The sequence below is a fragment of the Maylandia zebra genome, linkage group LG6 (genome assembly GCF_041146795.1).
Source record: "Maylandia zebra isolate NMK-2024a linkage group LG6, Mzebra_GT3a, whole genome shotgun sequence".
In the NCBI taxonomy this organism is placed as follows: Eukaryota; Metazoa; Chordata; class Actinopteri; order Cichliformes; family Cichlidae; genus Maylandia; species Maylandia zebra.
Window position 1 is genome coordinate 11,932,352 of NC_135172.1, and position 142,778 is coordinate 12,075,129.

The 142,778-nt window shown below is 42.6% G+C and overlaps 7 protein-coding genes, 4 long non-coding RNA genes and 4 other non-coding genes across 17 annotated transcripts in view; 9 read left to right on the forward strand and 6 right to left on the reverse strand.

The window, feature by feature from the left end:
- LOC143418919 (kinesin-like protein KIF1B) overlaps positions 1–7,343 on the reverse strand; it is an 8,372-nt gene extending 1,029 nt beyond the window's left edge. Inside the window, exons 1-5 of the mRNA XM_076884660.1 lie at positions 7,311–7,343; positions 7,064–7,217; positions 6,645–6,837; positions 6,370–6,488; positions 1–1,986 (exon numbers count right to left, since the gene is read on the reverse strand). The exon at positions 1–1,986 is cut by the window's left edge and continues 1,029 nt beyond it. Of these exons, the coding sequence (XP_076740775.1) occupies positions 1,782–1,986; positions 6,370–6,488; positions 6,645–6,837; positions 7,064–7,074 (528 nt within the window). The 5' untranslated portion in view covers positions 7,075–7,217; positions 7,311–7,343 and the 3' untranslated portion in view covers positions 1–1,781. The remainder of the gene's footprint in view (positions 1,987–6,369; positions 6,489–6,644; positions 6,838–7,063; positions 7,218–7,310) is intronic.
- Positions 750–821, forward strand: trnap-ugg (transfer RNA proline (anticodon UGG)). The gene has a single exon. It is a non-coding gene; the product is annotated as a tRNA-Pro (tRNA).
- Positions 7,344–26,967: 19,624 nt separating the features above from the next.
- On the forward strand, positions 26,968–31,885 carry LOC112429952 (putative E3 ubiquitin-protein ligase HERC4). Of its 2 annotated transcripts, XR_013098869.1 has the most exons (4): positions 26,968–27,442; positions 27,860–28,043; positions 29,295–29,397; positions 31,128–31,885. XR_013098869.1 is itself a non-coding variant. In XM_076884661.1 (3 exons), the coding sequence occupies exons 1-3, from the start codon at positions 27,825–27,827 to the stop codon at positions 31,337–31,339; spliced, it is 534 nt and encodes a 177-aa protein (XP_076740776.1). In that variant the 5' UTR covers positions 26,968–27,824; the 3' UTR covers positions 31,340–31,885. The 2 variants fall into 2 exon arrangements, 1 of the variants encoding a protein (XP_076740776.1); XM_076884661.1 differs by having other exon boundaries at positions 26,968–28,043.
- Positions 31,886–36,029: 4,144 nt separating this feature from the next.
- On the reverse strand, positions 36,030–38,590 carry LOC143419145 (uncharacterized). Its single transcript, XR_013099122.1, has 3 exons — positions 37,976–38,590; positions 37,375–37,558; positions 36,030–36,123 (listed from the first exon to the last, which is right to left on the reverse strand). It is a non-coding gene; the product is annotated as an uncharacterized LOC143419145 (long non-coding RNA).
- Positions 38,591–55,346: 16,756 nt separating this feature from the next.
- Positions 55,347–58,080, forward strand: LOC112433830 (uncharacterized). Its single transcript, XR_013098870.1, has 2 exons — positions 55,347–55,545; positions 55,819–58,080. It is a non-coding gene; the product is annotated as an uncharacterized LOC112433830 (long non-coding RNA).
- Positions 58,081–58,940: 860 nt separating this feature from the next.
- LOC143419089 (leukocyte elastase inhibitor-like) lies at positions 58,941–66,094 on the forward strand. Its single transcript, XM_076885367.1, has 11 exons — positions 58,941–58,962; positions 59,057–59,124; positions 59,381–59,539; positions 59,827–59,948; positions 60,042–60,153; positions 62,540–62,657; positions 64,536–64,678; positions 65,064–65,141; positions 65,287–65,376; positions 65,448–65,628; positions 65,756–66,094. Exons 1-11 carry the CDS (start codon positions 58,941–58,943, stop codon positions 65,980–65,982), a joined length of 1,320 nt encoding a protein of 439 aa, XP_076741482.1. The 3' UTR covers positions 65,983–66,094.
- A 576-nt stretch (positions 66,095–66,670) lies between these two features.
- On the reverse strand, positions 66,671–68,713 carry LOC143418920 (transcription factor 7-like). The gene is made up of 3 exons (XM_076884662.1): positions 67,620–68,713; positions 67,377–67,484; positions 66,671–67,239 (listed from the first exon to the last, which is right to left on the reverse strand). Exons 1-3 carry the CDS (start codon positions 67,707–67,709, stop codon positions 67,105–67,107), a joined length of 333 nt encoding a protein of 110 aa, XP_076740777.1. The 5' UTR covers positions 67,710–68,713; the 3' UTR covers positions 66,671–67,104.
- A 26-nt stretch (positions 68,714–68,739) lies between these two features.
- Positions 68,740–68,811, forward strand: trnag-ucc (transfer RNA glycine (anticodon UCC)). The gene has a single exon. It is a non-coding gene; the product is annotated as a tRNA-Gly (tRNA).
- A 575-nt stretch (positions 68,812–69,386) lies between these two features.
- Positions 69,387–69,468, forward strand: trnas-cga (transfer RNA serine (anticodon CGA)). Its single transcript has one exon. It is a non-coding gene; the product is annotated as a tRNA-Ser (tRNA).
- Positions 69,469–75,543: 6,075 nt separating this feature from the next.
- Positions 75,544–85,005, forward strand: LOC143419146 (uncharacterized). The gene is made up of 4 exons (XM_076885459.1): positions 75,544–75,705; positions 77,013–77,117; positions 83,170–83,766; positions 84,118–85,005. Exons 2-4 carry the CDS (start codon positions 77,100–77,102, stop codon positions 84,796–84,798), a joined length of 1,296 nt encoding a protein of 431 aa, XP_076741574.1. The 5' UTR covers positions 75,544–75,705; positions 77,013–77,099; the 3' UTR covers positions 84,799–85,005.
- Positions 85,006–100,368: 15,363 nt separating this feature from the next.
- Positions 100,369–103,188, reverse strand: LOC143419147 (uncharacterized). The gene is made up of 4 exons (XR_013099123.1): positions 102,942–103,188; positions 101,881–102,023; positions 101,015–101,179; positions 100,369–100,937 (listed from the first exon to the last, which is right to left on the reverse strand). It is a non-coding gene; the product is annotated as an uncharacterized LOC143419147 (long non-coding RNA).
- A 660-nt stretch (positions 103,189–103,848) lies between these two features.
- Positions 103,849–105,605, reverse strand: LOC143419148 (uncharacterized). Its single transcript, XR_013099124.1, has 3 exons — positions 105,517–105,605; positions 104,608–104,726; positions 103,849–104,413 (listed from the first exon to the last, which is right to left on the reverse strand). It is a non-coding gene; the product is annotated as an uncharacterized LOC143419148 (long non-coding RNA).
- Positions 105,606–107,208: 1,603 nt separating this feature from the next.
- LOC143418921 (kinesin-like protein KIF1B) lies at positions 107,209–114,348 on the reverse strand. Its single transcript, XM_076884663.1, has 5 exons — positions 114,316–114,348; positions 114,069–114,222; positions 113,650–113,842; positions 113,375–113,493; positions 107,209–108,985 (listed from the first exon to the last, which is right to left on the reverse strand). The coding sequence occupies exons 2-5, from the start codon at positions 114,077–114,079 to the stop codon at positions 108,781–108,783; spliced, it is 528 nt and encodes a 175-aa protein (XP_076740778.1). The 5' UTR covers positions 114,080–114,222; positions 114,316–114,348; the 3' UTR covers positions 107,209–108,780.
- On the forward strand, positions 107,749–107,820 carry trnap-ugg (transfer RNA proline (anticodon UGG)). The gene has a single exon. It is a non-coding gene; the product is annotated as a tRNA-Pro (tRNA).
- A 19,487-nt stretch (positions 114,349–133,835) lies between the features above and the next one.
- Positions 133,836–138,887, forward strand: LOC143418922 (putative E3 ubiquitin-protein ligase HERC4). 2 transcript variants are annotated; one of them, XR_013098871.1, is made up of 4 exons: positions 133,836–134,450; positions 134,868–135,051; positions 136,303–136,405; positions 138,130–138,887. XR_013098871.1 is itself a non-coding variant. In XM_076884664.1 (3 exons), exons 1-3 carry the CDS (start codon positions 134,833–134,835, stop codon positions 138,339–138,341), a joined length of 534 nt encoding a protein of 177 aa, XP_076740779.1. In that variant the 5' UTR covers positions 133,836–134,832; the 3' UTR covers positions 138,342–138,887. The 2 variants fall into 2 exon arrangements, 1 of the variants encoding a protein (XP_076740779.1); XM_076884664.1 differs by having other exon boundaries at positions 133,836–135,051.
- The last annotated feature ends 3,891 nt before the right edge of the window (positions 138,888–142,778 follow it).

The following is a 142,778-nucleotide window of genomic DNA, read 5'->3' on the forward strand; positions in this document are numbered from 1 at the left end:
TAACTTCCTATTGATCGGCCAGACGTCGCGCTGACCGAAGCTTCAGACCATTAATTAACTTGACCGAGCTTCAACTCTTTAATTAGCACAAAATGCAATATGGATAACATGGTTACAGTTGCACCTGCAATGAAAGATTATTATGTAATTATGCTCACACCTGAAATACAAACTTTAATGTAACATCAACAGTTTCAATAAATGCTCTAATGAAATGATAATGATAAATGATACGTAATGCAACAGTAATGATAATGTTATGAATAGTAACAGTAAAATAATATTCTAATCTCTACACTCCTCCTCTTTGGCAGAAGAGGTTTGTTTTCTTTTGGTACAGTATGACTCTCAACTTGCTATACTAGTTACATACTTGTAATTCTTTCAGTTTAAGGGAAGAAAGAAAATAATATATACTAGGCTTTTATAAAGCATGTCTGCTATATTCAAATGATAGAAGATTCTTTTAAAAAGTACACACAGAGCAGTTAGTATGATATGATTTATTTTAACTTTATTTATTTAGGGCCAGCCCTCATTGTTGTTGTTGAGAATTCAAGTTAAATAGAATATGTCCTTATAGTATGTCCAATAAATCTCTACTGAATTAATCCTAGAATAAAATCTAGAATCAAGCACACAAACAGATGATTCTCTGAGCGTTCAAGACAATCTTTCACACATTCTTCTTCATCTAGTTGCTCTGATGTGAGACTTTGTGAAAAAAAGACTTGCTGGACTGTTTGTGTGGCTCGTTGGTCTAGGGGTATGATTCTCACTTTGGGTGTGAGAGGTCCCGGGTTCAAATCCTGGACGAGCCCACGTGTTGTCTATAGAGCCTCTCAGCTGCCACATGCTGTTTAGGCTCCATTTGAAAGAATCTCTGCAGCTGCACACATGTTCCCATAGTCCCTCATACAGGGACAGCTAACAGATCTGATATGAAGGATGTTGTTGGCCTTGTTCTTATTGTTTACCATTTAAATTCTCCAAAAAGTTTTTCTAAGGTAATTATTTGTTATTCAAGATAACACAGAGTTTTATTTTAGATTAAATAAGAGAATTCAATTCAAACTTGTACACAGAACTACTACAATACACAGTTATGTATCATATATTATAAATGTGTAACTCTCTCACACGACTTTAACAATATGCATGTGGAAGAACGCACATCAGTTTTACTGATACACAAAAGGGCCAAAAATAAACATCAGTAAACATTAGTACTTCAGTACCACGAAGGAATCTCTTTCAGTGCATTATGCACACATGTAACTTATGTACCAAGTGAAATAAAATATTACAGATGAAAATTATGTGATGATTTTAACTGCAAAATTCAGATTTTAGGGTCAAAATGTGACTTAATTTGTGGTGTAAGGTTTCTGGTTATGAAGCTTGACGCTGTCATGCTCATCTGTATGACTATATGCTCATGCCACTGTGTTGATTGCAGGTGGGTGCATGCTCCATGTTGCAGGGTTTTTCTTCAGGTACTCTTTTTTTGTCCGCCATGATCTAAACACATGCACCTCATTGGAAGCTCTAAATAACCCACCTAAATTGGTTCTTAATTTAAAATTAAAAGTGATCATCTGAAAATTAGACGAAAGCTTATTTGTGACAATCTAAGAAACATGTAATTGAAGCTGCTCCTCTTTGCTGTGGGCAGGTTTGAGAGCAGCCACCTGGGCTTCGCTGGAGGGCAGCAGGAGCAGCCTCAGCACCTCACTCCTCCTCCGCCTGCAAGCACACCTCTGCTGTGACCTGGAAAATGCCTAAGGAAGCTTTTCCCTTTTCACTTTGGGTGTAAGCGGTCCTGGGTTCAAATCCCTGATGAGCCTGTTTGGTTTTTGGGGCTTTGCTGTTGAACTGTTCATGCAAGTCCTGGGAAACTGTAATTTGCTATTTTCAGATGTCATAAAAACTCCCTCAAAAGCCTTCAGCTGATCCAAAATGCTGGAGCGAGAGTACTGGCAGGGCCTAGAAAGAGAGAGCATAACGTTCAAGACTGAAGATTTTTTATTTGTCACATGCATAGTCATTAAATTACAAAACAAACAGTGAAATGTCTCCTGAACTGCTCCTTTGACTGTACAAAAAAAGACATTATATACAATAAGTAAATAGATTTTAAAAGTCTGGAAATTTTAAATCAAAAATCTGAAAATGTACTTTGTGCAAATGGAGTGTTAAAGTGTCTTGTGCCATATTAGCACAGCAACGTATTGACAGAGCTGTGCAAGTAAACAAGTGAGCAGAGTAATATAAACAGAGTAATTCAACTGAGTGACCAGAGAAGTGTAAACAGTAATGCGACCAGGGTAGTGTGAACAGATTGATATAAGGTCCTGTTTCAGTCACTTATTGATGCTATGAGGGGAGTGGGGGCGTGTTCTGGTTTAGGACTCGTACGGCCTGAGGAGAGAAGCTCCTCCTCGAGTGTCTGTTTTGGCCCCGATGGTGTGGAACCTTCTGCCTGATTGCAGAAGTCGAAACATTTTGTTACTGGGATGGGACCAGTCCTTTAATATCTGAGATGCTCTGGACCAACATCTCCTGGTGTAAATGTCCTGTAGGGAAGTTATATTTGTGGATCATACTGTATTTGCATTTGTAACGCAGCAGCGTTCTGACGCACGGATCACTCTGCTTCTCAATCCTGGACACAGTTATTCCCACACCAGGAAGTGATGTTCTGTGTGAGGATGCTCTCCACAGCGCCTGAATAGAAAGTTCTGAGGACCACTGGAAAAACCTGCTAACTTCCTGAGTTGTCGGAGACGGTACAGGCGCTTGCCTAGCCTTTTTGGACTGGACGTGAATGTGAGCAGACCATTTCAGGAATGAGGAGATGTGAACACCGAGAAAGACAATGAAGCAGAAACTGCTAAGAGTGGGATTCAAACCCACACCTCCAGGGGAGAGTGAGCACTAAACACAGCACCTTAGACCACTCAGCCATCCTGAAACAGATCGAGCTGAACTGATTTTCTGATAAATCCAGAATCCAGTTTAAAATCCTTCCCTTCACATAAAAAGTCTTGAATGAACCTTTGGTCTAACTGCTCTTCACACCTGACTGGTAACAAGATGGCGCTGCTGTGTGTGGTTGCTCATCTGTCACTCAGAAGTTTGTTTCTATTATTTCTGACCTGTGTCATTCACCAAACAAAGTCTCTGCTGAGGTATAATCGCCAGACATGATGATCACCTTTTATTGAAAAGGTCGGCACCACCAGGCCTCTTATCACAGCTCCTGACTCTGACCCTCAGCCTGCTCCCCCAGCATGCAACTGCGATCCTCTATGCTGTTGCATGCTGGGGGAGCAGGCTGAGGGTCGCAGATGCCAACAGACTCAATAAACTAATCCGTAAGGCCAGCAATGTTGTGGGGATGGAGCTGGACTCCCTCAAGGTGGTGTCGGAGAGGCGGATGCTGTCCAAGATAAAGACAATGTTGGATAACACCTCCCACCCACTCCATGACATGTTGGTCAGTCACAGGAGCTCGTTCAGTGAGAGACTGAGATTACCGAAAAGCACCACTGAACGACACAGGAAATCATTCCTGCCTGTGGCCATCTCCCTGTACAACGCATCCACTTAACACACTGTTTGCTGCTACAACTACACATGTTTCTTTTCCAAATATTTATTTATGAGTGACTTATGTATGTATGTATGTATATATATGTATATATTGTACTATTCTTAGTTAGTGTATTGTCTGTCTTGTCTTAATGTTGGTTTAAAATGGAGCACTGTAACAAAAAATAATTTCCCCCAGGGATCAATAAAGTATTCTGATTCTGATTCTGTCTCTGTGTTCTTGATTAAGGAATACACCTGTTTATTCGGGGATGTGCCAACTTGCACTACGGTGCTAGAGCATGATATTGATGTCCAGGGAGCTAAACCTATTAAGCAGCATCCTTATCGAGCCAGCCCCCATAAGCGCTTGCTCATGAAACAGGAGGCTGACTATCTGCTGCAACATGGCTTAGCGAAGCCCAGTCAAAGCCCCTGGAGCTCGCCTTGTATAGTGGAATCTAAGCCAGATGGCTCGCCCCGTTTTATTACAGACTTCCGGAAGGTGAACTCTGTGACTGTGGCTGACTCACATCCTCTCCCAAGAGTTGAGGATTGTGTGGACAGTATTGGACTGCTCAGTATGTCACTAAATTAGATCTTCTTAATGGTTACTGGCAGGTCCCTTTAACTGAACGTGCCTCTAACATCTCTGCCTTTGTTACACCTGATGATTTTCTACAATACGCAGTCATGGCTTTCAGCATGTGTAACGCTCCTGCCACCTTCCAGAGGCTGGTAAATAAAGTCCTCCGTGGCCTGTCCAACTGCAGTGCCTACGTAGATGATCTAGTAATTTATACTGAAACATGGCAAGATCATTTGGAAACGTTACAGCAGGTATTTCACCGTTTGGCTCAAGCTACTCTAACTCTCAACTTAGCTAAGTGTGAGTTTGCCAAAGCTATAGTGATGTACTTAGGCAGGGAGGTGGGACGTGGACAGGTCCGGCCCATAGATGCCAAAGTGGCAGTGATTAAAGAGTTTCCCACACCTACCACCAGGCGTGAGTTGCGTAGGTTTCTAGGGATGGTGGGCTACTACAGAAACCTTTGTAAAAATTTCTCCTCAGTAGTCAAGCCATTGACTGACCTACTCAGCCCAAAAGTTGAGTTTATATGGTCAAGTGAGTGTCAAGATGCTTTTGAGAGTGCGAAAGTCCTCCTCTGCCACACTCCTGTGTTAGCTGCACCTGATTTGACACGACCATTCAAACTGGAGGTTGATGCCAGTGCTGTCGGGGCTGGGGCAGTGCTGTTGCAAGAAGACTTGCAGGGTTTGAACCACCCCGTTTGTTACTTTTCCCGCAAGTTCAATAAAAATCAGTTAAACTACTCCACCATTGAAAAGGAGACCCTGACTTTGTTGTTGGCTCTTCAGCACTTTCACGTATACCTGGGGTCCAGCATGTTACCTCTTGTTGTGTACACCGACCACAACCCACTTGTGTTCCTTACTCGCATGTTTAATCATAACCAGCGCCTTATGCGCTGGGCTCTGTTGTTGCAGGAATACAACTTAAGTATTCACCATAAGAAGGGGTCTGAAAATGTTTTAGCTGATGGTCTGTCCCGCTTGTAAACATGTTTTGCTGTGTTTGTTCTTTGTTTTTGTTCACACTCTTTAATGTCTGCTTCTGCCCAACATAGGTGGTACTTTAAGGGGAGGGGTGGCCCCGCCTTCCTCTATGGAAATCAACGTGTTCCAGGACTCACGGGGGATTGGCTGGCCCGGACCTATGCCCGCCCCACCTTCATTCAGGTCAGAGCGTGCCAGACCACTCACACCATTGGCTGCTGAGGGAGCCTTGAGTACGACAGACCAATGACACAGCTGCCTGCAATCACCTGAGAAGATAAAAGGCTGAGGATTCTTCATTCGTGGAGGGACTTGTTGATTTGAACAGACTGTGGAGACGGTCCCTCCTGCCTTTGCACTGCTGCCATGTGAGCCTTTGTTTTGAGTTGCCTCCTGTGAGATGTTTAGATGAGTAGTGTTCTACTGGTGTTACTGGAGTTGTTATGTTTGTTTAAAATCACTCTATTGCCTAGTGAGTTGTTTCACTAACGGTTTTCAGTTGTGTTAATAAACCTTATGTTTTTCTTTTTATCTAACCCCCTAGTCTCTGGGCTCGTTTATGTTACGTCCACTGTCGCCTAGCAGAGCCGGGTCGTAACACAGAGCATAAACTAACACGTCACTTGGAGATAACTGTAGATTTTTCCTTCATGGTTTCAAATGTAAGCTGGCTGATTTGGTTCATTTTTGTTTTTTTGTTTTAAACTGAGCAAACCTGGTCTTCTCCTGAGGACTGCTGCAGGTATCATGCGAGCATGTTAATTTATTAAAAAAACCAACAGCAAAAACCCCCAAAATAGAATGAAACTCATTTCAGGAGACAAATAGCACTGATAGAGACATTTTTTTTGTACAGATGATTGGCAAACGGAAAGTTTCTAAAGAGTCGTGCACACACAAGTAGACTACTACAACATGCTACTTAGTTAGGAGAGTTTGGGAATGACAACCAAGCGGAACAAGATTAGACCCAAACATTGTCATCGAAACAAAAACACAAAAAGCTGAGGGGAGGGAATAGAGAGGAGGAAAGCTGAGCTGGCAGCGGGGTTGCTGGAGGAAGGCTGCGCCGCCTCGCCAGCTTAGATCTGCAGGGAGAGTTTTACGTTGTGAGAAGAAGGGAATGTTTTTGAAGGGTGCAGAAGCTGCACGTTTGACTGTGGTGTGAGAGGAGCGTGTGTGTCTGTGTGTGTGTACCTTATCGTTCCTGCTAGCAGAGGATTAAAAGCGTACAGCCAGTCGTTCATGTCGTTCTCGTTGTTGGCCTGCAGGAGGATGCCTCCATGTTTTGTGCACACTGCAAATGTGTTGGGCGTCTGAAAAGAAAACATCACATTATATTCATATTCATTCAAATGATAAATCCCAGTCCATTTGCCATTTCATCAATCAACGTGCACCAAAACAATTTGAATGAATTCTCATTAAAGACAAACGTGTTACATCCAGCCTTTCTCTATCCTGCCTCAAACCTTAAGCATGGCCTGCTGGTCTTCGCTGTATTCCACCTGTGCTGTGGAGAGGTTGAGGACGCCTCGCTCCACGGGGTCCTGGTCGCTGTTGTAGATGAAGTCGTAGGGCCGGCGAACAACCACAAAATGCTTCCCCCATGAGTTAGAGCGAGGCTCCACGAAGCTTAGAAAACCCTTCTTGGACACAACAGATCTGAAAAGAAGAGATTTTATTCATTTATTTATTTTTTAAGAGAGCGCTTGTTTTTCTGAGGAAGAAGCAGAGTTGGTTTGTTTCCAGCTGAAATCATCCAGGCTCAGGAATTTGAATCGATCCACATCATTTCTGCTTGAACTAGAGAACATGAGTGTCGACTTACATTTGGTCTGTGAGACACATGTCATAGTGACAGTATTTGGGTTAATATGGCATTACTCACCCTGGTCGCATTTCTTCAATATCAGGCACCAAGTTCAGGAACTCGTTCTTTTGCAGCCCGCGCAAGGTAGGAGGTCTCCAGAGTGGGAACCATCGGGAAGTTTTCACAGTCTGAGCAGGAGGGACTGGAGGCACGTGAGCTGTTCTCAGGGGTCCTTTAACACAAATCACACCAAGTTAGAATCAAATAGATAACCTGTCAATAACCGTTTGCAGATCGAGGTCAATGTTCCTAAAAATATGTTTACTTCTGGCCCATGGAGCCACAGCGGGAGTCCGACAGAGAGGGGGAGGTAGAGGAAGGGGTGAGGGTGGCACTGCTGAAGCTCGTCACGGATGGATCACGTCCGATCGGTGAGATGAGAGAAAGCTGAAGTGAAACAACAGCAGGATGAGGTAGACGTCAATATAGGAACTCCCTGATGTGACACAGAAAGGCTATTTTTTTATTTCTTTGTATTATTTCTCACCTTGCAGTCACTGATGCTGTTCACCAGCTGCTTGTATTCAGTATTGAAGGTGTGTGTCAGAAGGCGCAGGCACTACAACACAACAGGAACAAGACTGATCAGCTCCGAGCAGAGAAGGAAGAAGGCAGCAACAAGAACGCCCACTAAGCCCACGTTTTTCTCACCTTGGTGGCCAGCTCCTTCTCACGCTTTCAAAGGTGGTGCTGGAGATCTGCGAGGAGACGGAGGTGGATGTGGACAGAGTGCCGGAGCTCACGCTGGGGGACAGAGACTCACTCAGGGACTTGGTGGTGGGAGCTGTTCCCACGGGAGCCGCCTCTCCCAGAAGGTGACGGGTCTTTTCCACCTGGACGAAAGATGGGGGCGAATGTGAGGTGGGGAGAAGAGGGGAGGTTAGTCATGTAAAGTCTGTACTCTAAGAAAAAACTTTTTAGAATAGCACTTTGGTCTTTGAGCTGAAAAGTCATTTTTCCCTCAGTGATATTAAACAGATTTATTTCTTTATGAATCTTTTAAGGCCCCACCTCCTGCAGCTGCTCCATCTTCTCCAGCTCCCACTGGTGCTCTAGGATGAGGCTATCTCCTCTGGGCCTCCAGCCGGCCAGGTTCTCCTCTCCACGCACATAAGCCACTGATGTGTCCAGCACCTTCCTCCTCCTCCTCTGCATCCCTGCTCAGGACATGAGCCCTCATTAGGATGAAGCTCTCCACAGAATTATGATAAAACAGCTGCCGTTCTTTAAACATGTTTCATGGCCGCTCACCTGGGCTTCCAGTGTCAGACATCTTACACAAGCTCAGCTCGTAGATCCCAGTCACTCGGTTGTTATAATGAAGCAGAAGTTTTGAACAAGGAAACTTTGTAACGAAATGCCAACGACCGCCTGTCTGTTTTCAGGGCTGTATTTGAAGCCATGCTCCAATCAGGCAAAGTTTTAAGTGTTGCACATTTCGATGGGTTTCTTTCAGCTGACATAGTTTCCATTTGGGTCATGTGGTGTTAGATACCCCAGCGTGTGGTCATAGGGTGAAGAGCCCGGACGATTAGTGGGATTTTAGGTGTGGTGTAAAAATGACGCTGCAACTTTAAAAACGTTGTTGCTTTAAGGATTAACGTACAACCATACTTGGGCTGAGTTTGACACTGGTTCTCTTCAGTAATTAAAATAGCTTTAACACATGATAAGATCAAATGTCAGCTACACTGTGACAGTCGAGGGGCCACACTCAGATATATTTATTCGCTTGTTCTCTTTGTGTGATAAGAGTTTCCATCTGAATTTAACCCCTGTGTGGGGCTGATCTTTCATTTCATTTTATTTCAAGCTCAGATTCTTTGCCTTTGGCACATTTTCTGTGACGAGACTTCAAACCATTCCCACCGTCCTTATTAATCAACATGGTGAAGTGATTCTTCGCAAGGTGATGGGATAGGAAGAGTTTCAGAAAATGAGGCCTTTTGTCTTTATTGGAGAGGTCAGTGCAGACAGGACGGATGGGGGGAAGGCGAGGGGGGAATGACACACAGGAAACGGTGTTGGTCAGACCCAAAGACAGGCGTGGGCAGTGAGGACTCTCACCTTCAGACTCACTGTCTAATCAGTCTGACAGTGAGTCTGAAGACTGAGCAACCCAACACACGTTACTATGTTCATCATCATCATCATTGTTTATTTATATAGCACTTTAAAAACACACAAGGCTGACCAAACTGCTGAACAATAGAAACATAATAGATACCATAAGAATAATAAATACGATACAATAATAAACATAGCGAAAAACAATAAAATACAAGTCAGTCAACCACTGAGTCAAAAGCCAGTGAATAAAAATGCTTTTTCAATCTGGATTTAAAAACCAGCACTGATGTCGATTGCCTAATGTGAAGAGGAAGATTATTCCAAAGCTTAGGAGCCACGATAGAGAACGCTCGGTCTCCTCTCAGTTTCAGCCGTGATTTGGGGACTGAGAGCAACAGCTGCTCAGCTGACCGGAGCGAACGAGTGGGGACATAGGGCTTCAGCAGGTGCTAGACCATTTAAAGATTTAAAAACCAATAAAAGAACTTGAAAATGAATCCTAAATTCAATTGGAAGCCAGTGCAGGGAGGCCAAGAGTGATGTTATCACTAAGCAGGACATTAAATCAAATTAATGAGACACCAAAACAAGAGCTGGAGCCCAAGACAGCCATGAAGTCACAGTGTACACAAATACACAAGAAACACAGAAACCAGCTGGGTGGATGTGGCTCGGGAACCTTCTGTTACCTTGAACGTCGGTGTTTTGAACGCTGGCTGCTCCAGTCTGCTTGTATTTGTCCAAGATTTCCCCTCATATCTTGGTTATGGTTATTTTTTCTTTTATTAAACTGATCACACTCCTGTTCATGAATAGAAAAAAACCCCATCAGTGTATTTTCACTTAAACAAGCAGCTGTTTTTTTTGCATTAAAGTTATATAAAAATGTAACAGTGCAAATTCCTCGCTGACAGTTTAACCAAAAGGCATTTCCAGTGGAAAGTAGCCGACATATCCTCAGCATAACCATGTATAATATCCACAAAACCTGAGAAGGTTGGAGAGAAGGTAGGCGAACTCTGCTGGGATCTGCGTTTAACAAAGTGTCTAAAGACGAAACAAAGAAATCTTTCTGTAAATGTTCAGATGCACAGACTGGACTGAAAAAGAGTGAAAAAGCAGCTAACGTCCAAAAATAAGAAAACTTTGAAAGAACTCCAAAAAAACCTGGAGAACTTTTGCTCAAAAAACAGTTTTGTTTTTTTTAAATTACAAGGCAATCTGACAAAATGTCATCAAATGAGACTCAAGACTTCTGCAGGTCTCTGCCATGACTCAATTTTTTTTTCTTAACGGCAGAAACAATTGTTCCTTTTTTACTTTGTTTCTATTTTCTCTTCTTGTTTTTATCTGTTGAACAACAAACAACATTCATGCTGATTCACATAATATCCTGTCTCTACTCTCTGGGATTTCCTCGTAGCTCTTTGATGCAAAGAACATCCATCAAACGCTCCAGCTTGTGCTCAACATCATCGTGAACGGTGAAGGTACTCTGACGAGAAAATACTCAGTCGACCTTTTGGTTGATTTGTTAAAGAACCCCAAAATAGCTGATTACCTAACAAGGTATGCAGATAATTCACAGCTCTTTTCCTGAATAGCTGCTTTAAAACTCTGCTGAAAGCCTTTGTCCATTTCCAGGTATCCCCACTTCTCGGCATGTGTGTCTCAAGTGTTAGGACTGCTGCATTGGAAAGACCCAGACCCTGCAGCCAAGGTGAGAGACGACAAATATGATAACCCACACCAGCTGTGCTTAACTCTGTAAGTTCCCAGTATTCCCTGAAACCATCACGTGTGACACAGTTTACATCAGACGTGATGCAGCTGACGTCAACACTGACCTTCTTGTGGTAACAGAGACTTAAAAAAATAATAATAAAGCTCCAATCTCCTCAGGCGGACTCTCTTCTAGGCTCTCCTGACTGTTCCCTTTACATGCTGATGATGTGTCTTGTAAATCTGGATCCCTTTCCAGCAGGACACTCCTCTTTTTCAGACAGTACCTCAGCTGCTCTCTCTCCTGACAGTCAGCTGTCCACCTCTGCATGGCCAGTCGAGCCAGCGCCGGCATTTGAGGCAGAGCTCGGAGCAGAGCGGGCAGCCAGGCTGAGCACGGAGCAGAGGTTGAAGGTCGCAAACTGACATCCACGTCTTCCAGAGAGCCCAGACCTCCTGCTGCAAACAGACTGCACCAACCGTTGTCTCCCACCAAGCTGTTGTAGGACAGATCCAGTGCACGGAGTGAGGAGAGACAGCCCCGTCTGCACACGGCAGCTGCACAGAGGAAGAGGACCCATTGATAACTGATCACTTTATGCCTGTTCACTTTACTTGTTATGATATTTTGATACCACGGTAAGCATTTACAGGATATTGTTTTATACAGGAAAACTGTTACTCAATAAGGCCGATCTACTAGTTGTTTTTCTCTTTCTCTGTGACCCAAGAATTAATGTGTAGGACTCACAGGCTGGTACCAGAAGGTCGAAAACACCACAGAGATGAGACCACTTCCTTACTCCCATCCTCCCTTTTTCTTTATCTCCTGGAAAAGGCTCGTTAAAGGCTAGGTGGTTTGTTTCAGAATTCACTGATGAAAGAACTCTGTATTTTATGTCTAGGAGTGTATTTTGCTGGGATGATCATAAATTATAGCTGAACTGATAAACTACACACAGGATACTTCTTGGCTCACAAGGCAGGAAGACGTTTCCTTATTTGGTCTGTACCGGTTTGAACTGGGAAAGCTGACACACGAACCTTTTTTTTCATCTATATAAACTGCTGTGTATCAAATAAACCTTTGAGTCGATTGGGAAGGCAACCTAAAGCAGTCTCTGTTTTCTTGTTCTCCCAAGCTGCTCCCGAGCTCGTACTAACACGCTGAATGGCATACCTGAGTGTTACTTTAAATAATTAGGAATCTTAGAAGGAAAGGACAGAACTCTGCTTATAGCTCACGCCACGGAGGAAACCCGGGAAGGCAATTTCCTTCAATCTTGGTGTCAGAAGTGGGATGGCTGACAGAAGGTAAATATGCGTCTTTCATATTTATATAAAGACCTATTATACCTCTCTCAGTGATCGATCCATAAAAAAAAACGGGATATGCTGACGAAGTTTCACTTAGTGATCCAGAGAGATACACTGACTGACTTCCTCAGTCCCCGAATAAAGTAAATTAACCCTTGTGTGGTGTTGGTGGACCCGCTAGAGTTGTGGCTTTCCAAATTAACACTATCAAACAATTTTCTTTTATATAAAATGTTATAAATAAATCAGTTATAATCAAGTGGAAAGACACAACACATTTATACGTAAATAATAATAATAATAATAATAATTAATTGTTTAATTTTTCTTTAAAAAAAAAAAAAAAACAAAAAAAACAAAAAAAGAAAAAACACGGGTCTCAAGGGTTAAAAGCAGTAAATTAAAAGCAGAAAGACACAGGGAGTTGCCTGTTGTTAAGTGAGAGTTGCTCACACAAACAAAAAATTGCTAGCAATAAATTTAAAGTGACCTCAGCTGTGCCGCAGCGAAAATACTAACCTAAATCCTCCTAGCGTGTAAACCCCTCTGGAAATCACTGAACATGGGTCAGAATTATTCAAAGACCACAGACAGGTCCGATAAAAAAATCTAAAGTACCTGTAAAACCAAAAATTAATAAAATACAAAATAAAGTCTCAAATAACGGCTCAGTATAACTCCCATTTCCGGTTACGTGTAACCTACGTCCGCGAATCGGTGAAGACGTCCATGATCACGTATCCAGAACATGCGGGAGTGCTTATGTGACTGACTTTGTTTACAACTTAAGAAGTTCAATGCATTCTAATTTCTTTTCGGAGCCTTATCCCGAACGATTATCGCCAGAAAACAGGTCAGTAGAAATGTTGAATATCATTTGTGATAAGAAAAGTAGTCTGCTTAAAAAGTCCTGTAGAAAATATATGATAGAATGCCGCGACGTGATGCATCAAATGTTACCGCTATGGACAAAAGGAGGGTAAATAATGACAAAGTCGCCGATTTCTTTAAGAATCTAAAGAAATTCCTGCTAACAATGTCCAGAGACAAAATTGACTTAAATGCAGTAACTATGTGTAAACAGAAGCCTGATGAATCTATCCTAGTATTCATAAAACGCTTTATGCACTGTTGGACAAGCTAGAGGTGCAAATTTAGCTCAGTTTTCCAGCAGCCGCAGACACCCAAAGCAAAAATGAATTTGTGTATTTAATTTAACACAAAGGGTGAAATGTTTGCTGACACTGATAACAGCTTATGTTTTCTCTGCCCTATGTACCGACATGATGGAGAAGGAACATCCTCTGTGTCAGCTGGACCCTCAGCAGAGAATGAACTCAACATCCTTTTTGTCCGGTACTCTATGTCACACACTGTGCCAAAAAAACGTGTACAGACGCCACTAACAGGTAATCCCATGACTGGGAGCCACACTTTTGTTTCTCTCACACTGTTCAACAACATGATAACTGCTCACACAAGTGAAGGTCAAACAGTGATTTTGTCACATAACTCAGACATAGTTTATGACATAACTACACCATGTCGTCACATAGATCTAACCTACCCTATCCACTGTACTATTTCTGCAGTTACATTGCCAGCTGAATACCAGAATATGACATTGTGGTCTAAAAGTGAGAATGATATAGGATTTATTGACTGTACACTTTATCACGTACACCTATTAAAACACAACAAGCAGTATATGTCAAGCAGCATCCCATTTCCACGGAAAAAGCCGCAGCCCTAGATGTCATCACAGGAGATTTATTGACTACAGGAGTAATAAAGCCCACACTCCTGTCAATCCTGTGCCAAAGCCTAACAAACCTGGCGTATGGCGTTTCATACAAGACTTAAGGCAAATTAATGCAGTCAACATTCCTCTGCCACCTCTCGTTTCAGATGTTCACAGCATATTGACATGCATTGCATACACACTTTACCGTGGTGGATTTCAGTACCTGTGCATGAAGACACACAGCCGTTATTTGCATTCACACATAGAAATAAGCAGTACACTTGGACTCGTTTGCCCCAAGGCATGATAGACAGCTCTGCTGCTTTCTCAATGGTGCTTCACTCCTCCAGGGCTGCACCCTGATCCACATGTGGATGACCTCCCCTCTGTGCTGAAAGTGAAAAACTATGTCAAACTGCTACACACATGCTTCTCCAGCACCTCCAAAAGACTGGCCACAAAGCATCTGCAAAGAAAATGCAGTACTGTCAGACTTCTGTTCAATATTTGGGATTCACACTGTCTCACGGAAAACGTTCCATGACTGCAGACAGGGTCAAAGCTGTGACCTCCGTCCCTCGTCCCACTACACAGAAGGAAATGTTGTCCTTCCTAGGCATGGTGAACTATTGCAGACAGTGGATACCAGACTGTTCTTTTCATGACCACATTCTGCGTGACTGTTGTAAAAAAAAAAGACAAGCCTCCTCGAATACTGTGGTCCACAGAAATGACTGCCTCTTTCAATGCATTACAGGGAGTGCTGACCTCCGCCACTCAAAGGTGCTGCCTGAATTGTTCAGGAATGCCGGCCTGCCTGAGGGCAGTAGCAGCTTGCTCTATCATGATAAGGGACTGCGGGAAGCTCACACTCTCACATGACACTATTCTACACACCAATCACCAGGTCACGACCATTGTAGCAAACATAACTAAACAACATATGCAAATCTCACTATAAAAGCGAGCAGCACACCTGATTCGCCAGCACATTTATTGATCCTATGCTGTGTTCTTCTGACCGACAGGATGGCTCAGACAGGCTTGACGATCATGACTGCATGACACGTATACAGGAATCCACAGCACCATGTCCAGATTTAGAGCAAACACCTATCTCAGACTCAGCCATGGTTTATGTGGACGGGTCCTGTTCAAGGCCGAGTGACAACTCATTTCTTTGTGGCTATTCAGTGGTGACATTGCCTGACATCATACTAGAGGCTCACTCATTACCATTTCACTCAGCACAAAAAGCAGAGCTCATGGCTTTAATACGCGCCTGTGAGCTACATTTGGATAAGCATGTGACAATTTACACAGACAGCCGCTATGCATTTGGCGTTGTGCATGACTTTGGCACATTGTGGAGACAGGGAGGATTTAGATCTGCTGATGGAAAATAAATTGCAAATTCTGATTTTGTTAAAAGACTTTTGCAGGCTATACAGCTGCCATCGGCCGTTGCAGTTGTAAAAACGAAAGGACACAGTACAGCTGACACAGACGAAGCAACAGGTAATGCCTTAGCAGACGTGACAGCCAAGGCTGCAGCTGCATCACAGCTCCCACCTCCGCAGGAAGTATTATCTGTGCCCCTACAGCTGCCACTTGTTACACTCCCAGACTATTTAGAAAGAAATGTTGATTTAAAATTCATACAAAAGCAAGCCTCTGCATAGAATAATGACTGTACCTTAGATGACAGAGATGGCCTATACAAAATCTTAAGGGTTTGATTGCCCTCCCATATTCCCTGATGCCAGTCCTTGCCCGACATTTTCACTGTGTGAGTCATGTCGGACAAAGAGGGGTAATAGGGGCAATAAAATCAAGATTTGTAATTGAGAAAACATCACATGCAGTAAAAAGCATATTAGCAACCTGTCTAACATGTGCGCGAACTAATGTAGGTAGCTCAAAAGCAAAACATCAGCATTTACCATAACCAGATTTTCCATTTCATACATTACAAATTGATTTTACACATATGCCAGCGCAAGGAAGCATCAAGTACTTACTGGTAATAGTGGATCAATTTAGTAAATGAGTAGAAGCTTATCCAACCTCAAAAGAAACTGCAGAAGTAGTCTGTCAAAAGTTGAGCAATGAAATAATACCCAGATTCGGAATACCTCACCAGATTAACAGTGATAGAGGATCTTCATTCACATTAGAAGTAATTCAAAAGTGTGATAAAACTTTAATGACCTGGGTCAAATTACTTCCTCAAGTCCTGTGTGAGATTAGAATGACTCCATCTGCAGTAACCAAATTATCTCCATTTGAAATAAGACTATTTCCAACACCATGGTCAGCTTCCAGAGGGGCACCGCTAGTAGAAGGTGATGTATATTGCATTGTCCACTGATGTTCACAACCTGGTAGAAACACTGAATAATAACTATCAGAAAGTTTGTCTCTCTCAGCCTTTCCCCTCCACAGTTCCACCAGTGGAGACAAGGAGACGCATGTTGGAGAAGCCACTAAAACCAAGGACACTCTGGGAGGCCGCGTGTTCCAGCCCCCAGGCTTTACTGGCAGTGACGAAGAACCAGCATCCTCACAGACGGACAACCTCAGTGGATTCATGCCAGCAGGGTTAAGACCAGCCCAATCGGACCATCTCAGGCGTCGGATCAAGCAGACGACATCTCCGGCGAGCCAGCGCCCGGAACTAGAGCAAATAAACACACACGGGTAGATGACATCTCAGGCGAGCCAGCGCCCGGATCCAAAAGTTACATACACACACGCAATCACTGATTAAGACACAACGTCTGAAAGAACAACAACAAGGTACTCAAACATGCAGCAGGAACAGAAAGCCAAAAGTACCACATGATGTCTAACCTGATAAAGCCAGACTCATTTCATCCTGATAATGGAGAAAATGAAATGCCCATTGTCATCATACGGCGCTTATTCTGTGTCTCTCGAACCTGGGACCAGGCCAGGAGACAACTGAAGAACTGTTTTTCTTATATACTTTCTTATATATTTAGGTTATTTATCATATCTATCGCATTAACCTTAGGATTTCTCTTTGCTATTTTGTATTGTAAACTGCAACCATGTTCACATTTCTGCAGGTCATATTTTGCTGACGATACCTCATGTTCTATTTTGCAAGACACCTACTTAATGCACTCCTCACGCTCCCTAAAATCAGTAAATAGCAACATAGACGCCACTAATAAACCATCTTATGCACCCTCTAGAGCAGGAGCTAACGCCTGGTATGAAAATGCCAGAACAGCCGCTCGTGATTTAGGAAACAGTAACTGTTATGTCTGTTCAAAGGCTAATCCAGAACAGGTAATAGTAGGATACCCCATATCCGGTTTCCCCCTCACTGAGGGACTAGAGAAAATCAGCGGAAATAATGCTCTCTTTAAAGACGCTTTACAGTTGACTCTGAGCCCTCTCGACTGCCTACTTAGACACACACACACACCAACTAACCCTGAGACTCCATTAGGCGAATTATTGAAGTTATCTAATGACACCGCAGGGACCTGCGCCCCAATGAAACGCCCTAAGAATAGGTTAAAGCCCTCACTGCCCTTAGGACAGATCCCTCTCCATTTTAATACTAGTATGATATGTCTGCGCAGACTAAAGTTAACTGGCCCAGACACACACATAGATTATACAAAGGATAACTATACATTCTTCTCTGACTCCCCAGGTGCACGCTGTAATGAGACATGGCTAGCTGTCTCTGTGGCTGAAGTTGTATCATATCTGGAGGAACACACACACAGTTCAAGTTCGAGCAGAGAATCGATCATTGTTCCCCCAGACGGTGTATTGAATGACACTGACTGGGGGGAGTTAGTTAAATCACACATGGTCACGCGCCTAACTAGACCAATCCCACATGCTTATTGGTTGTGCAATAATACCCTTAGATTAGCTTTACCTGTTAATTGGACCGGTACCTGTGGTCTAGTAACCGTTGATGTATGCTGTACTTTCATTCCCAATAATACTGCTCCTAACGGTTCATTCACACAAGCTATGAATAAACTTGAAGCATTGCAGATAGAACTAATTGCCAATACAGGTCACGGTCAGTGGCTACATAAGTGGCTACAGGACACGTTTGGAAGATGGAAGGAACTAATTGTAGCCTTTGTAACCGTTGCAGCATGTTTTTGATGATTATTGTCTGTTGTGTGGTATCCTGTGTACGTTCAATGATAACCCGTATGGCTACTAGTACAGCTACTTCAATGTATTTGCAATTGGCACAAATTGACCCAGATTATGTGTCAGATGTCATCGATGATCCTGATGTATGTATTGAGCATTAGATTGTGAATTACTCAATTGTCAAAGAAGAGAATGACGTTTTCTTCTTTTTCTTTTCTTCTTTTTCCAATTTTGATATTAAGCTTGCTCGAAGGACCAGTTACATTTATGATTTGTTTCACATTTATGATTTATCTTTATATTATGTTATTACATTCTGTCTTTATACTATGTTATCATTACATGATAAAAGGGGAGAACTGTTATGATATTTTGATACCACGGTAAGCATTTACAGGATATTGTTTTATACAGGAAAACTGTTACTCAATAAGGCCGATCTACTAGTTGTTTTTCTCTTTCTCTGTGACCCAAGAATTAATGTGTAGGACTCACAGGCTGGTACCAGAAGGTCGAAAACACCACAGAGATGAGACCACTTCCTTACTCCCATCCTCCCTTTTTCTTTATCTCCTGGAAAAGGCTCGTTAAAGGCTAGGTGGTTTGTTTCAGAATTCACTGATGAAAGAACTCTGTATTTTATGTCTAGGAGTGTATTTTGCTGGGATGATCATAAATTATAGCTGAACTGATAAACTACACACAGGATACTTCTTGGCTCACAAGGCAGGAAGACGTTTCCTTATTTGGTCTGTACCGGTTTGAACTGGGAAAGCTGACACACGAACCTTTTTTTTCATCTATATAAACTGCTGTGTATCAAATAAACCTTTGAGTCGATTGGGAAGGCAACCTAAAGCAGTCTCTGTTTTCTTGTTCTCCCAAGCTGCTCCCGAGCTCGTACTAACACGCTGAATGGCATACCTGAGTGTTACTTTAAATAATTAGGAATCTTAGAAGGAAAGGACAGAACTCTGCTTATAGCTCACGCCACGGAGGAAACCCGGGAAGGCAATTTCCTTCATTACTGTTTTGTTCACAATGTTTCTGATGGAGACAAAAATAACACCGAATAGTTTCATTGTTTTGTTTTATACGACAGCTACAGATGCTGGCAGCATGAAATAAATGAAAGAAATATCAATTTCCTTCAGGCTTTACTTGTCTTAATATACATTTATGCAGCCTAATGATCCACTACAGACCAAAAAAGAAAAAGTATAATGTCATTGTGTGTTAGTTACCCAGATGTAGCATGTCATCAGTGGTGAGCTCGCAGCTGCAAAGACGGAGCTCGCTGATGACTGATGGCTGCAGAGCATCCAGCAGGAGCGCCAAGTGACCGCCAACCACTTTACACCAGGAAATATCCACCGTGCGCAGATAGGACACCGCCAGGGCTGATGCATAAACACAAAGTTTTCACCATTTCAGGCTAGAGGGTGGAAGAGGTATTCGGGGAGAATGACTTGAAGGAAAACTTCTATAAATAAACAAGTGTGTGTGTGTGTGTTACCCAGAGCAGTGAAGGACTCGTTGCTCATGTAGCAGCTGTTGAATGGCAGCCGCCTCATTTGTGTCGCAGGGAGGGCGGAGACCAGCAGGTGGACCACACCTCCCACTTCCTTATTGGATGACACATCAAGCTCGGTCAGTGCAGTGAGAGAGGGCAGCACCTGGACTGAAAAACAACGAGTCACATGACTGCTGCAGCGAGCATGCGATTAGTGTCCGGCGTGTGAGATTGGTAGCAACTGACTCAGAGCCTCTAGATCATCTCGCGTGAGGCAACACAGGTGGAGGTCGAGTCTCTCCAGGTGTGTGACGTGAGCCAGGTGAAAGGTGAGGCGGCTCAGTCCACCAGCTAGAAGCAGCTTTACAGTATATTAATCAGAACAATGCTGCTCTCTAATGTATCTTGGTAAAGTGCAGAAAAATCTAATGTTTTATATGATACAGTGTGATTTCAGTAACATATCATAATGGAGGCTTCAGCAAGTACTTACGAAGGAAATCTTTCCTCTGCTCTTCAGTTAGTTCATCAAATACCTCCCAAAACATCTGTATGGTGGGGTGGCGGTCATGATATCTCCAACCATAACTTGTGTTCTGAAAACAGTGAAAATGACTGTTATAATCATAGAGTTTGTAAGGTCAGGCATACACTATGTTGCCAAAAGTATTCCCTAACACATCCAAATCATTCAATTAATGTGTTCCAATCACTTCCATGGACACAGGTGTATTAGATCAAGCACCTAGGCATGCAGACTACTTCTACAAACATGTGTGAAAGGACGAGTCGCTCTCAGGAACTGAATGAATTCCAGCATGGTAATGTGATAGGATGCACCAGTGCAACAAGTCCAGTCATGAAATTTCCTCGCTATTAAATATTCCATAGTCAGCTGTTAGTGATATTATAACAAAGTGGAAGTAATTGGAAATGACAGCTAGTCAGCTGATGCTAAGGCTCATAGTGCACTTAAGTCACCAATATCTGCAGTCTGCTGTTGTTACAGATGTCCAAACTTCATTGGTTTCCATGGCTGAGCAGCTGCATCCCAGCCTTACACTGACAAACACAATGCAAAGCGTCAGATGGAGTGATTTAAGCATCTCAACACTGGACTCTAAAGCAGTGGAGATGTGTTTACTGGAGTGACGAATCACACTTCTCTGACTGGCAATCCGATGGATGTGTCAGGGTTTGGTGGTTGCCAGAAGTACTTGTCTGACTGCACTGTGCCAAGTGTAAAGTGTGGGCATGTGTGCACATGGCTGGGCACCAGTGCACAATACAAGGTCCATAAAGACATGGATGAGTGAGTTTGGTGTAGAAGAACTGGACTAGCCTGCACAGAGTCCTGACCTCAACCTGATAGAACATCTTTGGGATGAATTAGAGCAGCAACTGTGAGCCAGGCCTTCTCCTCCAACGTCAGTGTCTGACACCATAAATGCACCTCTGGAAGAATAGTCAAAAAATTCCCATAAACACACCTAAACCTTGTGGAAAGCTTTCCCAGAAGAGTGGAAGCAGTTATAGCTGCGAAGGGTGGGCTGACTATTATATTATACTATCATACAAAAGTCTGGATTAAGACTGAGATGTGACTCAAGTTCATATTTGTGTTAAAGCAGCCGACTGAATGCTTTTGACAGTATGCAGTACACAGTTATTGTGCTACAGGACAGCTGTGAAACTACAGCCTGTGTCTGTTTGGCTGACTGTACCTGTTTGAACTTTTCCCAGTCATGCACGTCCTGGCCGACCAGCACTCCCTGCAGCTCCTCTGGTCGAAACAGCCTCACCAAATCCTGCTCACACACCAGGAAGAAGCCTCGCTTGAACTCCTGGAACAGACTCTCCACTGATGTGTTGAAGGCATGATTCACATAGGCCTCCACAAACTCCTTCCTGTTTAGGAGGGAAAATGTTAAATTAGCAAACATTTCACAGAGACAAAGGTGCTGCAGATGAACCTCACAAACACTTCATGTTTTATATTTACCTCATATTAAGACCTACTAAGGACCTGATTGTTTTTAATTATGTCCTGATACATAAAACCTGAGAGCTCACATAACTGCATATGCTCAGAATAGACAGCACACATGGATACAAATTACTGCCTTGCAGCAGCAATCTTCAGACCATCACTATGAGCTCCATACAAGGTTACACTGTTCCTGTTATTAACAGCAGGGGGCACTATCAGCCACAGACTGGGAGCCAGATATGCTCTGCTGGTGCCTCATTGTTACAGAGGAAAGACTCTATAGTGAGAAACAGCTGAGGGGGAAACACTGATCTGGAAACGTCTGAGTGTTACAGAGGATATACATAGCACTGTGGTTCAGTGTCACACAATCACAAACAAATACAGCAAAGTACTAAAAAGGGTGTTGCCTCCAAAGATTGCTTTTACTGGTTTGGAGCTTAGGAGGCTTAATAACAACAGGCATGAATGAAGACAGATCAGAACAGCTGTTTGATCACAGCATCCAGTACCAACACAATCATCCACACTCAAGAGCCTGTTGGCTTCAGAGTCAGCAGCTGAATGTCTAAAATATCAAATGTCATTTTTGGTCCATCAGCTACAGCATGAACTGCTTAAAGTGAGAAGCAGCCTGAAGCCCGACAGATTCATCTTTCCAGACTGAAAATATCTCAGAGTGAACCGAGTGGTGCGTTTTCAGGGTGATCTCACAAAGTCAAATCCCTTTAATGATGTTCTGTCCTGTCTTCCTCTATCAAAAGCACACAAACACTATAAAACATTGTTTCGGTGCTTTGGGGTTTTGTTTTCTACACAGAGGTATAGCACGACTAGACCCTAAAGGCAGGCTGCTCACCTACAACCAGCTCACGAACATCTTTCCAATGGAGCTCGCTGCCCTTCTCGTGGATGAGGGTCACTGTGATCCTCCGCTGGATCCCCTGCAGCAAACATAACAGGAGCTCAGGATCACAGTGAGCACAGCTAGAGCAACATTACGCTTTAAAAGAAGATATTCAACTGTGTACAAAGGAAGCAGTTACCACTGTGTGAGTAATAAGGAAACAACATGTGCACCAATCCTGTACCTGGGGAGCACTTGCTGAACCTTCTTGGTACCAGCCAGGTGAGCGCTGATATCTGGACACTTCACAGCTCGAGAGCGCTCCATGAGGAGACGAGCATCCCAGCTCTGCAATGGAAAACAGACAATGAATTCTCTGCTTTTTATCATTAGATGTATTTCTGTATTAAAAAATTCCGTTTATTGGGCCACTTTGTGCTAGAAGAATTTTTCCAGCATAAAATAGCCTCTATCATTTCACTAACTAACTTATTTCACTGCTGCTAATGACGTTTCACAAACTGTCACAGGTTTTTTAGCTTCGTTCGTATAAACTTTCTTGTGGTTGAGATTCTCGAGAAAACAGCCAGCACACTGAGCAGCAGAGGGTGACAACAGTTGGTTTATAATACGCTGAGATTTGACAGACAGAGACAGAAGAATGAAGGAGAACAACACAGAGTCACGCTATCAAGGAGAACCTGGACGGTAGATTCAGCAGTTTGGCTTGAAGCTTGCAAACTGTTTTAACTTGTTATGTCCGATTAAGTTTTCCTTCCAGGATGCTCGCCAGTTTTCTTTCACTTGTTTCCTGCCAGCAGAATGCATACACAGCTGCAGTAACTACACACAATGTTGCAGAAAACATGGAGCAGCAACAAACATGTGTTGGTCTCTAATCACCCATTCAAACTCACACAGCGACAGGTCTGTGGTCACTTATATCAGCCAATCAGGGCTAGACTTGGTGTTGCTTAGCAGGGAAAGAAATAAACTCAATGATAATGACGCTCCAGTTTCTCATGAATACGAATCACTTTAAGCAAGTCTGCAGGTTTCATTTAGTGTTTTTAACTAAACTCTTTGATGTAATCATTCTGAGTGCAAATCAAAAGTTGGACCTGTTCAGAAGTGTAGTTGTCGGGCATGTAACCGTTCCTGAAACACGCCACAGTTTGCCGTCCCTGAAGTGAAAGTGACACAAAAGACACAATCCATGTCGACACACAGCGACCTCCATCTCCTCTTCATCCAGTTTGGAGGCCTTCCTTGAAGTCTCTCGTGCTGCTGTCCACTGGGAATCCCCACATGTGCCTCTTCCCCGTGTCTACGACATGTAACAAATATAATAAAATAGCAAGAAATTATAAAGTAAATGACAAGATTTTCCATTTACTCTAATTTAACAGTAGTCATCTTGCAGAAGACAGTCGTTTGGTTACTATAGTAAAAACTATTATGTCACACAAACACAAACACAAAGAACATCAACAATGAGCACCTTTCTTTTTGCTGAAAGTGATATAGCTTTCTGTTACCATCAACTGAAACCGCCAACATTTCAGGTGTGCATGCTGGGCAGCTGAAGCTGACATCACAGCACAGCTGCTCTTCCTCATCAAGAAAGCTGTGCTGCAGTGCATCGCTTTTGGCACGCCCAGTCTGTATGTACAGAAACATAACAGAGGAGTAAATATTTGCATCTGCTTATTGAAAAACAATATCAAAGAAATACTTCACTCAGCCTTCCCCCACACTTGCAGTTGCTTGCAAAAGTATTCGCCCCCCTCAGATCTGTGGCAAGATCTGAAACTGCTGTTCACAAACGCTGTCCATCTAATCTGACTGAGCTGGAGCTGTTTTGCAAAGAAGAATGGGCAAAGATTTCAGTCTCTAGATGTGCAAAGCTGGTAGAGACAGACCCTAAAAGACTGGCAGCTGTAACTGCAGCAAAAGGTGGTTCTACAAAGTATTGAGTCAGGGGGCTGAATAATTACGCACACCCCACTTTGCAGTTATTTATTTGTAAAAAATGTTTGGAATCATGTATGATTTTCCTTCCACTTCTCACGTGTGCACCACTTTGTGTTGGTCTTTCACGTGGAAGTCCAATAAAATTGATTCATGTTTGTGGCTGTAATGTGACAAAATGTGGAAAAGTTCAAGGGGGCCGAATACTTTTGCAAGCCACTGTAGTACCACGCTCCAACAGTTTTGCAAACTAGAGGCCATCCTGCTACACATAAAATATATCAGTGTCATAAATGTTAGTTTAGTCACGTGTTTGTTTATTATCCTTATTGTTTTATCTGGGACTGTTTGCAAACATCTCAGAGAGAGGAGACACCAGCATCTGAACAGAGACTCAAACCAGCAACCTGCAGCTCCCTGCTTGGCTGCTCCAGTTTTCTCCTCTCTCATGTTGCCCACCAGTGATTTCTAGCTGCCCACCCACACAGCAGGCTAGAATATGCACTGAGCCTCAGCACCATGGTTGCAATACTTGGACATGTTTTCTTTATTAAATAATGAACCAGACCCCAAAAAGTAAACAGCTGTTATTGCTAGGCAACGGGAGCAGCATTTGGTGATGCAGCACCTGACATTCCTGACCATGTGGGCGGAGCATGCATGGAATGGAATGTTTTGTAGAACTGTGCAACACAAGCACTTAGTTACAGCATTTTTCATTTTATCCAGACACAGCTAGAGACACATCTACAGCAGCATCTCTGTGCAGGACAGACGACGGTTGAAGAAAAAAACACATCGAAAACTTCACTTCTCTACAAAACTTTGGTTCCTTTGTTTAAAAGGCCAAAATGAATCAAGGGAGATCGAGAAGAGGATTGGTGAGTGCGTCACCATACAGTACAGAACAGTCTGAGCTGATTAAACTACGAGAAGAATTTCAAATAATACAGGCTGAAAATGTCAAATTAAAAGAAGTGGCAGAAGAATCAAGAGGAGAAGCTGAAAATTCAAAGTTTGAAACCGAAGTAGTATTGAAGGAATTACTGCATGTGGGTCTAAAGCTTAAAGGAGAGAAGATGGGAAAACAACAAGCAGAAAATGAGAATGAAAACATCAAGAAAGAACTGTTGGAAGCTCAAAAAGCATTGCAGGAAGAGAAAAGCACAGCACAAGAAGCTAAAAATAAATATCAAACTGCAAAGAAGGAGGCAGAAAATGTGATGCAGGAATTACAGGAGGTGCAGGAAGCTTTTGAAGGGGAGAAAAGGAAAATGCAGTTGGCAGCACAAGAAGCTGAAAATGTAACGGCTGAAGCTGAAATACTCAGGAAGGAATTACTGCATGTAAAGCAACAACTTGAAGAGGAGAAAAAACGTAAACACGAGGCAGAAAATGAGATTGAAAATATGAAGAAAGAATTGTTGGAAGCTCAAAAAGTGTTGGAGGAAGAGAAATTTAAAATACAGGAAGCAAAGAAAGAAATGGAAAATACAAAGAGTTTCACTCAAAACATGAGGAAGAAGTTGCTGGAAACAGAGGAAGAAATAGAAAAAGAGACACATGGAAAATGGGAGGCAAAACAGGAAAGTGAAACTCTGAAGAAGAAACTGATGAAAGTGCAAGAAGAACTTGCAGAAGAGAAAATTGAGTTGAAGGTATTCAAGAAAGAAACGACAGCCTCTGAGGTGACCAAGAAAGGCTGCAAAGATGCACTTAAAGAAATGCAAAAGCACAAAAAGGAAGCTAAAGAGCTCCTGAAACAGAAAGTCAAACTGGCCAAACAGCAGCTGAAAGAAGCATTTAAAGACGCCGAGGAGCAGCTAAACAAAACTTTAAAAGAGCTGAAGGCAAAAGAAAAAGAAAAGAAAGCCGAGGACAGGAGTGGATTCTGGAGCAGACTGCTGAGAAAAAACTGACCCAGCAGCATCAAGTTTAAGGAGAGCAATAGTTTCTTCCTCCTTCCCCCTCTCTCAACCTTTCTTTCACAAAAATCCCCCCAAACTTGACTTGGGACGTTTGTTTGTTTTTAAAAACTCTATTCTGAATACATGTACTGAAATACACAAATAAAAATGCCATAACTTGACCTCACGTTGCCGGCTTCTTTTCTTGTGTGTCTGTGGATGTAAAACAGTAACACACTTTCTGCTCTGTGTGTTTTTAATTGTAAATAAATGCAATATATCTTCATTTTAAAAACTTCTGCTCTAAATCTTTTTTTAGCAAAATGCTTTTTTTGCCCCTTCCTGATTTCTTATGTTTTAACATGTTTGTTACATTTACATGTTTCCGATTTCAAGTGTTAACACAGATGGTCAGAGACAGAGGTCTGGACAGCTCTTTCCCTTTATTTGTATTTATTCAGGTTATTTTTATACTCAAAAATCCATCCACAAGCTTCAACGCGTCCAGAACTCTGCTGCCCGTATCATCACCAGGACCCTGCGGCTTTTAGTCAGGTGCGGCTTTTCTATAGATTGTCCATGATTTTTGTGATATCGTAAGACGATTTGTTTTGTTTGTTCCGCTGTTGTACGGCACTACGTTGCCTGGCGGAAGGATCGGGGTTCAAAAGTGGTATGTTGGTCACATGTCCATCCGCCAGGCAACATAGTGCCGTACAAGTAGCGCGAAAAACAAACTTCAAAGTAGCGCTATGCGTTCAGCGGGAGTCGTGGATGACGAGCGGCGATAAACTTGCGAAAAGCAAGTTGTGCTCAACTCTACCGGTGGATTCTGACAGCGTGGAAAAGTGTGCAAACATCCACGATCACCAACGGATTTCGAAGGGCTGGACTGCTGCATGATGAAGAGGAGGACACCGCCACGGCCCTTCAGAGGGTGTTCGACTCCGACACTGACAATGACAATGAGGATTATCTTTGGTTTTGAAAGTGACAACGAAGGAAAGAAGCTGAGAGTGGATGACGAAGCCATCCTGAGCCTGTTCGTTTCCGACACTGGAGAAGAGGACTTTGGTGGTTTTAGTGCGCAGGAAGATGGTGGTGAATGACTGACTTTTCTTCTTGTTAAAGCCGTGTCACTGCACCTGAGCCTAAAAGGTAGTCTGAATCTATTTTTCTGGTGTGCTGTAGGTTACTGTTATGTACTACATTTGTTACTCATTTATGAAGCACAGCACATGTGCAAATATGTACCCATAACTTGATTTTCAAAATATTAATAAAAGGGGTGTGTCTCCAAACAGCCATCTCTTTCCTGACAATTCGCTTTGTGCATATTCTCTTACATATGATAAGTCAATATTGAAACACCTGCGGCTTTTGGTCAGGTGCGGCTAATGTATGTACAAAACAGGATTTTCCCCTGATTTTAGCTTGTGCGGCTAATATTCAGGTGCGCTTTGTAGTCCGGGAAATACGGTAAGCATATAAAACATGAAGTGTTTGTGAGGTTCATCTGCAGCACCTTTGTCTCTGTGAAATGTTTGCTAATTTAACATTTTCCCTCCTAAACAGGAAGGAGTTTGTGGAGGCCTATGTGAATCATGCCTTCAACACATCAGTGGAGAGTCTGTTCCAGGAGTTCAAGCGAGGCTTCTTCCTGGTGTGTGAGCAGGATTTGGTGAGGCTGTTTCGACCAGAGGAGCTGCAGGGAGTGCTGGTCGGCCAGGACGTGCATGACTGGGAAAAGTTCAAACAGGTACAGTCAGCCAAACAGACACAGGCTGTAGTTTCACAGCTGTCCTGTAGCACAATAACTGTGTACTGCATACTGCCAAAAGCATTCAGCCGGCTGCTTTAACACAAATATGAACTTGAGTCACATCTCAGTCTTAATCCAGACTTTTGTATGATAGTATAATATAATAGTCAGCCCACCCTTCGCAGCTATAACTGCTTCCACTCTTCTGGGAAAGCTTTCCACAAGGTTTAGGTGTGTTTATGGGAATTTTTTGACTATTCTTCCAGAGGTGCATTTATGGTGTCAGACACTGATGTTGGAGGAGAAGGCCTGGCTCACAGTTGCTGCTCTAATTCATCCCAAATATGTTCTATCAGGGTGAGGTCAGGACTCTGTGCAGGCTAGTCCAGTTCTTCTACACCAAACTCACTCATCCATGTCTTTATGGACCTTGTATTGTGCACTGGTGCCCAGCCATGTTGGAACAGAAAGTGGCCATCCCCAAACTGGAAGCATGAAATTGTCTTGATATGCTGAAGCATTAAGAGTTCCTTTCATCGGCACTAAGGGGGCGAACCCAACTCCCGATAAACAGCCCCACAACAAAACCGCCCCTCCACCACACTTTACACTTGGCACAGTGCAGTCAGACAAGTACTTCTGGCAACCACCAAACCCTGACACATCCATCGGAGTCAGAGAAGTGTGATTCGTCACTCCAGTAAACACATCTCCACTGCTTTAGAGTCCAGTGTTGAGATGCTTAAATCACTCCATCTGACGCTTTGCATTGTGTTTGTCAGTGTAAGGCTGGGATGCAGCTGCTCAGCCATGGAAACCAATGAAGTTTGGACATCTGTAACAACAGCAGACTGCAGATATTGGTGACTTAAGTGCACTATGAGCCTTAGCATCAGCTGACTAGCTGTCATTTCCAATTACTTCCACTTTGTTATAATATCACTAACAGCTGACTATGGAATATTTAATAGCGAGGAAATTTCATGACTGGACTTGTTGCACTGGTGCATCCTATCACATTACCATGCTGGAATTCATTCAGTTCCTGAGAGCGACTCGTCCTTTCACACATGTTTGTAGAAGTAGTCTGCATGCCTAGGTGCTTGATTTAATACACCTGTGTCCATGGAAGTGATTGGAACACATTAATTGAATGATTTGGATGTGTTAGGGAATACTTTTGGCAACATAGTGTATGCCTGACCTTACAAACTCTATGATTATAACAGTCATTTTCACTGTTTTCAGAACACAAGTTATGGTTGGAGATATCATGACCGCCACCCCACCATACAGATGTTTTGGGAGGTATTTGATGAACTAACTGAAGAGCAGAGGAAAGATTTCCTTCGTAAGTACTTGCTGAAGCCTCCGTTATGATATGTTACTGAAATCACACTGTATCATATAAAACATTAGATTTTTCTGCACTTTACCAAGATACATTAGAGAGCAGCATTGTTCTGATTAATACACTGTAAAGCTGCTTTATGGTTGAGTTAGTCATCAAAAACGTATGCCAAGGAAAGTGGGCCGAAATTCCTCCCAACGCTATGTAAAGATTCGTTACCAGTTATCACAAACACTTGACTGCAGTTCTTGCTGCCAGGATGCTTCCACCAGTTAATACATTTAGAGCTCCATTGCTTTTTCACATAGGGCCAGCTAGGCTTGAATATTTTTTCCCTTAATGAATGAAATGATAAATTAACAATTGTGTTTTGTATTTACTTATTACACATAAATGTGACAAATATGCAAAAATATCCAATGCAGTTTGCATACAGGCCCAACAGAGGAGTGGAGGACGCACTTTTGACTTTACTAAATCTAATTCTTAAACATGTAGAGAGTAAAGGGACTTTTGCAAGACTTCTTTTCATTGATTTTTCTTCGGCTTTTAATACAATACAGCCCCATATTTTAATTAAAAGACTTTTAGAACAGTTTGAAATCAGGAAAAACCTGGTGGGCTGGATTTTAGATTTTCTAACTGACAGGTCACAAAGAGTGAGAATAAATGGGGTTCTGTCTGACCCAGTGTTCTCCTCCACAGGTTCTCCTCAAGGGTGCGTCCTATCGCCCTTATTATTCACTCTCTATACAAATATGTGTCAGGGCAGACATGAAAACAGGGTCATTATTAAATATGCAGATGACTCTGTTATTGTCAGCTTACTGAAAGAGGGTGAAATTAACCACGGTCCAGTCATTGATGACTTTGTTCAGTGGTGTGAGGAGTCTTATCTCCAGCTGAACATATCTAAAACAAAAGACATGGTTGTTGATTTTAGGAAACAACAAAATGGGCAAGCAGTTACTTTAATTAAAGGTCAGAAAATAGAGCAAGTACAATCATATAAATATCTTGGGACCATAATAAATGAAAAACTGAACTTTGATCAAAATTGCAAATCAGTTTGTAAAAAGGGTCACCAGCACCTTTATTGCCTTAGGAAACTTGTTCATTTCCACATTGACCAAAAAATTTTAACTTTGTTTTATCGTTCTTTTATTGAGTCTGTTTTATCCTTTTGTTTGGTGGCATGGTTTGGTCAGACCTCTGTCACAGAGAAAAACTCTCTAAATCAGATAGTGAGATGGTCCAGTCGTCTGATAGGTGAGCCACAGTCTTGTTTAGCCTCCCTGTACTCTAAGCAGGTACAGAGGATGGCTTTATCAATCCTTAAAAATGGTTCCCATCCTCTAAGGGGTGAATTTCAGCTTCTTCCCTCAGGACGGAGGTTTCTATTTCCGAGATGCAGGACAAAGCGTTATAAAAATAGCTTTGTCCCCGTTGCTGTCACTGAATTAAATAAGAACTGTTTTTGATTCGAAATATTAAAGTATGTGTCACAGTGAGTTTTATATATTTACTAGGTATGTGTGTTTTTAAAGGGATGTCAAATGCTGTCATTTTTCTGTAAAGCAAATTTACCTTGCCTTTAGGTATAAATAAAGTTACCTTACCTTACTTTTTCCTGTGATGTGATGATGATATGTATATGTATAGGTATGTAAAAGTTTTCAAAAAAAATAAGATAAGTAAAATGATATTTTCTTTCCATTGCTGTTCTTCAGGGTTCCTGACTGGTTACAGGAGAGCTCCTATTCTTGGCATCGACCAGGTCAAGATGAAGGTTTTTGCTATTCAGAGCAGCACCTGTGAGCAGCACTTCCCTGAGTCAGAGACATGTCACTCTAATCTGTATCTGCCTTTTTACTCAACTAAGGAGATCATGCGAGACAGACTGACAGAGGCCCTGCTAGCAGATACAGATTTCACACTGTGATGCTGGATCGTATGCAGCTCTAAAGGAGCGTGCACTGTGTCTGAGCCGAGGAGGAGGGATGAGATTTATTTGTACTCTTGGAACTCATCTTCTTTTCCTGTGGTACCTCAGGATAATTTACACTGTGCATTACAATAATATTACACTATAGCAAATGCAAAAAATTCAACATCCCTACATAAGACAGCTGTGTAACAGCATCAGCATCATAAGGCACTTTAGAATTATCTGACTTTTCTTAATATGTCATAATTTATCCAATAATTTAAGTTACTGCTGCATTATAATTCTTATGAATCAAATCTAATTTTTATGCTCAGACAAACATGAACAGGAGAATGTATTGCTTTATAACTACTATATTGCTATAAACATCTGACTATGTAATACAATCCAATAGAGCACTTCTGTATTATTTATCACTTTATTCTTTGTGTTTTGTTTAATTCTGGTGGGGTTGAATTATTTCCAATAATAAATCTTTAACATATGTAACATTGGTTATTTGTTGGAACAATAAAAATGTGTATTTTACACTAAACATTGCTTACCTGGTGTCAGTAAATCCCTAATTACTGCAGTCTGAGGTTTGCTTAACACGATTTGAAGAAGCAAGAGTACAGTAGTACTGTACTCTTGGCGGACGTGATTAAGGATGCCGTGCAGGTGCGTCCGCCCTCCCTGCACGGCACCGCAGGCCACGCCCCACCGCATACCCCCATCGCCCGACTGAGGCCGGGGAGCCATCCGGTTGAAATGTTAAAAGAATGTTGGAAATTTGATCAGAATACAGTAAAAATGAGAGAAACAGATATTTTTCTCAGGTCATTGTGTTAAATTGTCATAATCGCCGTGTTCTTTAAGACTATCAGCTCTACTCTAAACAACCCTGAAAGCCTCTGCTGACACATGTCATCAGTTCCTTTCTTTCTTTGTAAACAAGGTCGAGTCTGTCAGGTCAGCAATAGAACTTCCTACAGATGACCCATCAGTGTTTATTCCATGACTGTAAACATGTTTCCATTCGTCACTTCAGTCTTTACTCTGAAATACAGGAAATGACTTCATGGCTCAAAATATTTGTCGTTCAAACAATTCTTTATTTAACTTTTTTTTAAACTTTATTGAAGAACTTTAACAAAATACATTCAATAAAAACTTGAACAACAGGAAACTGATTTTTCATCCAACCACTGAAAAAAAAGGTAACAACTGAACACAAACACTACAGAAGAACAATTTATAAAGATTAACATGGAACTACAGGAACAGTTTGATTCATAGCCTCATTAGATCTTTAAGGAGAGCCGACCTGAACTCTGTGGAGCCTGATCTCCAGGGTTTTAAGTTGGACTCTGAAACCAGAAGAGGATGTTTCTCTCTCTTCAGATTCGCTGTCGTCCTGTGATGGGAACGATTTCAGCCCTGCGTGATCGCGCTGATGTTTGCACAGAGCAGATGATGAAGTGAATGTTTTGGCACAGTGGTAACAGTGAAACAGTTTATTAGTAACGTGGGATCGTTTGTGTGCAGAGTATGAACTGAGATTACTGAAGCTCTTGTCACACTGCTCACAGCTGTAGTTTCCTTCCATGTGTGTACGTTCATGCTCGTTACGATTACCTGACTGTGAGAAGCTCTTGTCACAGTGTCTGCACTTGTATGGTTTCTCTCCTGTGTGGACTCGTTTGTGTGTTTTAAGCTGACCTGCAGTGGTGATGGATGACCCACACTGATCACAGAGGTGCTTTTTGACCCCACTGTGAAAGAGTTCATGTCGTTTTAAGTCACCCGATGTGGGGAAGCTTCTCCCACATTCTTTGCAGTATTTCAGTTTGTCTCCAGTGTGTTTACGTTGATGTATTTTTAGGCCGGCTTGCTGACTGAAAGTCTAAAATACTTAGTCATTTGTTTAATTGTAATTTAGCATTATATAACTCACATATAAAACTATCAATTGTAATTTTAAATAGTTTAAAAGCATGTAGAAGAGGATATTTAGGCAAGTCCATTTCTCCTTTTGTTATCAAGAAGCACAGACAAAAAGGAAAAATAACCCTGAATCATTGGTCATTGGTCCCCACCAATGCCAAAACGAAATCTACGCCCACTGTCTCTTCCATTGCCGTTTCACTCCAAACGTAACAAATGTCCAACTCAGACAGTGTTCTCAATTTGCATTCACACACAGTGAATTTGCAGCTTGTTGGAAATGCATCTCCATCCATCCAGTCATGATGATGGTGTTTTCTCCTTGCTGATGCCTTTTGCACATACTGCTGTTGCTGCTGGACCCCTCGCTGCTCAGGATACTGCTGTTGTCTCTTGACCTGCCATGTTGTTGCTTTTGGATCTGCATTTCTCGACAGTCAAGTGGAGGGTGCGTCTGTCCTCTCAGTAAGTGAGTGAGACAGTAGACAGTGGTGAGGAGGGCTGTGTGAAAGCAAAAACACATAAATATGCCTGACACCCGTAAACGAAGCAGCATCTGGCTGCAGTTTAAAGACTCTTTTGTTTGTCTTGGTCTCGTCTCGTCTCGACTTCGTCTCATCTTGGTCTTGGTCTCGTCTCGACTTGGTCTCGACTTGTTCTTAGTCTTGTCTTGGTCTCGATACCCTCTGGTCTTGGTCTTGGTTTTGGCAGTCTTGACTGCAAGTCTAGTTGCACCAGTGGTGCCATGAGCAGTATCTATCTGCTGCTCATCAGCTGCTATGCCGTGGTTATTGTCACAATGTGGTGTATTTGGATCACTCGATCCTAAGTGGATATGGATATGATCCAGGATTGGATGTTTTGTAAAAAATTTGAAAGGAACAATTGTTCCTTTCCCCTTTGCTGTGTACTCTGCTGATGCTGTTTTCAAAACCTACCACACTCATGTACAGTATCAGTGTCACACTGAGATATTTCAAAGATAATAATAATACATTTTATTTGAAAGCGCCTTTCAAAACACTCAAGGTCACTGTACACATTAGAATAAAAAGCAACATAAAAACAAGCAGTTTACACAATCGTAAAAGCATAAGACATAAACTAATTTAAAAGAGCAGAGTGGAGAGGTTATGTGGGATAAGCTATTTTGAACAAGTGAGTTTTGAGTTGGGACTTAAAGAGAGAGAAGGAAGAGATATTTCTTAAATCAGGAGGTAGGGGATTCCAGAGTCGTGGAGCAGAGCAGCTGAAAGCCCTGCTCCCCATGGTGGCAAGACGGGGGGAGGGGACGGAGAGTGAAAGGGAAGAAGTAGATCTGAGACAACGAGATGGGGCGGTGATCTTAACCAGATCAGAAAGATATGGAGGGCAGAGATGATGAATAGCCTTAAATGTGTACAAGAGTATTTTGAAATTGATACGATATTTGACCGGGAGCCAGTGAAGCTGCTGCAGAACAGGAGTAATGTGGTGGATAGAAGGGGTCCTGGTGATGATACGGGCAGCAGAGTTCTGGACGCGTTGAAGCTTGTGGATGGATTTTTGAGTATAAAAATAACCTGAATAAATACAAATAAAGGGAAAGAGCTGTCCAGACCTCTGTCTCTGACCATCTGTGTTAACACTTGAAATCGGAAACATGTAAATGTAACAAACATGTTAAAACATAAGAAATCAGGAAGGGGCAAAAAAAGCATTTTGCTAAAAAAAGATTTAGAGCAGAAGTTTTTAAAATGAAGATATATTGCATTTATTTACAATTAAAAACACACAGAGCAGAAAGTGTGTTACTGTTTTACATCCACAGACACACAAGAAAAGAAGCCGGCAACGTGAGGTCAAGTTATGGCATTTTTATTTGTGTATTTCAGTACATGTATTCAGAATAGAGTTTTTAAAAACAAACAAACGTCCCAAGTCAAGTTTGGGGGGATTTTTGTGAAAGAAAGGTTGAGAGAGGGGGAAGGAGGAAGAAACTATTGCTCTCCTTAAACTTGATGCTGCTGGGTCAGTTTTTTCTCAGCAGTCTGCTCCAGAATCCACTCCTGTCCTCGGCTTTCTTTTCTTTTTCTTTTGCCTTCAGCTCTTTTAAAGTTTTGTTTAGCTGCTCCTCGGCGTCTTTAAATGCTTCTTTCAGCTGCTGTTTCAAACTGTTCTAAAAGTCTTTTAATTAAAATATGGGGCTGTATTGTATTAAAAGCCGAAGAAAAATCAATGAAAAGAAGTCTTGCAAAAGTCCCTTTACTCTCTACATGTTTAAGAATTAGATTTAGTAAAGTCAAAAGTGCGTCCTCCACTCCTCTGTTGGGCCTGTATGCAAACTGCATTGGATATTTTTGCATATTTGTCACATTTATGTGTAATAAGTAAATACAAAACACAATTGTTAATTTATCATTTCATTCATTAAGGGAAAAAATATTCAAGCCTAGCTGGCCCTATGTGAAAAAGCAATGGAGCTCTAAATGTATTAACTGGTGGAAGCATCCTGGCAGCAAGAACTGCAGTCAAGTGTTTGTGATAACTGGTAACGAATCTTTACATAGCTTTGGGAGGAATTTCGGCCCACTTTCCTTGGCATACGTTTTTGATGACTAACTCAACCATAAAGCAGCTTTACAGTGTATTAATCAGAACAATGCTGCTCTCTAATGTATCTTGGTAAAGTGCAGAAAAATCTAATGTTTTATATGATACAGTGTGATTTCAGTAACATATCATAACGGAGGCTTCAGCAAGTACTTACGAAGGAAATCTTTCCTCTGCTCTTCAGTTAGTTCATCAAATACCTCCCAAAACATCTGTATGGTGGGGTGGCGGTCATGATATCTCCAACCATAACTTGTGTTCTGAAAACAGTGAAAATGACTGTTATAATCATAGAGTTTGTAAGGTCAGGCATACACTATGTTGCCAAAAGTATTCCCTAACACATCCAAATCATTCAATTAATGTGTTCCAATCACTTCCATGGACACAGGTGTATTAGATCAAGCACCTAGGCATGCAGACTACTTCTACAAACATGTGTGAAAGGACGAGTCGCTCTCAGGAACTGAATGAATTCCAGCATGGTAATGTGATAGGATGCACCAGTGCAACAAGTCCAGTCATGAAATTTCCTCGCTATTAAATATTCCATAGTCAGCTGTTAGTGATATTATAACAAAGTGGAAGTAATTGGAAATGACAGCTAGTCAGCTGATGCTAAGGCTCATAGTGCACTTAAGTCACCAATATCTGCAGTCTGCTGTTGTTACAGATGTCCAAACTTCATTGGTTTCCATGGCTGAGCAGCTGCATCCCAGCCTTACACTGACAAACACAATGCAAAGCGTCAGATGGAGTGATTTAAGCATCTCAACACTGGACTCTAAAGCAGTGGAGATGTGTTTACTGGAGTGACGAATCACACTTCTCTGACTCCGATGGATGTGTCAGGGTTTGGTGGTTGCCAGAAGTACTTGTCTGACTGCACTGTGCCAAGTGTAAAGTGTGGTGGAGGGGCGGTTTTGTTGTGGGGCTGTTTATCGGGAGTTGGGTTCGCCCCCTTAGTGCCGATGAAAGGAACTCTTAATGCTTCAGCATATCAAGACAATTTCATGCTTCCAGTTTGGGGATGGCCACTTTCTGTTCCAACATGGCTGGGCACCAGTGCACAATACAAGGTCCATAAAGACATGGATGAGTGAGTTTGGTGTAGAAGAACTGGAATAGCCTGCACAGAGTCCTGACCTCAACCTGATAGAACATATTTGGGATGAATTAGAGCAGCAACTGTGAGCCTGGCCTTCTCCTCCAACGTCAGTGTCTGACACCATAAATGCACCTCTGGAAGAATAGTCAAAAAATTCCCATAAACACACCTAAACCTTGTGGAAAGCTTTCCCAGAAGAGTGGAAGCAGTTATAGCTGCGAAGGGTGGGCTGACTATTATATTATACTATCATACAAAAGTCTGGATTAAGACTGAGATGTGACTCAAGTTCATATTTGTGTTAAAGCAGCCGACTGAATGCTTTTGACAGTATGCAGTACACAGTTATTGTGCTACAGGACAGCTGTGAAACTACAGCCTGTGTCTGTTTGGCTGACTCTACCTGTTTGAACTTTTCCCAGTCATGCACGTCCTGGCCGACCAGCACTCCCTGCAGCTCCTCTGGTCGAAACAGCCTCACCAAATCCTGCTCACACACCAGGAAGAAGCCTCGCTTGAACTCCTGGAACAGACTCTCCACTGATGTGTTGAAGGCATGATTCACATAGGCCTCCACAAACTCCTTCCTGTTTAGGAGGGAAAATGTTAAATTAGCAAACATTTCACAGAGACAAAGGTGCTGCAGATGAACCTCACAAACACTTCATGTTTTATATGCTTACCGTATTTCCCGGACTACAAAGCGCACCTGAATATTAGCCGCACAAGCTAAAATCAGGGGAAAATCCTGTTTTGTACATACATTAGCCGCACCTGACCAAAAGCCGCAGGTGTTTCAATATTGACTTATCATATGTAAGAGAATATGCACAAAGCGAATTGTCAGGAAAGAGATGGCTGTTTGGAGACACACCCCTTTTATTAATATTTTGAAAATCAAGTTATGGGTACATATTTGCACATGTGCTGTGCTTCATAAATGAGTAACAAATGTAGTACATAACAGTAACCTACAGCACACCAGAAAAATAGATTCAGACTACCTTTTAGGCTCAGGTGCAGTGACACGGCTTTAACAAGAAGAAAAGTCAGTCATTCACCACCATCTTCCTGCGCACTAAAACCACCAAAGTCCTCTTCTCCAGTGTCGGAAACGAACAGGCTCAGGATGGCTTCGTCATCCACTCTCAGCTTCTTTCCTTCGTTGTCACTTTCAAAACCAAAGATAATCCTCATTGTCATTGTCAGTGTCGGAGTCGAACACCCTCTGAAGGGCCGTGGCGGTGTCCTCCTCTTCATCATGCAGCAGTCCAGCCCTTCGAAATCCGTTGGTGATCGTGGATGTTTGCACACTTTTCCACGCTGTCAGAATCCACCGGTAGAGTTGAGCACAACTTGCTTTTCGCAAGTTTATCGCCGCTCGTCATCCACGACTCCCGCTGAACGCATAGCGCTACTTTGAAGTTTGTTTTTCGCGCTACTTGTACGGCACTATGTTGCCTGGCGGATGGACATGTGACCAACATACCACTCTTGAACCCCGATCCTTCCGCCAGGCAACGTAGTGCCGTACAACAGCGGAACAAACAAAACAAATCGTCTTACGATATCACAAAAATCATGGACAATCTATAGAAAAGCCGCACCTGACTAAAAGCCGCAGGGTCCTGGTGATGATACGGGCAGCAGAGTTCTGGACGCGTTGAAGCTTGTGGATGGATTTTTGAGTATAAAAATAACCTGAATAAATACAAATAAAGGGAAAGAGCTGTCCAGACCTCTGTCTCTGACCATCTGTGTTAACACTTGAAATCGGAAACATGTAAATGTAACAAACATGTTAAAACATAAGAAATCAGGAAGGGGCAAAAAAAGCATTTTGCTAAAAAAAGATTTAGAGCAGAAGTTTTTAAAATGAAGATATATTGCATTTATTTACAATTAAAAACACACAGAGCAGAAAGTGTGTTACTGTTTTACATCCACAGACACACAAGAAAAGAAGCCGGCAACGTGAGGTCAAGTTATGGCATTTTTATTTGTGTATTTCAGTACATGTATTCAGAATAGAGTTTTTAAAAACAAACAAACGTCCCAAGTCAAGTTTGGGGGGATTTTTGTGAAAGAAAGGTTGAGAGAGGGGGAAGGAGGAAGAAACTATTGCTCTCCTTAAACTTGATGCTGCTGGGTCAGTTTTTTCTCAGCAGTCTGCTCCAGAATCCACTCCTGTCCTCGGCTTTCTTTTCTTTTTCTTTTGCCTTCAGCTCTTTTAAAGTTTTGTTTAGCTGCTCCTCGGCGTCTTTAAATGCTTCTTTCAGCTGCTGTTTGGCCAGTTTGACTTTCTGTTTCAGGAGCTCTTTAGCTTCCTTTTTGTGCTTTTGCATTTCTTTAAGTGCATCTTTGCAGCCTTTCTTGGTCACCTCAGAGGCTGTCGTTTCTTTCTTGAATACCTTCAACTCAATTTTCTCTTCTGCAAGTTCTTCTTGCACTTTCATCAGTTTCTTCTTCAGAGTTTCACTTTCCTGTTTTGCCTCCCATTTTCCATGTGTCTCTTTTTCTATTTCTTCCTCTGTTTCCAGCAACTTCTTCCTCATGTTTTGAGTGAAACTCTTTGTATTTTCCATTTCTTTCTTTGCTTCCTGTATTTTAAATTTCTCTTCCTCCAACACTTTTTGAGCTTCCAACAATTCTTTCTTCATATTTTCAATCTCATTTTCTGCCTCGTGTTTACGTTTTTTCTCCTCTTCAAGTTGTTGCTTTACATGCAGTAATTCCTTCCTGAGTATTTCAGCTTCAGCCGTTACATTTTCAGCTTCTTGTGCTGCCAACTGCATTTTCCTTTTCTCCCCTTCAAAAGCTTCCTGCACCTCCTGTAATTCCTGCATCACATTTTCTGCCTCCTTCTTTGCAGTTTGATATTTATTTTTAGCTTCTTGTGCTGTGCTTTTCTCTTCCTGCAATGCTTTTTGAGCTTCCAACAGTTCTTTCTTGATGTTTTCATTCTCATTTTCTGCTTGTTGTTTTCCCATCTTCTCTCCTTTAAGCTTTAGACCCACATGCAGTAATTCCTTCAATACTACTTCGGTTTCAAACTTTGAATTTTCAGCTTCTCCTCTTGATTCTTCTGCCACTTCTTTTAATTTGACATTTTCAGCCTGTATTATTTGAAATTCTTCTCGTAGTTTAATCAGCTCAGACTGTTCTGTACTGTATGGTGACGCACTCACCAATCCTCTTCTCGATCTCCCTTGATTCATTTTGGCCTTTTAAACAAAGGAACCAAAGTTTTGTAGAGAAGTGAAGTTTTCGATGTGTTTTTTTCTTCAACCGTCGTCTGTCCTGCACAGAGATGCTGCTGTAGATGTGTCTCTAGCTGTGTCTGGATAAAATGAAAAATGCTGTAACTAAGTGCTTGTGTTGCACAGTTCTACAAAACATTCCATTCCATGCATGCTCCGCCCACATGGTCAGGAATGTCAGGTGCTGCATCACCAAATGCTGCTCCCGTTGCCTAGCAATAACAGCTGTTTACTTTTTGGGGTCTGGTTCATTATTTAATAAAGAAAACATGTCCAAGTATTGCAACCATGGTGCTGAGGCTCAGTGCATATTCTAGCCTGCTGTGTGGGTGGGCAGCTAGAAATCACTGGTGGGCAACATGAGAGAGGAGAAAACTGGAGCAGCCAAGCAGGGAGCTGCAGGTTGCTGGTTTGAGTCTCTGTTCAGATGCTGGTGTCTCCTCTCTCTGAGATGTTTGCAAACAGTCCCAGATAAAACAATAAGGATAATAAACAAACACGTGACTAAACTAACATTTATGACACTGATATATTTTATGTGTAGCAGGATGGCCTCTAGTTTGCAAAACTGTTGGAGCGTGGTACTACAGTGGCTTGCAAAAGTATTCGGCCCCCTTGAACTTTTCCACATTTTGTCACATTACAGCCACAAACATGAATCAATTTTATTGGACTTCCACGTGAAAGACCAACACAAAGTGGTGCACACGTGAGAAGTGGAAGGAAAATCATACATGATTCCAAACATTTTTTACAAATAAATAACTGCAAAGTGGGGTGTGCGTAATTATTCAGCCCCCTGACTCAATACTTTGTAGAACCACCTTTTGCTGCAGTTACAGCTGCCAGTCTTTTAGGGTCTGTCTCTACCAGCTTTGCACATCTAGAGACTGAAATCTTTGCCCATTCTTCTTTGCAAAACAGCTCCAGCTCAGTCAGATTAGATGGACAGCGTTTGTGAACAGCAGTTTCAGATCTTGCCACAGATCTGAGGGGGGCGAATACTTTTGCAAGCAACTGCAAGTGTGGGGGAAGGCTGAGTGAAGTATTTCTTTGATATTGTTTTTCAATAAGCAGATGCAAATATTTACTCCTCTGTTATGTTTCTGTACATACAGACTGGGCGTGCCAAAAGCGATGCACTGCAGCACAGCTTTCTTGATGAGGAAGAGCAGCTGTGCTGTGATGTCAGCTTCAGCTGCCCAGCATGCACACCTGAAATGTTGGCGGTTTCAGTTGATGGTAACAGAAAGCTATATCACTTTCAGCAAAAAGAAAGGTGCTCATTGTTGATGTTCTTTGTGTTTGTGTTTGTGTGACATAATAGTTTTTACTATAGTAACCAAACGACTGTCTTCTGCAAGATGACTACTGTTAAATTAGAGTAAATGGAAAATCTTGTCATTTACTTTATAATTTCTTGCTATTTTATTATATTTGTTACATGTCGTAGACACGGGGAAGAGGCACATGTGGGGATTCCCAGTGGACAGCAGCACGAGAGACTTCAAGGAAGGCCTCCAAACTGGATGAAGAGGAGATGGAGGTCGCTGTGTGTCGACATGGATTGTGTCTTTTGTGTCACTTTCACTTCAGGGACGGCAAACTGTGGCGTGTTTCAGGAACGGTTACATGCCCGACAACTACACTTCTGAACAGGTCCAACTTTTGATTTGCACTCAGAATGATTACATCAAAGAGTTTAGTTAAAAACACTAAATGAAACCTGCAGACTTGCTTAAAGTGATTCGTATTCATGAGAAACTGGAGCGTCATTATCATTGAGTTTATTTCTTTCCCTGCTAAGCAACACCAAGTCTAGCCCTGATTGGCTGATATAAGTGACCACAGACCTGTCGCTGTGTGAGTTTGAATGGGTGATTAGAGACCAACACATGTTTGTTGCTGCTCCATGTTTTCTGCAACATTGTGTGTAGTTACTGCAGCTGTGTATGCATTCTGCTGGCAGGAAACAAGTGAAAGAAAACTGGCGAGTGTAGCCCAGATGAAAAATATCATACTTATTCTCTTTATATTAACTGTCCACATCAACAAGCGTCGTATTTCCTATGACCATTGAATGCACCTCTCAGTTCACCCCACGTGAGGGCACCTAGCTCAGCAACCAATCAGAGCCTACCCAGGCCGCATTGACCCTGTCAGCCAGGAAGTGAGGTGGAGGTGCATGGTGTCCCGGGTTTTTCTTATCTCAGCAAGAGGAGTGGAGGCATCTGCTACTCAAACCGAGAAATCCACGGACAAAAGAGAGGAAAACTCAGGATTGAGAGGAAGGAAAGCCAGCCTACTTACCTGCTGGAAGTCCGGAGTCGAGTGGCTGGATGAAGGAGAGAGGCAACGTCGGTAAGACGAGTGTTATTCTGATGGAAAAAACTTGTAGAGACTTACCGTCGCGATCATGCTAATGCTAGCTCGGTGTCTCACAGGCTAACCACTCACCTTTCATCCGGAGAGCTGCTGCAATTCCAACGCCAGTGTGTGTTGGGCTTTTGTGAAACAGAGCAACGGTGAGCAACATGTTCTTAGCTGCTCTAAAGCTAAATTTTGTCAGTTCACTGTGAGTTTAAAGTAATCTAGAGGGTAATTTTTAGTGCATTTCTCTCTCACGAATAGGCCTATAGCGTGGAGAAATTAAGCACACTGCTTTAATGCCTCTGAACTGAACTCATATGTATATTTTGTTGCTTATTTGCACATAGTTCTGAATTTGTTATGGTGTATTGTATTTTGAGTGTCAATGGTTACTTACCATAAGTATTGTTTAATTAATGTTTACATGAATAGAGAAATATTTGAGCAACTTAGATGTTTAGTTCTCATAATTGATATGCTTGAAAATTGAATGTTGTACAACAGAACTGTGAGATTTGATAAGATTTAAGATGTTGATGCAATGAATATGAGGTGATGCAATATTTTGATTTTGTATTTTAACCTTAAACAATGCATCTGAAACAGACTGATTAGAATGTACATTTTATGACCTGGATTATAGGTCAGGTTTTTTGGAGAGGACGGAAAAGTCCAAGGACCAGGACGATATTCTGGTTGTGATAGATGGCGAGCCAACCACTTTGAGGACGATCTACCCCAAAGAAGATACACACCACACACTCATACATTCCAGTTACATTCACAAGGACCTTTGAAGTTGGCTATCGCCAGCTTAACTCTAAATTCTTAAAGGGCCCCAACGAGTACTTTTATTTTGTTGAGTGTGCACACTATTTATTTTATTTTATACTTTATCTGTACAAATTGGACAAATACCTGTTATACTTTGTAACAATACAAGAGTGGCTACTCAAAAGTTAACATTGTGTCCAGGTCATTATTGCTGCTCAATACTTTGGCTCCATACGAATTTGGTGTCTTCTGATTCTGGCCAGGGTCTTATTACGAGCCCAAGTAATTATTGCGCTGTAATTCACCTTTATACCTTAAAGTTGGTTACAGAAGTGGCGAGCCAGCCAGGAGCCAATTGATTTGAGCATCAATATTGAGGCAATGACCAGCATGGATTTCATACAAAAGTCTGGTGTCAAAATACCTAATGCGGTTGTTGTCACTGGGATAACACAGGTATCTGAGAAAGATGAACAGGTCATTGACTTTCTGAAACAGTATGGTAAAATCACAAGAGTCCTTTTTGTTGATGATTCACTGTCCAACTTCTACCAAAACCTGATCGTAGAATACTCTAGCAGTTCAGCCTTAGAAGGTTTAGAACCTCGTTTACCATACACATACACAGCACAAGCTGATCCCAGCGTTGTCTATGAAATTAAAACACTCAGTAGCATGTACACTACCACGGTTGGGAGTAATGTTACAAAAACCTACTTGGCGGAACTCAAGGAACTAGCCAAGCTGAGTGGCAAAGACTACGGTGAGGTGCTGAAGGAGATGATGTGTCAGATTGGGGAGGATGTTGAAGCCATGCGACCTACCACTGAAGAACCTTCTCCCACGTATGTCGAGACCACTGTTGTATCTCCGCCCGCTTCTAAAGAGCGACAGTGTCACACCTCACATTCAGATGTTACACCAAGTGATACTGGTGCCACTGATGATGTTCCCCTCACTAATGGAAGGAGAGCAGCGTCCCTCTCAGTAAGTGACTTGAACCCACCTGACATTCAGAAGGTTGTGGTAGAGCATATCGTACGAAGGCAAGATGTTGTCCCACACATCCAGTCCCAGGTGAGACTCCGTTCCTTCTCCGGTAAGGTTCCCAGACCTAACAATGAAACTGATTATGACACATGGCGCACACAAATTGAACTGCTCCAAAATGATCCCAGCATGTCCCCCCTGCAAATATCCAGAAAGATCCATGAGAGCCTGCTCCCACCAGCAGCTGATATAGTTAAGAGTTTGCGGCCTGAGTCACCACCTGTGACTTATTTGCAGCTTCTAGATTCAGCCTTTGGCACTGTAGAAGATGGTGAGGAACTTTTCGCTCAATTCCTGAACACCCTTCAAGATCCAGGTGAGAAGTCATCTACTTACCTTCACCGGCTACAGCTAGCATTAAACAGAGCCATGAAGAGGGGGGGAGTCGCATGTGAAGAAGTGGACAAACATCTACTTAAACAGTTCTGCAGGGGATGTTGGGACAACGACCTACTCAGCGCCCTGCAACTTGAGCAAAACAAGAGCAGCCCACCCCAATTCTCAGACCTGTTGTTAATGATTCGCTCTGAGGAAGATCGACAGCAAGCAAAAACTAACCGTATGAGAAAACACATTGGCACCACAAAGCAGAGAACTCAGTTACAGTTCCAGGGTGCACATGTTTGTGAACCAGAGGAGAAACATGGGAGTAGCATTGCTGCTATTGAGGATCTGCGAAAGCAGGTGGCGAGTCTGCAAAGTCAACTAACTACATTCATGTCACAGAAAAAAACAAAGTTTGCAAACAGCAAGGACCCTGCAGGGAAGCCGCAGAGTAAGATGTCAAAGCCACATGGTGTAGATGGACGTATGCAAAGACAGACTTCAAAGAGGCAAAGGGGCAGACCCAAGCCCTGGTATTGTTTCAACTGCGGTGAAGATGGACATATCGCTCCATGCTGTGTTGACCCCGCTAACCCCAACCTAGTAGCAGAAAAAAAGAAGCAGTTGGAGGAGAAACAACGCCAGTGGGAAGCGCGAGATTGTACAGATTCACCTTTAAACATCTAACAGTTCCTGTTGTGGGACAAACAGGAGCTGAGGAGAGTCAACAACGTCCCTCAGACGTAAACAATGGTGACAAAATCACAGCTGAGGTTAACAAAGTAAGTACCCCAGCAAAGACTGTCAAAGCACAAACATGTTCTGGCTTAAACCATTCAGAGCAGAACCAATCTTTCCAACTCCCTAAACAGTTGATTGGTACCAGAAGTACAGCTCAAGTGACTGTGAGAGGTGAAGAAGTCAACTGTCTTCTTGACTCAGGCTCCCAAGTTACCACTGTTCCTGAGTCATTTTACCAGCAGCACCTTTCAGAGCAAAAGATCAAGCCACTACATGACCTCTTAGAAGTGGAAGGTGCTAATGGCCAGCTAGTGCCTTACTTTGGCTATATAGAAATGACCATAACTTTTCCAAAGGACTTTATAGGTGTTCCAGTAGATGTAAACACACTTGCTTTAATCGTCCCTGACACTTCACAATCCCTCATGCTCATAGGCACAAACACCCTAGATGTACTGTTCGACATCTACTCAGAGACTGACTTAGCCAATCGTCAACCCCTCCCACATGGCTACAAAGTAGTCTTCAAAATCATTGAGTTGAGACGGAAGCAGACAAGTGACACCCATCAGGGGGTAGTGAAGCTACTTGGCAAGATGCCTCAAGTCATTCCAGCTGGTTCAACTGTAGTGGTGGAGGGAGTCGCCCTTGGCGAGGGCCTTCAGGATGAAAAATCAGTTGTAATTGAGTACCCATCATCGTCCCCCTTGCCCGGTGGCCTGCTACTTAAAGCCGGTCTGGTGGACTTTCCCCAGCGGCGGCCCCACAAGTTGCCAGTTGTTATAAGCAACGAGTCTGACCACGACATTGTCATCCCTGCCAAGTGTACTATTGCAGAGGTTAGTGCTTATCAGACCATCCTATTAAAGGAACACAACAAGACCAAACAGTCAGAACTATCCCAGAGAACTCCAGAGACTCCGTCTTTCCAAGAGCCCACCATAACCTTCAATTTTGGTGACTCCCCAGTTCCATTGGAATGGAAACAGCGCATCACTCAGCAGCTCAGCGGCATGCCTGAGGTGTTTGCACAGCACGACCTGGATTTTGGCCGGACGGACCAGGTGCGACATCATATAAAACTTTCGGATGGCACGCCTTTCAAACTACGTGCCCGGCCAATCCACCCACGGGACATTGAGGCTGTCCGGAAGCACATTCAGGAACTCCTTGATGCAGGAGTTATTAGAGAGTCAGAGTCCCCATTTGCGTCACCCATAGTGGTAGTCCGGAAAAAGAACGGCCAAGTCCGGTTGTGCATCGATTATAGGCGTCTAAACCTTCAGACTATAAAAGATGCGTACAGCCTTCCGAAGCTAGAGGACACATTCTCAGCCCTCAATGGTTCACAGTGGTTCTCTGTTCTTGATCTAAAATCAGGGTACTACCAGATCGAGGTCGAAGAAGCAGACAAACCGAAGACGGCCTTTGTGTGCCCTCTCGGCTTCTGGGAGTTCAACAGAATGCCTCAGGGTGTAACGAACGCCCCCAGCACGTTCCAGCGGTTAATGGAGCGGTGCATGGGGGATATGCATTTGAAGGATGCATTGGTCTTTCTTGATGACGTGATAGTATTCTCCCGAACCCTTGAGGAACACGAAGAAAGACTCATGAAAGTGCTCACTCGTCTAAAAGAGTTTGGGTTAAAGCTGTCACCAGAGAAATGTGTCTTCTTCCAGACTTCAGTCCGTTATCTGGGACATGTGGTCTCCAGAAATGGAGTTCGGACTGACCCTGAGAAGATTTCGGCCCTTAAAACATGGCCTGTCCCACAGACCCTGCGAGAGTTAAAGTCGTTCCTTGGTTTTGCTGGGTATTATAGAAGGTTCGTTAAGGGGTATTCCAGCATTGTGAAACCTCTCCACAACTTAACTTCGGGGTACCCACCTAGCCACAAGAAATCAAAAGTAAACGCAAGACAAAGTGCACATCAGTACCATGACCCAAAAGACCCTTTCGGAGGTCGCTGGACGCCAGCTTGCCAGGAAGCCTTCGAGTCAGTCATCCAAAGTCTCACCACTGCCCCTGTACTTGCCTTCGCCGACCCCCAGAAACCCTATATACTGCACACCGACGCCAGTACCACCGGGCTTGGTGCTGTATTGTATCAGGAGCAAGAGGGACAACTTAGAGTCATAGGCTATGCAAGTAGAGGGCTGTCACGGAGCGAAAATCGCTATCCAGCGCACAAGTTGGAGTTTCTGGCGCTCAAGTGGTCAGTTACAGAAAAGTTCAGCGACTATCTCTACGGCAACCACTTCACTGTTGTAACGGATAGTAATCCGCTGACTTACATTCTGACTTCAGCAAAACTTGACGCAACTAGCTATAGGTGGCTAGCAGCACTGTCCACATTCTCTTTCAAACTCCTCTATCGTCCAGGGAAGCAGAATGGAGATGCGGATGGATTATCACGCAGACCACACGGAGGGCTAGCGGACGACCTGAAATCACAAAAAGAGATTGAACGCATACAACAGTTCACTCAAGATCACCTTTGTGATCCAGACAACATCAATGCTGTAAATCAGTCTGTGGTGAAAGCAATCTGTGAGAGGCAGTTCACCTACAGCGTCAGTCCTGACAATGAAAGAGAGGCAGATGCAGATTGTGTTGCCTTGGTGGAGGTGCTTGCTGTGTCTCCTAGTGCTGTACCTGATAGCTATGGGCAAGAGGAACAGTTTGGAGGTCTGCCAACCATTCCCCATCTAACTGAGGCAGAGCTGGCAGACGAGCAAAGAGCCGATCAGTGTATAAAGCATGTTATTTCTCAGATCGAATATGGGGACACACCACCTCCAACCGTGCGCACACAACTCCCTGAGCTTCCACTGCTCCTCCGAGAGCTTAACCGTCTTGAGCTCCGCAACAATGTCTTGTACCGGCGACGCCAAGAGGGGTCCCAGAAAACCTACCAGCTTGTACTTCCAGCTGAGCTTCGCAACACAGTTCTCACCAGCCTGCATGACCATATGGGTCACATGGGAGTCGACCGTACACTGGACCTTGTAAGGTCAAGATTTTATTGGCCAAGGATGGCTTTGGACGTGGAAAGGAAAGTGAAGACGTGTGGCAGGTGCGTGCGGAGGAAGGCACGGCCTGAAAGAGCGGCCCCCTTGGTCAACATCAATACGACACGACCTCTTGAACTCTTGTGCATGGACTTCTTGTCCCTGGAAGCTGACAGGAGTGGAACCAAAGATATATTGGTGATCACGGACCACTTCACTAAATTTGCAGTTGCTATCCCAACACCTAATCAAAAGGCCCGCACAGTGGCAAGGTGTCTGTGGGAGAACTTTATGGTACACTATGGCATCCCAGAAAAATTGCATAGTGACCAGGGTCCAGATTTCGAGTCCCGCACAATCAAGGAGCTCTGTCAGGTGGCTGGTATCCACAAGGTGAGGACAACCCCATACCATCCTAGGGGCAATCCTGTGGAACGATTTAATCGTACCTTGCTTGATATGTTGGGAACTCTCCGTGATCAAGATAAGTCCTGTTGGCGTGACCATGTAAGACCCCTGGTCCACGCTTATAACTGCACCAGGAATGAAGTGACTGGTTTCTCCCCGTACGAACTGATGTTCGGACGCCAACCTCGGTTGCCAGTTGACCTTGCATTCAACCTGCCAGTGCAAGAGGAACAACACTCATCTCACTCTGAATATGTGCAAAAACTCAAGTCACGTCTCAAAGAAAGCTACAAGTTAGCTATGGACAAGGCTGCAAAGATGGCTCACAAGAACAAAATGAGGTTTGACAGACATGTAACTGCATCAGACTTGGAAGCTGGAGATCGGGTATTGGTCAGGAATGTCCGTATCCGGGGCAAACATAAGATTTCAGACAAGTGGGAACACACTGTGCATGTAGTGGTGAGAAGGGCAGGCAACCTCCCAGTATATACAGTTAAGCCTGAAAACAAAGAGGGTCCCCTAAGAACACTACACCGGGATCTGTTGCTACCATGTGGCTACCTACCTGTGGAGGAAAGCAGTGAGCATGTACAGAAGCCAGTGTCACGCAGGCCAAGAACCCGTGCAAATCCAGCGCTAGAGGAAGAGAACTCCTCAGACGAAGAAGATGATTTGCTCATTCCTGTTTGGTTGAGTTCCCCTGTCCACACAGTGAGTGAGAGTCCTGTAAATGTTCCTGATATTGACAACCCACCTGTTTTTGACAGCCAATCTGATTTTGGCAACATACCTGATATGCCTAACAGTACTACAGATGATACTGAGTACTTATCTACCAATGGAGTCACACCGACCGAACAAGTGGATGAAATAACCTTAACTGAAACTGACTCACCTGTTGATGACCCAGACGTCCAAGAAAGGCAACTTCCATTTCAGGAGGCTGGCACCAGAGGTGCGAATTCTGAGGAGAGAGTGGAGGAGATAGTCCCAGTGGATACAAGGGAAAACATGGATACAAATGATTCTGTAAGGAGATCTGAGAGAAACCGTCGTCCGCCACGACGGCTTGACTATACGGAGCTAGGCAATCCTCTGATCACTGCAGCAAAATCATTCTTGCAAGGACTGTCTTCAGCTTGGGCCGATGTCATCAGTGATGGTGAAGAGCCTGCTTCGCCCTCTTCCTTGACCCGTCAAATAATCATCATTTAACTGTCTACCATGCACAGGGACGTGCATGAGTTCAGGAGGGGAGGGTGTAGCCCAGATGAAAAATATCATACTTATTCTCTTTATATTAACTGTCCACATCAACAAGCGTCGTATTTCCTATGACCATTGAATGCACCTCTCAGTTCACCCCACGTGAGGGCACCTAGCTCAGCAACCAATCAGAGCCTACCCAGGCCGCATTGACCCTGTCAGCCAGGAAGTGAGGTGGAGGTGCATGGTGTCCCGGGTTTTTCTTATCTCAGCAAGAGGAGTGGAGGCATCTGCTACTCAAACCGAGAAATCCACGGACAAAAGAGAGGAAAACTCAGGATTGAGAGGAAGGAAAGCCAGCCTACTTACCTGCTGGAAGTCCGGAGTCGAGTGGCTGGATGAAGGAGAGAGGCAACGTCGGTAAGACGAGTGTTATTCTGATGGAAAAAACTTGTAGAGACTTACCGTCGCGATCATGCTAATGCTAGCTCGGTGTCTCACAGGCTAACCACTCACCTTTCATCCGGAGAGCTGCTGCAATTCCAACGCCAGTGTGTGTTGGGCTTTTGTGAAACAGAGCAACGGTGAGCAACATGTTCTTAGCTGCTCTAAAGCTAAATTTTGTCAGTTCACTGTGAGTTTAAAGTAATCTAGAGGGTAATTTTTAGTGCATTTCTCTCTCACGAATAGGCCTATAGCGTGGAGAAATTAAGCACACTGCTTTAATGCCTCTGAACTGAACTCATATGTATATTTTGTTGCTTATTTGCACATAGTTCTGAATTTGTTATGGTGTATTGTATTTTGAGTGTCAATGGTTACTTACCATAAGTATTGTTTAATTAATGTTTACATGAATAGAGAAATATTTGAGCAACTTAGATGTTTAGTTCTCATAATTGATATGCTTGAAAATTGAATGTTGTACAACAGAACTGTGAGATTTGATAAGATTTAAGATGTTGATGCAATGAATATGAGGTGATGCAATATTTTGATTTTGTATTTTAACCTTAAACAATGCATCTGAAACAGACTGATTAGAATGTACATTTTATGACCTGGATTATAGGTCAGGTTTTTTGGAGAGGACGGAAAAGTCCAAGGACCAGGACGATATTCTGGTTGTGATAGATGGCGAGCCAACCACTTTGAGGACGATCTACCCCAAAGAAGATACACACCACACACTCATACATTCCAGTTACATTCACAAGGACCTTTGAAGTTGGCTATCGCCAGCTTAACTCTAAATTCTTAAAGGGCCCCAACGAGTACTTTTATTTTGTTGAGTGTGCACACTATTTATTTTATTTTATACTTTATCTGTACAAATTGGACAAATACCTGTTATACTTTGTAACAATACAAGAGTGGCTACTCAAAAGTTAACATTGTGTCCAGGTCATTATTGCTGCTCAATACTTTGGCTCCATACGAATTTGGTGTCTTCTGATTCTGGCCAGGGTCTTATTACGAGCCCAAGTAATTATTGCGCTGTAATTCACCTTTATACCTTAAAGTTGGTTACACGAGCATCCTGGAAGGAAAACTTAATCGGACATAACAAGTTAAAACAGTTTGCAAGCTTCAAGCCAAACTGCTGAATCTACCGTCCAGGTTCTCCTTGATAGCGTGACTCTGTGTTGTTCTCCTTCATTCTTCTGTCTCTGTCTGTCAAATCTCAGCGTATTATAAACCAACTGTTGTCACCCTCTGCTGCTCAGTGTGCTGGCTGTTTTCTCGAGAATCTCAACCACAAGAAAGTTTATACGAACGAAGCTAAAAAACCTGTGACAGTTTGTGAAACGTCATTAGCAGCAGTGAAATAAGTTAGTTAGTGAAATGATAGAGGCTATTTTATGCTGGAAAAATTCTTCTAGCACAAAGTGGCCCAATAAACGGAATTTTTTAATACAGAAATACATCTAATGATAAAAAGCAGAGAATTCATTGTCTGTTTTCCATTGCAGAGCTGGGATGCTCGTCTCCTCATGGAGCGCTCTCGAGCTGTGAAGTGTCCAGATATCAGCGCTCACCTGGCTGGTACCAAGAAGGTTCAGCAAGTGCTCCCCAGGTACAGGATTGGTGCACATGTTGTTTCCTTATTACTCACACAGTGGTAACTGCTTCCTTTGTACACAGTTGAATATCTTCTTTTAAAGCGTAATGTTGCTCTAGCTGTGCTCACTGTGATCCTGAGCTCCTGTTATGTTTGCTGCAGGGGATCCAGCGGAGGATCACAGTGACCCTCATCCACGAGAAGGGCAGCGAGCTCCATTGGAAAGATGTTCGTGAGCTGGTTGTAGGTGAGCAGCCTGCCTTTAGGGTCTAGTCGTGCTATACCTCTGTGTAGAAAACAAAACCCCAAAGCACCGAAACAATGTTTTATAGTGTTTGTGTGCTTTTGATAGAGGAAGACAGGACAGAACATCATTAAAGGGATTTGACTTTGTGAGATCACCCTGAAAACGCACCACTCGGTTCACTCTGAGATATTTTCAGTCTGGAAAGATGAATCTGTCGGGCTTCAGGCTGCTTCTCACTTTAAGCAGTTCATGCTGTAGCTGATGGACCAAAAATGACATTTGATATTTTAGACATTCAGCTGCTGACTCTGAAGCCAACAGGCTCTTGAGTGTGGATGATTGTGTTGGTACTGGATGCTGTGATCAAACAGCTGTTCTGATCTGTCTTCATTCATGCCTGTTGTTATTAAGCCTCCTAAGCTCCAAACCAGTAAAAGCAATCTTTGGAGGCAACACCCTTTTTAGTACTTTGCTGTATTTGTTTGTGATTGTGTGACACTGAACCACAGTGCTATGTATATCCTCTGTAACACTCAGACGTTTCCAGATCAGTGTTTCCCCCTCAGCTGTTTCTCACTATAGAGTCTTTCCTTTGTAACAATGAGGCACCAGCAGAGCATATCTGGCTCCCAGTCTGTGGCTGATAGTGCCCCCTGCTGTTAATAACAGGAACAGTGTAACCTTGTATGGAGCTCATAGTGATGGTCTGAAGATTGCTGCTGCAAGGCAGTAATTTGTATCCATGTGTGCTGTCTATTCTGAGCATATGCAGTTATGTGAGCTCTCAGGTTTTATGTATCAGGACATAATTAAAAACAATCAGGTCCTTAGTAGGTCTTAATATGAGGTAAATATAAAACATGAAGTGTTTGTGAGGTTCATCTGCAGCACCTTTGTCTCTGTGAAATGTTTGCTAATTTAACATTTTCCCTCCTAAACAGGAAGGAGTTTGTGGAGGCCTATGTGAATCATGCCTTCAACACATCAGTGGAGAGTCTGTTCCAGGAGTTCAAGCGAGGCTTCTTCCTGGTGTGTGAGCAGGATTTGGTGAGGCTGTTTCGACCAGAGGAGCTGCAGGGAGTGCTGGTCGGCCAGGACGTGCATGACTGGGAAAAGTTCAAACAGGTACAGTCAGCCAAACAGACACAGGCTGTAGTTTCACAGCTGTCCTGTAGCACAATAACTGTGTACTGCATACTGTCAAAAGCATTCAGTCGGCTGCTTTAACACAAATATGAACTTGAGTCACATCTCAGTCTTAATCCAGACTTTTGTATGATAGTATAATATAATAGTCAGCCCACCCTTCGCAGCTATAACTGCTTCCACTCTTCTGGGAAAGCTTTCCACAAGGTTTAGGTGTGTTTATGGGAATTTTTTGACTATTCTTCCAGAGGTGCATTTATGGTGTCAGACACTGATGTTGGAGGAGAAGGCCTGGCTCACAGTTGCTGCTCTAATTCATCCCAAAGATGTTCTATCAGGTTGAGGTCAGGACTCTGTGCAGGCTAGTCCAGTTCTTCTACACCAAACTCACTCATCCATGTCTTTATGGACCTTGTATTGTGCACTGGTGCCCAGCCATGTGCACACATGCCCACACTTTACACTTGGCACAGTGCAGTCAGACAAGTACTTCTGGCAACCACCAAACCCTGACACATCCATCGGATTGCCAGTCAGAGAAGTGTGATTCGTCACTCCAGTAAACACATCTCCACTGCTTTAGAGTCCAGTGTTGAGATGCTTAAATCACTCCATCTGACGCTTTGCATTGTGTTTGTCAGTGTAAGGCTGGGATGCAGCTGCTCAGCCATGGAAACCAATGAAGTTTGGACATCTGTAACAACAGCAGACTGCAGATATTGGTGACTTAAGTGCACTATGAGCCTTAGCATCAGCTGACTAGCTGTCATTTCCAATTACTTCCACTTTGTTATAATATCACTAACAGCTGACTATGGAATATTTAATAGCGAGGAAATTTCATGACTGGACTTGTTGCACTGGTGCATCCTATCACATTACCATGCTGGAATTCATTCAGTTCCTGAGAGCGACTCGTCCTTTCACACATGTTTGTAGAAGTAGTCTGCATGCCTAGGTGCTTGATCTAATACACCTGTGTCCATGGAAGTGATTGGAACACATTAATTGAATGATTTGGATGTGTTAGGGAATACTTTTGGCAACATAGTGTATGCCTGACCTTACAAACTCTATGATTATAACAGTCATTTTCACTGTTTTCAGAACACAAGTTATGGTTGGAGATATCATGACCGCCACCCCACCATACAGATGTTTTGGGAGGTATTTGATGAACTAACTGAAGAGCAGAGGAAAGATTTCCTTCGTAAGTACTTGCTGAAGCCTCCATTATGATATGTTACTGAAATCACACTGTATCATATAAAACATTAGATTTTTCTGCACTTTACCAAGATACATTAGAGAGCAGCATTGTTCTGATTAATATACTGTAAAGCTGCTTCTAGCTGGTGGACTGAGCCGCCTCACCTTTCACCTGGCTCACGTCACACACCTGGAGAGACTCGACCTCCACCTGTGTTGCCTCACGCGAGATGATCTAGAGGCTCTGAGTCAGTTGCTACCAATCTCACACGCCGGACACTAATCGCATGCTCGCTGCAGCAGTCATGTGACTCGTTGTTTTTCAGTCCAGGTGCTGCCCTCTCTCACTGCACTGACCGAGCTTGATGTGTCATCCAATAAGGAAGTGGGAGGTGTGGTCCACCTGCTGGTCTCCGCCCTCCCTGCGACACAAATGAGGCGGCTGCCATTCAACAGCTGCTACATGAGCAACGAGTCCTTCACTGCTCTGGGTAACACACACACACACACTTGTTTATTTATAGAAGTTTTCCTTCAAGTCATTCTCCCCGAATACCTCTTCCACCCTCTAGCCTGAAATGGTGAAAACTTTGTGTTTATGCATCAGCCCTGGCGGTGTCCTATCTGCGCACGGTGGATATTTCCTGGTGTAAAGTGGTTGGCGGTCACTTGGCGCTCCTGCTGGATGCTCTGCAGCCATCAGTCGTCAGCGAGCTCCGTCTTTGCAGCTGCGAGCTCACCACTGATGACATGCAACATCTGGGTAACTAACACACAATGACATTATACTTTTTCTTTTTTGGTCTGTAGTGGATCATTAGGCTGCATAAATGTATATTAAGACAAGTAAAGCCTGAAGGAAATTGATATTTCTTTCATTTATTTCATGCTGCCAGCATCTGTAGCTGTCGTATAAAACAAAACAATGAAACTATTCGGTGTTATTTTTGTCTCCATCAGAAACATTGTGAACAAAACAGTAAAGTGAACAGGCATAAAGTGATCAGTTATCAATGGGTCCTCTTCCTCTGTGCAGCTGCCGTGTGCAGACGGGGCTGTCTCTCCTCACTCCGTGCACTGGATCTGTCCTACAACAGCTTGGTGGGAGACAACGGTTGGTGCAGTCTGTTTGCAGCAGGAGGTCTGGGCTCTCTGGAAGACGTGGATGTCAGTTTGCGACCTTCAACCTCTGCTCTGTGCTCAGCCTGGCTGCCCGCTCTGCTCCGAGCTCTGCCTCAAATGCCGGCGCTGGCTCGACTGGCCATGCAGAGGTGGACAGCTGACTGTCAGGAGAGAGAGCAGCTGAGGTACTGTCTGAAAAAGAGGAGCGTCCTGCTGGAAAGGGATCCAGATTTACAAGACACATCATCAACATGTAAAGGGAACAGTCAGGAGAGCCTAGAAGAGAGTCAGCCTGAGGAGATTGGAGCGGACCGCACTGGAATTTACTGTCAAAGAGCGACCCACTTTGTTGCTTTATTATTATTTTTTTAAGTCTCTGTTACCACAAGAAGGTCAGTGTTGACGTCAGCTGCATCACGTCTGATGTAAACTGTGTCACACGTGATGGTTTCAGGGAATACTGGGAACTTACAGAGTTAAGCACAGCTGGTGTGGGTTATCATATTTGTCGTCTCTCACCTTGGCTGCAGGGTCTGGGTCTTTCCAATGCAGCAGTCCTAACACTTGAGACACACATGCCGAGAAGTGGGGATACCTGGAAATGGACAAAGGCTTTCAGCAGAGTTTTAAAGCAGCTATTCAGGAAAAGAGCTGTGAATTATCTGCATACCTTGTTAGGTAATCAGCTATTTTGGGGTTCTTTAACAAATCAACCAAAAGGTCGACTGAGTATTTTCTCATCAGAGTACCTTCACCGTTCACGATGATGTTGAGCACAAGCTGGAGCGTTTGATGGATGTTCTTTGCATCAAAGAGCTACGAGGAAATCCCAGAGAGTAGAGACAGGATATTATGTGAATCAGCATGAATGTTGTTTGTTGTTCAACAGATAAAAACAAGAAGAGAAAATAGAAACAAAGTAAAAAAGGAACAATTGTTTCTGCCGTTAAGAAAAAAAAATTGAGTCATGGCAGAGACCTGCAGAAGTCTTGAGTCTCATTTGATGACATTTTGTCAGATTGCCTTGTAATTTAAAAAAAACAAAACTGTTTTTTGAGCAAAAGTTCTCCAGGTTTTTTTGGAGTTCTTTCAAAGTTTTCTTATTTTTGGACGTTAGCTGCTTTTTCACTCTTTTTCAGTCCAGTCTGTGCATCTGAACATTTACAGAAAGATTTCTTTGTTTCGTCTTTAGACACTTTGTTAAACGCAGATCCCAGCAGAGTTCGCCTACCTTCTCTCCAACCTTCTCAGGTTTTGTGGATATTATACATGGTTATGCTGAGAATATGTCGGCTACTTTCCACTGGAAATGCCTTTTGGTTAAACTGTCAGCGAGGAATTTGCACTGTTACATTTTTATATAACTTTAATGCAAAAAAAACAGCTGCTTGTTTAAGTGAAAATACACTGATGGGGTTTTTTTCTATTCATGAACAGGAGTGTGATCAGTTTAATAAAAGAAAAAATAACCATAACCAAGATATGAGGGGAAATCTTGGACAAATACAAGCAGACTGGAGCAGCCAGCGTTCAAAACACCGACGTTCAAGGTAACAGAAGGTTCCCGAGCCACATCCACCCAGCTGGTTTCTGTGTTTCTTGTGTATTTGTGTACACTGTGACTTCATGGCTGTCTTGGGCTCCAGCTCTTGTTTTGGTGTCTCATTAATTTGATTTAATGTCCTGCTTAGTGATAACATCACTCTTGGCCTCCCTGCACTGGCTTCCAATTGAATTTAGGATTCATTTTCAAGTTCTTTTATTGGTTTTTAAATCTTTAAATGGTCTGGCACCTGCTGAAGCCCTATGTCCCCACTCGTTCGCTCCGGTCAGCTGAGCAGCTGTTGCTCTCAGTCCCCAAATCACGGCTGAAACTGAGAGGAGACCGAGCGTTCTCTATCGTGGCTCCTAAGCTTTGGAATAATCTTCCTCTTCACATTAGGCAATCGACATCAGTGCTGGTTTTTAAATCCAGATTGAAAAAGCATTTTTATTCACTGGCTTTTGACTCAGTGGTTGACTGACTTGTATTTTATTGTTTTTCGCTATGTTTATTATTGTATCGTATTTATTATTCTTATGGTATCTATTATGTTTCTATTGTTCAGCAGTTTGGTCAGCCTTGTGTGTTTTTAAAGTGCTATATAAATAAACAATGATGATGATGATGAACATAGTAACGTGTGTTGGGTTGCTCTGTCTTCAGACTCACTGTCAGACTGATTAGACAGTGAGTCTGAAGGTGAGAGTCCTCACTGCCCACGCCTGTCTTTGGGTCTGACCAACACCGTTTCCTGTGTGTCATTCCCCCCTCGCCTTCCCCCCATCCGTCCTGTCTGCACTGACCTCTCCAATAAAGACAAAAGGCCTCATTTTCTGAAACTCTTCCTATCCCATCACCTTGCGAAGAATCACTTCACCATGTTGATTAATAAGGACGGTGGGAATGGTTTGAAGTCTCGTCACAGAAAATGTGCCAAAGGCAAAGAATCTGAGCTTGAAATAAAATGAAATGAAAGATCAGCCCCACACAGGGGTTAAATTCAGATGGAAACTCTTATCACACAAAGAGAACAAGCGAATAAATATATCTGAGTGTGGCCCCTCGACTGTCACAGTGTAGCTGACATTTGATCTTATCATGTGTTAAAGCTATTTTAATTACTGAAGAGAACCAGTGTCAAACTCAGCCCAAGTATGGTTGTACGTTAATCCTTAAAGCAACAACGTTTTTAAAGTTGCAGCGTCATTTTTACACCACACCTAAAATCCCACTAATCGTCCGGGCTCTTCACCCTATGACCACACGCTGGGCTATCTAACACCACATGACCCAAATGGAAACTATGTCAGCTGAAAGAAACCCATCGAAATGTGCAACACTTAAAACTTTGCCTGATTGGAGCATGGCTTCAAATACAGCCCTGAAAACAGACAGGCGGTCGTTGGCATTTCGTTACAAAGTTTCCTTGTTCAAAACTTCTGCTTCATTATAACAACCGAGTGACTGGGATCTACGAGCTGAGCTTGTGTAAGATGTCTGACACTGGAAGCCCAGGTGAGCGGCCATGAAACATGTTTAAAGAACGGCAGCTGTTTTATCATAATTCTGTGGAGAGCTTCATCCTAATGAGGGCTCATGTCCTGAGCAGGGATGCAGAGGAGGAGGAGGAAGGTCCTGGACACATCAGTGGCTTATGTGCGTGGAGAGGAGAACCTGGCCGGCTGGAGGCCCAGAGGAGATAGCCTCATCCTAGAGCACCAGTGGGAGCTGGAGAAGATGGAGCAGCTGCAGGAGGTGGGGCCTTAAAAGATTCATAAAGAAATAAATCTGTTTAATATCATTGAGGGAAAAATGACTTTTCAGCTCAAAGACCAAAGTGCTATTCTAAAAAGTTTTTTCTTAGAGTACAGACTTTACATGACTAACCTCCCCTCTTCTCCCCACCTCACATTCGCCCCCATCTTTCGTCCAGGTGGAAAAGACCCGTCACCTTCTGGGAGAGGCGGCTCCCGTGGGAACAGCTCCCACCACCAAGTCCCTGAGTGAGTCTCTGTCCCCCAGCGTGAGCTCCGGCACTCTGTCCACATCCACCTCCGTCTCCTCGCAGATCTCCAGCACCACCTTTGAAAGCGTGAGAAGGAGCTGGCCACCAAGGTGAGAAAAACGTGGGCTTAGTGGGCGTTCTTGTTGCTGCCTTCTTCCTTCTCTGCTCGGAGCTGATCGGTCTTGTTCCTGTTGTGTTGTAGTGCCTGCGCCTTCTGACACACACCTTCAATACTGAATACAAGCAGCTGGTGAACAGCATCAGTGACTGCAAGGTGAGAAATAATACAAAGAAATAAAAAAATAGCCTTTCTGTGTCACATCAGGGAGTTCCTATATTGACGTCTACCTCATCCTGCTGTTGTTTCACTTCAGCTTTCTCTCATCTCACCGATCGGACGTGATCCATCCGTGACGAGCCTCAGCAGTGCCACCCTCACCCCTTCCTCTACCTGCCCCTCTCTCTCGGACTCGCGCTGTAGCTCCATGGGCCAGAAGTAAACATATTTTTAGGAACATTGACCTCGATCTGCAAACGGTTATTGACAGGTTATCTATTTGATTCTAACTTGGTGTGATTTGTGTTAAAGGACCCCTGAGAACAGCTCACGTGCCTCCAGTCCCTCCTGCTCAGACTGTGAAAACTTCCCGATGGTTCCCACTCTGGAGACCTCCTACCTTGCGCGGGCTGCAAAAGAACGAGTTCCTGAACTTGGTGCCTGATATTGAAGAAATGCGACCAGGGTGAGTAATGCCATATTAACCCAAATACTGTCACTATGACATGTGTCTCACAGACCAAATGTAAGTCGACACTCATGTTCTCTAGTTCAAGCAGAAATGATGTGGATCGATTCAAATTCCTGAGCCTGGATGATTTCAGCTGGAAACAAACCAACTCTGCTTCTTCCTCAGATAATTCAATTCAATTCAATTCAATTTTATTTATATAGCGCCAAATCACAACAAAAGTCACCTCAAGGCGCTTCATAGATACAGAGAAAAACCCAACAATCATATGACCCCTTATGAGCAAGCACTTTGGCGACAGTGGGAAGTAAAAACTCCCCTTTAACAGGAAGAAACCTCCAGCAGAACCAGGCTCAGGGAGGGGCGGGGCCATCTTCTGCGACCAGTTGGGGTGAGAGAAGGAAAACAGGATAAAGACATGCTGTGGAAGAGAGACAGAGGTTAATAACAGATATGATTCAATGCAGAGAGGTCTATTAATGCATAGTGAGTGAGAAAGGTGACTGGAAAGGAAAAACTCAATGCATCATGGGAATCCCCGGCAACTATGCAAGTTGTAAACAGTTGTAGGATTAAAGATTATTGAATGTACAGAATGATTATTTACACAGAGCTATACAGTAGTGCAGTTAAGATAAGTGAGGGTGTAGATAGTTTCTACAGAGGCTATATAAAGTGCTAGTGGTTGTGAGTGGTGGTTCACTCCATGTTATTATTGTGTGTTTGAGGGTACAGTTGTCCATTGTGGGGGTGTGTATGTTCAGTGCATGAGTTTAACGTGGGTCAGATGTCAGGAGGCAGAGTTCAGGAGTCTGACAGCTGTGGGGAAGTAGCTGTTCCGGTACCTGGTGGTCTTAGTCCGGAGGCTCCTGTGGCGCCTCCCAGAGGGCAGGAGGGTGAAGAGTCCATGTGATGGGTGACTGGGGTCTTTGATGATTTTCCCAGCCCTTTTCAGACACCGCTTCCTGTAGATGTCCTTTATGGCAGGAAGTGGTGCTCCGGCGATGCGCTGGGCAGTTTTCACGACCCTCTGCAACGCCTTCCGGTCCGAGGCAGAGCAGTTCCCGTACCAGACTGTTATACAGTTGGTCAGGATGCTCTCGATGGTGCAGCGATAGAAGTTCACCAGGATGTCTGAGGACAGGTGGTTCTTCCTCAGAGTCCTCAAGAAGAAGAGGCGCTGGTGAGCCTTCTTGACCAGCTTGGAGCAGTTGGTCGTCCAGGTGAGATCCTCGGAGATGTGGACTCCCAGGAACTTGAAGCTGCTCACACGCTCCACAGCCGTCCCCTTAATGTGGATGGGTGGATGTGGGTCAGCATTCCTCCTGTAGTCCACGATGAGCTCCTTGGTCTTCTCGGTGTTAAGCAGCAGGTTGTTTGTGTCGCACCACTCAGCCAGACGATCCACCTCCTCCCTGTAGGCGGCCTCATCGTTGTCACTGATGAGGCCAATCACCGTGGTGTCATCTGCAAACTTAATGATGGTGTTGGAACCATCAGCAGGTCTGCAGTCGTGGGTGAAGAGGGAGAAGAGGAAAGGGCTCATCACACAGCCTTGTGGTACACCGGTGTTCATTGTGATGGTAGATGAGCAGCGGTTATCCAGCCGGACATGTTGGGGGCGGTTGGTCAGGAAGTCCAGTAACCATTTGCAGATGAGGGAACTGATGCCCAGGTCTGTCAGTTTCCTGATGAGTTGTGAGGGGTGGATTGTATTGAATGCTGAACTGAAGTCTATAAACAGCATTCTGGCGTAGGTGTTGTTGTTGTCCAGGTGTGAGAGGACAGAGTGCAGTGCGATGGAGACTGCATCCTCTGTGCTCCTGTTCTGGCGGTATGCAAATTGGTGGGGGTCCAGGGTGGGGGGGAGACAGGATTTGAAGTGTGCTAGGACCAGCTGCTCTAAGCACTTAGCTATTTACAGTTCATAACAAGAGACAAGGCACCATTTCTCTCCTTTGTGTTCCAGTCATCACAGCAGATTAAACTTTTAAAATATTTGCAAATAGTATAAAGAAATATATAAAGAAGTAAAACAATAATTTATTAATACTTAGAAATACTAAAACTTACATTTGTCAGCAAAAACTGCTGCCATCTGAACCGAAACGTTACAAACCAGCTTACCCACAATCTGTGTATTTTTCTATGCTGGCTACTTAAATTGGCATCCAACAAGCTATTTGCTTTAATCTTTTATTAGACAAAGGCTGACTGGTTAGTTCAAGCTTCAACTGCATCCAAAGGACTGAAAATGTTTTAACACAGTGACTGAACTTGATTGAAGTCTCCGTAGTTTGTTGAATCTGTTTCGAGTGACTTATTTTCACAATTCCAGGAATTTTTAAAAGGCACCAAAAAGCATTACAACGCTGAGCTCGAGTCTGTGGACTTCAAAGGAAATGCAGAGGAGGCCAGGGTCCACATCAACAGCTGGGTGGAGAAGCAGACACAAGGTAAGCATAATGTAACTTTAAATGATCTCCACTGTAAATCCTTGGGGATCAGTTGTGTTGTGTTCAGTTGAGACATTATTACCGGATTGTCCACCGTCCACATTATTTTCTGTTTCCAGTTCTTCCAGTCTAATTTCTATTCAGTATTAAGCAGCACTATCTCTGGGTTTTACTGTTTGGTTTCATGCTATTAATAAAACCATCACAGCAGTATGTTGCTGTAAATAGCAGGCCAATTCTTCTATTCTTATTATATTATGTGATGGGTACTTCTACTTTGATCACTTGTGTCTTTAACATATTTTTATTTTTCAGGCCCATTTAGGATTGGCTGCTATTGATTCTATATCTTTATATTATCTTAAGTGCAGCAGGAAATTCATTCATTGTTTTTATAAAAGCGCGATACAAATACAGGCCATTTATAAATCTACCATCTATAATAATAGGATACAAGGACTTTCTATGAGGGTTATAGGACTGTGGTGCCACCTGCTGGAAATGAGACAATCTTAATCCCATTATTTTTGTAGGAGCCATTTTTGGGTTGATACCTCATGTTGCCGCTAGAGGTAACCTTTTTAAGTTTTTTCTTTTTTTTTTAAACTTTATTTAACAAACAATGAGTATACAACATACGAACAGATGAAGTATACAAAACAACAGAACATGAACACAAAAAGCCAAGAGTAAAAGAAAAAGGTAACAATTATAAGAATACACATACATGTATTGTTTTGAGAGCCTTTGTGTTGGTGGAGTCTGATATTGATTGTATGTACATTTCCACATCCTTAAAATAATGACAGAAATATGGTGTTTTGTTAGTAAACTTACATTTATGGATAAAAAATGTAGCTAAAAGTATGAACAAATTCATCATAAAAAACATTTCTCATACTTCTTGGGGAACTTAAACAGAATAAAACATTTTCCCATCGTAAAGAAAACTCCCTTAAAATATGGACAATAACAAACCTGCTAAATTCCTTCCAGAATCTCTGTGTAAAAGAACAGTACCAAAAAAGATGCGTCACAGTTTCTGGATGATCCCCACAGAAAGTACAATTAGTATTTATGTCCCTTTTACATTTGACCATGTAGTGACTGGCTGGATAACATTTATGTAGAATTTTAAATGAGACTTCTTTCACCTTATTTACAATCAAATATTTATGGGGGACCATCCAGACTGTCTTCCACTTGATATCTGGAACATATCGGTTCCAATAAGATGTTATATATGGGAGAGAGACGATATCTTCTTGGAATAAACTACGTATTCTCTTATTGCTGTTACCAAGTTCCTGTGAAAAGCAGATTTTTCCTATTGGTGACTCAGCTGGATCAGGGAGAGTGACTGAGGCAGATATTGAGCTGTCAGTGTTTTTATATAACATTAAAGTCCCTGAGGGTGTGGCACCAAGCACCACTGAGGATTCCACCTTTTTAAGTTCCTGTATGGTAGGTTTATGTAAGGTATTTAAGGTGGACGCACGTAATCAGCGTCAGGTGTGTTGTTAATCATAAGAAGGCAAAACGTTTGTGACCGCTGCGCTTTTATCTTAAAATGTTTGGAACAAAGACCAAAAAGGACAAGATAAGTACTGCTGGAGTTATTGGACTGTTTAATTAATTCATGCATACCAGAAGCATCGCGTCACCCCCGCTAACAACCACCTCAGTGGCTTCAAGCCTACGCTTGAATTTTTGTTTTTTGTTCCCTGTTATACTGATCATAAAGCTTTTTCCCCCTTTTTTTAAAATAAAAACCATCTTGCTGTTGCCCTGTTTTCTGATTTTATAGCTGAAGATGTTGTACAGTAACTAGTGCATCTTTGGTAATAGTTAATAGTTTTCATAAATTCTTTTTACCAGATAAAATCAAGGACTTGCTAAGCCAGGATGCAGTGGGTAGCCTGACGAAGCTGGTTCTCGTGAATGCCATTTACTTCAAGGGCAGCTGGAACACGCAGTTTAAGGAGGAGAAGACTGCTGATGTGCATTTTCGACTGAACAAGGTAACAGTGCAGAAAGGCAGCATAGGATGGTGCAGTTATACTTTGATCTGTCATACTACAAACGAGCTGTGGACTTTGCTGAATGAGAACATAAAGCCTGGAGCTCTGAGGGGATAAAATCGTGCTTTTAGGACGATCACTTTCCAACTTTATGCAGTTATGCAATGCAGTTTATTATTCATGTAATATCCAATAAGTTCTCAAATAAATCTCAAACAACAGCACATCACAAACTTCGGCTAACAAGAACAAGTTGTGTTGTGACGTGACGTGTGCTCTACATCCAAATCCACTCAATGGCTGGAATAAAACCATGACAGAACTTTTTGAGATCATTTTGAGACTAAACACAAAAAACATTTCTCTTGTCTCCCCTATTTTTCAGAACGACACTAAGCCGGTGAAGATGATGCAGCAGAAAAGTAAATTTCCTTTTGCGACCATTCCTGAGGCCAACTGCAAGGTAACATCCATCACTTTCAGCTTATTACAGGATTTCACCAGCATGATCTAAAACTTGTCTTTTACAAATATCAGCCTAAATTTCTAGATTAGGAAGTCAGATCATCTTTGATGGAGTAATAAATAAAAACAATGTTTCTGGACAGATTCTTGAGATGCCGTATAAAGGAAATGACCTCAGCATGCTCATATTCCTGCCTAATGACATAGAAGATGATACCACAGGCTTGGAAAAGGTAAGATGCACTTACCAGTACTTTAATGTCCAGTTTCAATCAGACAAGCTAGTGACACTGTATCCACACAGCTGGAGAAGGAGCTGACCTATCAGAACTTTGTGGACTGGGCTCGCCCAGACATGATGAGCCCCAACGAGGTTGATGTCAAGCTCCCTCGATTTAAGATGGAGGAGAAGTATGACTTGGAGAAAATCCTGACCAACATGGGAATGGAGAACGCTTTTGACATCTACAAGAGAGACTTCTCTGGTGAGAAATATTGCACCAATGAGACACACTGAATCAATTATACAGTTATATTGAGAGCACAAAAACTGCAAAACATCATCTGTTAAAGAATAAAACACAACTGATTTCTGGGCTCTTCATCTACTAGGAATGTCTCCAGCAAATGACCTGATAGTGTCCAAAGTTGTCCACAAGGCTTTCGTGGATGTAAATGAAGAAGGAGCTGAGGCTGCTGCTGCCACTGGGGTTGACATGGAAGTCCGCTCTATAACGATTCCCGCTGAGTTTGTTGCCGACCATCCCTTCATCTTCTTCATCCGACATAAACCCACCAAGAGCATTCTCTTTGTGGGCCGGTACTGCTCACCCGAGTAAACACGAGCTGACATTGACATGAATTAAACATAAAACATTATATACAGTATAAGATTTTGTAAGGTAAACCTAGTTCATACAAATGAAGTAAAGAAAAGTTATTAAAACAAAACGTGCCTTGCTGTTTATTCTTTCAGTGTCCCACAGTAGCACATTTCCTGCTAGGAAAATGTCAGAAGTCACATCATTTCTGTAAATTGGGAAGTAACTGTAATACATCAAGTCACCTCTGTCTCTTGTTACCAGGACTTTTTAAAATGAATGGTACAACATGGAAAGAGGCCCTACACAAGAGTTTAGCTTTGAGCTCAATATGCGATGATCCTTTCAGCCATGACATCTCTGACATGGGAAACCAGGGAATTTGATTAGAAAATGGTGAAGGATTTTCTTTTCAGTTAGAAACTGGATTTGTGTAACATGGTGGTGAAAAGCCCCCAAAGAAAGCAGCATATGATCAGTCGCTATACTGCATTTAATACAAACGTCCTTCGTGTATCCTTTGAATACAGAACAGATCATTTCTGATATCTATGAGTAAACCCAACGAGCACGTGTCCCAAAAGACCCCACAGTGTTTTTATCTGGCTTTTCCCTGACAGTTAGTGGACACTGACAGATGTGTGCTGAATATGAAAGGACACAAAAGAACTAAAGAAGGTTTGCAGTGTTAAAAACAAGAACTACATGAAGGTTGTTTCATCCTGCTGTAACTTATGACAGAAGCATCTTTTGTTTGTTTTTTCATTTATTTACACAAAGACAGATGTTGAAATAACAGGAGTAACAGTTTAATTCAATTGAAATCGGTCCAATCGTCTATAATGAAATTATTGTTTTTCATTAGTTGGCAAAAGATGGGGGTTGTTGACGGCAATTCAGTGAATGCAACAGGGGAGGACGCCAGTTTGGATGGAGGGGAATCAGCAGGACAGATGAGATTTTGTTTAGGAGTCGAGTAGTTGTGTGAATGAGGAGAGGAGAGCACATTAGACTGCTGAGAGACGGGGAGGTAGTCAAGCACTGACCACATGTCTTCTTGGATTTCAGCAAAACAGATGGGCTCATCTCGGTCTTGAAATAATTCAACTCGGGGTTGAACTGATGCAGTTTGAGAGGCATCTACAGGAGAGGCAGGGGTGGGTGAGGGCTGCTGAGACTGCGCAGTGATGGGGAGGGGGTCGAGCTCTTCCAGCACTGACAGCAGTTCTTCCTCACTGTCTGCGACAAAGGCTTCCTCTGTCTGGAACTGAAGGGCTGCAACAGGGGAGTCCAATGAGGAAAACAAACACAGAGTTTTCATTAGCTGATACAAACTCTGTGCAGTGACTGTTTCATCATTCAGTGCAGTGATGCACACATGTAGGAACTGCATGTTGGCACTTTGGACATACATAGTTTTCTTTGGTCGACCAGGCTGGATGCTCTTTGGCATGATTCTGTCTTTCTGTTTCAGCCTGCTTGAAATATCTGGCTTTCTGGTCGTTTGAAAGCGACTTCCACTGTGGACAGAAGATCATAAGAACACACTGTGAGCACTGCTACTACACATAACTACAGGACAGCTGGGACACATGCAAAAACATGAGCAGACAACATTAACAGATGCATAAATGTATGCAGAGTTACACACTTACTCTCTGTCCCACCACTGCATTTCCGGCTGCACTTCCAGGGATGTTGAGTTCAGCAATGACCTTTGGCCTCTGCTCTTTGAGATAGAGCATGAAGGCATTTGGCAGCTTCGTGACGTGTGGCCCATCTTCATCCTGAATGTGTTCACTGACAGGTGTTGCCAGCTGTGGTGGCTCGTCTCCCGCTCAAAGAGGACAAAATAGAGAACAATACAGTGTTCAGCTGCCTGGCTGTGCTTTACACACAGCCCTGCTCTGGTACACACACTATGCCGGCCTTTGTACACTCTCTCCATCTAATGATAGAGAGGAAGGATACATTCACTACTTCTAGCCTCCACTATTCAAATTGAGTATTTTCACAGTGTCCTAAAAGCTTCCCGAAAAGCCTTTACACTATTTTCCAAAACGCTGCATCCAGAGCACAGTCAGGGACTGGAAGGAGAGAGTATATTTCCCCCATATGGACTTCTCTCTTCATTGGCTCCCAATTAAATCCCAAATAAAAATCCAAATACTTGCCCTCACACACACAAGGTCTTGAATAATCACCCCCAATTTTGTCTACAAGATCTCACAGTGCCATATCATCCCAACAGAGTGCTTTGCTCTCAGACTGCTGTCTTCCGAGGGGATTTAAAAGTACAATGGAAGGCAGAGCCATCACTTTTCAGGCCCCTCTCTGTGGAACCAGCTCCCACTTTGTATTCGGGACACAGACACTTGCTCTCATTTTTTAATTAAGCGTGAAACCTTTTTGCCAAAGTCCAATAACTTGAGAGAGGAGCCAAAGACGTCCTCGTCCCAGATTCGTCCCAAGACAGATTCACACCTATTCGCACCTTGTCTGCTGTGACCTGAAGAACTCGCGTGACCATTGCGACTCTCAAGGTGCTAAAAATCACACAAGAGTTTAAATGCGTGAGAGGCCACACTTGAGTAGCAAAGAAGCTTAGCTGATGAGATTAAATGTGCAGTTGCATGAGAGCACTAGTCTTTTTAGTGATCCACCTTTTGACCAGTTTAGAACCTGACAAGCGAGTAATCCCAATGCCCACCTTGTTAATTGTCCTGAAAGCTTCATAAGCCGGACAATGAATCAGTGATGTTGCAGTTTTTCACAGCGATGGTGGTATAGTGGCGAGCATAGCTGCCTTCCAAGCAGTTGACCCGGGTTCGACTCCCGGCCATCGCAGTTGCTTCTCGCAGTGCTGTTCAAGCATGTGGGCTGCGTACTGTTTTACACTAAAAACGTTCTCCGCTCTTTCTGCAAAGGCTTACAATGTCAGGCCAGGTGCATTCTTCATCGGCCTCGCTGCTACCGTTTGCTGTGGAAAGACACTGTTCACACAGGCTTTGAGTTCTCATCACTTCATACCTATACCTTCTTACATGACACTGGGATTGGACACGCTACTTCTTCATAAAGACACCCAGTCCCACTTTAAATATTGTGCTGAATGTTTGGAATGAAGATAACATTTTACTAACCATGTACTGATCAGCTCTTTGCGGTGGCAAAATCATCAGCTGTGTGTGTTACTGTTCATGCAAACAAGCAAGCTAATGTCAGCCAGCTAGCTTCAACCGCAGCTGTGCTGCACCAATCTCACGGAACTGCAAAACCACAAGCTTTCTCACCAAAGTCATGCAGCTACCGCATTTACAATCCAGCGTGGCCGTTGTTGTGCACATCCTACTTGAAAGACGTGTGGCGTAGGACTTGGAAGACGTATGTCTTTCAAGTATGTAGCTCCAAAACCAAATGTGGTTGTTGTGGCCGAGCGGTCAAGGCGATGGACTCGAAATCCATTGGGGTCTCCCCGCACAGGTTCGAATCCTGTCGACAACGGTCAGCTGTTTTGCGGCAGTCCAGACGTTGATTTGAGAAGAAGCCACGGCATGGAGATCACCTGAGAAGGTGCCAGGAGAAAGAGCCAGGCCTTTGCTTGTGAAAATAGAGCACGCAGAAGCAATGGACCCAGCTATGTCCTGACAAAATTAGGCACATATTCAGTAAACATGGCATCCTTCAATTGCTCTCTTAGGCACCCCAGACGTGTAGTCATCCAGGATCCTGTCTGAGTACTGCCAATGACTGATGCGTCTGACAAATGCTGATTGCTTTGCAAGAGGATCGGGATTGGAGGGACAGCGGATTTCACCGGGAATGGGACAACAGCAGAAATAGCTTCAAACATCAAACATTACTGCATGAAAAGCACAAAGAGTGGACACATTTCATTGTTTGGAGCACTGCTTTTCACTTCAGCTCTTTGCATGTAAAAACTTTGCTCTTCTCCACAGCTGGCTGACGGACACGCAAAAGTGCAAGCAAGAGTGGCCACAGACCCACTATGCCGGCCTTTGTACACTCTCTCCATCTAATGATAGAGAGGAAGGATACATTCACTACTTCTAGCCTCCACTATTCAAATTCAGTATTTTCACAGCGTCCTAAAAGCTTCCTGAAAAGCCTTTACACTATTTTCCAAAACGCTGCTGTGCTGCCCCTTTAATCCTCCTCAGTTCCCTCAGTTTGAGATCCTTCCTGGGCTTGGTGTCATGGTACTCCAAGTTTTGCCAAACTTTGCAACTGTTGTAGCCCCTATGTGTGGCTGTGCTAACGACAAGAACACTTTCACATGGACTTCAGGTGCACAAGCGAGCTTTGAAGAAGTAAAAAAACTCCTGGTGAATAGTCCTGCACTGGCACTGTTTGACCCTGCCTTGCGTGTTGTGATCTCTACTGATGCAAGTGACTATGGGCTTGGTGCTGTATTTGCTCAAGTGCAACCTGATGGCACAGAAAAACCTGTGGCGTTTGCTTACCGCACACTGTCTGCAACAGATCAAAAGTACTCAACTGTTGAAAAAGAAGCTTATGCTTGTGTGTGGGCTGCAGAGAAATGGAGAACGTATTTGTGGGGCCGACGTTTCACTCTACGGACAGACCACCAAGCTCTGACAACGCTGCTGAGCACCAAAGGGTTTAATAGGGCTGGCATGCGCATCGCCCGCTGGTCTGCCCGCCTCCTGTGTTTTGACTATGATGTTATTTGCCGCCCAGGTTCTCAGAACTATACAGCTGACTGTCTCTCTCGCCTGCCCCTGCCCGTTTCTTCCCATTCCACATCAGATTCAGATCATGAAATGGTAGCCCAAGTTTCTGCTGCCATGTCCTCACTTCCAGTTGCGGGCTTTGACTCTGCCTGTTCAACTTGCCCTGAACTGGTTGCTTTGCGTTCACAAATACAAAGTGGCTGGCCTGCCTCAATCAAAGCACTTGATGTCACGCTTGCACCTTACTACAAAATCCGTAATGAACTCTCAACCCTAAGTGATTATGTTCTCAGAGGCTCAAGGCTCATTGCACCACTTTCAGTGAGACCTAAACTGATTGCACTGGCACATGAAAGTCACCATTGTGCGCACAAAACAAAGATTAAGAGATCTCTACTGGTGGCCAAAAATGGACTCACAAGTTCAGTCTGCCATAACCTCATGCCTCCTTTGCCAGTCCAATGACAAAACTGCACATACTAATCCTGCTCCTCTCCAACCCGTCCCACTGCCTGATGGACCGTGGAAAAAACTTGGTCTTGACATTGTTGGGCCTTTTGATACTGCAATACCTGCTTGTAGATACGTCATAACATTGACTGACTACTACTCCAAATGGCCTGAGCTTGCCTTTTCACCTTATGCTACTACTGATGATGTCATTCAGTTCCTCTCATCTGTCTTTAGTCGTCATGGCAACCCAGAGAACATCATAACTGACAATGGTGCACAGTTCACCTCTGTAATGTTCACCTCATTCCTCCAGAATAGAGGCATCTCCCACAGCAGAACATCTGTCTACTACCCAGCTGCAAACGGAGCAATCGAACGGTTTCATCGTGCCCTCCGCACCTGTATCCAGACATCAATCCAGCAGTCGAAACCATGGAAGGCGACTGTGCTGGATTGGCTTCAAGTTTACTGTGCAACACCGCATGCAACTACTTCCCTCTACTTCCCTCTCCCTAAGAACTCCTGTGTGGCAGGAAGATGCGTACTATACTGGATGTCCTCCCTTTGCCTCCTGCTGTGTCTCCACTGGATACGTTGCACATCACTCAGTTCAGAAATATCAGTTGAAAATGCAACGTTACACTGATGGTAGGCGTCACGCACGGAAACCTTCTTTTCTACCAGGAGAGAGTGTGAGGATAAGGAAACCCCACCATGTTCCCAAAGGACATCCCAGATTTACCCCTCCTGTAACAGTAACAAAAGCCAAAGGCTTGAATGCCTTCTTGCTGAGTGATGGAAAGAGTTGGAATGCCACTCATCTAGCACGCTGTCGCCCAGTGACTGAAAAGAACGCTGACACTGTGTAAAAGTAAGTAAAGTGAGCTTGTTAGTCCCCATAGGGAAATAATTCCTCTGCATTTAACCCATTCACCCAGTGAAGCAGTGGGCAGCCACCAGTGCAGCGCCTGGGGAGCAGTGTGTAGGGACGGTACCTTGCTCAGGGGTACCTCAGGGTAGCCGTTCAGTGGAGTCGAACCCCCGACCTTCCGATCATGGGGCCACCACTCTACCTACTGAGCTGCTAGGCTGCACCACACTCAGACTGGCTCACCTACTGCCAGAAGACTGCCACGCGTCAAGTACAAGCCTCGCTGGCACAAAGACTATATTGTAGCATAATAGGTTGCTTGAAAAAGAACATTAGAGAAATGTTATTACTTGTTCTATCTTGAGTTTAAAAAGAACTGATTTTCTGCCACCAATGCACTAAGAAAAAATTGTCATGGAAAAACTGGAATAATAATTTCTTTTCATTTTACGTAGGAGTGCAATATAGTTTCAGGCTTATTAAACTTTGCTAGTTGTAGTATTCTGATGGTATAACTATTGCGACATTTAAGTTCACAAGTGTATGTGTGACTTGCTAAACAGTGAATTACTTTATTTCTGTACTACGCTATTTGGTGAACTCTTTTCATAAAGAGAGAGGAGATGTTGTCCTGTAATGATCGTACCATATTGCACCACTAGAGGGTGGTGTCGTGAAATAAGAGTAAAGTGGAGTTGGAAAAGTTTTAGAGTTAGAGTATAGTTAGATGGCTAACTGATAACTTGTTGTGTCTCCCTGTTACCTCTACGATGTAAAGTCTGTGCTGAATTCATTAAAGAGCACTGTTCCTTTATGAGGACTGGTTTATTACCGGCCGCTACTACACTGTTCTTTAAGGATGTCTGCATTTCACACAACTGTCTAATAGGATAAAATAATTGACATTGTATACCCAAAGGTCAAGTCTGGATAAACGTGTATATGATCTCCAACTTGAGTGCAAAGCCAAGGCATATAATTGTGGTGTGTTGCTCTAATTTGTTTCCTCTCTGTGCAGGGGGATGACTGAAGGGATCACCTTGCTAATCCTTGCTGTCCAAACTGGCCTCATTGAGCTGCAGGTCATCCACAGAGCCTTCCTCCTCTCTATCATCCTCTTTATTGTTGTTGCTTCCATCCTGCAGTCCATGCTGGAGATAGCTGAGTCCTAGCCCTGGGAGCATGTAGAGGCAATTAAGATAATATACCAAAGACTTTTTTCATGTGTTTATTTTTAAGAAAACTCTGTGTCCCACTGTTTGTTTTATTTTTTACTGATCATAAACAACTATTAATAACTATGGGCAGTTAGTTAATTATCACAGAATTCATTATCTATGGTCATCAGTACAACTCATGCTAACATCATAAGTTAAGTAATACTACGGTGTACTGTCCTTCTTTCTTCATTCTTAAACAGGCAGTTTGTCTTTTTGACATCAATAAATGTAATCTGACTGAATGTGTGTTTGCAAAGCCTGTTATCAACCTGACTGCTTTCTCATACGCTGGTTTTGCTGCCCGTCCCGTAGGAGTTTGTGGAAGCACTTCCGTGCAGTTTCTCTCTGTCCCTTCCTGCTGATCTTTCCAGCGTACATGGCTTTTATGATCTGCCAGTTCTTCCACACGGACTTCTGGCTTCTCATCATCATCTCCTCCTCAATCCTCACCTCTCTCCAGGTAACACACAACCGCATCGCAGTGTGCAAAAACATTAAATTAAATAGTTTAAACTTGCTCTACCCAAACAGTTCAGGCCAATAATAATTAAACATGTATATTTGCTTGTTTTTTAATTCCATAATAACTCTGAAACACTCTACCGCCAGGTGCTTGGCACTCTGTTGACCTGTTGTTCTCTTCATGGTGGAGGAGTTTCATAAAGCTCCAGTGGAGAACATGGATGAAGTCATATATTGTGTAAATGGGACCTACAGATTGCTGGAGTTTCTGGTATGTGTCACACACACGTACAGCAACTCTTTGCTAAGTTCTGACTGTAAACCAACACTGTCATGTAATGCATCAGCACTGTCTCTGCCTCACTGTCAGTGATTTGTTACCTCACCAGGTTGCGGTGTGCTGTGGTGCATCAGAGAGTGTATTTGGCGAGTGGAGTATGATGGGAAGCACCATCATCTTGGTCCACTCATACTATAACGTCTGGCTCAGAGCCGAGCTGGGCTGGCAGAGCTTCCTGCTCAGGAGAGATGCTGTAAACAAGATAAAAAGCCTCCCCACAGCTAGCAATACACAGCTGGAGCAGTATAACGACATCTGTGCTATACCTTGTGTGTCACCTCTGACACCAAGAACTGCAGCAAGCGTTTGGTGCTAGAGGTCACATTTTGAGTTTGTGAAGATATTTAAGGTAGACACACGTAATTAGCGGCAGCTGTGTTGTTGATCGGGAGGAAGCAAACAGTTTGTGACCGCTGCGCTGCTGTTAAATCCTAGAAATAAAGAATCTGAAGGACAAGATGAGTAAGGCTGGAGTTATTGGACTGTATCAAGTTTAATAAATTCATGCATACCAGTGACATTGCGTCACCCCTGCCAACGAACACCCCAGTGGTTTCAAGCCTGGGCTTAGCCTCTACAGGAGAGGTTTCAGCCATGTGTGTCCATCACAAGCCCACCACCATGATCTCAGGCCTTGAGGCAACAATCATGAAAACTAATCTTAACTGAGAGTGTTGGATGTCCTCATTGTTGCAGAGCACATGGACAGCATACTCACCTGGTTCTGTGGGCCAGCAGCACATGTCACACCATCCATCACCCTTGTCATCACATTCAATCTTGGTCTGAGAGAAACCTGAAGACAGAAACGTTCAATGATAAAAACACACAGTGGAATAAAATTGTGAGAAGTCATCAGTTGATGCAGTTTAAGGACACTTGTTGTTCTGTGCAGTCTCACCTGGAGCTTGCGCTTCTAGTTCATGCCATCATCACCAAAGATTCTTCAATTAATAGTTTAAAGATGTCCATGAATGCACTGCTAACTGCTCTTCACCCTGATAAAAATCAACATGCATTTAGAATAAGAAACACTTTTACAAAACCAAAAGCTTCACTGTACTTAGTGATTTATATGTCTAAGAAACAGGTTCAGTTTGTAACTGAGAGAGCGGCTCAGTGGTGCTGAATTATATTTCCAATAGAAACACAATTTCATATGTTGTAGTAACAACACACTGCCACAAGATGGCAGCCTAGGCCTACTTTACCATGCTGTTCCAGTCAAAAAGAAAAAGTGACAGAGCCTTGAAAGAGTGACAGAGACACTTTTTATGAACTCATCTGTAATGTGTCACCTTTTCTGTAGAATGAAGAAGTGCTTCCCTTCTTTTAAAGTAAATACAGGCTTACAAAGATCCTCTAAACAAAAAATCCTCGCCTGCAGAGAGCAAATTCTCTTAAATAAATGGGGGTAAGCGTAAGCTGAAGCCATCTGATGTTTATGTTCATGAATATAACACACTGAAACATTTTGTCTTTGTTTTTATTGTTTATTAAAATACTTTTAAATGTCTAGTTTTAGTTTAAGAACCATCTAGTCCAGCAGGTGGCGGTAATGCACCTTAAAGCTCTAACCGCCAAAGAAAAACCCCAAAGAAGAAGAAGCCGCGAAGTTCCCGCTTCATTGCGTTTGTGTTTTAGTTTATTTTTCTTCCTCATCTAAAGTGAAGCACTAAGGTAACTTTGATCTGAGTTCAGTCAATCTTGAATTTAGCTCCTGAGTGAAGTTTTCTGTTGCTCTCCTCGGTCTCTGTTGTCAGTTATTTGTGAACCAGTTGAAAGAAAAAGCCTCTACATCAAGTCAAGCTGCTATAAACTAATTTACAAGAAAATATTAACAAATGCTAATGAAACACAGAGAAGTGTTATTATTAGAAGAAAGCTTTTAAATTAGCTAAGTGTAATCAGAGTTTCTATTATTTTATTAGTCTGTTACTAAGCGCTAGTTAGCATCTCTGTCACTGTGTGGCACCTGCATAGTTTTTGAATGCAGCATGCTATCCAAGCTAGCTAGCTAACGCCAGCCATCATCAATATAAGGTCACTTCCAGCGCCAAAAAATCCAAATATGTTGGCGGTAAAAGTGCTATAATGAAATCAATTTAAAAGAAAGGTAAAAAATAAATGTATTCCAGACTAAAACACAGCTGCCTTTGTCTTATCAGCAAAGTTGTGTCAGCCCACAGGGCATGTGATTGTAAAAACTGGCCTCACTCTGAGAGGCCTGTTGTTAGAATCATTTCAAAGATAATTTGATAAATTCTGATCAGTATTCAGTAAATGAGCCTGATTAACTGTTAGCAAAATAATAATGATAGGCCAGAGATACCAGAGATTCATTTTTAAAACAAATACAGCCTCGAACCCCAAGAGGGGATCTGTGTTTTAAAAGTACTGCAGAGTTTTTAAAATAGAATAGAATAGTCTTTTATTGTCTTTGTACATATTCAACTAAATTGTGGGTGCTCCACACCAACCGTGCATGGAAAACAATATAAATAGTAAGACAGTAAGAATAAATTAGAGGACAGGTTGCAGAATGCTTGAAAGTAGTGCAATGGACTTGATATAAGTAGAGAATCGGAGTGTGACTGAGTGATGAGGGTTACTCAGATCATGGCTCAGATTTCTACACCCACTCAGATAGGATAATCTTCCACGGCACACCTGATCAGTTCTCACGGCACACGTATATATGCCGCGGCACAGTGGTTGGGAAACACTGTACTCGTTTATGCAGGTCCATCGATTGTTCTGTTTTTGTTCTTTGCCAGGGCTTTTTTTAAAGAGGAATTGCTCTCCTGGTACTGGTGTGCCATACTGCTGAATTTGGTATCGGTGCTCAAACCTTTTGTGTATGTTTTAAACAAGTTGCTCACCCAGGGAAGCTAAAATTTGTTGTTTGTGCTCTCAGATGAACATATGAGACACTTTGACTCTTCAGTGCAGTGTGGAGCCTAACAAAGTTCTGTTTTGTGTCCCAGCTGATCAGCAGGAGGAGAAGAGTCTGACGGAGCAGCAGGGGAACATTTACGCTACTTGGACTCAGCTCAGCCACTGCAGAGAAAACAATGAGTTCGACAAAGAAGGTGACAGATACTAGTGTTAAGAAATACTCCATTAACCCTTTAAGGCCTATTGGAGCAGGAATGCTCCGTTTTGCGTAACAATTTTAAAATCCCGGTAGAACTGCACTTAAGCTAACACAATTATTTTATTTAGGAATAGTTGTACTTACATCTTATGCCATCAGCTTGCCCTAGGTCACGTTTCCTTCCACATATGTATTTGCAGAAATTGCATAAAAAGCACTTGCAGCAAAAAAACATAATATACCAGAAACACGCTTTGCTGTTCATAGCACTTCCTATGTTGGAATAGATGCCAGCGCGAACTATCACATGTCCAACTTTACCTGCCAAAACCTGCCTTCAGCGACACCTATACTGGTGTTTTTAAAAGTCATGTTTGACTTTATTCTTTTCTGTATTGTTTCTGGGATGCTTAGAACTCAAACTGCACTGTTGGTAATAGTTTATTTTGATGCACATGCTGTTTGTTTGCAAATTTGCATTATAATATTTATTTTTGTTTTTCCTCAAAAATGCTCAAAAACAAATTTCCTGTGGTTGGAAACAATGTGCAACTTTTTTAAATTTACAGTTTTGAGGGATACAATTTTCTAACTACAAATATGTGTAAAAAACAAAACAAAAACAATTTAAATTTTTTTGTATTTTATTGCAGTTTTTTTGCACTTTATGTAGTTACTATGGACTTAATGCATAGATATTATTAACATTTGGGATATAATGGTCATATTGATGTATAGCAACTTGAAATGCTCCCCAAAATGGCATTAAGGCAGGGCTCTAGACTAACTTTTTGCCGGTACGCCTAACTTTAAAAAGTTAGGTGTACCAGCACAAAAGTTAGGCGCACACAAATTTTATAATAATTTATATAATATAATGTGTTTTTCTGGATACACTGTGCTTTTTCAGCATTCAAAGATTGATGACACCGTGTCAGAGCACTGGCTATGAATTTCAGAAGGATCAGGCCTTAACTTAACAGAAAAGTTAGCAATAGTTCTTTTCCTATTACAGCTACATCCACTTCTGTCGTGCCTAGGCTGCTCACTAGGGCTGGGTATCATCACTGATTTCTATAATCCATTCGATTCCGGTTTTCAAAGTCCCGATTCGATTCAAATTAGCCTCAGACAGTCAGAAATATTATAATTCTGATCATTTATCAGTACTGACTTCTTCAGAATTGTGAACATCACAGCAGATGCCTTTGTGTGAAAGTAACTGAGAATAAAACACAGAAAAACATGAAGGAGATTTTCCTTGTCTGGCTTTTTATAGCAGATAACCTTCAAAATATTCTACAATGTTCTGCATATAAAGTTTAAATTTCTTCAGTATTGAACAACAGAAAAAATAGGCTTGCTTGTCCGATGTCATTTAAGTGAAAAAAAGAATAGAAAAAGACAGCAGCCACAGCGCCGTAAACAGCGGTAGACTGGTGGGTAATAAGCGAATGAATAATACAGAAAACAGAGATTGGAGACGGGAAACTGTTCTTGAAGTACAGAGAGAGAGAGAGAGAGCTAGCTGTGCATGAAGTGTGATTTTAATAGTCGTGGAAGCAAAACAGCAAAATTCATTACGACATTGATCAAATGTGAAGCGCAGTTTGCTGCTTCTTTTGCTGCTGGCTCGGTGAATTTTGGTTGGAGAGAGACAAAACCTGCAGCTCAGAATCAGCGCAAAAAGACATAATCACAGCGTGGACCGGACGCATCAGGATCGCTAAGCTGAGAAAGCCGAGAAAGACAAAGCTGATTCTGATGCGTTGGCTCTGTGTTTACGTCTTTGTGTGGAGTCCGTGTACCTGCTCTCATTTGCTGTTTGGTTGTTGTTGAAATGGTTTTGTGAGCTTTAATCTGAGAATCTGGCGTTTCTGGCAAAACACAGTTATATTTAAAAGTCGATTCAGGATTTAATGAATTGATATCGCTTTATTCAAGCTACTCACCTCCCACTTCCACCTGCACTTTCAACTGGACCACGGCCAATCAGAGAGGTCCCGCCCCTTACTATCTCTGATTGGTTTAGTCCACGATAGGGGCATAATGTGTGTCTGTTGTTGACCACAGGGAAGGTTGCAGATTTTTTTTTTTTTTTTTTTTTGCTACCCGAACATTTGGTCGCACAGGTGCAAGCAAATATATTTTTTAGTCGCACCACTGAAAAATTTGGTCGCATTTGCGACCAAATTGGTCGCACTCTAGAGCCCTGCATTAAGGGCATGTAAAAATTAGAGATGGACCGATCCGATATCACGTATCGTATCGGTTCGATACTGACGTAAATTACTGGATCTGATATCGGAGAGAAATAAAAAATGTAATCCGATCCATTAAATTTCAAAAAAGCACCTCACAAAACTTGCGACATGGCGTAACTCGGCTCATAACCGTAGCACGTCAGAGCAGTGTGCTCACGTGATAGAGCGGCTGTGTGTATTTGTAGCCTCGCTACCAATCCGGCATTTCATCTCCGAGGAAGTTATCCCAGAGATAAGTAAAGCAAGTGTGTAAGTTCGTCTCTGAATGTTTGTAAAGCATTCCTGCGATGGAACATATATGGAGCGACTGCCTCTTCTCTCCCCCTCCCTCTCCTGCTGCTACTTCAGTCATGAAATCATGATCAGCTGATCGGCTTTTCTGTCGCGAGTCCGTCTCTCTTGTTTGTTTATTGCCCACTTCGCGCCAGAAAGAGGAAACCAGCAGCTGAACAACAGCAGCACGTTTAACCTTGATAAGCTGTTGTTAGAATTTATTTAATATTACTTTCTACACCAGGATCCTTTTCTAGCTGACGGCTGGTAACTGTGCAGGGGCGGATCTAGCAAAGTTTAGCCAGGGTGGCCGATAGGGCATTAACAGGGAAAAGGGGGCACAAAGACATCCTTTTCTTTCTTATTCTCATTTAAAATGTCTAGATTTTAATAAATAATTATCTGAATCTTACACCCAAAGTTTTAATCTGATGTAAAATGTATAGAAGTCCATGACTGTATATAGTAACTAAGCCTAATATACCCTAGTAAGCTTTACTACTTTTTCCTTTGGGAAGGTACCATCTGTGCAGTCTGCAATTCTGTTGAAGAAAGATGTTGAATCTATTTAATTATTCTTGAAAAATAATTGATTTCTGTGAATCTTTTTTCACACTGCATCAAATTAAAGTTGATTATGTTGATTAAGCATCATGAAGTGGAGGGTGGGTGGTTCCCTATCTATTTTTTTTTTTTGCTGGGAGTTTTAGAGCCCTATTATTTAGGTTACTTACTCCTTAAAATACCAGAATAGGGAGGATGGAGTAGGATTAAGTGTATTAGATTGATCACTATTACTGAACTATGAAATATTTGGGTGCTGTGTATTTTTTGCATACAGGTATAACAGAATAGCTTTAGTGTTTTGTTTTTTAACTTGAGTATGAACTTATACAAAAACAGCAAGATATTAAAAAAAAAACAGTTCTGTTGATTAAAAAATACGGATTCATATCGGTATCGGCAGATATCCAAATTTATGGTATCGGACATAAAAAAGTGGTATCGTGCCATCTCTAGTAAAAATATAAACATAAGCTCTTGGTTCTATGGTAGGTCTTAAAGGGGTAAAAGATGAAGTACTGATATATATTTTATGCAAAACTAACTGAACCTTGTGCTATATTAATGTAATGTAATATTCATGTAATAATACAATGCCTACATTGTAGAGGGTGACTTTGCCTCTAAAGAGGAAAATGGGCAGGGAAGAGGTTAAAGTGGGATTCAGCAGGATTCAACCCTAAAATCAGCTGTAGTGGCTCAGTGTGGGGAAAAGAGTCACAGCTCACAATCATTTCTATTGAGAGCTCCAGTCGATGTTCTTAATGTACAGGCTGTGATCAGCTGACCTGCTGCTCTCTGTGGATGTACACAACTGAATTCAACCAGATGTCTGCAGATGTTTCATGAGTTGTCCTGGCTGATTTCCATCCTCTACACCAGGGGTGTCAAACTCAACTGCACAGGGAGCAAAACTCAAGGCACACTTTAGGTCGCGGGCCAAACAAGATAAACATTTATTGAACACACTAAAACCATGTTTTTTAAACAGAAATATGAATAAAAACAGACAGGAATTTTATTCCAGAATAAATAAACTTAAAAAATCAACTTTAACTTTAAATGTTTTGATCTTCATAAAAATATATCCTGTCAAAATTATGCAAGTTAGAAATATGAACATGCTGCAAAAACCCCAGAAAAAATAAATGAAAACATACACAAGGTTGGAGCTGCATGTAGACGGAGCTGGGGCATTGCTGCAGGAATGGAACTAATAAACTGTGCAGGCCATTCAGTGTCGTACTTTGCCTTGAGTGTACCATTACACTGCAGCTCCATCTGAATCTGCACAGGTGCAGTTTCCACGTAAAAAAGAAGCTTGAAATTCTCTTTTTGTGCTTCACAGTCACCAAAGCGCCGCGAACTCAGTGCGCTCAGTTTATCAGCAAAGTGCGCCGACTTGGTTCAACATTACTTGGCAACAGGGAAAGTGAGACAGGTTGCACTGGTGCATTTGTGACAGCTTCACTTGAAATGCCTTCACTGCATCATACATGCCATGTCCATTGTTAAATCTCCCAATTCTTTTGATCTTTGGGCTGAAGGAAGGACAATACTCGGTGTATAAATGCTCAATCAACAATCTTTTATTCCATACAATTCAACACTTTTGAGCATAAACCATCCGGAGGGGAGATGAGCGCGGGAGGGTGTCCGCCTGATCTCGAAGCGTCTGAGTGTTTCTCACATTCTTATAGCTTCAGCCCCCCTCCACCTAGTCATAAAACCTAAACATTCACATTCTTTCTCTCTTACGGCGCCTAAGTGACGGCCTTGGCTCCCTGTTTTATCTCCTCCTGATGAGATGGGGCAGAAAACCTCTCCGGTATGCTCTGTTCTCTTCTAATCAGACAAATAAGGCCATGACTCTCTGAAAACAGTATTTCTTATACCTCAGCAGTATAATGCATCATAAAACAATATCACTCATTCACAATAAATCAGCAGTCTAATGTAATACAGATCAGTTTAATAACTGTAATAGTTGTCACCTTCTTCAAAGTCAGGAGAATAATGCAAACTAAAACTACATAATAATTTCACTATCTTTAATTAGGGGTATAACGTGGCATAAGATAATATAATAATCTCACACCATGAACTGACAGATTTCCTTGCTGAGCTCAAAAACTCTATTGAGAACTTTTTCCCAACTCAGCCAACGGAACTCTGTATGATAAGGATGTCGCCAAACTCTGAATCATAGAAGGATGAAATTGATGGTGATTTAAACCTTTAAACTCAGATAAAATTTACGGTTTGTGTTACAGTGATCGTTACATGCTCCATTTATAGGACTTTACCACACAGCCTGGTGTATGATGCAGGATTGGATTTCATGTGTTACTGTTTAGGCTCAAATCAATTTGATCTTTGAAGCCCGCAGTGATGAAATAACTCCCCTCAAATGACTTAAACCAAAAGTAACAAGCCTGTGTTGAAAATGTAAGGAGTAGAAAATACAGATTTTTTTTTTTTTTTAATGTAGCGAGTAAAAGTAAAAAAAAACGTCAGGTTACAGTCAGACTCTGACATCATCCTTCACTGAACCAAGCTAGTAACTGTTACATATGATTTATTATTATCGAATAAATTATACAATTATAGAAATATATAATAGGAAACAAACAGGAAATATAAAAAAGTACAGACCTGGTAAACATTTATTACTATTCTGAGTGTGTTAGCATTAATATTTGTGCACAGGCAGGAGGGATGGGCATGATTTTAGAGTGTTTGAACAATGATTAATTATCTTTAACAGCAGGTTGGATGTAATGTGTTACTACTACCAGTAGGTGGGGATAAGAGACCTTTAAGGTGTTTGGTGCCACACTCCACCTTCAGGTTTAAAACTAGTGTTAATGGAGGGAGTTTGAAGCTTCAGTTTGTTTAATGACTGCATTTCACTCACTGCCTCTGTTTGTATCTCTGTCACTGCAGGACCAACATGGACCGAGAAGTCAGCGCTCTCAGGAGGCCGACAAACCTCACAGAAGAAAGAGAGAGAGAAAAAACACCTGTGACGAGTGTGGGAAGGATTTTACCTGGAAGTTTAAACTAAAACAACATCAGCTCATCCACACTGGAGAGAGACCGTTCAGCTGTGACTTGTGTGGAAAGTCGTTTTCCTGGAAGAATTCCCTGAAAACACACCAAGTCGTCCACAGTGGAGTTAAAGCTTACAGCTGTGATCAGTGTGGCAGAGCTTTTATTCACAGTAGCCACTTACAGAGACATCTAGTTACCCACTCTGGAATTAAGGCATACAGCTGTGACATCTGTGGAAAAACGTTCAGCCAGCTAGGGTACCGAAATATACACGTACGCATTCACACCGGAGAAGATGTGTACTGGTGTGATCAGTGTGGCAAATACTTTACAACAGACACAGAGTTACAACGCCACATGTTTACCCACACTGAGGAGAGACCTTATCAATGTGACCTGTGTGAGAAGACTTTTAAAACTCCACAGTACCTGAGACAACACCAACAGATCCACACCAGAAAGAGACTCTACAAGTGCAGTTACTGTGAGGTTTGTATTTTTATTTTTATCTTGTAAGTTCAGTCTGACTGTTTGGAACAAGTCTGCTCATTAAATTGTGTTAGCATGTTAGCACTTCTACTGCACCGAAGAGTAGCTCTGAGCCATTATTCAGGTTTTCATTTCATTTAAGTGTAAGTCAGATGTTACTGTAATATTAAATAAGTATTGCTGTAGTATTATGGTGGTAGTATTGTAGTTATTGTAGCCCAGTAAACTGAGTGTGTTAATCGAAACAGTAAAATGTAATTGGACGTCTGCAGAGATGCTCTTTATTTCAGGCGACTTTCAGGATAAAAGTGTTGAAGGACTGACTTACACGGTCTTTGTGTCTTTGTTTAGAAGCAGAGCGACACAGATGGATCCACTTCTCAACCCTGTCATCGCTGTGGTGGTGGGAAAGACTTTCGTTGTGACATCTGTGGAAAAACTTTCAGTCAGCAAGCCGGCCTAAAAATACATCAACGTAAACACACTGGAGACAAACTGAAATACTGCAAAGAATGTGGGAGAAGCTTCCCCACATCAGCTGAGTTAAAACAACATGAACTCTTTCACAGTGGGGTCAAAAAGCACCTCTGTGATCAGTGTGGGTCATCCTTCACCACTGCAAGTCAGCTTAAAACACACAAACGAGTCCACACAGGAGCGAAACCATACAAGTGCAGACACTGTGACAAAAGCTTCTCACAGTCAGGTCATCGTAACGAGCATGAACGTACACACATGGAAGGAAACTACAGCTGTGAGCAGTGTGACAAGAGCTTCAGTAATCTCAGTTCATACTCTGCACACAAACGATCCCACGTTACTAATAAACTGTTTCACTGTTACCACTGTGCCAAAACATTCACTTCATCATCTGCTCTGTGCAAACATCAGCGCGATCACGCAGGGCTGAAACCGTTCCCATCACAGGACGACAGCGAATCTGAAGAGAGAGAAACATCCTCTTCTGGTTTCAGAGTCCAACTTAAAACCCTGGAGATCAGGCTCCACAGAGTTCAGGTCGGCTCTCCTTAAGTTTAAGTTAAAGTTCTAATGAGGCTATGAATCAAACTGTTCCTATAGTTCAATGTTAATCTTTATAAATTGTTCTTCTGTAGTGTTTGTGTTCAGTCGTTACCTTTTTTTTCAGTGGTTGGATTAAAAATCAGTTTCAGTTGAAGTTTTTATTGAATGTATTTTGTTAAATAAAGTTAAAAAAATGTTAAATAAAGAATTGTTTGAACGACAAAGATTTTGAGCCATGATGTCATTTCCTGTATTTCAGAGTAAAGACTGAAGTGACGAATGGAAACATGTTTACAGTCATGGAATAAACACTGATGGGTCATCTGTAGGAAGTTCTATTGCTGACCTGACAGACTCGACCTTGTTTACAAAGAAAGAAAGGAACTGATGACATGTGTCAGCAGAGGCTTTCAGGGTTGTTTAGAGTAGAGCTGATAGTCTTAAAGAGAACACGGGGATTTTGACGATTTAACACAATGATCTGAGAAAAATGTCTGTTTCTCTCATTTTCACCGTATTCTGATCAAATTTCCAACATTCTTTTAACATGACCGGTACCGGTCCGTGAGTTGTTTGGTACCGGGCCGCGAGAGTTGAGGCTCAGGTGTGAAATGTATGGTTTTCAGGGTTTTTATCGGTTTTCAGTGTTATTTTGTTAGTGTTTTTATCGTTAACTCGGTTTTCCTCAGTCTTTTCACGTGTGTTATGAATAAATCTTCTTTTTTTCGGTATCGGTACTAGTTTTATTTTGTTGAATTTATCCGCAACACCTTAAAGGCCGGTCCGTGAAAATATTGTTCCGTGGCGCAAAAAAGGTTGGGGACCGCTGCTGTAAAGTATAAAAAAAACCTCCTCCCCCTGCTACGCCTCAGTAATCTAATGTATTCATCAATTGTTCTCTTAATTATTCAAAGTTGGTTCAACTTATCATGTTCTGGGTTCTATCCTTTATGTATTTAATCTTCAATTTTATTTATTTGTGTAAGCGATATTTTTGACAACCTTTAACACACTTAAAGAGCCGCTTTCACCGTCTTCCCTCCAGCTGTTTCCTGTTGCTCGCTCTCTTCTTCTCTTATCTGATCATCTCGAGCACGTCTTGTACAACACTGTTACTTTTGCAGGCACACATTCGGTTACAAGCTCAACCACATTTTGCCCTATATACAGTGGGGCAAAAAAGTATTTAGTCAGCCACCGATTGTGCAAGTTCCCCCACCTAAAATGATGACAGAGGTCAGTAATTTGCACCAGAGGTACACTTCAACTGTGAGAGACAGAATGTGAAAAAAAAATCCATGAATCCACATGGTAGGATTTGTAAAGAATTTATTCGTAAATCAGGGTGGAAAATAAGTATTTGGTCACCTCAAACATGGAAAATCTCTGGCTCTCACAGACCTGTAACGTCTTCTGTAAGAAGCTTTTCTGTCCCCCACTCGTTACCTGTATGAATGGCACCTGTTTGAACTCATCATCTGTATAAAAGACACCTGTCCACAGCCTCAAACAGTCAGACTCCAAACTCCGCCATGGCCAAGACCAAAGAGCTTTCGAAGGACACCAGGAAAAGTATTGTAGACCTGCACCAGACTGGGAAGAGTGAATCTACAATAGGCAAGCAGCTTGGTGTGAAAAAATCAACTGTGGGAGCAATCATCAGAAAATGGAAGACATACAAGACCACTGATAATCTCCCTCGATCTGGGGCTCCACGCAAGATCTCATCCCGTGGGGTCAAAATGATCATGAGAACGGTGAGCAAAGATCCCAGAACCACACGGGGGGACCTGGTGAATGACCTGCAGAGAGCTGGGACCAAAGTAACAAAGGTCACCATCAGTAACACACTACAACGGCAGGGAATCAAATCCCGCAGTGCCAGACGTGTTCCGCTGCTGAAGCCAGTGCATGTCCAGGCCCGTCTGAAGTTTGCCAGAGAGCACATGGATGATACAGCAGAGGATTGGGAGAATGTCATGTGGTCAGATGAAACCAAAGTAGAACTTTTTGGTATAAACTCCACTCGTCGTGTTTGGAGGAAGAAGAATACTGAGTTGCATCCCAAGAACACCATACCTACTGTGAAGCATGGGGGTGGAAACATCATGCTATGGGGCTGTTTTTCTGCCAAGGGGACAGGACGACTGATCCGTGTTAAGGACAGAATGAATGGGGCCATGTATCGTGAGATTTTGAGCCAAAACCTCCTTCCATCAGTGAGAACTTTGAAGATGAAACGAGGCTGGGTCTTCCAACATGACAATGATCCAAAACACACCGCCCGGGCAACAAAGGAGTGGCTCCGTAAGAAGCATTTGAAAGTCCTGGAGTGGCCTAGCCAGTCTCCAGACCTCAACCCCATAGAAAATCTGTGGCGGGAGTTGAAAGTCCGTGTTGCTCGGCGACAGCCCCAAAACATCACTGCTCTCGAGAAGATCTGCATGGAGGAATGGGCCAAAATACCAGCTACTGTGTGTGCAAACCTGGTAAAGACCTATAGTAAACGTTTGACCTCTGTTATTGTCAACAAAGGTTATGTTACAAAGTATTGAGTTGTATTTTTGTTATTGACCAAATACTTATTTTCCACCCTGATTTACGAATAAATTCTTTACAAATCCTACCATGTGGATTCATGGATTTTTTTTTTCACATTCTGTCTCTCACAGTTGAAGTGTACCTCTGGTGCAAATTACTGACCTCTGTCATCATTTTAGGTGGGGGAACTTGCACAATCGGTGGCTGACTAAATACTTTTTTGCCCCACTGTAGGTGTCTCACTCTCCATATGTTTCCTGTCGACTTATTCATGGCATGAATATCTTTAACACCTTCTGCATCACTACTTGCTAAGCAAAGACAAAGCAAAATGTTTCACCTCTACCCTAGAAATAAATCTACGTAATATCTGTGACCATAAGCGTGCATGCATTGACCTTTTACTGCACTCTAAGTCACCTTTCACAACAGATCATCTCTTCATGAGCACTTTTTCAGTATGTGTAAGAAAGTGTGCATTATAACCGCTTATTCTACTAAAAGATCAAAGAGAAAACAAACATTTTCAACGTCACTTCCTCTGCCTCCGATATCGGTCATCCTACCTTTTCGACAGATTTAAAAGCCTCTAAGCCCAGGTTTGCCCACCTTGCTGTTCAATTGACCGTTCTCTGTCCAGGACAGCGGGCCGATTTCTAAGTCTTATGTTAATTTATAAGCGCTTCCCGCAGCTTAACAGGAAGCTCCACTTAACCGGCGTCTAAGTATCCCACTTTTTTTTTAAACAATGTCTTTTTTATTAAGAGGTTTCCTTTTGTACACATAAACATCAACATATATATTATACATATAGACAGAAAGAAAAGAGAAGGATTACAGATGATCTGTACATTAAGGGGTTTTTTTTTTTTTTGTGTCCCGTTTGGATCTATAGCCATCAGAATTGTTGTCTTAAGGCCAAGAAAGATGCCAAGCGGATTTATTTTACCAAGTGGATCATCATGGCCTTGCGATATTGGTCCATTTGATTGACCTTTATTATAATTATGAATTTATTTTATTTACAGTTGCTACAAACGGGACAGACATGACTGGGGGATAGGACAGGGAGAAAGAATGAAAGAAAGAGAGGGAGAGAAAGAAAACCAAAGGGGAGAAGAGACGGTGAGAAGGGGGGGAAGAAAGAAAAAAAACAAACAAAAAAAAACAAAAAAACACCTGGGTCACCTGTATGGAGAAAAAAAACAGAAGAGAAAGCAAACAACAAAGAGCAACATAATAAAAAAAACGGCACCATCACAATAAACTAGCTAGCAGTAGATACTAAATAATAAACGATATTGTGCAGCACGCAAGATAGACAGCGCACAATGTGCTTTGAGGCAGCAGCCAAGAAAGCTGTAGTCCGCGTCTGTGAATATCCGTGTGTACACCTGTGTGCATACCTGTGTGGATCAGCATGCTTGCATTCCAAAGGTTTCTCCATGTAATGATCTGCTAGAGGGTGTGGGGGGGGGGGGCCACAGCCCCGTCCACCAGGGCATGAAGCAGGTATGGAGGAGATCAAAACTCCAGACATCCAGAGGCCCCCAGAACACAACAGACCAAGGAAGACCAACAGAGGGGCAGCCGCGCCACTGTCCCAGTAAGAGCTGAGGAGAGTCCCAGATGAGGGCTCACTCAGCAGCCACGGAGCAGAAGCCAGGGGGAGTTGCAGTGACGCGCCCGTGAGCTCCGCCGGCAGCCAGCTGTGCCTGAGTGACCGAGCCCCAGGCCGAGAGGCCGGGGGCACCCCACCTCCGAAGTGGCCCGAGCGAGCCCCAGGCTCCAGGCCCCGATAAGCGGCCGCCAAGGAGTGAGCCGGTGTGTACCCGGACGCCCACCCCCAGACACAAAGAACCACCAACGCACCGACACCTGAGGGAGTCCGCCACTGGCAGGGGAAGTGGTGGTGGGTGGAGATAGGCCTCCAAACCTTGGAGGGCCTGAGATGTCCCCAGAGAGGTGGCGTCTGATACCCAACCTGACATATAGACACAAACATCCATTCCCACCCTCATGCTCTCATATGCACTTACTCCACACTCAACCAACGTGGAGACAGACATAAAGAGACGCTGTACACACGATCACACTCCCCAAGCGTACTCTACGAACCGGGTCTAGGTACCCTTGCCCCTGGAGGGGGGAACTGCACCCAGACCCAGGTGGTCTGTACATTAAGGTTAAGTAGTACATTTAAGCTGTGAAATGAGTCCAAAAATGTATCTTCGGCTGTGAAATAAAAGAAAAAAAAAGAAAAAGAAAAAAGGGAAAGAAAGAGAAAAAAAAAGAATATAAACAAATGTATAATATATCCCAAAGTAACATAATCCCTGCAAAACAATCCCATTCATTCCCACCCAGGTCACTGCCTGCACCCGCACACTGTATTTCCACACCTGACTTAAGAGAGTTCGCTGAAAAATTCTTATAGATTTTGAAAAGCATCAAGGAAGGGTCCCCACATGTCTTGAAATTTCCCAGTGGAGTTCTGAAGTGAGTGTCTTATCTTTTCCAGTTTTAGACAGGCCATGAGGTCATATAACCACTGTTTGTGAGTGGGAGGGGCAGCGTCCCGCCACCTCAGTAGGATTGCCCTTCTGGCCAACAGGGAACAGAATGATAATGCCTGTTTTTTAGAGGCCGGTAGAAGCACCTCATTCCCACTGATGCCAAACAGAGCAAGAAGGGGGCCGGGGGCCAGCGTCACACTGAGAATTCTGGACAGGGTACGAAAAACCTCTGACCAGAACTGAGTGAGATTGGGACAAGACCAGTACATGTGGACCAGTGAGGCTTCAGCAGTTTTGCATCTGTCACAGTATGGAGTGATTTCAGGGTAGATACGGGATAATCTGGATTTTGAGAAATGGGCTCTATGCACCACTTTGAACTGGATTAAACAATGGCGGGCACATAGTGATGTAGTGTTGACATGTTTGAGTATAGAGGCCCATGTTTCATCAGAGGTTGTCATGTTTAAGTCTTCTTCCCACAGTGTCTTGAGCTTGGATGAAGAGGTATGTGTCAAATTTAACATTTTATTGTAAAGCAAGGAAATCAGCCCTCTATTGGTTGGATTGAGTTGTAGAATAGTTTCTAGTAGTGTAGGCTCTGGTGAAGGGCTTGAGCCTGAAATCTGGGAACAAATAAAGTGCCTGACTTGCAAGTATCTGAAAAAGTGTGATGGTGGAAGAATATATTTATTAGCAAGTTGTTCAAATGATGCTAGTTTGTTGGCTATGAATAGGTCCTTAAAGCAAGTTATTCCACTTCTGTGCCACTCCGCAAACCCACCGTCCTGGGTAGAAGGTTTAAAGAAATGGTTAGATGCAATGGGGCTGAGGAGGGAGAAGTCACAAAGTTTAAAATATTTCCTAAACTGGCCCCATATTTTTAATGAGTGCACCACTACAGGGTTGGGAATGAAGTTGAATGAAGAGGATGGGAGTGGAGAACAAAGTGCAGCTAGTAAGGATATACTGTTGTCACTATGCAATTCCATAGTGACCCAGTCAGGACAACCACTCCGATTATGGTAAAAATACCAAAACACCAAACATCGTATGTTAGCAGCCCAATAATAAAAACGAAAGTTGGGAAGTGCAAACCCACCCTCAATTTTAGATTTTTGAAGATGCATCTTATTGAGCCTTGGGCGTTTACCCTGCCATAGATAAGATGAGATGACAGAGTCCAGCTTATTGAAAAAAGTGTTGGGAATGAAAATGGGTATGGCCTGGAAAAGGTATAGAAATTTGGGTAGAATGGTCATTTTAATTGAATTGATACGTCCTACCAGAGACATAGAGAGTGGTGTCCAGTGGGTAAGGGACCGCTTCACTTGGTTCAGCAATGCACTCACATTTTCTGTGAAAAGGTTTTTATGTTTTTTTGTCACTGTGATTCCCAAATATGTAATTTTTGTCCTTTCAACTCTGAAGGGCAAGCAGGTGAAGTCTAACATACTGGCTTTGCTACTTAGCGGGAAGAGCTCACTTTTATTAAGGTTCAGTTTATACCCTGAAATCTGACCAAATTGACTAAGCAGATTCAATGCAGATGGTAGTGAGGCTAAGGGCTTAGAAATAAAGAGCAGGAGATCATCTGCATAGAGCGAGACCTTATGTTCTGTATTGTTTCTCCAAATGCCGTGTACCTCTTTGCAACTGCGGAACGCAATGGCAAGGGGTTCTATGGCCAGATCAAAAAGCAGGGGGCTGAGAGGACATCCCTGGCGTGTGCCTCTGTGAAGTTTGAAGGGTTTTGACAATTGGAGGTTAGTTCGTATTGTAGCAGATGGTTGAGAATAGAGTAATTTGATCCATGAAGTAAATTTCGCTCCAAAGCCAAATCTATCAAGGACTGCAAAGAGATAATCAAACTCAACTCGATCAAAGGCCTTTTCAGCGTCAAGCGAGACCACACATTCATCAGAGTCTGTAGAGCTGGAGTAGACTATGTTAAATAGCCTCCTTATGTTAAAATATGAATGACGACCTTTAATGAAGCCTGTCTGGTCTTTCGAAATAATTTTTGGAAGAACTATTTCTAGTCTACGGGCAAGTATCTTGGCTAATATTTTAGCGTCTGTGTTCAGTAGAGAAATGGGTCTATAGGAGGCACATTCCAACGGATCTTTTCCTTTCTTTTTAATAAGTGTAATATAGGCTTCATAGAATGATTGAGGAAGAGATCCTTGTTCCTTGCAGTCCGTGAGGGTTGCACTAAGCTGCGTGGACAGTAATGAAGAGAAGTGTTTGAAAAATTCTGACGGAAAGCCATCCGGACCTGGACACTTACCAGAATGCATCGAAGCTATAGCCAAGGAAACTTCTAACTGGGAGATGGGTTCATCCAGCCTTGTTTTAAGTTCTGTTGGAATTTCAGGAATGTTAAGTTTAGCTAAAAACTCATTAATTGCATTACAGTCAGTTTGGGACTCTGAGGTGTAAAGCTGTGAGTAAAAATCCCTGAACACTTCATTGATTTTTTCATGATCTGTGACTATGTTGCCATCTTGTGCTCAAGAACTTCTACTCCTGCACCATCGAGAGCGTCCTGACGTCAAACATCTGCACCTGGTTTGGGAACAGCACCAAGCAGGACAGACGAGATCTGCAAAGGGTGGTGCGCTCGGCAGAACGCATCATTCAATCAGAGCTCCCTGACCTGCTGTCCATCTACACCAAGCGGTGCAAGTCCAAAGCTAGGAAGATTATGATGGACCTCTCCCATCCCAACAATGGACTCTTCTCACTGTTGAGGTCTGGGAAGCGCTTCCGCTCCCTTAAGGCCAAAACAGAGAGAATGAGGAGGAGCTTCTTCCCCCAGGCTATTCGGGCCCTGAACCAGGTGTAGGACTGGACTCTCCCAAACACGTCACTATAAGACTGGACTCTCACACACGTCACCACACGCACCACCACACATTTCCTATAATCCTATAATTCCTATAATTTACAATCCTTATCTTTATAATCTCTTCTGCTATTTGCACATTTTTACTGTAAATTCCTAAGTTAATTTGTAAATTTTTGTAGTAAATTGTAAATATTGTAAAACTTTTCTTCTGTCATTTAATGGTCGGGCATTGTACAGCTACAAGCATTTCACCCCCATGTCATACTGTGTATGGTTGTGTGTGTGTGACAAATAAAATTTGAATTTGAATTTGAATTTGAATTTGTTGTCGAATTTTAAGAATACTTTGCCTTGCCCGAGAACCTTTTAGAAGGCTCGCCAGTAATTTATCAGGTTTGTCACCATGCATATAAAATTTGGATTTGTCATGTAAGAGTAAACGTTCAGTCGAGTACGTTGTGAGTAGGTCAAGTCTTGTTTTAAGTTCTACACGCTTTTTAAATATTTCATGACTCTGTTTGAGAGCATACTGTTCATCAGTCTCCTTAATCTGTTGCATTAACTTGTTCCTTTCATGGGTGGACTGTTTTTTAATTCTTGCCGAATAAGCAATAATCTGGCCTCTGATATACGCCTTAAAGGCATCCCATACGACAAGGCTGGAAGTCTCTGGGGAAGAGTTGGTGGCAAAGTAAAAGCGTATCTCATCCTGGATAAACTTTACAAAATTTTCATCCGACAGGAGGGTCGAGTTGAAATGCCATTGTGCAGCTTTAACAGGAGGATGTGGAAGAGACAGAGACAAAGTAAGAGGGGCGTGATCTGAAATAACTATGCTATGGTAGGCACAGGAGTGGACCTGCTGCAGACAATTAGTGTCAATGATAAAGTAATCAATTCTTGAATATGTATGGTGCACATGTGAAAAATAGGAGTAATCTCTTTTATGAGGATTTAGAGTACGCCAAACATCACACATTCCATATTCTGATAGAAAGGCATGAATGACAGATGCAGATTTGCTTAAAACATTGCTCTTAGTGGATGAGCGATCCAGGGCTGGGTCTAACCAGCAGTTAAAATCACCCCCCAGAAAAAGAGAGTAGACATTTAAGTCGGGCAAAGAGGAGAATAGTTGTTTAAAGAAATTCTCGTCATCTGTATTAGGAGCATACACATTTACTAGAGCAACAAGACTGTTATACAGTTTCCCACTGACAAGATAAGATAAGATAAGATAGAACTTTATTAATCCCTCGGGTGGGTTCCTCTGGGAAATTCGACTTCCAAAAAAAGCATAGCAACGACCGAAGTTACAGTTACAGAATTGTTATATATATATATATATATATACACACACACACACACACACACACACATATATAAATACAGAGACAAATATAAATAAAATATACAAAGGGGATAAATAGAATAAATAGGAATAAAAAAATAAAAATACAAGTGAATTGCACATTTCAAGTATTGAGTCTATTGCACTGTTGACTATTTACAAAAAGTATTGCACAAGGTATTGTACAGTGAGGTGAAGAGGCACTACAGCTTAGTTGTTCCCCCCTCCTTTGTCCTCCTGTCTCCCCTCCCTCTCCCCTCCAGAGAGGAGTTAAACAGTCTGATGGCGTGTGGGACAAAGGAGTTTTTAAGTCTGTTAGTTCTTGTCTTGGGGAGAAGCAACCTGTCACTGAACAGACTCTTCTGATTGTTAATGGCCGTGTGCAGAGGATGCCCAGCATTGTTCATAATGTCCATCAGTTTCTTTAATGTCCTTTTCTCTGCCACTGTCACCAGAGTGTCCAGCTTCATGCCGACCACAGAGCTAGCCTTCCTGATCAGTTTCTCCAGCCTGGATGAGTCCCTCTTTGCTGTGTTGCTCCCCCAGCACACCACAGCATAGAAAAGTACTCCAGAAACCACCGACTGGTAAAACATCCTCAGGAGCTTCCTGCAGATGTTAAAAGACCTCAGCCTCCTGAGGAAGTACAGTCGGCTTTGGGCTTTTTTATACAGGTGCTCTGTGTTGCATGACCAGTCCAGTTTATTGTCCACCCACAGCCCGAGGTACTTGTACTTGTTGACCACCTCCACCTCCTCCCCCTCTATCTGAACCGGCAGTGGACCTTCTCTGGACCTCCCGAAGTCCACAACCAGTTCCTTAGTCTTTGAGGTGTTGAGTTGCAGGTGGTTTGTGTGACTCCATGCGACAAAGTTCCTCACCAGACTTCTGTACTCCTCTTCCTGATCATCCCAGATACACCCCATGATGGCCGTGTCATCTGCAAACTTCTGAATATGGCATAATTCAGAGTTGTAGCAGAAGTCAGAGGTGTACAGGGTGAAGAGAAGAGGGGACAGCACAGTTCCCTGTGGTGCTCCTGTGCTGCTGACCACAGTGTCAGACGTGATGTCCTTCAGCCTGACGTACTGTGGTCTGTCGGTGAGGTAGTCGGAGATCCAAGCCACCAGGCAGGGGTCCACCTCCATCCTGTTCAGTTTTTCCTGAAGCATACAGGGCCGGATGGTATTAAAGGCACTGGAAAAGTCAAGAAACAGGATCCTGACCGTGCCTTTTCCCCCATCCAGGTGTGAGTGGGCTCTGTGTAGGAGGTACAGGATGGCATCCTCCACTCCGACACCCGCCTTGTATGCAAACTGTAGTGGGTCCTGGGCATGTTGTACCTGTGGTCGGAGGAGGTTGAGGAAGAGCCGCTCTAGAGTCTTCATAAGATGTGACGTCAGTGCCACCGGTCGGAAGTCATTCAGCTCATTGGGCCGGTTCTTTTTGGGGACCGGGACGATGCAGGATGTCTTCCATAGGGCGGGCACTCTCCCCAGTCGCAGACTGAGGTTGAAGACTCGTTGTAGCGGCTCCCCAAGTTCAGCAGCACACGCCTTAAGCATCCTAGGACACACCTTGTCTGGGCCTGCTGCCTTTCTGGGGCGAAGCTTCCTCAGTTGCCTCCTGACCTGATCCACTGTGACACTGGGAGGTGTTTGGGAGGAGGGGAGGGGGGGAGATGTCTTGCTGCTGAGAGAGGGATTGGAGGAGGGGGGTGTCATGGTGTCAGGAAGGGGGGGAAGCGAGGGAGGCAGGAGAGTGGGGAGAGGACTCTGTAGTGAAGGTGAGGGTGAGGGTGGGGGGGTTGTGGGCTGGTCAAACCTGTTGAAGAAGTTGTTGAGTTCGTTTGCCTTCTCCACAGTCCCCCCCACTGTGCTTTTCTTGGTGTTGTGGTCTGTGATGGTTTTCACACCATTCCAGACCTCCCTCATATTGTTCCTCTCCAACTTCTGCTCCACCTTCCTCCTGTAGGTGTCCTTTGCTTCCCTCAGGCAGCGTTTCACCTCCCGCTGTGCTGCTTTCATCTCCTCTTTCACTTTGCTCCTGAAAGCCTTCTTCTTCATGTTGAGGACTATGACTATGACATATCTACCATATTTGTCTGCTATGACATTGTGGGCCTCAAAGGGAATGTTCTGCCTGACCAATATAGAGACCCCACGTGCCCTAGCTTGGAAAAGTGAGTGAAAACACTGGCCCCTCCAACGGGAGAAGAGACGGACATTATCAGAGGCCCTGACGTGGGTCTCCTGCAGGAAAGCCACGTCAGTGTTACGGTGTTTAACATGTGACAAAACCCTCCGTCTCTTGACTGGATGATTTAGACCTTTAACATTCCAGCTTAGAAAGTTCAATTGCAGACTCATCTGATTTGTAGAGCAAAGAAACTATGCACACTGGCCTTAGATGATAAGAACAGAATAACTTTACAGTGGGTGGAAATTAGTTCAGAACAGGTTAAAAAAAAGAACAGTGTATGAGGTTCAAAGCAGTGACCCTTACCCTCCCCAAACCCTCCCCACAACAGAAAATGGCTGCCAAAAAAAAGAACAAGAACAAGCAGCGAGCTCTTCAAACTTAACATATTTAGAGTGTTACTCCTCCTGTCTATGATACCAATAACCTAGGTATTGAAGCAGTCGAACCACTGCTCCGGTGGCCATAGCATAGTAAGCTGAAACCCCGTATAATACTGTTAAGTTTCGAAACTGTATCAGCCACCAAGTCCAAATGTAATTGCTGGAGTGTTTCAAAGCAGAGTCCAAGTATGTAAACAAACAACCAAACACAAAAAGATGATGTAGTTCAATAAGTACTACCGTTATAACTGAATTATTGAATAAGAACAGACAGAAGGCTACGAGTAGATAACAAAACTCCCCGTCTCCGTGCAACAGGTATTACGTCATTAGCCAACGGGTAGAAGTCAATGAGGTTGTCTCCTTATTTAACAAAGAAAACAAAATAAGATTATCGAGTTAAATTAAAGTAATAATCAGCATTTCAGTGCTATAGCACTCAGACTACATCGCTACACTCGGAGAGGAAAAGCAACGTCTTACGTGGATCCCGACTGCGCCTCCATACCTATATGGAATGTTTGGTACCTGCATTTGGTGCCATTGTTTTATCAGTAATAATTCTTCACGGGGCTTCCGGAGCCTTTGGGAGCCTCTCAATGTACTGTTGAGCCTGGTCCACGGAGCTGAAAAACTTTCTGGCGCCTCTGGCCTGCGTTATGCGAAGCCGTGCTGGGAAGAGGAGAGCCGGCCTCAGGCCTCGCCCGTAGAGCTCCGACATAATGTCCTTGTACTGCGCCCGCTGATTGAGGACCTCGGGGCTGTAGTCTTCCACAATTCGGATAGGCACGCCTCGGTAGTCGAATTTCCCTCTCCTCCTAGCTTCTCGGATGATGAGGTCCTTGATCTGGTATCGGTGCAGGCGGATGATCACCGGGCGAGGTGGGCGTCCCACGGGCGGCTTCGCTGCGAGGGAGCGGTGCGCTCTATCGAGCTCCGGTGGAGACTGAAGTATTTCTTTGCCCAATAACTCACAGAGAAGGTTGGAAAAGAAGTGAGTGGGGCGCCCACTTTCAGTGTCTTCAGGCAGTCCAAGGACGCGGATGTTCTGATGCCTGCTACGGCTCTCCAGGTCAGTGACTTTGTTCTTTAGCTGGTTGTTGTCTTCGCGAAGAGCGGCACACGTGTTTTCAAGGTCAGCGACACGTTGGCTCAGGTCTTCAGTTGCAAGCTCCAAGGATGAAACTCTCTCGGCCTGTTCCTCTTGGGCTTGTCGTACCTGGTCCAGTTTTGAATCGAGGGCGTTAAATGAGGTCTTAAATTCAGATGCCAACTCTCGGTGCTGCTGGAGCAGCGTGGTGATAGCCTCCAGTGTTAAGCTAGCGTCCTCCTTTTTGTTCGCTTTTGCACTCTTAGCAGCCATTGGAAAGGGTCAAAAGTGTTCAAAACACTAGAAAAGTAGTTACGAGTGTAAGCGACTTAAAGGTGGCAGTTGAAGGGGTGAAACTGGTCAAAGCGGAGTTAAGTTCACCACAGCAGCTCGTTCCTGCGTCTATTCGGGTCGCATGCTGACCGGAAGTCCTAAATATCCCACTTTAAGCTTTACTTAAAGCTTACCTGTCAGCCACGTTGAAATGGTCACACCTGAGGCCCGCTCTTTACTCAAACAGCACGGTAAAGAAGTGGTCCTTGACCACTTGGTTTTTAATGGGTTCCCGAAGTCCCGCGGGCGCCACTCGGGCTAACTGGACGCCGCCAGGCCTGACCACGCATCTGTGATCAGGAGTCGATGCCACACGCTGAGCAACCGCGCTCCTAGGGATTACCGTCCCCGTCCTAAATAATTTAAATAAATTTAAAAGCACCACTGTCGATTCCACAGTTAAATTATCTGGTGCCCGAGTCCAACCCTGCTAATCAATGTGGGAATAAAATCCCCTATCCAAATGTCCTAATCTAATCTCGTTTCTTGGCTGACGTAACACATTCACACACATAACACACCAACTTCAAACAGACGTCACATCAACTTTGAAATTCACCCCAGCATTAATCACAATAAGCTTTCATCAAATATTCCCCAGACTCTACTTTTATTTATCACAAATTATTACAATAGGGTTTTACCATGGGTGTTTGTGTAACTATTGTCACTGAATAAAAGCCTGCTTGGGGACGCTGGATTTTTGGAGTTGTCTGGGATCATGTGAGGAGCTTGTAGCTCCAAGATCCGGATCCGACACTTCCCTTGCAAGTTTAAAACCGATCGAGCTCTGATCGTCTTGATTCGTTCATGGTGATAAATCTCTGAACTAGTGGAGCCTGCGAGTGCAGACCTAACAGTAGCGATAGTGTCTGTCTCCTGAATCCAAACTGGAAGCTGATTCCACAGAAGAGGGGCCTGAAAACTGGATTCTACCTGGTGCGCTGTGCTGATCATGCGTGTTCATATACGTGGCAACAGCAGACGTGCGTAGATCAACAATGGGTAATATGGAGTGCAGGAGAGAGTACGACCATGCAGCGTTAAAAGCGTGGAAGTACTTATATTACTTCAAGTGTTATTCTGTAAAAAGTGGCAAAAACATTAGCGTCCGTTGTACACTCTGCGAAAAATTACACTTCAAATCTGAACAAGCACCTAGCACGCTACCATGGGAACGGAAATTCACAGAGAAACCACCAGATCCCCCACTGATATGACCACCGGCCCCACTCCTGCTAAACAGGTGAAAATAGATTTTTTCACATAGTTTTTTTTTTAAAAACTGTTGTATAGAATTACATTTTTGCTTGATGCGATTTCCCTAAAATTAAGAGATTAAAAATAATAAAACAATTTTTAAAAAGAGACTTTTCCATTTGACTGAATTTTTATATGATGGATTATGCATAAAAATAGAACTGGGCTGAAAGGTCTATTGCTTTATTAAGTATTCAGGTGTGTACCAAAAAGTAACTAAGTAATAAGTAAATAATTACTTTTGAAATTAAGTAATCAGTAATGTAACGGTATAACATTTTTTGAGAAGTAATCAGTAATAAGTAACTAATTACTTTTTTCCAAGTAACTTGAACAACACTGATCCACACACAAACACTAGAGAACAATCAGCCACCGCTTCTATTCTTACAAACGTCACAATTTGCAATAATAACAGTTTGAATGTTTTTATTCACATGAAAGTGTTTCTACATATGAATCATTAACAACTGTCAGATTTAATGTGATTTCTAAACAGAGAAAATCTCAGCTTTGTGTTTTGTGTTCGCATTAGACCTGATATAACAAAGAAAAGAAAGAAAGAAAGAAAAGATTTTTTTCTCATCAAAGTTTATAAATCAAGTGTACAGTTAGCTTTGATTTACACTCAGAAAAATAAAGGTGCCAACTGGAACCAAAAGTGGTTCTTTAGACTGATGCCATAGAAGAACCTTTTTTGGTGCCACAAAGAACCTTTCAAACAATGGTTCTTTGAAGAACCATTTCTTTCAGTGGTTCATTGAAGAACCTTTAAAGGTGCCCCAAAGAACCATCAAGAAATGGTTCTTTGGGGCACCTTTAATGGTTTTTCAAAGGACCTTTTTAAAAATGGTTCTTTAAAGAACCATTTTTAAAAAGGTCCTTCAAATGGTTCTTTAAAAGAACCATTTGAAGGACCTTTTTTGAGTGGTTCTTTAAAAAACCATTTTAAATCTTTCAAAATAAAATGCATCATAAATTGAATTTGAGTAGGGTAAAATAAATACGAGCACAGCATAGACATATATTAATGGTTTATTGTCATTTTGTAGTTACCAAAAGACAAAAAGGCATTTTAACCCTCAGCAAAACATCACTACTAATACATGTCACATATTAGTGTTTTAAACAGTAATAATTAAATATATTTGCTATACTATAAATAAATATATATAAATACTATAGCTACAGATAACACAACAAATACTACATGTATTGTTTAATTAATAAAACATCAGAAAGTGATAAAACACATTAGAAATAGCAATAGCTTCATAACAGACCAATAAATCAACACATTTTCATCAGCAGATGTTTGCATGTTCAGTAAAAACATTTCAACAACAAGTTTATGATTAAAATGATCAATGAACTTCAGCCTTACGCTATGTAATGTACGTTTCATGTTGTACTCATGGTCCTTGGTTAGTCCAGTTTAGAACAATGTCTCTGACGTATGTATCATATCAAATATATGTCATATCAAAACAAGCCCACACCTGCAGTTGTTTCAGTTTTTCACTGGTGTTTCCTGTCAGCTGGTCAACCTCACATCCATATCAGCCAACCAAACGACAAGTTCCTCCCTTTGTGCTTCAAACCCCTCCCACTCTGAGACAAGGAGCTGAAAGAGAGAGAAAAGAGTCAATTATAAAGAAGAGAGAAAAGTGAAACCCTCCTCAGAAGGTCTGACTCGCATACCTGCAGTTGACCTGTGATGGACTCCTGTTTGGCGTTCACGTCATCCCTCGTTGTTGCCAACAGCCGAGTCTGCAGGGTGCCCTGGAAGAGCTGAGTTAATGTTCGACTCCTCCTGGTCAGGCTCTCCAGCTGGATGAGCCGAGGTCTCCCCTCTCACCGCTGCCTCTGAACACAGAAACACAAATTGCATCTGAAGCAGGAGGTGCAGATTTTTTGTGCTATTCTTTTCTAAATCCAGGCTTGATCACGTGGAGGTATTTGGAAAACTTTTTTGGCCAGTGGACGACTGTTGTCTTGCAGAAAGTCAAATCAAACATATGCGATACACAATTAATTCACAAGAACACATTATAAAAAATAAGTCCAGTTCTTGCCTGATTTCAAGTGAAATCTGCATCAAAACAGGGTGACAGAAGTAAAACGAGTGCACAAAGCCTCACTTTGTACAAGCCTGCTATTAAAGTTCTCCTCTATGCAGACAACTTTCCTGTTTTCAAGGCACAACTTGGATCTGCTGTACGAATCTTATGGATACACACTAAATGAAACAATAGTGTGGATGACTCCAGATTCTGATCCCTCATCCTAATATGGTCCCAACATAGCAACAGCAATAATGCAAATGTTGAGGCTTCAAAATACAAAGTCCATAAACCAATGGCTGACGTGGGTTTTATCATAAGGGTGATAAATATACAGATTTCAGTCTGTCTTAGAGATTTGATGTTCATTTACCTGCAGATGCACTATACGTGCCTGCTCTATGGTTTTTCACAACATTTTGCACATCACTATTTAATACAGGAAGTAGGTGAACTAAAACAAGTCATCTTTCTTTGTGAGAGGACCATATTAATGAAACAAACCTCATCATAGGGAGCCCTAAAGATGCTCCTGCTGCTTCTCTTCCTCCTCATCCTAAGCTTCCTTCTCCTTCTCCTCGCCTTCCATCCAATTGTAATTCAATCTAATTGTGTTTCTCCCCCTCCTCTTCCTCATTTTGTTGAAGCTGTGAACACAATGTGAATCTGGATTAATTTGTGCAAACAAGACAAATCTACAGCTTTTTGGTCAGAGGTGCTCTTGTGATTTAAGCCGGGTAGAGTAGATTTATGTGTTGATGCTACCTGCTTCAGCTCTGGCTGCTGAGTGATATTTACACCCTGGCTGGATTACAAACTTTAACCATGTGCTGAACTTTGGCCCAGCGTTGATACCTGTTAGTATAACGACCTCTTCTTAGCTTGTATGTATGATGTATGATGGTGGATAAAAAATTACAATACAAAAAAATTAACTATATTACAAAAGAACATCTATCTTGGAAACATCAAATGACCGGAGCATAACTTGTCAACTAGTCCGAAACTAAGTTATGCAGGAACAGTCAAAGACACACCTTCTCATGTCACGTTTCTATTCATTTCTATATAATTTGATTAGACAATAAAGAGTTATCTAATCTAATTATTCATTCAAAACACTTATGCATAGCTGTATTTTATACAGCTCATACAGAATTCAAAGTAGAGGTTCATGTGAGTATTTAATGTACGGCTCAGATCTACAGAATTTCAAGAGTTTCTAGAGCAGACACAGAGCTCACAACAGGCTTCAGGCACCATTTTAGTGACTTTAACAATATATTAAATTTTAATTTCGGTCTAGCTGACATTAGGTTATGTACGCAGCACGCAATTGAACCACATATTTTAGAAGCCAAAGGTTCAAATTAGCTGGGAGCAGCTTCACTTAATTATAACAGTGGTTTTGTTAGGAAAACAGTTTCTGTATACCGGATACTAAATTGTGCTGACGTGGCTAACGTATCTAGCTAATCGCTACTGTTAGCACAACATTAACAGCAAGCTACAATGACGAGTAACAAAAACAAAACAGTAATAAGGTTTCAATGAAAATGTTTTACCTTTTCCAACAGTCCCAGAATCCACAGCTTCAGAGTCCAGCAGGTACTGAAGACTGTTATCCGTTTCGCTGTCACCGTCCGTGAGTTTTTTTTTCCCGAAAGGTCAAGGCCCGCCGCTCGCACACTCTGTCTGCGCATGCGCATCCCAACGACGGACCCCTCCGTCCGCTCCCGGGAGGTTATAGTATGACGTGTTCTGACGTCACTCTCTCTCTCCCTGTCATTTATTTGGCTCGAAACACATATTAACAAATTGCTCAGTGATGAACAACTACTCAGATCATTTACCTAAGCAGTGCTTTGTCAAAACGAAGTGTGTGTTCATTACACTGACATTCTGTTCTGCAATTGTTATTTACTTGTATTTTATAATTTGACTTTACATACTGCTGAGTGGTTTGTAAAGTTTACAATAACTAGTATTATCATTATGCTATATTTTCAAAAATATATAATAATCTCACAAGTAATGCCTTGGAGTAGAAAATAGTAATGCTTTATTAAAATTTAAAACTAAAGTACAGTATTTGAATGTGTGTATTGTGTCTACTGTTTGCAAATATTTCTAACTTTTATTTGAATATTCAGCTTCCTACCATCTTCTCTTAAAGGGTAACTGCCAGGTATCCCGCCCTCCCCCTTCGCACACACATGCACACAAAGAAAACACACAGTATAATTCACAGCCTCATTATAGTGAATAAATATTTATGCCATTTACACCATCAAACTTAGATTGCTAAGGATGAAGAACCTTTTGTTCTTTAAAGAACCATTTGTAATAGCTGAAGAACCATCCACAAAATAAAAAGGTTCTTTGACGTATGATGGTTCTTTAAAGAACCATGAAGACATCTGAAGAACCATTTAAGAACCATAATTTTTCTGAGTGTAGAAGCAGCGCAGTATGAAAGAGATGTTTCACAGAACATTTACCAGAGACAGACGCTGACTAATATGCTACAGTTCATCTTTATTCTTTTCTAGTTGTGTTAGTGTTGCCATAACTCTGCGTAGGTTCTCTTCATTGTGATTGATTTCTGCAGCTGTTGTCTCAAAGTACTTATTCATGTACTCCTTGCCGGCTCCCACGAAAGTCTGTAGGTCATCCATTAAATCCAGCACTGGTGTAAGCAGTGATGTAAAACGTTTCACTGACTTCAAAAGTTCGTACAAAGGATCCATGAGACGTTTAACATCATCAAGGACAGCAGGAACATAGGCTTTGTCTAAATTATTTTCAGCCTGGAGGACAAAAATAAACCAAATTAATGTAACAAAATATACAAAAGTATGTAGTGTAAAGAGTGCAAACAGACTTTTGTATGATGGGAAATTGTTTTTTTGTTTTAGTTGTCATAGCAAAGCATGTTTTTCTGTTTGGAGTCTGTCAACATCCATGTCATTGACAGACTCACCTTCCTTCTTGCTGTTTCCTTTTGTAATTTTTCAACGTTTCCTTTCAGCTCCTCCTGCAAAACCAGAAAGAACGTCAACAAACATGCGTGCGAAACATGTAACTGGGACAAAATGAGCATTTTACAAGTAAGGAGAAAAGCTTAACCAGTGATCGGACGGTCATGATTTAATGGTAAAGGTGGTTAATTAAAAGTTACATTCTTTATTAAAACAACAACAACAAAAAGAAAGTTAACAGTCAGTTTACCAGTTCGCCCTTGTTTATCAGTGAACTTGAAAGATGGAGCAGACACAGCAAAATCCTAACTAAGCCTTCGGTAGTTGTGACACCACTCATGGTCAACTGTGCCGCTGCCATCAAAGTTTCTGAAACACATGAGAAAGTATCAATAAGGATTTAAGGAAATAAAGATTTGTAAAGAAATGTACAAAGAGAACTTTCTAAGTTTAAGAGATGTTGCATGAAAATCTGCCTGCAATATGTTTTGAGTCAAAGCACCTCTTTCATTTGAATTCCAAAAAGTCACGTTCTGCTTACATGAAAATATCAGCTTCTTTTACATGAACTACTGTGACCTTGAAAGACCTTCCACAGTGAACAAAACGAAACAGAGACTATATTCAGAATATGCATGTGCGTGCATGGATTTATACTAGCTGTCTGTGTATCCTAAATGCACAGACACTGTGGGTACATCAGGGAGTGCATCTGAGATCAGATATAAGATAAGATAAGAATAACTCGTTATTGTCATTGCACATTCATATTTGGTACAATAGTACAATGGAATTGGAAACTGTCCCACATCGGCACTAAACACAACTAAACACAACACAACATGTAGTGGATTTTTAAAAAGTGAAAATAAAAAAAGGATGAATTAATAAATGACACAATGAATGTTTATTGCACATAAAACTAAAACCTCTGGAAAAGGCTGCTGCTGCTGCCATCGCTTGTAAAAGTGGACCAAGTGCTCAGCTTGAGAAAAAGTTGAGAAAACAGAGAAATTTGGAACAATAGATTTTTAAAAATGCTGCAAATGCTTTATATACAAAGTGACTCAACCCACAGGGAACACAGTCAGATGTGAGTCGCCCTTTCACTTTTGTTTTCAACAAAGTGTTTCTGTCCAGGGTGTACCCCGCCTCTCACCCTATGATAGCTGGGATAGGCTCCAGCGCCCCCGCGACTCTGAACAGGATAAGCTGAAGCGAATGGATGGATGGATGGTGTCATGGCTACTGAACGGACCCAAGCGCAGACAGTTCTTTCAACGAAACAAAAAGGGGATTTATTTACAATAGGGATCACCTTAGCGCAAAATATATGTACAGTGAGTTGGGAGGGGGTCCAGGGCTCCAGGGAGAGAAGGGGGGGGGGGAATCCACACACACGCTTCCTCTTCCACTCAGTCACCGCCACCGTTCCTCCGCACACACGCACTCCTCTTCAGCCGCACTCGCTCCAACACTCCACACACTGCCCCACTTGGACAGGTCCGGTAATTCGGTCCAGAATCTACAGACAGAAGGTCAAGGTTAGTTCCACAACATAAAACACGTGTAAGCGATCCTTCTTTGAATATGCCGCGAGCACGAACTCAGGTGGTTCGACGTTCCAGCGGTGAGCTGCTCTGTGCCACTGCCTTAAATAGCAGCTGGGGAAATCAGCCGGATCAGCCGCAGGTGGACACCATCCACAGGGGTGCGTGGGCCAAGAGTGAGAGCCCGTAATGAGCTCCACCCAGGCAGAGAGGAGGAGGAGAGACAAAAAAAAAACCAAAACTAACAACAACAAAACCTGTAGCGAGCGTGGGCCAACCAGAGAGACACGGGGACCGTGACAGATGGTTTCTGTTTGTCTAGTCTGCTTTATAGGAATAGAAGCCCATCAGCTATTGTTATGACATACCATGACAAAACACGCTTTTCTTTCAGTTTGACACTTCATAAAACGTGTCATAAGTGGATTGTGAATTATGTTATATATTTTTATTAGTGTTTAAGAAGTGTCCTGATTTCGTATTTGAGGTAAGAGACAAACGACTGGAGGTCCATTGTGCGTCAAAACAATGATTTTATTAAAGCACACACGTGTGTGGGAAAGATGAGCTCTGCAAAACATCAGCCTCGATCTCCCCAGAACAGTAAACGAGCAGTCATATATATAACATAGTCGATGACAAGCATCATGCGTCAAAGCAGATAAGAAACATGCATCAGTTCCAGTAATTCCGACCTTGGACATATTCTAAAAAAGAACAGTTCCTTCCTCTGTTCCTCCGCCACCGCCAGATGCTTCCTGTTATTTCACTTACTGCACTTCACTTATTTGTGGAACTAAACTGTCACGTATGCAGGTAAAACAACTTTGCAGTTTCGAGCAAAACAAGTCTATATACTGTGTATGTGTGTTCAGGCAGACTATGTGTCTTGACCTCAGTGCATGACCTCACTCGACAAACAAAGACATCTTAGAAGTATACTTCCTGACTCCGTTCGAGTCATCTGTTACTAGGCAAACTCCAATGCAGCAGGCTGCTGAACACACACAGGCCTCTATTCTGTTTACAGGTTATATGTAGTGTATTGTATTGTAAGCATGTATGCAATTCTTTCATGGCTCCAGGTCACCTTAACTTCCTATTGATCGGCCAGACGTCGCGCTGACCGAAGCTTCAGACCATTAATTAACTTGACCGAGCTTCAACTCTTTAATTAGCACAAAATGCAATATGGATAACATGGTTACAGTTGCACCTGCAATGAAAGATTATTATGTAATTATGCTCCCACCTGAAATACAAACTTTAATGTAACATCAACAGTTTCAATAAATGCTCTAATGAAATGATAATGATAAATGATACGTAATGCAACAGTAATGATAATGTTATGAATAGTAACAGTAAAATAATATTCTAATCTCTACACTCCTCCTCTTTGGCAGAAGAGGTTTGTTTTCTTTTGGTACAGTATGACTCTCAACTTGCTATACTAGTTACATACTTGTAATTCTTTCAGTTTAAGGGAAGAAAGAAAATAATATATACTAGGCTTTTATAAAGCATGTCTGCTATATTCAAATGATAGAAGATTCTTTTAAAAAGTACACACAGAGCAGTTAGTATGATATGATTTATTTTAACTTTATTTATTTAGGGCCAGCCCTCATTGTTGTTGTTGAGAATTCAAGTTAAATAGAATATGTCCTTATAGTATGTCCAATAAATCTCTACTGAATTAATCCTAGAATAAAATCTAGAATCAAGCACACAAACAGATGATTCTCTGAGCGTTCAAGACAATCTTTCACACATTCTTCTTCATCTAGTTGCTCTGATGTGAGACTTTGTGAAAAAAAGACTTGCTGGACTGTTTGTGTGGCTCGTTGGTCTAGGGGTATGATTCTCACTTTGGGTGTGAGAGGTCCCGGGTTCAAATCCTGGACGAGCCCACGTGTTGTCTATAGAGCCTCTCAGCTGCCACATGCTGTTTAGGCTCCATTTGAAAGAATCTCTGCAGCTGCACACATGTTCCCATAGTCCCTCATACAGGGACAGCTAACAGATCTGATATGAAGGATGTTGTTGGCCTTGTTCTTATTGTTTACCATTTAAATTCTCCAAAAAGTTTTTCTAAGGTAATTATTTGTTATTCAAGATAACACAGAGTTTTATTTTAGATTAAATAAGAGAATTCAATTCAAACTTGTACACAGAACTACTACAATACACAGTTATGTATCATATATTATAAATGTGTAACTCTCTCACACGACTTTAACAATATGCATGTGGAAGAACGCACATCAGTTTTACTGATACACAAAAGGGCCAAAAATAAACATCAGTAAACATTAGTACTTCAGTACCACGAAGGAATCTCTTTCAGTGCATTATGCACACATGTAACTTATGTACCAAGTGAAATAAAATATTACAGATGAAAATTATGTGATGATTTTAACTGCAAAATTCAGATTTTAGGGTCAAAATGTGACTTAATTTGTGGTGTAAGGTTTCTGGTTATGAAGCTTGACGCTGTCATGCTCATCTGTATGACTATATGCTCATGCCACTGTGTTGATTGCAGGTGGGTGCATGCTCCATGTTGCAGGGTTTTTCTTCAGGTACTCTTTTTTTGTCCGCCATGATCTAAACACATGCACCTCATTGGAAGCTCTAAATAACCCACCTAAATTGGTTCTTAATTTAAAATTAAAAGTGATCATCTGAAAATTAGACGAAAGCTTATTTGTGACAATCTAAGAAACATGTAATTGAAGCTGCTCCTCTTTGCTGTGGGCAGGTTTGAGAGCAGCCACCTGGGCTTCGCTGGAGGGCAGCAGGAGCAGCCTCAGCACCTCACTCCTCCTCCGCCTGCAAGCACACCTCTGCTGTGACCTGGAAAATGCCTAAGGAAGCTTTTCCCTTTTCACTTTGGGTGTAAGCGGTCCTGGGTTCAAATCCCTGATGAGCCTGTTTGGTTTTTGGGGCTTTGCTGTTGAACTGTTCATGCAAGTCCTGGGAAACTGTAATTTGCTATTTTCAGATGTCATAAAAACTCCCTCAAAAGCCTTCAGCTGATCCAAAATGCTGGAGCGAGAGTACTGGCAGGGCCTAGAAAGAGAGAGCATAACGTTCAAGACTGAAGATTTTTTATTTGTCACATGCATAGTCATTAAATTACAAAACAAACAGTGAAATGTCTCCTGAACTGCTCCTTTGACTGTACAAAAAAAGACATTATATACAATAAGTAAATAGATTTTAAAAGTCTGGAAATTTTAAATCAAAAATCTGAAAATGTACTTTGTGCAAATGGAGTGTTAAAGTGTCTTGTGCCATATTAGCACAGCAACGTATTGACAGAGCTGTGCAAGTAAACAAGTGAGCAGAGTAATATAAACAGAGTAATTCAACTGAGTGACCAGAGAAGTGTAAACAGTAATGCGACCAGGGTAGTGTGAACAGATTGATATAAGGTCCTGTTTCAGTCACTTATTGATGCTATGAGGGGAGTGGGGGCGTGTTCTGGTTTAGGACTCGTACGGCCTGAGGAGAGAAGCTCCTCCTCGAGTGTCTGTTTTGGCCCCGATGGTGTGGAACCTTCTGCCTGATTGCAGAAGTCGAAACATTTTGTTACTGGGATGGGACCAGTCCTTTAATATCTGAGATGCTCTGGACCAACATCTCCTGGTGTAAATGTCCTGTAGGGAAGTTATATTTGTGGATCATACTGTATTTGCATTTGTAACGCAGCAGCGTTCTGACGCACGGATCACTCTGCTTCTCAAACCTGGACACAGTTATTCCCACACCAGGAAGTGATGTTCTGTGTGAGGATGCTCTCCACAGCGCCTGAATAGAAAGTTCTGAGGACCACTGGAAAAACCTGCTAACTTCCTGAGTTGTCGGAGACGGTACAGGCGCTTGCCTAGCCTTTTTGGACTGGACGTGAATGTGAGCAGACCATTTCAGGAATGAGGAGATGTGAACACCGAGAAAGACAATGAAGCAGAAACTGCTAAGAGTGGGATTCAAACCCACACCTCCAGGGGAGAGTGAGCACTAAACACAGCACCTTAGACCACTCAGCCATCCTGAAACAGATCGAGCTGAACTGATTTTCTGATAAATCCAGAATCCAGTTTAAAATCCTTCCCTTCACATAAAAAGTCTTGAATGAACCTTTGGTCTAACTGCTCTTCACACCTGACTGGTAACAAGATGGCGCTGCTGTGTGTGGTTGCTCATCTGTCACTCAGAAGTTTGTTTCTGTTTCTATTATTTCTGACCTGTTTCATTCACCAAACAAAGTCTCTGCTGAGGTATAATCGCCAGACATGATGATCACCTTTTATTGAAAAGGTCGGCACCACCAGGCCTCTTATCACAGCTCCTGACTCTGACCCTCAGCCTGCTCCCCCAGCATGCAACTGCGATCCTCTATGCTGTTGCATGCTGGGGGAGCAGGCTGAGGGTCGCAGATGCCAACAGACTCAATAAACTAATCCGTAAGGCCAGCAATGTTGTGGGGATGGAGCTGGACTCCCTCAAGGTGGTGTCGGAGAGGCGGATGCTGTCCAAGATAAAGACAATGTTGGATAACACCTCCCACCCACTCCATGACATGTTGGTCAGTCACAGGAGCTCGTTCAGTGAGAGACTGAGATTACCGAAAAGCACCACTGAACGACACAGGAAATCATTCCTGCCTGTGGCCATCTCCCTGTACAACGCATCCACTTAACACACTGTTTGCTGCTACAACTACACATGTTTCTTTTCCAAATATTTATTTATGAGTGACTTATGTATGTATGTATGTATATATATGTATATATTGTATTATTCTTAGTTAGCGTATTGTCTGTCTTGTCTTAATGTTGGTTTAAAATGGAGCACTGTAACAAAAAATAATTTCCCCCAGGGATCAATAAAGTATTCTGATTCTGATTCTGTCTCTGTGTTCTTGATTAAGGAATACACCTGTTTATTCGGGGATGTGCCAACTTGCACTACGGTGCTAGAGCATGATATTGATGTCCAGGGAGCTAAACCTATTAAGCAGCATCCTTATCGAGCCAGCCCCCATAAGCGCTTGCTCATGAAACAGGAGGCTGACTATCTGCTGCAACATGGCTTAGCGAAGCCCAGTCAAAGCCCCTGGAGCTCGCCTTGTATAGTGGAATCTAAGCCAGATGGCTCGCCCCGTTTTATTACAGACTTCCGGAAGGTGAACTCTGTGACTGTGGCTGACTCACATCCTCTCCCAAGAGTTGAGGATTGTGTGGACAGTATTGGACTGCTCAGTATGTCACTAAATTAGATCTTCTTAATGGTTACTGGCAGGTCCCTTTAACTGAACGTGCCTCTAACATCTCTGCCTTTGTTACACCTGATGATTTTCTACAATACGCAGTCATGGCTTTCAGCATGTGTAACGCTCCTGCCACCTTCCAGAGGCTGGTAAATAAAGTCCTCCGTGGCCTGTCCAACTGCAGTGCCTACGTAGATGATCTAGTAATTTATACTGAAACATGGCAAGATCATTTGGAAACGTTACAGCAGGTATTTCACCGTTTGGCTCAAGCTACTCTAACTCTCAACTTAGCTAAGTGTGAGTTTGCCAAAGCTATAGTGATGTACTTAGGCAGGGAGGTGGGACGTGGACAGGTCCGGCCCATAGATGCCAAAGTGGCAGTGATTAAAGAGTTTCCCACACCTACCACCAGGCGTGAGTTGCGTAGGTTTCTAGGGATGGTGGGCTACTACAGAAACCTTTGTAAAAATTTCTCCTCAGTAGTCAAGCCATTGACTGACCTACTCAGCCCAAAAGTTGAGTTTATATGGTCAAGTGAGTGTCAAGATGCTTTTGAGAGTGCGAAAGTCCTCCTCTGCCACACTCCTGTGTTAGCTGCACCTGATTTGACACGACCATTCAAACTGGAGGTTGATGCCAGTGCTGTCGGGGCTGGGGCAGTGCTGTTGCAAGAAGACTTGCAGGGTTTGAACCACCCCGTTTGTTACTTTTCCCGCAAGTTCAATAAAAATCAGTTAAACTACTCCACCATTGAAAAGGAGACCCTGACTTTGTTGTTGGCTCTTCAGCACTTTCACGTATACCTGGGGTCCAGCATGTTACCTCTTGTTGTGTACACCGACCACAACCCACTTGTGTTCCTTACTCGCATGTTTAATCATAACCAGCGCCTTATGCGCTGGGCTCTGTTGTTGCAGGAATACAACTTAAGTATTCACCATAAGAAGGGGTCTGAAAATGTTTTAGCTGATGGTCTGTCCCGCTTGTAAACATGTTTTGCTGTGTTTGTTCTTTGTTTTTGTTCACACTCTTTAATGTCTGCTTCTGCCCAACATAGGTGGTACTTTAAGGGGAGGGGTGGCCCCGCCTTCCTCTATGGAAATCAACGTGTTCCAGGACTCACGGGGGATTGGCTGGCCCGGACCTATGCCCGCCCCACCTTCATTCAGGTCAGAGCGTGCCAGACCACTCACACCATTGGCTGCTGAGGGAGCCTTGAGTACGACAGACCAATGACACAGCTGCCTGCAATCACCTGAGAAGATAAAAGGCTGAGGATTCTTCATTCGTGGAGGGACTTGTTGATTTGAACAGACTGTGGAGACGGTCCCTCCTGCCTTTGCACTGCTGCCATGTGAGCCTTTGTTTTGAGTTGCCTCCTGTGAGATGTTTAGATGAGTAGTGTTCTACTGGTGTTACTGGAGTTGTTATGTTTGTTTAAAATCACTCTATTGCCTAGTGAGTTGTTTCACTAACGGTTTTCAGTTGTGTTAATAAACCTTATGTTTTTCTTTTTATCTAACCCCCTAGTCTCTGGGCTCGTTTATGTTACGTCCACTGTCGCCTAGCAGAGCCGGGTCGTAACACAGAGCATAAACTAACACGTCACTTGGAGATAACTGTAGATTTTTCCTTCATGGTTTCAAATGTAAGCTGGCTGATTTGGTTCATTTTTGTTTTTTTGTTTTAAACTGAGCAAACCTGGTCTTCTCCTGAGGACTGCTGCAGGTATCATGCGAGCATGTTAATTTATTAAAAAAACCAACAGCAAAAACCCCCAAAATAGAATGAAACTCATTTCAGGAGACAAATAGCACTGATAGAGACATTTTTTTTGTACAGATGATTGGCAAACGGAAAGTTTCTAAAGAGTCGTGCACACACAAGTAGACTACTACAACATGCTACTTAGTTAGGAGAGTTTGGGAATGACAACCAAGCGGAACAAGATTAGACCCAAACATTGTCATCGAAACAAAAACACAAAAAGCTGAGGGGAGGGAATAGAGAGGAGGAAAGCTGAGCTGGCAGCGGGGTTGCTGGAGGAAGGCTGCGCCGCCTCGCCAGCTTAGATCTGCAGGGAGAGTTTTACGTTGTGAGAAGAAGGGAATGTTTTTGAAGGGTGCAGAAGCTGCACGTTTGACTGTGGTGTGAGAGGAGCGTGTGTGTCTGTGTGTGTGTACCTTATCGTTCCTGCTAGCAGAGGATTAAAAGCGTACAGCCAGTCGTTCATGTCGTTCTCGTTGTTGGCCTGCAGGAGGATGCCTCCATGTTTTGTGCACACTGCAAATGTGTTGGGCGTCTGAAAAGAAAACATCACATTATATTCATATTCATTCAAATGATAAATCCCAGTCCATTTGCCATTTCATCAATCAACGTGCACCAAAACAATTTGAATGAATTCTCATTAAAGACAAACGTGTTACATCCAGCCTTTCTCTATCCTGCCTCAAACCTTAAGCATGGCCTGCTGGTCTTCGCTGTATTCCACCTGTGCTGTGGAGAGGTTGAGGACGCCTCGCTCCACGGGGTCCTGGTCGCTGTTGTAGATGAAGTCGTAGGGCCGGCGAACAACCACAAAATGCTTCCCCCATGAGTTAGAGCGAGGCTCCACGAAGCTTAGAAAACCCTTCTTGGACACAACAGATCTGAAAAGAAGAGATTTTATTCATTTATTTATTTTTTAAGAGAGCGCTTGTTTTTCTGAGGAAGAAGCAGAGTTGGTTTGTTTCCAGCTGAAATCATCCAGGCTCAGGAATTTGAATCGATCCACATCATTTCTGCTTGAACTAGAGAACATGAGTGTCGACTTACATTTGGTCTGTGAGACACATGTCATAGTGACAGTATTTGGGTTAATATGGCATTACTCACCCTGGTCGCATTTCTTCAATATCAGGCACCAAGTTCAGGAACTCGTTCTTTTGCAGCCCGCGCAAGGTAGGAGGTCTCCAGAGTGGGAACCATCGGGAAGTTTTCACAGTCTGAGCAGGAGGGACTGGAGGCACGTGAGCTGTTCTCAGGGGTCCTTTAACACAAATCACACCAAGTTAGAATCAAATAGATAACCTGTCAATAACCGTTTGCAGATCGAGGTCAATGTTCCTAAAAATATGTTTACTTCTGGCCCATGGAGCCACAGCGGGAGTCCGACAGAGAGGGGGAGGTAGAGGAAGGGGTGAGGGTGGCACTGCTGAAGCTCGTCACGGATGGATCACGTCCGATCGGTGAGATGAGAGAAAGCTGAAGTGAAACAACAGCAGGATGAGGTAGACGTCAATATAGGAACTCCCTGATGTGACACAGAAAGGCTATTTTTTTATTTCTTTGTATTATTTCTCACCTTGCAGTCACTGATGCTGTTCACCAGCTGCTTGTATTCAGTATTGAAGGTGTGTGTCAGAAGGCGCAGGCACTACAACACAACAGGAACAAGACCGATCAGCTCCGAGCAGAGAAGGAAGAAGGCAGCAACAAGAACGCCCACTAAGCCCACGTTTTTCTCACCTTGGTGGCCAGCTCCTTCTCACGCTTTCAAAGGTGGTGCTGGAGATCTGCGAGGAGACGGAGGTGGATGTGGACAGAGTGCCGGAGCTCACGCTGGGGGACAGAGACTCACTCAGGGACTTGGTGGTGGGAGCTGTTCCCACGGGAGCCGCCTCTCCCAGAAGGTGACGGGTCTTTTCCACCTGGACGAAAGATGGGGGCGAATGTGAGGTGGGGAGAAGAGGGGAGGTTAGTCATGTAAAGTCTGTACTCTAAGAAAAAACTTTTTAGAATAGCACTTTGGTCTTTGAGCTGAAAAGTCATTTTTCCCTCAATGATATTAAACAGATTTATTTCTTTATGAATCTTTTAAGGCCCCACCTCCTGCAGCTGCTCCATCTTCTCCAGCTCCCACTGGTGCTCTAGGATGAGGCTATCTCCTCTGGGCCTCCAGCCGGCCAGGTTCTCCTCTCCACGCACATAAGCCACTGATGTGTCCAGCACCTTCCTCCTCCTCCTCTGCATCCCTGCTCAGGACATGAGCCCTCATTAGGATGAAGCTCTCCACAGAATTATGATAAAACAGCTGCCGTTCTTTAAACATGTTTCATGGCCGCTCACCTGGGCTTCCAGTGTCAGACATCTTACACAAGCTCAGCTCGTAGATCCCAGTCACTCGGTTGTTATAATGAAGCAGAAGTTTTGAACAAGGAAACTTTGTAACGAAATGCCAACGACCGCCTGTCTGTTTTCAGGGCTGTATTTGAAGCCATGCTCCAATCAGGCAAAGTTTTAAGTGTTGCACATTTCGATGGGTTTCTTTCAGCTGACATAGTTTCCATTTGGGTCATGTGGTGTTAGATACCCCAGCGTGTGGTCATAGGGTGAAGAGCCCGGACGATTAGTGGGATTTTAGGTGTGGTGTAAAAATGACGCTGCAACTTTAAAAACGTTGTTGCTTTAAGGATTAACGTACAACCATACTTGGGCTGAGTTTGACACTGGTTCTCTTCAGTAATTAAAATAGCTTTAACACATGATAAGATCAAATGTCAGCTACACTGTGACAGTCGAGGGGCCACACTCAGATATATTTATTCGCTTGTTCTCTTTGTGTGATAAGAGTTTCCATCTGAATTTAACCCCTGTGTGGGGCTGATCTTTCATTTCATTTTATTTCAAGCTCAGATTCTTTGCCTTTGGCACATTTTCTGTGACGAGACTTCAAACCATTCCCACCGTCCTTATTAATCAACATGGTGAAGTGATTCTTCGCAAGGTGATGGGATAGGAAGAGTTTCAGAAAATGAGGCCTTTTGTCTTTATTGGAGAGGTCAGTGCAGACAGGACGGATGGGGGGAAGGCGAGGGGGGAATGACACACAGGAAACGGTGTTGGTCAGACCCAAAGACAGGCGTGGGCAGTGAGGACTCTCACCTTCAGACTCACTGTCTAATCAGTCTGACAGTGAGTCTGAAGACTGAGCAACCCAACACACGTTACTATGTTCATCATCATCATCATTGTTTATTTATATAGCACTTTAAAAACACACAAGGCTGACCAAACTGCTGAACAATAGAAACATAATAGATACCATAAGAATAATAAATACGATACAATAATAAACATAGCGAAAAACAATAAAATACAAGTCAGTCAACCACTGAGTCAAAAGCCAGTGAATAAAAATGCTTTTTCAATCTGGATTTAAAAACCAGCACTGATGTCGATTGCCTAATGTGAAGAGGAAGATTATTCCAAAGCTTAGGAGCCACGATAGAGAACGCTCGGTCTCCTCTCAGTTTCAGCCGTGATTTGGGGACTGAGAGCAACAGCTGCTCAGCTGACCGGAGCGAACGAGTGGGGACATAGGGCTTCAGCAGGTGCCAGACCATTTAAAGATTTAAAAACCAATAAAAGAACTTGAAAATGAATCCTAAATTCAATTGGAAGCCAGTGCAGGGAGGCCAAGAGTGATGTTATCACTAAGCAGGACATTAAATCAAATTAATGAGACACCAAAACAAGAGCTGGAGCCCAAGACAGCCATGAAGTCACAGTGTACACAAATACACAAGAAACACAGAAACCAGCTGGGTGGATGTGGCTCGGGAACCTTCTGTTACCTTGAACGTCGGTGTTTTGAACGCTGGCTGCTCCAGTCTGCTTGTATTTGTCCAAGATTTCCCCTCATATCTTGGTTATGGTTATTTTTTCTTTTATTAAACTGATCACACTCCTGTTCATGAATAGAAAAAAACCCCATCAGTGTATTTTCACTTAAACAAGCAGCTGTTTTTTTTGCATTAAAGTTATATAAAAATGTAACAGTGCAAATTCCTCGCTGACAGTTTAACCAAAAGGCATTTCCAGTGGAAAGTAGCCGACATATCCTCAGCATAACCATGTATAATATCCACAAAACCTGAGAAGGTTGGAGAGAAGGTAGGCGAACTCTGCTGGGATCTGCGTTTAACAAAGTGTCTAAAGACGAAACAAAGAAATCTTTCTGTAAATGTTCAGATGCACAGACTGGACTGAAAAAGAGTGAAAAAGCAGCTAACGTCCAAAAATAAGAAAACTTTGAAAGAACTCCAAAAAAACCTGGAGAACTTTTGCTCAAAAAACAGTTTTGTTTTTTTTAAATTACAAGGCAATCTGACAAAATGTCATCAAATGAGACTCAAGACTTCTGCAGGTCTCTGCCATGACTCAATTTTTTTTTCTTAACGGCAGAAACAATTGTTCCTTTTTTACTTTGTTTCTATTTTCTCTTCTTGTTTTTATCTGTTGAACAACAAACAACATTCATGCTGATTCACATAATATCCTGTCTCTACTCTCTGGGATTTCCTCGTAGCTCTTTGATGCAAAGAACATCCATCAAACGCTCCAGCTTGTGCTCAACATCATCGTGAACGGTGAAGGTACTCTGACGAGAAAATACTCAGTCGACCTTTTGGTTGATTTGTTAAAGAACCCCAAAATAGCTGATTACCTAACAAGGTATGCAGATAATTCACAGCTCTTTTCCTGAATAGCTGCTTTAAAACTCTGCTGAAAGCCTTTGTCCATTTCCAGGTATCCCCACTTCTCGGCATGTGTGTCTCAAGTGTTAGGACTGCTGCATTGGAAAGACCCAGACCCTGCAGCCAAGGTGAGAGACGACAAATATGATAACCCACACCAGCTGTGCTTAACTCTGTAAGTTCCCAGTATTCCCTGAAACCATCACGTGTGACACAGTTTACATCAGACGTGATGCAGCTGACGTCAACACTGACCTTCTTGTGGTAACAGAGACTTAAAAAAATAATAATAAAGCTCCAATCTCCTCAGGCGGACTCTCTTCTAGGCTCTCCTGACTGTTCCCTTTACATGCTGATGATGTGTCTTGTAAATCTGGATCCCTTTCCAGCAGGACGCTCCTCTTTTTCAGACAGTACCTCAGCTGCTCTCTCTCCTGACAGTCAGCTGTCCACCTCTGCATGGCCAGTCGAGCCAGCGCCGGCATTTGAGGCAGAGCTCGGAGCAGAGCGGGCAGCCAGGCTGAGCACGGAGCAGAGGTTGAAGGTCGCAAACTGACATCCACGTCTTCCAGAGAGCCCAGACCTCCTGCTGCAAACAGACTGCACCAACCGTTGTCTCCCACCAAGCTGTTGTAGGACAGATCCAGTGCACGGAGTGAGGAGAGACAGCCCCGTCTGCACACGGCAGCTGCACAGAGGAAGAGGACCCATTGATAACTGATCACTTTATGCCTGTTCACTTTACTTGTTATGATATTTTGATACCACGGTAAGCATTTACAGGATATTGTTTTATACAGGAAAACTGTTACTCAATAAGGCCGATCTACTAGTTGTTTTTCTCTTTCTCTGTGACCCAAGAATTAATGTGTAGGACTCACAGGCTGGTACCAGAAGGTCGAAAACACCACAGAGATGAGACCACTTCCTTACTCCCATCCTCCCTTTTTCTTTATCTCCTGGAAAAGGCTCGTTAAAGGCTAGGTGGTTTGTTTCAGAATTCACTGATGAAAGAACTCTGTATTTTATGTCTAGGAGTGTATTTTGCTGGGATGATCATAAATTATAGCTGAACTGATAAACTACACACAGGATACTTCTTGGCTCACAAGGCAGGAAGACGTTTCCTTATTTGGTCTGTACCGGTTTGAACTGGGAAAGCTGACACACGAACCTTTTTTTTCATCTATATAAACTGCTGTGTATCAAATAAACCTTTGAGTCGATTGGGAAGGCAACCTAAAGCAGTCTCTGTTTTCTTGTTCTCCCAAGCTGCTCCCGAGCTCGTACTAACACGCTGAATGGCATACCTGAGTGTTACTTTAAATAATTAGGAATCTTAGAAGGAAAGGACAGAACTCTGCTTATAGCTCACGCCACGGAGGAAACCCGGGAAGGCAATTTCCTTCAATCTTGGTGTCAGAAGTGGGATGGCTGACAGAAGGTAAATATGCGTCTTTCATATTTATATAAAGACCTATTATACCTCTCTCAGTGATCGATCCATAAAAAAAAACGGGATATGCTGACGAAGTTTCACTTAGTGATCCAGAGAGATACACTGACTGACTTCCTCAGTCCCCGAATAAAGTAAATTAACCCTTGTGTGGTGTTGGTGGACCCGCTAGAGTTGTGGCTTTCCAAATTAACACTATCAAACAATTTTCTTTTATATAAAATGTTATAAATAAATCAGTTATAATCAAGTGGAAAGACACAACACATTTATACGTAAATAATAATAATAATAATAATAATTAATTGTTTAATTTTTCTTTAAAAAAAAAAAAAAAACAAAAAAAACAAAAAAAGAAAAAACACGGGTCTCAAGGGTTAAAAGCAGTAAATTAAAAGCAGAAAGACACAGGGAGTTGCCTGTTGTTAAGTGAGAGTTGCTCACACAAACAAAAAATTGCTAGCAATAAATTTAAAGTGACCTCAGCTGTGCCGCAGCGAAAATACTAACCTAAATCCTCCTAGCGTGTAAACCCCTCTGGAAATCACTGAACATGGGTCAGAATTATTCAAAGACCACAGACAGGTCCGATAAAAAAATCTAAAGTACCTGTAAAACCAAAAATTAATAAAATACAAAATAAAGTCTCAAATAACGGCTCAGTATAACTCCCATTTCCGGTTACGTGTAACCTACGTCCGCGAATCGGTGAAGACGTCCATGATCACGTATCCAGAACATGCGGGAGTGCTTATGTGACTGACTTTGTTTACAACTTAAGAAGTTCAATGCATTCTAATTTCTTTTCGGAGCCTTATCCCGAACGATTATCGCCAGAAAACAGGTCAGTAGAAATGTTGAATATCATTTGTGATAAGAAAAGTAGTCTGCTTAAAAAGTCCTGTAGAAAATATATGATAGAATGCCGCGACGTGATGCATCAAATGTTACCGCTATGGACAAAAGGAGGGTAAATAATGACAAAGTCGCCGATTTCTTTAAGAATCTAAAGAAATTCCTGCTAACAATGTCCAGAGACAAAATTGACTTAAATGCAGTAACTATGTGTAAACAGAAGCCTGATGAATCTATCCTAGTATTCATAAAACGCTTTATGCACTGTTGGACAAGCTAGAGGTGCAAATTTAGCTCAGTTTTCCAGCAGCCGCAGACACCCAAAGCAAAAATGAATTTGTGTATTTAATTTAACACAAAGGGTGAAATGTTTGCTGACACTGATAACAGCTTATGTTTTCTCTGCCCTATGTACCGACATGATGGAGAAGGAACATCCTCTGTGTCAGCTGGACCCTCAGCAGAGAATGAACTCAACATCCTTTTTGTCCGGTACTCTATGTCACACACTGTGCCAAAAAAAACGTGTACAGACGCCACTAACAGGTAATCCCATGACTGGGAGCCACACTTTTGTTTCTCTCACACTGTTCAACAACATGATAACTGCTCACACAAGTGAAGGTCAAACAGTGATTTTGTCACATAACTCAGACATAGTTTATGACATAACTACACCATGTCGTCACATAGATCTAACCTACCCTATCCACTGTACTATTTCTGCAGTTACATTGCCAGCTGAATACCAGAATATGACATTGTGGTCTAAAAGTGAGAATGATATAGGATTTATTGACTGTACACTTTATCACGTACACCTATTAAAACACAACAAGCAGTATATGTCAAGCAGCATCCCATTTCCACGGAAAAAGCCGCAGCCCTAGATGTCATCACAGGAGATTTATTGACTACAGGAGTAATAAAGCCCACACTCCTGTCAATCCTGTGCCAAAGCCTAACAAACCTGGCGTATGGCGTTTCATACAAGACTTAAGGCAAATTAATGCAGTCAACATTCCTCTGCCACCTCTCGTTTCAGATGTTCACAGCATATTGACATGCATTGCATACACACTTTACCGTGGTGGATTTCAGTACCTGTGCATGAAGACACACAGCCGTTATTTGCATTCACACATAGAAATAAGCAGTACACTTGGACTCGTTTGCCCCAAGGCATGATAGACAGCTCTGCTGCTTTCTCAATGGTGCTTCACTCCTCCAGGGCTGCACCCTGATCCACATGTGGATGACCTCCCCTCTGTGCTGAAAGTGAAAAACTATGTCAAACTGCTACACACATGCTTCTCCAGCACCTCCAAAAGACTGGCCACAAAGCATCTGCAAAGAAAATGCAGTACTGTCAGACTTCTGTTCAATATTTGGGATTCACACTGTCTCACGGAAAACGTTCCATGACTGCAGACAGGGTCAAAGCTGTGACCTCCGTCCCTCGTCCCACTACACAGAAGGAAATGTTGTCCTTCCTAGGCATGGTGAACTATTGCAGACAGTGGATACCAGACTGTTCTTTTCATGACCACATTCTGCGTGACTGTTGTAAAAAAAAAAGACAAGCCTCCTCGAATACTGTGGTCCACAGAAATGACTGCCTCTTTCAATGCATTACAGGGAGTGCTGACCTCCGCCACTCAAAGGTGCTGCCTGAATTGTTCAGGAATGCCGGCCTGCCTGAGGGCAGTAGCAGCTTGCTCTATCATGATAAGGGACTGCGGGAAGCTCACACTCTCACATGACACTATTCTACACACCAATCACCAGGTCACGACCATTGTAGCAAACATAACTAAACAACATATGCAAATCTCACTATAAAAGCGAGCAGCACACCTGATTCGCCAGCACATTTATTGATCCTATGCTGTGTTCTTCTGACCGACAGGATGGCTCAGACAGGCTTGACGATCATGACTGCATGACACGTATACAGGAATCCACAGCACCATGTCCAGATTTAGAGCAAACACCTATCTCAGACTCAGCCATGGTTTATGTGGACGGGTCCTGTTCAAGGCCGAGTGACAACTCATTTCTTTGTGGCTATTCAGTGGTGACATTGCCTGACATCATACTAGAGGCTCACTCATTACCATTTCACTCAGCACAAAAAGCAGAGCTCATGGCTTTAATACGCGCCTGTGAGCTACATTTGGATAAGCATGTGACAATTTACACAGACAGCCGCTATGCATTTGGCGTTGTGCATGACTTTGGCACATTGTGGAGACAGGGAGGATTTAGATCTGCTGATGGAAAATAAATTGCAAATTCTGATTTTGTTAAAAGACTTTTGCAGGCTATACAGCTGCCATCGGCCGTTGCAGTTGTAAAAACGAAAGGACACAGTACAGCTGACACAGACGAAGCAACAGGTAATGCTTTAGCAGACGTGACAGCCAAGGCTGCAGCTGCATCACAGCTCCCACCTCCGCAGGAAGTATTATCTGTGCCCCTACAGCTGCCACTTGTTACACTCCCAGACTATTTAGAAAGAAATGTTGATTTAAAATTCATACAAAAGCAAGCCTCTGCATAGAATAATGACTGTACCTTAGATGACAGAGATGGCTTATACAAAATCTTAAGGGTTTGATTGCCCTCCCATATTCCCTGATGCCAGTCCTTGCCCGACATTTTCACTGTGTGAGTCATGTCGGACAAAGAGGGGTAATAGGGGCAATAAAATCAAGATTTGTAATTGAGAAAACATGACATGCAGTAAAAAGCATATTAGCAACCTGTCTAACATGTGCGCGAACTAATGTAGGTAGCTCAAAAGCAAAACATCAGCATTTACCATAACCAGATTTTCCATTTCATACATTACAAATTGATTTTACACATATGCCAGCGCAAGGAAGCATCAAGTACTTACTGGTAATAGTGGATCAATTTAGTAAATGAGTAGAAGCTTATCCAACCTCAAAAGAAACTGCAGAAGTAGTCTGTCAAAAGTTGAGCAATGAAATAATACCCAGATTCGGAATACCTCACCAGATTAACAGTGATAGAGGATCTTCATTCACATTAGAAGTAATTCAAAAGTGTGCTAAAACTTTAATGACCTGGGTCAAATTACTTCCTCAAGTCCTGTGTGAGATTAGAATGACTCCATCTGCAGTAACCAAATTATCTCCATTTGAAATAAGACTATTTCCAACACCATGGTCAGCTTCCAGAGGGGCACCGCTAGTAGAAGGTGATGTATATTGCATTGTCCACTGATGTTCACAACCTGGTAGAAACACTGAATAATAACTATCAGAAAGTTTGTCTCTCTCAGCCTTTCCCCTCCACAGTTCCACCAGTGGAGACAAGGAGACGCATGTTGGAGAAGCCACTAAAACCAAGGACACTCTGGGAGGCCGCGTGTTCCAGCCCCCAGGCTTTACTGGCAGTGACGAAGAACCAGCATCCTCACAGACGGACAACCTCAGTGGATTCATGCCAGCAGGGTTAAGACCAGCCCAATCGGACCATCTCAGGCGTCGGATCAAGCAGACGACATCTCCGGCGAGCCAGCGCCCGGAACTAGAGCAAATAAACACACACGGGTAGATGACATCTCAGGCGAGCCAGCGCCCGGATCCAAAAGTTACATACACACACGCAATCACTGATTAAGACACAACGTCTGAAAGAACAACAACAAGGTACTCAAACATGCAGCAGGAACAGAAAGCCAAAAGTACCACATGATGTCTAACCTGATAAAGCCAGACTCATTTCATCCTGATAATGGAGAAAATGAAATGCCCATTGTCATCATACGGCGCTTATTCTGTGTCTCTCGAACCTGGGACCAGGCCAGGAGACAACTGAAGAACTGTTTTTCTTATATACTTTCTTATATATTTAGGTTATTTATCATATCTATCGCATTAACCTTAGGATTTCTCTTTGCTATTTTGTATTGTAAACTGCAACCATGTTCACATTTCTGCAGGTCATATTTTGCTGACGATACCTCATGTTCTATTTTGCAAGACACCTACTTAATGCACTCCTCACGCTCCCTAAAATCAGTAAATAGCAACATAGACGCCACTAATAAACCATCTTATGCACCCTCTAGAGCAGGAGCTAACGCCTGGTATGAAAATGCCAGAACAGCCGCTCGTGATTTAGGAAACAGTAACTGTTATGTCTGTTCAAAGGCTAATCCAGAACAGGTAATAGTAGGATACCCCATATCCGGTTTCCCCCTCACTGAGGGACTAGAGAAAATCAGCGGAAATAATGCTCTCTTTAAAGACGCTTTACAGTTGACTCTGAGCCCTCTCGACTGCTTACTTAGACACACACACACACACGAACTAACCCTGAGACTCCATTAGGCGAATTATTGAAGTTATCTAATGACACCGCAGGGACCTGCGCCCCAATGAAACGCCCTAAGAATAGGTTAAAGCCCTCACTGCCCTTAGGACAGATCCCTCTCCATTTTAATACTAGTATGATATGTCTGCGCAGACTAAAGTTAACTGGCCCAGACACACACATAGATTATACAAAGGATAACTATACATTCTTCTCTGACTCCCCAGGTGCACGCTGTAATGAGACATGGCTAGCTGTCTCTATGGCTGAAGTTGTATCATATCTGGAGGAACACACACACAGTTCAAGTTCGAGCAGAGAATCAATCATTGTTCCCCCAGACGGTGTATTGAATGACACTGACTGGGGGGAGTTAGTTAAATCACACATGGTCACGCGCCTAACTAGACCAATCCCACATGCTTATTGGTTGTGCAATAATACCCTTAGATTAGCTTTACCTGTTAATTGGACCGGTACCTGTGGTCTAGTAACCGTTGATGTATGCTGTACTTTCATTCCCAATAATACTGCTCCTAACGGTTCATTCACACAAGCTATGAATAAACTTGAAGCATTGCAGATAGAACTAATTGCCAATACAGGTCACGGTCAGTGGCTACATAAGTGGCTACAGGACACGTTTGGAAGATGGAAGGAACTAATTGTAGCCTTTGTAACCGTTGCAGCATGTTTTTGATGATTATTGTCTGTTGTGTGGTATCCTGTGTACGTTCAATGATAACCCGTATGGCTACTAGTACAGCTACTTCAATGTATTTGCAATTGGCACAAATTGACCCAGATTATGTGTCAGATGTCATCGATGATCCTGATGTATGTATTGAGCATTAGATTGTGAATTACTCAATTGTCAAAGAAGAGAATGACGTTTTCTTCTTTTTCTTTTCTTCTTTTTCCAATTTTGATATTAAGCTTGCTCGAAGGACCAGTTACATTTATGATTTGTTTCACATTTATGATTTATCTTTATATTATGTTATTACATTCTGTCTTTATACTATGTTATCATTACATGATAAAAGGGGAGAACTGTTATGATATTTTGATACCACGGTAAGCATTTACAGGATATTGTTTTATACAGGAAAACTGTTACTCAATAAGGCCGATCTACTAGTTGTTTTTCTCTTTCTCTGTGACCCAAGAATTAATGTGTAGGACTCACAGGCTGGTACCAGAAGGTCGAAAACACCACAGAGATGAGACCACTTCCTTACTCCCATCCTCCCTTTTTCTTTATCTCCTGGAAAAGGCTCGTTAAAGGCTAGGTGGTTTGTTTCAGAATTCACTGATGAAAGAACTCTGTATTTTATGTCTAGGAGTGTATTTTGCTGGGATGATCATAAATTATAGCTGAACTGATAAACTACACACAGGATACTTCTTGGCTCACAAGGCAGGAAGACGTTTCCTTATTTGGTCTGTACCGGTTTGAACTGGGAAAGCTGACACACGAACCTTTTTTTTCATCTATATAAACTGCTGTGTATCAAATAAACCTTTGAGTCGATTGGGAAGGCAACCTAAAGCAGTCTCTGTTTTCTTGTTCTCCCAAGCTGCTCCCGAGCTCGTACTAACACGCTGAATGGCATACCTGAGTGTTACTTTAAATAATTAGGAATCTTAGAAGGAAAGGACAGAACTCTGCTTATAGCTCACGCCACGGAGGAAACCCGGGAAGGCAATTTCCTTCATTACTGTTTTGTTCACAATGTTTCTGATGGAGACAAAAATAACACCGAATAGTTTCATTGTTTTGTTTTATACGACAGCTACAGATGCTGGCAGCATGAAATAAATGAAAGAAATATCAATTTCCTTCAGGCTTTACTTGTCTTAATATACATTTATGCAGCCTAATGATCCACTACAGACCAAAAAAGAAAAAGTATAATGTCATTGTGTGTTAGTTACCCAGATGTAGCATGTCATCAGTGGTGAGCTCGCAGCTGCAAAGACGGAGCTCGCTGATGACTGATGGCTGCAGAGCATCCAGCAGGAGCGCCAAGTGACCGCCAACCACTTTACACCAGGAAATATCCACCGTGCGCAGATAGGACACCGCCAGGGCTGATGCATAAACACAAAGTTTTCACCATTTCAGGCTAGAGGGTGGAAGAGGTATTCGGGGAGAATGACTTGAAGGAAAACTTCTATAAATAAACAAGTGTGTGTGTGTGTGTTACCCAGAGCAGTGAAGGACTCGTTGCTCATGTAGCAGCTGTTGAATGGCAGCCGCCTCATTTGTGTCGCAGGGAGGGCGGAGACCAGCAGGTGGACCACACCTCCCACTTCCTTATTGGATGACACATCAAGCTCGGTCAGTGCAGTGAGAGAGGGCAGCACCTGGACTGAAAAACAACGAGTCACATGACTGCTGCAGCGAGCATGCGATTAGTGTCCGGCGTGTGAGATTGGTAGCAACTGACTCAGAGCCTCTAGATCATCTCGCGTGAGGCAACACAGGTGGAGGTCGAGTCTCTCCAGGTGTGTGACGTGAGCCAGGTGAAAGGTGAGGCGGCTCAGTCCACCAGCTAGAAGCAGCTTTACAGTATATTAATCAGAACAATGCTGCTCTCTAATGTATCTTGGTAAAGCGCAGAAAAATCTAATGTTTTATATGATACAGTGTGATTTCAGTAACATATCATAATGGAGGCTTCAGCAAGTACTTACGAAGGAAATCTTTCCTCTGCTCTTCAGTTAGTTCATCAAATACCTCCCAAAACATCTGTATGGTGGGGTGGCGGTCATGATATCTCCAACCATAACTTGTGTTCTGAAAACAGTGAAAATGACTGTTATAATCATAGAGTTTGTAAGGTCAGGCATACACTATGTTGCCAAAAGTATTCCCTAACACATCCAAATCATTCAATTAATGTGTTCCAATCACTTCCATGGACACAGGTGTATTAGATCAAGCACCTAGGCATGCAGACTACTTCTACAAACATGTGTGAAAGGACGAGTCGCTCTCAGGAACTGAATGAATTCCAGCATGGTAATGTGATAGGATGCACCAGTGCAACAAGTCCAGTCATGAAATTTCCTCGCTATTAAATATTCCATAGTCAGCTGTTAGTGATATTATAACAAAGTGGAAGTAATTGGAAATGACAGCTAGTCAGCTGATGCTAAGGCTCATAGTGCACTTAAGTCACCAATATCTGCAGTCTGCTGTTGTTACAGATGTCCAAACTTCATTGGTTTCCATGGCTGAGCAGCTGCATCCCAGCCTTACACTGACAAACACAATGCAAAGCGTCAGATGGAGTGATTTAAGCATCTCAACACTGGACTCTAAAGCAGTGGAGATGTGTTTACTGGAGTGACGAATCACACTTCTCTGACTGGCAATCCGATGGATGTGTCAGGGTTTGGTGGTTGCCAGAAGTACTTGTCTGACTGCACTGTGCCAAGTGTAAAGTGTGGGCATGTGTGCACATGGCTGGGCACCAGTGCACAATACAAGGTCCATAAAGACATGGATGAGTGAGTTTGGTGTAGAAGAACTGGACTAGCCTGCACAGAGTCCTGACCTCAACCTGATAGAACATCTTTGGGATGAATTAGAGCAGCAACTGTGAGCCAGGCCTTCTCCTCCAACGTCAGTGTCTGACACCATAAATGCACCTCTGGAAGAATAGTCAAAAAATTCCCATAAACACACCTAAACCTTGTGGAAAGCTTTCCCAGAAGAGTGGAAGCAGTTATAGCTGCGAAGGGTGGGCTGACTATTATATTATACTATCATACAAAAGTCTGGATTAAGACTGAGATGTGACTCAAGTTCATATTTGTGTTAAAGCAGCCGACTGAATGCTTTTGACAGTATGCAGTACACAGTTATTGTGCTACAGGACAGCTGTGAAACTACAGCCTGTGTCTGTTTGGCTGACTGTACCTGTTTGAACTTTTCCCAGTCATGCACGTCCTGGCCGACCAGCACTCCCTGCAGCTCCTCTGGTCGAAACAGCCTCACCAAATCCTGCTCACACACCAGGAAGAAGCCTCGCTTGAACTCCTGGAACAGACTCTCCACTGATGTGTTGAAGGCATGATTCACATAGGCCTCCACAAACTCCTTCCTGTTTAGGAGGGAAAATGTTAAATTAGCAAACATTTCACAGAGACAAAGGTGCTGCAGATGAACCTCACAAACACTTCATGTTTTATATTTACCTCATATTAAGACCTACTAAGGACCTGATTGTTTTTAATTATGTCCTGATACATAAAACCTGAGAGCTCACATAACTGCATATGCTCAGAATAGACAGCACACATGGATACAAATTACTGCCTTGCAGCAGCAATCTTCAGACCATCACTATGAGCTCCATACAAGGTTACACTGTTCCTGTTATTAACAGCAGGGGGCACTATCAGCCACAGACTGGGAGCCAGATATGCTCTGCTGGTGCCTCATTGTTACAGAGGAAAGACTCTATAGTGAGAAACAGCTGAGGGGGAAACACTGATCTGGAAACGTCTGAGTGTTACAGAGGATATACATAGCACTGTGGTTCAGTGTCACACAATCACAAACAAATACAGCAAAGTACTAAAAAGGGTGTTGCCTCCAAAGATTGCTTTTACTGGTTTGGAGCTTAGGAGGCTTAATAACAACAGGCATGAATGAAGACAGATCAGAACAGCTGTTTGATCACAGCATCCAGTACCAACACAATCATCCACACTCAAGAGCCTGTTGGCTTCAGAGTCAGCAGCTGAATGTCTAAAATATCAAATGTCATTTTTGGTCCATCAGCTACAGCATGAACTGCTTAAAGTGAGAAGCAGCCTGAAGCCCGACAGATTCATCTTTCCAGACTGAAAATATCTCAGAGTGAACCGAGTGGTGCGTTTTCAGGGTGATCTCACAAAGTCAAATCCCTTTAATGATGTTCTGTCCTGTCTTCCTCTATCAAAAGCACACAAACACTATAAAACATTGTTTCGGTGCTTTGGGGTTTTGTTTTCTACACAGAGGTATAGCACGACTAGACCCTAAAGGCAGGCTGCTCACCTACAACCAGCTCACGAACATCTTTCCAATGGAGCTCGCTGCCCTTCTCGTGGATGAGGGTCACTGTGATCCTCCGCTGGATCCCCTGCAGCAAACATAACAGGAGCTCAGGATCACAGTGAGCACAGCTAGAGCAACATTACGCTTTAAAAGAAGATATTCAACTGTGTACAAAGGAAGCAGTTACCACTGTGTGAGTAATAAGGAAACAACATGTGCACCAATCCTGTACCTGGGGAGCACTTGCTGAACCTTCTTGGTACCAGCCAGGTGAGCGCTGATATCTGGACACTTCACAGCTCGAGAGCGCTCCATGAGGAGACGAGCATCCCAGCTCTGCAATGGAAAACAGACAATGAATTCTCTGCTTTTTATCATTAGATGTATTTCTGTATTAAAAAATTCCGTTTATTGGGCCACTTTGTGCTAGAAGAATTTTTCCAGCATAAAATAGCCTCTATCATTTCACTAACTAACTTATTTCACTGCTGCTAATGACGTTTCACAAACTGTCACAGGTTTTTTAGCTTCGTTCGTATAAACTTTCTTGTGGTTGAGATTCTCGAGAAAACAGCCAGCACACTGAGCAGCAGAGGGTGACAACAGTTGGTTTATAATACGCTGAGATTTGACAGACAGAGACAGAAGAATGAAGGAGAACAACACAGAGTCACGCTATCAAGGAGAACCTGGACGGTAGATTCAGCAGTTTGGCTTGAAGCTTGCAAACTGTTTTAACTTGTTATGTCCGATTAAGTTTTCCTTCCAGGATGCTCGCCAGTTTTCTTTCACTTGTTTCCTGCCAGCAGAATGCATACACAGCTGCAGTAACTACACACAATGTTGCAGAAAACATGGAGCAGCAACAAACATGTGTTGGTCTCTAATCACCCATTCAAACTCACACAGCGACAGGTCTGTGGTCACTTATATCAGCCAATCAGGGCTAGACTTGGTGTTGCTTAGCAGGGAAAGAAATAAACTCAATGATAATGACGCTCCAGTTTCTCATGAATACGAATCACTTTAAGCAAGTCTGCAGGTTTCATTTAGTGTTTTTAACTAAACTCTTTGATGTAATCATTCTGAGTGCAAATCAAAAGTTGGACCTGTTCAGAAGTGTAGTTGTCGGGCATGTAACCGTTCCTGAAACACGCCACAGTTTGCCGTCCCTGAAGTGAAAGTGACACAAAAGACACAATCCATGTCGACACACAGCGACCTCCATCTCCTCTTCATCCAGTTTGGAGGCCTTCCTTGAAGTCTCTCGTGCTGCTGTCCACTGGGAATCCCCACATGTGCCTCTTCCCCGTGTCTACGACATGTAACAAATATAATAAAATAGCAAGAAATTATAAAGTAAATGACAAGATTTTCCATTTACTCTAATTTAACAGTAGTCATCTTGCAGAAGACAGTCGTTTGGTTACTATAGTAAAAACTATTATGTCACACAAACACAAACACAAAGAACATCAACAATGAGCACCTTTCTTTTTGCTGAAAGTGATATAGCTTTCTGTTACCATCAACTGAAACCGCCAACATTTCAGGTGTGCATGCTGGGCAGCTGAAGCTGACATCACAGCACAGCTGCTCTTCCTCATCAAGAAAGCTGTGCTGCAGTGCATCGCTTTTGGCACGCCCAGTCTGTATGTACAGAAACATAACAGAGGAGTAAATATTTGCATCTGCTTATTGAAAAACAATATCAAAGAAATACTTCACTCAGCCTTCCCCCACACTTGCAGTTGCTTGCAAAAGTATTCGCCCCCCTCAGATCTGTGGCAAGATCTGAAACTGCTGTTCACAAACGCTGTCCATCTAATCTGACTGAGCTGGAGCTGTTTTGCAAAGAAGAATGGGCAAAGATTTCAGTCTCTAGATGTGCAAAGCTGGTAGAGACAGACCCTAAAAGACTGGCAGCTGTAACTGCAGCAAAAGGTGGTTCTACAAAGTATTGAGTCAGGGGGCTGAATAATTACGCACACCCCACTTTGCAGTTATTTATTTGTAAAAAATGTTTGGAATCATGTATGATTTTCCTTCCACTTCTCACGTGTGCACCACTTTGTGTTGGTCTTTCACGTGGAAGTCCAATAAAATTGATTCATGTTTGTGGCTGTAATGTGACAAAATGTGGAAAAGTTCAAGGGGGCCGAATACTTTTGCAAGCCACTGTAGTACCACGCTCCAACAGTTTTGCAAACTAGAGGCCATCCTGCTACACATAAAATATATCAGTGTCATAAATGTTAGTTTAGTCACGTGTTTGTTTATTATCCTTATTGTTTTATCTGGGACTGTTTGCAAACATCTCAGAGAGAGGAGACACCAGCATCTGAACAGAGACTCAAACCAGCAACCTGCAGCTCCCTGCTTGGCTGCTCCAGTTTTCTCCTCTCTCATGTTGCCCACCAGTGATTTCTAGCTGCCCACCCACACAGCAGGCTAGAATATGCACTGAGCCTCAGCACCATGGTTGCAATACTTGGACATGTTTTCTTTATTAAATAATGAACCAGACCCCAAAAAGTAAACAGCTGTTATTGCTAGGCAACGGGAGCAGCATTTGGTGATGCAGCACCTGACATTCCTGACCATGTGGGCGGAGCATGCATGGAATGGAATGTTTTGTAGAACTGTGCAACACAAGCACTTAGTTACAGCATTTTTCATTTTATCCAGACACAGCTAGAGACACATCTACAGCAGCATCTCTGTGCAGGACAGACGACGGTTGAAGAAAAAAACACATCGAAAACTTCACTTCTCTACAAAACTTTGGTTCCTTTGTTTAAAAGGCCAAAATGAATCAAGGGAGATCGAGAAGAGGATTGGTGAGTGCGTCACCATACAGTACAGAACAGTCTGAGCTGATTAAACTACGAGAAGAATTTCAAATAATACAGGCTGAAAATGTCAAATTAAAAGAAGTGGCAGAAGAATCAAGAGGAGAAGCTAAAAATTCAAAGTTTGAAACCGAAGTAGTATTGAAGGAATTACTGCATGTGGGTCTAAAGCTTAAAGGAGAGAAGATGGGAAAACAACAAGCAGAAAATGAGAATGAAAACATCAAGAAAGAACTGTTGGAAGCTCAAAAAGCATTGCAGGAAGAGAAAAGCACAGCACAAGAAGCTAAAAATAAATATCAAACTGCAAAGAAGGAGGCAGAAAATGTGATGCAGGAATTACAGGAGGTGCAGGAAGCTTTTGAAGGGGAGAAAAGGAAAATGCAGTTGGCAGCACAAGAAGCTGAAAATGTAACGGCTGAAGCTGAAATACTCAGGAAGGAATTACTGCATGTAAAGCAACAACTTGAAGAGGAGAAAAAACGTAAACACGAGGCAGAAAATGAGATTGAAAATATGAAGAAAGAATTGTTGGAAGCTCAAAAAGTGTTGGAGGAAGAGAAATTTAAAATACAGGAAGCAAAGAAAGAAATGGAAAATACAAAGAGTTTCACTCAAAACATGAGGAAGAAGTTGCTGGAAACAGAGGAAGAAATAGAAAAAGAGACACATGGAAAATGGGAGGCAAAACAGGAAAGTGAAACTCTGAAGAAGAAACTGATGAAAGTGCAAGAAGAACTTGCAGAAGAGAAAATTGAGTTGAAGGTATTCAAGAAAGAAACGACAGCCTCTGAGGTGACCAAGAAAGGCTGCAAAGATGCACTTAAAGAAATGCAAAAGCACAAAAAGGAAGCTAAAGAGCTCCTGAAACAGAAAGTCAAACTGGCCAAACAGCAGCTGAAAGAAGCATTTAAAGACGCCGAGGAGCAGCTAAACAAAACTTTAAAAGAGCTGAAGGCAAAAGAAAAAGAAAAGAAAGCCGAGGACAGGAGTGGATTCTGGAGCAGACTGCTGAGAAAAAACTGACCCAGCAGCATCAAGTTTAAGGAGAGCAATAGTTTCTTCCTCCTTCCCCCTCTCTCAACCTTTCTTTCACAAAAATCCCCCCAAACTTGACTTGGGACGTTTGTTTGTTTTTAAAAACTCTATTCTGAATACATGTACTGAAATACACAAATAAAAATGCCATAACTTGACCTCACGTTGCCGGCTTCTTTTCTTGTGTGTCTGTGGATGTAAAACAGTAACACACTTTCTGCTCTGTGTGTTTTTAATTGTAAATAAATGCAATATATCTTCATTTTAAAAACTTCTGCTCTAAATCTTTTTTTAGCAAAATGCTTTTTTTGCCCCTTCCTGATTTCTTATGTTTTAACATGTTTGTTACATTTACATGTTTCCGATTTCAAGTGTTAACACAGATGGTCAGAGACAGAGGTCTGGACAGCTCTTTCCCTTTATTTGTATTTATTCAGGTTATTTTTATACTCAAAAATCCATCCACAAGCTTCAACGCGTCCAGAACTCTGCTGCCCGTATCATCACCAGGACCCTGCGGCTTTTAGTCAGGTGCGGCTTTTCTATAGATTGTCCATGATTTTTGTGATATCGTAAGACGATTTGTTTTGTTTGTTCCGCTGTTGTACGGCACTACGTTGCCTGGCGGAAGGATCGGGGTTCAAGAGTGGTATGTTGGTCACATGTCCATCCGCCAGGCAACATAGTGCCGTACAAGTAGCGCGAAAAACAAACTTCAAAGTAGCGCTATGCGTTCAGCAGGAGTCGTGGATGACGAGCGGCGATAAACTTGCGAAAAGCAAGTTGTGCTCAACTCTACCGGTGGATTCTGACAGCGTGGAAAAGTGTGCAAACATCCACGATCACCAACGGATTTCGAAGGGCTGGACTGCTGCATGATGAAGAGGAGGACACCGCCACGGCCCTTCAGAGGGTGTTCGACTCCGACACTGACAATGACAATGAGGATTATCTTTGGTTTTGAAAGTGACAACGAAGGAAAGAAGCTGAGAGTGGATGACGAAGCCATCCTGAGCCTGTTCGTTTCCGACACTGGAGAAGAGGACTTTGGTGGTTTTAGTGCGCAGGAAGATGGTGGTGAATGACTGACTTTTCTTCTTGTTAAAGCCGTGTCACTGCACCTGAGCCTAAAAGGTAGTCTGAATCTATTTTTCTGGTGTGCTGTAGGTTACTGTTATGTACTACATTTGTTACTCATTTATGAAGCACAGCACATGTGCAAATATGTACCCATAACTTGATTTTCAAAATATTAATAAAAGGGGTGTGTCTCCAAACAGCCATCTCTTTCCTGACAATTCGCTTTGTGCATATTCTCTTACATATGATAAGTCAATATTGAAACACCTGCGGCTTTTGGTCAGGTGCGGCTAATGTATGTACAAAACAGGATTTTCCCCTGATTTTAGCTTGTGCGGCTAATATTCAGGTGCGCTTTGTAGTCCGGGAAATACGGTAAGCATATAAAACATGAAGTGTTTGTGAGGTTCATCTGCAGCACCTTTGTCTCTGTGAAATGTTTGCTAATTTAACATTTTCCCTCCTAAACAGGAAGGAGTTTGTGGAGGCCTATGTGAATCATGCCTTCAACACATCAGTGGAGAGTCTGTTCCAGGAGTTCAAGCGAGGCTTCTTCCTGGTGTGTGAGCAGGATTTGGTGAGGCTGTTTCGACCAGAGGAGCTGCAGGGAGTGCTGGTCGGCCAGGACGTGCATGACTGGGAAAAGTTCAAACAGGTACAGTCAGCCAAACAGACACAGGCTGTAGTTTCACAGCTGTCCTGTAGCACAATAACTGTGTACTGCATACTGTCAAAAGCATTCAGCCGGCTGCTTTAACACAAATATGAACTTGAGTCACATCTCAGTCTTAATCCAGACTTTTGTATGATAGTATAATATAATAGTCAGCCCACCCTTCGCAGCTATAACTGCTTCCACTCTTCTGGGAAAGCTTTCCACAAGGTTTAGGTGTGTTTATGGGAATTTTTTGACTATTCTTCCAGAGGTGCATTTATGGTGTCAGACACTGATGTTGGAGGAGAAGGCCTGGCTCACAGTTGCTGCTCTAATTCATCCCAAATATGTTCTATCAGGGTGAGGTCAGGACTCTGTGCAGGCTAGTCCAGTTCTTCTACACCAAACTCACTCATCCATGTCTTTATGGACCTTGTATTGTGCACTGGTGCCCAGCCATGTTGGAACAGAAAGTGGCCATCCCCAAACTGGAAGCATGAAATTGTCTTGATATGCTGAAGCATTAAGAGTTCCTTTCATCGGCACTAAGGGGGCGAACCCAACTCCCGATAAACAGCCCCACAACAAAACCGCCCCTCCACCACACTTTACACTTGGCACAGTGCAGTCAGACAAGTACTTCTGGCAACCACCAAACCCTGACACATCCATCGGAGTCAGAGAAGTGTGATTCGTCACTCCAGTAAACACATCTCCACTGCTTTAGAGTCCAGTGTTGAGATGCTTAAATCACTCCATCTGACGCTTTGCATTGTGTTTGTCAGTGTAAGGCTGGGATGCAGCTGCTCAGCCATGGAAACCAATGAAGTTTGGACATCTGTAACAACAGCAGACTGCAGATATTGGTGACTTAAGTGCACTATGAGCCTTAGCATCAGCTGACTAGCTGTCATTTCCAATTACTTCCACTTTGTTATAATATCACTAACAGCTGACTATGGAATATTTAATAGCGAGGAAATTTCATGACTGGACTTGTTGCACTGGTGCATCCTATCACATTACCATGCTGGAATTCATTCAGTTCCTGAGAGCGACTCGTCCTTTCACACATGTTTGTAGAAGTAGTCTGCATGCCTAGGTGCTTGATTTAATACACCTGTGTCCATGGAAGTGATTGGAACACATTAATTGAATGATTTGGATGTGTTAGGGAATACTTTTGGCAACATAGTGTATGCCTGACCTTACAAACTCTATGATTATAACAGTCATTTTCACTGTTTTCAGAACACAAGTTATGGTTGGAGATATCATGACCGCCACCCCACCATACAGATGTTTTGGGAGGTATTTGATGAACTAACTGAAGAGCAGAGGAAAGATTTCCTTCGTAAGTACTTGCTGAAGCCTCCGTTATGATATGTTACTGAAATCACACTGTATCATATAAAACATTAGATTTTTCTGCACTTTACCAAGATACATTAGAGAGCAGCATTGTTCTGATTAATACACTGTAAAGCTGCTTTATGGTTGAGTTAGTCATCAAAAACGTATGCCAAGGAAAGTGGGCCGAAATTCCTCCCAACGCTATGTAAAGATTCGTTACCAGTTATCACAAACACTTGACTGCAGTTCTTGCTGCCAGGATGCTTCCACCAGTTAATACATTTAGAGCTCCATTGCTTTTTCACATAGGGCCAGCTAGGCTTGAATATTTTTTCCCTTAATGAATGAAATGATAAATTAACAATTGTGTTTTGTATTTACTTATTACACATAAATGTGACAAATATGCAAAAATATCCAATGCAGTTTGCATACAGGCCCAACAGAGGAGTGGAGGACGCACTTTTGACTTTACTAAATCTAATTCTTAAACATGTAGAGAGTAAAGGGACTTTTGCAAGACTTCTTTTCATTGATTTTTCTTCGGCTTTTAATACAATACAGCCCCATATTTTAATTAAAAGACTTTTAGAACAGTTTGAAATCAGGAAAAACCTGGTGGGCTGGATTTTAGATTTTCTAACTGACAGGTCACAAAGAGTGAGAATAAATGGGGTTCTGTCTGACCCAGTGTTCTCCTCCACAGGTTCTCCTCAAGGGTGCGTCCTATCGCCCTTATTATTCACTCTCTATACAAATATGTGTCAGGGCAGACATGAAAACAGGGTCATTATTAAATATGCAGATGACTCTGTTATTGTCAGCTTACTGAAAGAGGGTGAAATTAACCACGGTCCAGTCATTGATGACTTTGTTCAGTGGTGTGAGGAGTCTTATCTCCAGCTGAACATATCTAAAACAAAAGACATGGTTGTTGATTTTAGGAAACAACAAAATGGGCAAGCAGTTACTTTAATTAAAGGTCAGAAAATAGAGCAAGTACAATCATATAAATATCTTGGGACCATAATAAATGAAAAACTGAACTTTGATCAAAATTGCAAATCAGTTTGTAAAAAGGGTCACCAGCACCTTTATTGCCTTAGGAAACTTGTTCATTTCCACATTGACCAAAAAATTTTAACTTTGTTTTATCGTTCTTTTATTGAGTCTGTTTTATCCTTTTGTTTGGTGGCATGGTTTGGTCAGACCTCTGTCACAGAGAAAAACTCTCTAAATCAGATAGTGAGATGGTCCAGTCGTCTGATAGGTGAGCCACAGTCTTGTTTAGCCTCCCTGTACTCTAAGCAGGTACAGAGGATGGCTTTATCAATCCTTAAAAATGGTTCCCATCCTCTAAGGGGTGAATTTCAGCTTCTTCCCTCAGGACGGAGGTTTCTATTTCCGAGATGCAGGACAAAGCGTTATAAAAATAGCTTTGTCCCCGTTGCTGTCACTGAATTAAATAAGAACTGTTTTTGATTCGAAATATTAAAGTATGTGTCACAGTGAGTTTTATATATTTACTAGGTATGTGTGTTTTTAAAGGGATGTCAAATGCTGTCATTTTTCTGTAAAGCAAATTTACCTTGCCTTTAGGTATAAATAAAGTTACCTTACCTTACTTTTTCCTGTGATGTGATGATGATATGTATAGGTATGTAAAAGTTTTCAAAAAAAATAAGATAAGTAAAATGATATTTTCTTTCCATTGCTGTTCTTCAGGGTTCCTGACTGGTTACAGGAGAGCTCCTATTCTTGGCATCGACCAGGTCAAGATGAAGGTTTTTGCTATTCAGAGCAGCACCTGTGAGCAGCACTTCCCTGAGTCAGAGACATGTCACTCTAATCTGTATCTGCCTTTTTACTCAACTAAGGAGATCATGCGAGACAGACTGACAGAGGCCCTGCTAGCAGATACAGATTTCACACTGTGATGCTGGATCGTATGCAGCTCTAAAGGAGCGTGCACTGTGTCTGAGCCGAGGAGGAGGGATGAGATTTATTTGTACTCTTGGAACTCATCTTCTTTTCCTGTGGTACCTCAGGATAATTTACACTGTGCATTACAATAATATTACACTATAGCAAATGCAAAAAATTCAACATCCCTACATAAGACAGCTGTGTAACAGCATCAGCATCATAAGGCACTTTAGAATTATCTGACTTTTCTTAATATGTCATAATTTATCCAATAATTTAAGTTACTGCTGCATTATAATTCTTATGAATCAAATCTAATTTTTATGCTCAGACAAACATGAACAGGAGAATGTATTGCTTTATAACTACTATATTGCTATAAACATCTGACTATGTAATACAATCCAATAGAGCACTTCTGTATTATTTATCACTTTATTCTTTGTGTTTTGTTTAATTCTGGTGGGGTTGAATTATTTCCAATAATAAATCTTTAACATATGTAACATTGGTTATTTGTTGGAACAATAAAAATGTGTATTTTACACTAAACATTGCTTACCTGGTGTCAGTAAATCCCTAATTACTGCAGTCTGAGGTTTGCTTAACACGATTTGAAGAAGCAAGAGTACAGTAGTACTGTACTCTTGGCGGACGTGATTAAGGATGCCGTGCAGGTGCGTCCGCCCTCCCTGCACGGCACCGCAGGCCACGCCCCACCGCATACCCCCATCGCCCGACTGAGGCCGGGGAGCCATCCGGTTGAAATGTTAAAAGAATGTTGGAAATTTGATCAGAATACAGTAAAAATGAGAGAAACAGATATTTTTCTGAGGTCATTGTGTTAAATTGTCATAATCGCCGTGTTCTTTAAGACTATCAGCTCTACTCTAAACAACCCTGAAAGCCTCTGCTGACACATGTCATCAGTTCCTTTCTTTCTTTGTAAACAAGGTCGAGTCTGTCAGGTCAGCAATAGAACTTCCTACAGATGACCCATCAGTGTTTATTCCATGACTGTAAACATGTTTCCATTCGTCACTTCAGTCTTTACTCTGAAATACAGGAAATGACTTCATGGCTCAAAATATTTGTCGTTCAAACAATTCTTTATTTAACTTTTTTTTTAAACTTTATTGAAGAACTTTAACAAAATACATTCAATAAAAACTTGAACAACAGGAAACTGATTTTTCGTCCAACCACTGAAAAAAAAGGTAACAACTGAACACAAACACTACAGAAGAACAATTTATAAAGATTAACATGGAACTACAGGAACAGTTTGATTCATAGCCTCATTAGATCTTTAAGGAGAGCCGACCTGAGCTCTGTGGAGCCTGATCTCCAGGGTTTTAAGTTGGACTCTGAAACCAGAAGAGGATGTTTCTCTCTCTTCAGATTCGCTGTCGTCCTGTGATGGGAACGATTTCAGCCCTGCGTGATCGCGCTGATGTTTGCACAGAGCAGATGATGAAGTGAATGTTTTGGCACAGTGGTAACAGTGAAACAGTTTATTAGTAACGTGGGATCGTTTGTGTGCAGAGTATGAACTGAGATTACTGAAGCTCTTGTCACACTGCTCACAGCTGTAGTTTCCTTCCATGTGTGTACGTTCATGCTCGTTACAATTACCTGACTGTGAGAAGCTCTTGTCACAGTGTCTGCACTTGTATGGTTTCTCTCCTGTGTGGACTCGTTTGTGTGTTTTAAGCTGACCTGCAGTGGTGATGGATGACCCACACTGATCACAGAGGTGCTTTTTGACCCCACTGTGAAAGAGTTCATGTCGTTTTAAGTCACCCGATGTGGGGAAGCTTCTCCCACATTCTTTGCAGTATTTCAGTTTGTCTCCAGTGTGTTTACGTTGATGTATTTTTAGGCCGGCTTGCTGACTGAAAGTCTAAAATACTTAGTCATTTGTTTAATTGTAATTTAGCATTATATAACTCACATATAAAACTATCAATTGTAATTTTAAATAGTTTAAAAGCATGTAGAAGAGGATATTTAGGCAAGTCCATTTCTCCTTTTGTTATCAAGAAGCACAGACAAAAAGGAAAAATAACCCTGAATCATTGGTCATTGGTCCCCACCAATGCCAAAACGAAATCTACGCCCACTGTCTCTTCCATTGCCGTTTCACTCCAAACGTAACAAATGTCCAACTCAGACAGTGTTCTCAATTTGCATTCACACACAGTGAATTTGCAGCTTGTTGGAAATGCATCTCCATCCATCCAGTCATGATGATGGTGTTTTCTCCTTGCTGATGCCTTTTGCACATACTGCTGTTGCTGCTGGACCCCTCGCTGCTCAGGATACTGCTGTTGTCTCTTGACCTGCCATGTTGTTGCTTTTGGATCTGCATTTCTCGACAGTCAAGTGGAGGGTGCGTCTGTCCTCTCAGTAAGTGAGTGAGACAGTAGACAGTGGTGAGGAGGGCTGTGTGAAAGCAAAAACACATAAATATGCCTGACACCCGTAAACGAAGCAGCATCTGGCTGCAGTTTAAAGACTCTTTTGTTTGTCTTGGTCTCGTCTCGTCTCGACTTCGTCTCATCTTGGTCTTGGTCTCGTCTCGACTTGGTCTCGACTTGTTCTTAGTCTTGTCTTGGTCTCGATACCCTCTGGTCTTGGTCTTGGTTTTGGCAGTCTTGACTGCAAGTCTAGTTGCACCAGTGGTGCCATGAGCAGTATCTATCTGCTGCTCATCAGCTGCTATGCCGTGGTTATTGTCACAATGTGGTGTATTTGGATCACTCGATCCTAAGTGGATATGGATATGATCCAGGATTGGATGTTTTGTAAAAAAATTGAAAGGAACAATTGTTCCTTTCCCCTTTGCTGTGTACTCTGCTGATGCTGTTTTCAAAACCTACCACACTCATGTACAGTATCAGTGTCACACTGAGATATTTCAAAGATAATAATAATACATTTTATTTGAAAGCGCCTTTCAAAACACTCAAGGTCACTGTACACATTAGAATAAAAAGCAACATAAAAACAAGCAGTTTACACAATCGTAAAAGCATAAGACATAAACTAATTTAAAAGAGCAGAGTGGAGAGGTTATGTGGGATAAGCTATTTTGAACAAGTGAGTTTTGAGTTGGGACTTAAAGAGAGAGAAGGAAGAGATATTTCTTAAATCAGGAGGTAGGGGATTCCAGAGTCGTGGAGCAGAGCAGCTGAAAGCCCTGCTCCCCATGGTGGCAAGACGGGGGGAGGGGACGGAGAGTGAAAGGGAAGAAGTAGATCTGAGACAACGAGATGGGGCGGTGATCTTAACCAGATCAGAAAGATATGGAGGGCAGAGATGATGAATAGCCTTAAATGTGTACAAGAGTATTTTGAAATTGATACGATATTTGACCGGGAGCCAGTGAAGCTGCTGCAGAACAGGAGTAATGTGGTGGATAGAAGGGGTCCTGGTGATGATACGGGCAGCAGAGTTCTGGACGCGTTGAAGCTTGTGGATGGATTTTTGAGTATAAAAATAACCTGAATAAATACAAATAAAGGGAAAGAGCTGTCCAGACCTCTGTCTCTGACCATCTGTGTTAACACTTGAAATCGGAAACATGTAAATGTAACAAACATGTTAAAACATAAGAAATCAGGAAGGGGCAAAAAAAGCATTTTGCTAAAAAAAGATTTAGAGCAGAAGTTTTTAAAATGAAGATATATTGCATTTATTTACAATTAAAAACACACAGAGCAGAAAGTGTGTTACTGTTTTACATCCACAGACACACAAGAAAAGAAGCCGGCAACGTGAGGTCAAGTTATGGCATTTTTATTTGTGTATTTCAGTACATGTATTCAGAATAGAGTTTTTAAAAACAAACAAACGTCCCAAGTCAAGTTTGGGGGGATTTTTGTGAAAGAAAGGTTGAGAGAGGGGGAAGGAGGAAGAAACTATTGCTCTCCTTAAACTTGATGCTGCTGGGTCAGTTTTTTCTCAGCAGTCTGCTCCAGAATCCACTCCTGTCCTCGGCTTTCTTTTCTTTTTCTTTTGCCTTCAGCTCTTTTAAAGTTTTGTTTAGCTGCTCCTCGGCGTCTTTAAATGCTTCTTTCAGCTGCTGTTTGGCCAGTTTGACTTTCTGTTTCAGGAGCTCTTTAGCTTCCTTTTTGTGCTTTTGCATTTCTTTAAGTGCATCTTTGCAGCCTTTCTTGGTCACCTCAGAGGCTGTCGTTTCTTTCTTGAATACCTTCAACTCAATTTTCTCTTCTGCAAGTTCTTCTTGCACTTTCATCAGTTTCTTCTTCAGAGTTTCACTTTCCTGTTTTGCCTCCCATTTTCCATGTGTCTCTTTTTCTATTTCTTCCTCTGTTTCCAGCAACTTCTTCCTCATGTTTTGAGTGAAACTCTTTGTATTTTCCATTTCTTTCTTTGCTTCCTGTATTTTAAATTTCTCTTCCTCCAACACTTTTTGAGCTTCC

Coding starts and splice junctions, on each gene's coding strand:
- LOC112429952 (XM_076884661.1), top strand. CDS start 27,825: ATGTTTGCTAATTTAACATTTTCCCTCCTAAACAGGAAGGAGTTTGTG. Junction 28,044..29,294: donor ACTGGGAAAAGTTCAAACAG/GTACAGTCAGCC, acceptor CACTGTTTTCAG/AACACAAGTTATGGTTGGAG. Junction 29,398..31,127: donor GCAGAGGAAAGATTTCCTTC/GTAAGTACTTGC, acceptor GCTGTTCTTCAG/GGTTCCTGACTGGTTACAGG.
- LOC143418920 (XM_076884662.1), bottom strand. CDS start 67,709: ATGCTCTATCTCAAAGAGCAGAGGCCAAAGGTCATTGCTGAACTCAAC. Junction 67,485..67,619: donor ATGCAGTGGTGGGACAGAGA/GTAAGTGTGTAA, acceptor TTCTGTCCACAG/TGGAAGTCGCTTTCAAACGA. Junction 67,240..67,376: donor GGTCGACCAAAGAAAACTAT/GTATGTCCAAAG, acceptor CCCCTGTTGCAG/CCCTTCAGTTCCAGACAGAG.
- LOC143418922 (XM_076884664.1), top strand. CDS start 134,833: ATGTTTGCTAATTTAACATTTTCCCTCCTAAACAGGAAGGAGTTTGTG. Junction 135,052..136,302: donor ACTGGGAAAAGTTCAAACAG/GTACAGTCAGCC, acceptor CACTGTTTTCAG/AACACAAGTTATGGTTGGAG. Junction 136,406..138,129: donor GCAGAGGAAAGATTTCCTTC/GTAAGTACTTGC, acceptor GCTGTTCTTCAG/GGTTCCTGACTGGTTACAGG.
- LOC143419089 (XM_076885367.1), top strand. CDS start 58,941: ATGTCTGACACTGGAAGCCCAG. Junction 62,658..64,535: donor GGTGGAGAAGCAGACACAAG/GTAAGCATAATG, acceptor TCTTTTTACCAG/ATAAAATCAAGGACTTGCTA. Junction 65,629..65,755: donor CTACAAGAGAGACTTCTCTG/GTGAGAAATATT, acceptor TTCATCTACTAG/GAATGTCTCCAGCAAATGAC.
- LOC143419146 (XM_076885459.1), top strand. Junction 83,767..84,117: donor ACAAGTGCAGTTACTGTGAG/GTTTGTATTTTT, acceptor GTCTTTGTTTAG/AAGCAGAGCGACACAGATGG.
- LOC143418921 (XM_076884663.1), bottom strand. Junction 113,494..113,649: donor ACCAGCAGGCCATGCTTAAG/GTTTGAGGCAGG, acceptor TTTTCTTTTCAG/ACGCCCAACACATTTGCAGT. Junction 108,986..113,374: donor CTGCTAGCAGGAACGATAAG/GTACACACACAC, acceptor CTCTCTTTCTAG/GCCCTGCCAGTACTCTCGCT.